The 144,179-nt window shown below is 35.5% G+C and overlaps 2 protein-coding genes across 2 annotated transcripts; one reads left to right on the top strand and one right to left on the bottom strand.

Moving 5' to 3' along the window:
* Positions 1-1,659: 1,659 nt before the first annotated feature.
* musk (muscle, skeletal, receptor tyrosine kinase) lies at positions 1,660-45,368 on the top strand. Its single transcript, XM_088630238.1, has 17 exons — positions 1,660-1,939; positions 10,811-10,937; positions 12,317-12,468; positions 12,990-13,117; positions 14,635-14,776; positions 17,122-17,246; positions 20,874-21,033; positions 22,257-22,263; positions 25,215-25,478; positions 25,846-26,018; positions 27,262-27,285; positions 27,651-27,739; positions 32,647-32,806; positions 34,070-34,250; positions 35,129-35,320; positions 40,283-40,431; positions 42,771-45,368. Exons 1-17 carry the CDS (start codon positions 1,861-1,863, stop codon positions 43,448-43,450), a joined length of 2,832 nt encoding a protein of 943 aa, XP_088486364.1. The 5' UTR covers positions 1,660-1,860; the 3' UTR covers positions 43,451-45,368.
* Positions 45,369-49,543: 4,175 nt separating this feature from the next.
* Positions 49,544-114,479, bottom strand: lpar1 (lysophosphatidic acid receptor 1). The gene is made up of 4 exons (XM_088630237.1): positions 114,195-114,479; positions 69,503-70,258; positions 52,187-52,530; positions 49,544-50,892 (listed from the first exon to the last, which is right to left on the bottom strand). Exons 2-3 carry the CDS (start codon positions 70,242-70,244, stop codon positions 52,229-52,231), a joined length of 1,044 nt encoding a protein of 347 aa, XP_088486363.1. The 5' UTR covers positions 70,245-70,258; positions 114,195-114,479; the 3' UTR covers positions 49,544-50,892; positions 52,187-52,228.
* Positions 114,480-144,179: the final 29,700 nt, after the last annotated feature.

Below are 144,179 nucleotides of genomic sequence, written 5' to 3' on the forward strand. Positions count from 1 at the left end.
ATAAGACTAATTAGTATTAATAACAAAATTAATTAAAGCAGTTGTTACATCCCCAATATGGCTTAGTCTAGGGGCGAATGGGGACTAACATATGAGCCAGGGTTTAAACGGATGGAAATTCATCAAAAGAAAACACTACACTAGTCTACGATAGTCTCCTGAGAAAGGGGGTGGCAAAGCCAAAGCAAAGTCTTCCGCAAGATATCTGTCTATCTCAACTGAGCTATAATGGAAAACTAAAAAAACACGGAAGTCACAACAATCCCAACCCTATACCACAGCCAAGAAAACAAATCCGATACGTCTCGCTTATGGCCATTTCTTCTTCTAACACCACCCTTCCACAGACCCTCTCCGGATGTCCCGTACCGGCATTTAAAACCGGACCGCTCTCTTCAACCAATCCAGAGAGAGACCCAATTTAGGGACACACCCACCTCCAAAAATGGACCCTCGCACGGGAGAGGAGTAAAAAAAAACAACAGAATGTAACACAGTGGAAATGTCCTGTGTTTCTACATTAGGTCTCAACTCAAAATTTTAATGTCATCACAATATGGCCATTTTTGTTCCTTTGCTATCCTCCTTGAACTCAGGTTTTCCTTTTTATGTATGTGGGTGTTTTGTTTACCTGTACTTTTTATTTTTAAGGCAACAGCTATAAGGCATGACAGCAAACAAATGTCATTCTCTGCTTAAAATAAATCAATGCAGGCTGTGAGGTGGACAACAGGTGGAATTGCACACAAAAGCTGTGGGAACTTTGGAAGAATGCCAGCTCCACTTTATGGGTAGAGTGACAGTGGTGCTGTTTTACTTTCAGAAATTATGACTGTCATTGTTCTTGTTACTGAATCTGGACTTCAAACATTTCAGACTCTTCACCGTATTACTTTTTATGTTCCAAACTAGAACGTTGATTCCAAACCATGCTTTACCCTCCACTCTCTTCAAAATACATATAGAATGTTATCAGGAAACCACGGATCAAATCTTTTTTCACCGTGGATGTGGCTAAAATAATCCAGAATCTAAATATTTGGCTGCCTTTTTAATTATTCAAGTTATGCCTTTGATATACTGTATTTCATACCCTTATTCCTGTGGTGGTGCAATGTTTCTTTTTATATTGAAAAACAATTCCCCATGGCAGAGACAAGAGGAGTATTGTCTGTTTGAGCTACTATTTTACAGATATATAACGTCTGGGGTAATCAAATCTTCTGGATCTATCCAGTCATCTGCAGAGAGACAAAAGAGATGGTGTTTCTTCAGCCTTTTCTGTTCCAAAAAATCTTAACTGTAAATAATTCCTTCTAAGAAGATATTCTAGAATGAAATCGAGTTCTTACTATTCTATCAGTTGAAATACTACATATATTTGTCCATTTAATTTTGTTGTATCTTTTTCAGTCTGTGTTTTGGCTTCTGCTTGTGGAGTCTTACAACAGAGTAACTCTTTCCATTGTCACTTCAACATTTCGTTAAAACAATTATGTTTCAGATAATCCTTCTAAATTGTTAAAAACAACAAAATTTGTTTGTGCATGCTTTAGCTGGAACTAAGAAGAGTATTGTTCTTTCTGAGCCTTCCTCTTTTATTTCTTTCTCTGAACACTGAGAGGTTACACATACTCTGGTTTCAGAAAGCCACATGCCTCTGGCTGGAACAGCACCAGCTGTTCCTGTCCATCTTGTCAGCCAAGACTGAAAATTCTTGAACACTCTTAAGAGTCAGACGACAGGCCCATTGCAGAGATGGTAGAATCCATGGGAACTATTTGCAAAACATGATTTTAAAATGAAACAGACAGATGGTTTTGTGATGCTTGTTTGAAATACACCCTTCTTGGACTAAATATGATGCTTTCAGAACACATTCCACTTCTACAAATCCTCATTTTGGCACAGTTCAGCCTTAATGCGGGACATCAGAAAGGTTGGTTTCTAGTTCTGGTTATGCTTTAATGGTTGTGTAACTGTAACAAATCTGATCTTGTTTTTCTTCTTTTAGGAATTTTAACTGTTCTCTGAATAAAAAGTCCCCTTGTATTAATTTGTAATGTTGTCCTGTTCAAAACAAAGTACCTACAGTATGTGTGCTGTACTGTTGTCATCATGTTTGGAATTAATTTCAGTAGCAAAATTTCAATGCATTGTGTTTTTGGAGTAATGGTTTCTTTTAGAGATATTTTATCGCTGAATTATCGCTGAATTAAGAGCATTATGACTTTGTGTGATGCTAATGGGTTATGGTGTCTAAATATCTACATTTATAAAAACAGCACTTATTATGACTTTTTATTGCTGCAATAAAGAAAGTAAAAAAAACATTTTTCATCAGTGATCATTATAGACTTAATGTCTTCATCTTACATTTGTTCTTGAAATGAATGCAGGATTTGAAAGATTTGAAATGATATGATCAAATGTATAATTCACTGTGAAGGAGAAATTCTGTGGATTGCAGTTTTACATTTTCAATACTATTCCTAGCTTGAACAAGCTGTATAGACATAAGTGATGTTCAGTACAAAGTTAGGGTTGAAAATGTAAGTATGTAGGTAAGACAGAGATAATAAATAGTCATTTTATGGATAGAGTAGATATGAATGAAGATAGATTTGGCAAGTCTTAACTCGGACATGCATACTGAGAACTCCATACTGTCACATATGGAAAAATCTCATACAGAGATTAAACTAAGACTGGGAAGTTTTTCTACCCCCAACCAATATGATGTTGGGGGTTATTTTAGGGTGAGCCAAGTAATAATCTTCCTGAAGTTTTAGTCACTTGAACAAATACAAAACTTAAGAATTCATATTTTTCTTATTTGGTCTAACTGTAAAATAATGAGCATATCAATTAATCTTTATACAGTATGTGTGTTAACATTTTCTTTTACAAACTGTACATTACTTTCTACATAAAGCCAAATTCTGTTATATTGTAACAGTTCTTATCTTATTTTTAAAAACTTGTTGCAGAAAATAAGACATTTATATTATTTGTAGTTACTGTAAAACATGAGTGATAACTGTTAATATTACTTTTCTGAACTAAAGTAAAAGGCCACACTTTTACTCTATGCTTGTGGCTTTTCTAGAATAGTGTGTCAGACTGTTTATTAGATACCCGTGTCTGTTCCACATTAATTAATATTTTTGTTACAAACAATCCAATTACAAAACAACTCAGAGCAATCACCACAGGTATATTAGTCAGGTGAAAAGAGTAATATTATGAGTTAACATAACCAGGCTGCACAGCTATAGAATAATGGAAAATGGAGATGTTTGTAATAAATCTTATGATGGTGGTAGTTTAATGATTAGCAATTAATGCCAGCTTCAGGAGTTGGACTATTTAGTAGATTTACAGCATTATGCTGGATTCATTCTGAGGCCTGTGCACAAGCTGTAGTGACAGCAAGACCACAACTGACATTATCCCAATACTATTCAGCACAATATTGTTCATCTTCAGACATATCATCAAGATTTTCTCTATAAATCTTGGATCAATGATGTACCGGTTGACCATATTGCTGGATATTAATGCAATCAACAAACTGTGAGATGAACTTAATAGGCATGCATGTTAGTTTCAACTATCAACTAATACATTTTAATGATCTAACAGTTAGGCTACAGATTGATTGGAGCAACATCACCCTAGTCCATGGGCAGGATATCTGTGAGCCCATGGCATGCTCTTAGTGTTCAAGCTGAAGGTGGGCATGCCAAGTATTGGTCACCTATATAGTTACTGTATATCTGAGCTAAATGCACAGTGTCACTATGTTGCAAATGTAATGATGTAGTGATTATTTATAGACCAAGCCATCCTTTATCATGTGTGTTTATCTGCAATCTAAATACTGCTTATCTGAAATCTGTGATTGAAATTGTTTCAATATTTGTGTGTTAACTGTCAACTTGTTAAAGTTAACAGCTGATATGTATAGGAAATGTGCCATTTAGAGCTTACCACAGCCATCGTTGAAAACCGCTGCTACTGGTTTTGATTTTTCCTGTATAATAACAATATTTTTTTGCAATATCGACATGGTTTAAGTAGGTGAAACCTAGCCTGCAGATGATAAGCATTTCTAGAAACCCTTCAGTATTTTTCTCCTTCTCACTCACCCTCAGAAGACCTATCAGCACAACCACTGTGGTGTTTGACTTTTTATTTCTTTACTGATTGAAATTTTACCCTAACCAATATGTGCTGTTTTACTACTAGACTGAATATTTAAATTTAGATGGTTTGTCTATTTCACCAGCTTTACTTTATTTCATGTGAAGAGCTCAAGGGTATTTTGTCTTTGAAACTCAAAGTTTTCAGTTCTGTCAGACCCCACAGTGAACCTTACTCTTGCAGGTTAGGAATGTCTCAGCTGTGTCATGTGTCACTGAGGCTTGCCAGGCATTGACTTAAGGAAATACATTTGTTAGAAAATGCCCAGTTGCAACAGAGATAATATCGATAATACAAAAAAAGTCCAGTAATATACAGTATAATACGACTTTTTGACTGTGAAAAAATAGAGTCATTTATCAGTTGCCTTTAATACAAAATACTACAGTCGAATTATTCACTGCATCCTGTAAATAAATGTTTTTAAGTATATTGAATCTGGCTTCATCTCACCAGTTCTAGCTCGTCAGAAAGTGAATAAAACTGAAATCCTGTAGCTCTTTCAAAACAGATTCTCAATAGATCAAAATAATGGGAGAAACCAATTATATATGGAGGACACTTTGAAATATGCACCTGTATTTTCTAAAAATGTACAGTACCATATAATAATACTATTTCCAGTTTCCCATCACACACGCAGAAAAGACACATAATGGTATAAATATAAAACTAATTGGATTGTTTTTCATTATTGTTGGTTACTCTTACAATAATTACAAACAATGTTTAGAGAAACACATATTAATTTATTCTAGTTTTTTCCCATCACTAGTGAAAGATTAGGGAATTTCAGGGCCAGCTGGACAAATATAGAGGGAGTGGGTGGCAAATTAAATTTACTAAAAATAATATGTTATAATAAAATATATTTGTATCCAAACAGTTTCACCAGCTGTGATATTTTAATAAACTGAGCATGGTACAGAGTTTTATATTACAACAATAAATTTGAAACACTCCCTAAGTTAATGAAGTGATGAGAACAGTTAATACACTGTTATACACAGGATATGATTTACACTCTTGCGCCATATATTAATAATTTGTTGAATTCAACTTTTGGCACAAAGGTGTCTTAATCAGGAAACAGAAACATCTGAAATGAAAGTTTTTTATCACTTAGTAACACCTAAGTTTAACAAAAAGTTATACTTAAGATAAACATTGCATAGAGCAGCACCCAAATGAAAGAATGTTACTAGCTTAACAAATTTACCAGTGTTACGATGTTGATACGCAGGAGAGAATTACTTATGAATCAACAGTATAAAACTTATACAAAACATCTTTAAATTATAACATAAACTTCTAATTTCATGTCTTGTTATAGCTTACTTGTTTTTGGTTTAATGTACCGCAAGATTAAATATACTTCTTAATATAGAATTAATTAGTTGTCACTTTAATGAGTTTTGGCACAAACAGCTACAGACAATTATAATAGAGTGCTTGAAACAATATTAAAGTTGTGCATACCAGTTATGTGCAGGGATGGATAGAATCTCTTGAATGACAAACCACTGGACAGTGTTTGACTCACTGATCTTCCAGTTACCATTCATCTTACATCTTTCTAAATAAATATCTTAATTAATATCTTAATTCTCTTAAATCTAAAAGAAACTCAATAAAACGACAAATGAAAGCTACTGTGAGAAAATATCATATTAATGAAATTCAAGAGTTCATAAATAAAAGACCATTAATGTTATTTAAACAAAAAAAAAACAAAATTGTCAATATATAAAACATTCAAACATTCCAGAAATAAAACGTTTAAAACAGTCTACAATTAATAATCAGCTAAAACTAAATGTTATTTAGTAATGGTATTTATGTGACTTTAAAATAAATTACATTTAAAAGGCTCAATGAAAATAAAGGGACAATAACTTTGCAGTTACAGTTTGTATTTCTATGAGCACTCAGATGTGCATTTTCCACACTGCCCCTTACCCAACACTAACAGTCTTTTTCTTTCACATTTTACAATAAATTAATAAACATTAACAAACATTTTAATTTAAAATGAATTTAGTGCAATTATTTAAACACCTTATATGAATGAATATGAATAATTTTAATTGGTGAAATATTTTATCTTTTATACCAAAGTAACACATACAGGACAGTATCTGATGTAAAAAATGATCAAACTCAATATTGAATAAATCAAGTGTCAGAGTTTAAACATATAAAGCCATAATAATTATGCTTTAGAAAATTTTATTAATTAGCTCCTAGTAGACAGTCTTCTTAATAGCTAGCAAATAGGGAGGGTAGTTGTGTCCTTTGTAACAGAAGCACAGAAATCTTATTATGATCCAGAAGCCATGGATGCCTTTAATTATAAGGTATTAAAATTATATTTAAGATCTAATTAAAATTCTGATTGGTGCATGGATGACATAGAACTTGCATGAGCAAAGGTTCAGTTTTATTATCCTACAATAGGATACAGGTTGATCACATCAGTAAAATTTAAAATAATTAGCTCAAAAACTGCTAAAGCCACAAGTCAATGTTATTAAAGTTGTCAAATTAATTGTCCTCTGAACCGATTTCAGACATTTACTTCCTGAATTATGGCATAGTGTTTATTAAAGGGAACCACGAGATATGTATGTATGACTTTAGTAAAAAGGCACCTGGCTGCGTAAAAGCTTATTATACTGTACTTTCACTTATAACTCTCCCCAAAGCAAGATAGGAAAACTTAATCTGAGCATGGACCATTGGGGAAGTATTGGAAAGTCTGTTAAAACCTTCTAAATTATCAAAAAGGTCCATGGAGATCAAATTTTCTAGTGGAGTCTGGGGTAGAATGGGGCTATCGAAAGGATCACTGATGTTTTGTGTGTAGTAAGAGAAATTACCGTACAATACTGCCAAATGTCCTCACACTGAGGCAGTGGTGGAGCTTATGACTGCATGTTGGCAAAGCTGGGAGGATTATAAACATAAAAAGGTCAGCCCCTCCCATTTCAAAGAAACAACCTCAAAGAATGAGAATGTAATATAATGCAGTCGGGTTGCATATAGTCAAGTCGGAGGCTACAAGCAGCCTGAATGGCAACACTGTTTGATGGGGGCAAAACAAAAGCCTCTTTTGGCTTGGTGGCCTTGGCAAGATGTATGTGCCATTAGCCCATATTGAGGTCCGGGGTGGCCTTTCTTATTCTAGCAATCAATTTGCTGACTCTGGACATTGGGTAGTTGGCTAAATGAGGTATCTTAGTTTGACACCTGTTACACAATGTTTCTTTTCAGGTTGCCTGGAGCCTCTGCAACCTTCCAGAGGATTATGATTAAGCTCCTTCATCCCTGTGCAACATATGCATCCTTCTGTTTAGATGACATTATGGTGTTTAGGCCAAATTTGGATTCTCACTTGTAGCAACTGCCAAGTATTGCTGAATACTATAAGAGATGCTGGGTTGATAGAGAATTTCCAATAAGGGGTATATAAGATCAAAGGTAGTCTAATAAGGTCACAACTTGATAAGTTCACTGCAATTGAAACATAAAGCATTGTCCTTCAGAGATTGGGGAAAACAAGAACAGAGTTTGGGGAAGAGGAAAGGCATAAGTATTTTCAAAGAAGAGGTTATAGGCTACTTATGTTCACAGAGAATCTCTTATAATGTACTGCATAAAACGTACTATGCTAATCATTGTAGTAGAAAAATAGCAAGATACCGTGATGAAGGGACCACAAATAGAGGCTGCCAATGCCAAGCTGATCTGTATTCTAACAGATTCTAACACAGTTCTGGAGAGACTTACAGTGTGTGAATTAGAATTTATCCAAGATACAGGCTTTAACACCCCTGCGATGTAATGAACAAATAGTGAGATTCCTTTAGCATTAGCCAGAGGGAAGATTGGTCCACCAACACCACTTCCAGCAGCAACCTGGTTTTCTTTGAAGGTCTAGCCTTATTTGGCTTCTGAAGAGATCAGGCTACATGATGCTGCTACATATAAGAATGGAGATTCACAGTTCTAGAAATGTTTTCTTTCCTTAAATTATAACAACAAGGACAGACAGAGCATGAGCAGGTCTTACTGCCTACTCTGCTGAAAATGGTATACTTTTCTCTGAGACTCTAAAATTAGCAGCAACATCAAGGTTTATGTGTGGAGGTCTCCCAAAGTCACCCTCATGATGAATCCCCAGCAATATACCACATTTTCCTGTATTACATATGGAGATATATAGAATCAATCCCAGCATCCCAGAACTCATACACAAGACAAGTATAGTTTTGGAATCTTCCAGTCAATTTTTCTGGCAGTCAGCTGTTGTAAATTACTAGATAAACACAATTCTAAGTATGTGGAGATTGCAGGGGGGCATCCAGGAGTAATCATCGAGTAGATCTGCCTGTCAACGTGGGGGCAGAACAGGAGACTGTGCCAATGAAATGTACAGTACGAGTAAGGTTAAAAAGCGGTGTCTTAGGACAGAATGTTAGAATACACCAAATGTAACACACAGAGACAGACAGCGCATGTCCACACAAGCAGACGTCATTCAAGTCTAAGTGCATCAGAGAGGTCATTGTAATGGAGGTGATCTAAGAAGACTGTGAGTCAGTAGTCTCAAAGGTCATACTGACCCAAATATAGAAACAAGAGTGTTCCAGAATTGCAAAATTCTTCAGTGTGGCATATCACAATGAAACCTTTTCAGGCTTATTTTTGTGTTTCTATAAATGCATCCAAAATACTGTGACACAAATACAAAAAGAATTAATCTTGCACTTCATCATGGTTTAATCACACAATGAAGACTGTGCCTACTAATGATCTGGTGTTGCACAACTCCTTTCACTTGCTTTATTTCTGAAGGTCTCAGAAAGACACCATTGTCCAAAACAAAAGGCTTGTCTGGACATTCTTTCATTTTTTATATTTACTAAGCTGCCAAAGTAGTTGTTCTGAACTTGGTGTCTTTGCCAGCCCTAACTCTTTCAAATGTAGGTCTTAATCTTGTAGTTTGCAGAGTGAAACCTAAAATGGGGTCCTGAATCATAGATTCCAGCTGTCTTTTTCTTCTTCCCATAATGCACAAATCCTGTTTGTAGAACAATTCAGTCCATACATTCAACAAGTGACAATAACTGTTTCTGTGATGTTGAACAAGTGAAATATACTGAGTTAGGACTTAACTACTGTAGTTTACTCCCATGCACATCTTAGAAAGTCAGATACACCATTTGTTTTAAAAGTGTATTGTGCACTGCCTTCAGTGTTTAATTGTTTACAATGTCTTCAACATCAAGAGTAAAATACTGTATACTGTACAGCATAGCATAGTCAGATTTTGTGCTCCTATTATGCTTTTCTCAGCCTTCAAGTTTCATCTTGTGTTTTCTTTCATGTTAAATTTAGACTTGAACAAGATTTGAACAATTTAATTTTGTCAGGTGTTCTTATTTCTATTTGCTGATATATCAGTATTTAAAATATTTTGCCTTGTGCATCACAAATTGTCGTTCAGTCTGTAAGCCTTTTAGCCAACTTCATTTTTGGATCAGTTTTGCTTTCCTTTAAAATATGTTTTGTTTTTAGGCCTCTGTTGCATTTATTCATGGTCCTTAACTAAATGATTTTCACAGTGTTAAGAAACTTCCAAGCACAGCGTTTACAGAAGTGTTTTCCATGCATAATATAATATCCCTGCTCCTAAATTGCTATTCCAAATTGCACCTGGATCCTTAACAGTTCTTCTTTCATCTCAGTCCTGGTGGAAATGACCCAGAATCTAAACTGAATATACTACACTCTGCTTGAGTAGCCTCAACTGTTTTATTATTGTGAATTACAGTATTTTGACAGCAGTTTAAGTTGTCCTAGAGTACAAGAAATATAACTCTGAAATAGTGCCTGAAGTATGTAGACTATTCCAATAAGCACAACATATGCACTTTATAGCAATGAGAAATCAGAGATAAACTATACAGTAGCTGCATCTTGGAATCATTTTGAAGAGTAAAAGTGCCTTTTGTGGGAGCCCCAGGTGAAGAGGTACAGCTGATCTCCTTATGTAGTCTAAATGCATTGACTCCATTTTTTAACAGTCTACCTAATTGATGATACTTGGCAGGATTTTATGGCGATGTTAACGCTAACTCGAACATATGAGAGACGGAAAGATCAGAGGAGAAAAGAGAAGCGATATGATAAGGTGGTATGAATTTACTTTTAGGTCAGTAGGAGACAAATCCCATGGTATCAAGACAGGATCTCAGACCTTAATGTGAAATCTTTGTTTGATAGACAGATTGCTTCAAATCTCTGATTAACTAGGATATTTAAAATAAATATATAGACTACCTAAGGGAGACATACTGTACTGTAAAAAGAGGATTTTTGTAAAACTGTAAAGCATAAGATGGCTGATTTTCTCCATGTCAGCTCACTTGAAGCCAGATTCATGACTGCATTCAATATTGTATAAATATTATATGACAACAGTCTCTTAACTATAATTTATGTACTTAATTTATTTGACTAACATTATATATCATTTCTAATACTGTTTGTACGTTTTTCTCATTAATTTGTAATATTATTAGTACTTTATGTCTTTCAGGCCCTCGCATCACTACCCTTCTCGAAACTGTGGACGTGCTGTTGGAGCAGAATGCCACTTTTATATGTGAAGTGGATTCGTACCCTCCTTCTGAAATAACATGGACTCGTAATAATGTTCACATTCGGTAAGGACATACTTGATAGATTATGTGATATATGTTTAGGAAATTTATTTTTTCTTGTCTTGAATACATTAACATGGGAAATACATAGACATTGATGTACAGTAGCTCTCTTATCCCGGCTTCAATTGTTTAGTAAATTAAGTAACTTTATACCTTTTTTACATAGGTATATTGGCATCCCATCCTGAGGCATCCTGCCTGGAGCTTGCTCCCTTGCAAACCACGTATTTGTTAAAGCGGTTAGAAAATTGATAGATGGTTTTCTTGGGCATATTCAAGATATTCTAAATCACTATCCAGAATATTCATAAAACATGTCAAGGAAATATACTGTATAGGTTTTATTGACATGCTTTAATAATGCTATTACTGCCAGCACTAGTATTAATTACAGGAGAGGTAATATTAATTAGGACATGCAAATAATATGATAAAAATGCAATAGGTAGTGTCTGTACATGGTTAACCATTCAGAAGTAAATTATTTTATCTCTATCTAGACATACAGCATTTACATGTATGTTCAAGGATCTTTTTTGAACTTTTAATTCTTAAAGACCAAAAATATTCCAAATTCCAGAGACCTAATTCCATGATGTTTCATATCCCTCAAAACTAAGTCCTTATGTACCAACAGAAAGATGGTCTTTGTGAGAGCACATGCCCAATTATTATAATGAAAATAATTGCTACTTACAAGTGTTCCTTACAACCTTTTATAAGTTTTAGTTTTTGTTCTGTAATGTTTTCTACTAAGTATCTACTGTATATAAAATAGTTTATTATTATTATTTTATATGTAGTTAATATGTTGCCTGTAAGATGCTGTTAAAGTAAGCAATTTAAGCAATTCCTGCTTTCTTTATGCTTCTGACATAACAGGCTTTAATAAGAGTGATTATACTGGATTGCTCTTGCTAAGATTTTGTAATCCAATGGCAATAACGATATTTTAACCACCATCTCTATGGATTTTAAATTATCACCCTTCTTATTTTGTTACAAGAACTGAAATAAATTAGTTTCTTTTTTAGTCACACAGCACTCTGGGCTTGTCAATGAAAATGGATTTATTTCCCAATGTTTTTTGTGCCTTTTTATTTTATATGTTTTTACTAAATTAAAACTACAACCCAAAACCCACCTGACAAAATTCCAAACCGAGTACTTGATGACAGCATTCAATTGGCTACATACAAGCTGCCTAGGCCAAATAGAAAATTGCCATCAAGTGACCAATAGGAATGTGCATTTAGTGAGTTGGCCAAAATTTTGATGTGATCCAGGCCCTTGTGTGTATTGAAATAACCTAACACACTGTACAGCACATTGGAAATATTCTGTGTGTTATCTGCAATGACTGTTTTTTTTTGGAACAGAAATTTTGATTCTCGTTATGTCACCAAGGAAAATGGCCAAATGTTGATCATTCCCAATGTGAAGGACTCAGATAGTGGAGAGTACTGTTGCACTGCTCGTAATGGAGTAGGAGAATCTGCCAAAAGCTGTGGAGCCCTACAACTGAAGATGAGTAAGTGAAATAAAAGGTGGCAATAAACTATATAAAAGGTGGCATATGCTATGCAGTTAAAGAAGATCATTTGCACAAGGCGATACATATAAATATAAAGATAAATATAAATATAAAGATAAATATAAATATATAGCATATAGCCACTGAAATATGAATTTTGTGTTTAATTGCTATTAATGTATTGGTGTATCTCACATCTGTGGAGAAGGCAATCAAGGTGTAGAATTGCTAAAGCTTTTTAAAGATACTATAGCTTTGTGTTTGTTGTAAACCAATTTCCCTAACACAATCGTGTTGTAAACTTCACTTTCCACAGAATGTAAGGTGCACATTTACAGTATAATGTTTGTTGACAAATTACACTATATAAATGTCAGCTGTTAAGAGGCTGGTGTCAAACCTGTTTTTCATGATTTAGGAATAAAACAATTCTTAAACTGTATCAACAGGGTAAGGATCTCCAGACATTTCATATTACACAATATATTTTAATGACAAACACTGTATTTGTCTTTCAGAACCCCAGATAAAACGGCATCCCACAAACATTACTTTACTTATTGGGTCAAAGGCCGTGTTACCATGTATCACACTGGGTAACCCCAAACCAGAGATATCTTGGATCAAGGGTGAAGATCTAGTAAAGGTAACTTCTGGATGTTTGCTTTTCTCCTTGAAAGTTAAGAGAACTACAGTATTTTAGTTTTAGGTTCTGTTTTCAGCAGTGATTTATTATACACTAGATTATAGACTGTGCTTATTAAATAAAAGCCAATACAATAGCAGTGTAAAGCATGGAATCTTCTGAAATGCAAGAATCTTTGAGTCTTTAAGTCTGCATGACTGAAGAACTTATGAAAAGAAAGTAACTTTACTGTACTAATGTACACTTTTTTCTTTAAGGACTGGGTTTAATAAGTGTTAGGTCTTTAAAGCAGTTTGCATTCTTCTTTGAAGTTTGACTCACTGATTTGTGAGATTCATTAAGTAAAGAGATGTTCAGTCAAGAAACCTATTCTAACGTATAAAACACAATTCCAGTCACACTCCAAATAAACATGAGGCACTAAAGCTCTGCTTACTATAAAAATAATGTTTCATTAAAGCTGGAAAAGCTACATACACATTTGTTATTTGATGAACAAGCACACCCAATGAATGGCAGGGAAACTTTTATAGATTTGTATATCTCAGACAAATAGCTCTTGCTTTGTTTCCCAGAAACATAAAAAACTTACGAATGATAGGAGGTTATTTAAGCCATCTTGCTGGCTCAGTTGTTTGCCAGTTACAAATTGCTGATCTGTGGATGTCATCCTGTCAGTTCATGGAAATCAGAATATTAGCTTCAAGGACAATAAGCCTCCATCTTTAGTCAGTAATTTAACCCAAGCTTTCTGAGTCATCAGCAAGAATTCAACTAAACCCACAATACTTTACACCACAATACTTTATACCCACAATACTATACCCCAGATTTTGCATCCTTGATCAGGACTAGCCAGACACACTCGATGTTATGTGGAGTGAGGTACTTTGCAGAAGATAAGTTTGAGTAACTATGAGGGTTGAGAGCTACAGTATGTCTGTGAATAATTACTAAATTATCTGAGCTTTGAAATAGTATTTATCATAAACACTTTTGATTTTTTTCATAATACAACATACAGTATGGGAACAGTTACAGTACCATGGCAACAGAGCACATGTGATTAGTTTATCATAAACACATGCTAGCTTTTAGAAAGGGTTAGTGCCTCTGACTAGTTTCTTTGAGGTATGGAAATCTCTAGAGACATCTCATCTGGGCTCATCATGCAGTATGGGCACAACCAACCTTTGGGGCCTTGTCTCATGGCACAGTAGAAATGTCTGGGACTACAGAAAGTCTAAAGGACTGAATATTGTAATTGTAAGCCATAGAGTCCCTCTAATTATACTTTAAATCTTACTGTACCTATTATAAATTATTAGTTTGTTGTCTTGTCAATGCTTTACCAAGACAGATTAGAAACTAAACAAATATATTGAACTGGGGTATACGGGGTAATTGAGATGATTACTGGTAAACCAAGGGTATACTATACAAAAGGAAAAAAAAACAAATTGCTCATTTTGTAAAACCTAATTTTAAAAAGTTTGTTTGTTTACTTTTACTTTCAGAGCAATGATCGTATATCTATTCTGGATTTTGGTTCTTTAAAAATTCAAGATATTCAAAAGGAGGATGCAGGGCAGTATCGTTGTGTTTCAAAGAACAGCTTTGGGGTTGCATTCTCTAAACCTGCAACCATTGAAGTGCAAGGTATGTTCCGAGATCTTTGTCTTTAAATCAGTTGTTTCTGGTTTTACAAAATTACAGTATTAATTTTCCTAGCTCAGTGTTCAGATTGTGCTTTTGGTATAAAAGACAGTTTTTCAGTAAATTGAATCTATTTGGAGAAATTATTGGGTATCAATCAATTGAAATTTCATTTTACAGAGGATATTTTCTTGTTAGGTGAGAAACATGAAAATCCAGGAAATAAAGGATTTAAAATGATTTTAATTAAAGTAATATGAATATTAGGATGGAAAATATAATTATTTGTAATTACTTACCGTTGTCAAATGAGTCCTTTGTCACTTTAGCACTTAAATCCATGTCTATTGAATTCATACTAAAGGCACCTACAGACCAAATTTAATGTAATTTTATTGGAATGAATGGTACATTTTCACTTATAAGTAAAATATGAAACAAATAAATGTCACATATTCTTCACAAATGGTACATAGTAATGCAATGAAATAATAGTTGAAATGGTCGTACGAGAATCTAAAATGTACTTATTTTTAAAGGATTTACTTTATCTCATATATCCCAGTATTACAAATTAATTCCAAAAATAATAATGTTGGCATGAGTGATTAAATAAAAATATACAGTACTTGAGCAGTAGGGTAAAATTTGAGACACAACATGACAAAAATGGTTTCTGAGTTGACTTTATATTCTCTGTTACACAGCTTTAGTGAAAAAGTAATAAATCAGAGTCAAACTTAAACAGGAAAATATTTATTAACAAAACAATAACACAACCTACAGTATACAACACACATTACACAACATAAACAACATACAGTTACTCTATAATGCATACAGTATTTACAGGCTCAGAGACTCAGAGTGCTACCCCTGTAACTTAAAACATTATGCAGTGCCTAAGAGGAATAAACCCTGACTCCCCATAAAGGAGTGCAACTCAGAACTAAATCTACCTTCCTACAACATGGATGCCCAAAAGTGAATGGGAGTCAGTCTCCAGTGTCTAAAAATGCATCTCCAAACTAGGAGACAACATTTTAGTCTGAGGATTCCACACCACAGGAAATCAAAATTTCCTAAAATAACTAGGGCATCAGACACTTTAAAATAAGATTCAGATTACTTAGCCAGAATCTTGACAACCAGACTGATCAGAACAAAGTCCTCTTGCAAGGCACAAGCATTGAGGAAAAGCTGGTGCTGGTGTTACCTCTTCAGTTATTGCCTTCTCTGTTGCTCTATCTTTTTTTATCTTTCTATCCTGGAGTAATTCACCAGGCAACCTCTTTTGATCACCTGCAGCTGGGAAAACAAGTTTTAATGGTAATTAATAATAATAATAATGGTAATAATGGCCCCCTAATAATCTCTAACTATGAATTGACTTCTCTCTTCTCCACTGATAGCTGATGTGTGGTGAGCGTACTTACATGGTGATGTGTGTGGTGAGCATACTGTAATTTGGCTACCATTGCATCATCCAGGTGGGGGCTACACATTGGTGGTGGTGGAGGGGAGTCCCCATTACCTATAAAGCGCTTTTTGGAGTATCCAGAAAAGAGCTATATAAGTATAATTATTAATTATTATTAATTTTAATATATTTAATATCCATGTTAATAATTTTAACAATTTGTTTGCAACAGCTAATCTTAGCATCAAGAGTTGGCATAGGTTTCTTAAGCATTGAAGCAAAAAAGGCTCTAGGGGCCATTATTTTAACAAACACATGTTTGTGCCTTTCCCAGTTATAGTTACTTTTTATAAGTCCATGTGCCTCGAGAATAAGCACCATTAAAAGCACAATAGAAGGCATTGATGGAATGGGAAATGTCTCTCAAAAATTATTGTTTCTAAAACAAAATGATGTGAAAATAGCCTGAGAGGAAACATGAAAACCAGGAGCTGTGGAGTCTGTTAAAGTGGAATAATGAATATTTTCTACTTAAAGTACTCATTGTTTATGCCATAAATTTAAAATAGGCCTTGTGTTTTGCATTACACGTTCTTATATTGCTCAAGAGTAACAGCAGTGAATCTGAAGTGTTATAATTTCAAAACAGATAATTTCCCTTGGAAATCATTTATTAAATTGTTAAATTGTCTATGTGGAGAGTTTTTTAAATCTGCTTTTTATTTTTTATGAATGTGTATTGAACACTTTTGTTAAGTAGTTTTAAATATGTTAAAAGTAAAAGAACAATGAGATAAGATATAATTTGTTTGTTTTAATTTTTTAAAGATATCTTTGCAAGACACTTAACCTTATGTAATACATTTATGTGTTTGTTGGAGTAGTTATTCCTCTGTTTAGTAAATTCTTCATTTGTGTCTTTTTGTAGCTCCAGCCAGAATATTAAAAGTTCCAAAAGAAAAAAAAGTTCCCTTTGGAACAGAAGTAACATTGGAATGTAATGCCACTGGTAACCCAGTTCCTACAATAACATGGCTAGAAAATGGGAACACAGTGAGTACCTATAAATTTAGCAATTTAATATATTCTAGACAAGATCATCGTGTGATACTGAAAAAGTGAGAAATGTGGTCCTGTGTGGCTCTGTACTAGTACATTTGTTCTTTCAAGTTCAGGCTGAACAATAAAATGCACATTAGTAAAAATACTACACCTAACCACAAAATGTTCATGCAAAATGCAAAGAACTTTCACATTGTTGCAGTCCAGATTTGTAGACTCCCGTGGGTATTGTGAAAATGTTGTAAATTAACATTGTAAATTGTAATTGACATACAAGGTTATATTATTACCCAATGCTGCAGCAACATTACTATCTGTTACAACATTACTATTTGTTAGTTATACAGTAACTAACATTACTAATAATGTTTCCAAATTTACATTACTTCAACTTTATATTGTTCTGTTGTTTCAATGAATTTTATGTAATTTCACAACTACATCCAGGAGTAATGTTGTTTAATATATACTGTAAATTGATAATACATATTCTTAATTGTGCATTAATACAGCATTTTGACTGTGTTGTATAACTGTTGTAAGAACCCTGCACTATTTTTATTGGCAACATAACAAAAATTCCAAAGATGCTGATAGAGCAAAATTTAATACATCAAGAAGATAATAATTGTTGACTGTTTTTGATTTTGAAGTTGTTTCATGCAAGATCCATTTGCAAAAACAAATAGCTTTTAGTGTGAAAAATAAAACCTGAAGTGTATTCTACCCCAGAACAACATGGATCAGTCAGATAGAAAGCAATTTGGTGATACAAGAAAGGAGGGAACAGAGCAAAACGTACAAACTACATTGAAAATCCACACAATCCCTTGTGAAATGAAATAAATGCAAGTGAATATTAGTTGCAAAGCATCTTTTGTTGTGTATAAAAATGTAAATGAAAATTCTAAAATAAGTGTCTCAGAATTGAGAAATTCTGTGAATTGTAGATTAAAGTTTGTTAGTATCTGAAAACTGGGTGGGTATGATTAAAGACACTATATAATGGAGTTGTGTGTTCCATCTGGAATAGTTTTTACTTCTGGTCAGCTAAATGGTAACTCCACTTATTGCAGGGCTGACAAGTTTTGATGACAGATACAAATACTTGAATTTGTTTAGTCTATGTTAACAATATATGAAAAGTGATACTTATTTGAGGTCTTCAAAATATTGATATAAATACCGTATGTATCAGTAGGAGTTAAGTCACAGGTAGGTCATAAGGAGATAATAAAAACTATATGATATGTGCAAATATTTAAAAAGAGAGTGAACAATGTTGCCGATGATTTGCAAATAATAAAAAGTGTTGGAGGTCGGTGACACTCTTCTGTCTGGACAGGAATTCCTAAGACAGTTCAACAGTGTGGTGACTGAGGGGACTGTGCAGTGGAGGTGCTGTTCAGCTGATGAGGGTTCAGTCTGACTTCTTGTTCATTAAACATTCCGTGGCACGATTCAGAAAAGTAGGATTGTTGTAGTGCTACCTTTTGTTTGGGGGTTATAAAATGAGGCTAACCTCAATTTCTCCATTGATTCAGTTGATTAAATACTTTCTTACGTCTCTGTGTGATCTGTCATGTAATGGGGCTCTTGGTGCATATTGTGTTCTGCTCTTTCCCATGCGGGTGCTATACTTCCCTGCTGGATGTTGTGGATCCCCTCATGTGTAAAGTGCTTTGGGATTAAAAGGCACTCTATAAAATGCAGGGAGTTAATATTATTTCAAAATCACAAAGACATTTTGTGAGATCTGATTTTTGATGCTGTATTGTATCAAACAGTGTTTGTCTATACATACTGTATATGGGCAAACTATCCATTAACAGGTGTGCAAAAACAAGTGCACTCTCAGCTTTACAATTATGGTGACTGTAACATTGCACCCATGAGAGCACATAATATCACACATCATACATCTCAGATATTTATTGTGATATTTAAGTCCCAGTTGAAGACAACGCTGCAGTTGTTTGCCAAGACCATCAACACCTTTCCAGCTATTTAAACTAATAACCTTCCAGGATTAATGTCAGATCATAGATAAAAACAGCACAACATATAATATTTAGAGAGCTGAAGAAGGGATTATTCATTACTTCAGTACAGCTATAAAAAGAATCTTGCTTTAGTCTATTTAGAGAATACACAAATGAAAATATATCATTATAAATATGAAATATACCATATATATATATTGGCCATTGGTTTCATTTTTGTTTTTTCACATCAAATTTTATTTCAGAATTTTATATAAAGTGTAATATAGAACATTTTTATATATTCTATATTATACTTTACATATTCTACATTTATTATGTATTAGATAATATATTTATTCATATGATGGTATTTAAAAAGTAAATGGATACATTTCTGTAATCTTAAACACTAGCCTAATGCTCAAAATAAGGACGTGTTGTTTTAAGACACTAGTTACTCGTCTTAATTTCTGGCAACAGCCTACTGTACATTCATTTTTTAACCAAGAATTTTTAATGACACACTCCCGAGCTGGGACTCGAACAGGTGTCTCAGTTGGGCAGCCTGTAATCACACTGATAATGCCCAGAGCTGGGCGTTACTGAGACCAGTGGGGACTGGGCTCTCTGGAAAGGAGTAGCAGGCTTATACTGGTGCAGGCAAACAAAGTCCATGGTCATACAGGTGAGGATTGAAGCTGGGGAGACACTGTAGCAAAGCACAAGGACCAATCCTGGAGACATGAGCAAAGTTGATTCAGCTTTGGATGTAATTGATACAAACATAATTCTGATTATCCTATAAGAAGTTATCTAAAAATATATATTTAATTAACATACAGTAAACATAGGTTGTGAAATACAGTAGTTTGCCCTACCCTCTTGGCTGCCCTAAGCTGCGCTTAAGAACTAGGTGCTAATTAATACCAGCTGTTATATTTGATGTATTACTGGCTTCATTTCGAAAGTAGTAAGCTGAGGTGTCCAATGACCCTTGTGTCTGAAGCTGGGCCCATATAGTTCTTCAGTACTGTGTTAATTCATTCATTTATTACATGTCTCTTATAAAAATAATTAAAAGCAAAAATGCTCTTTGTCAGCATTGGTGACCTACGACATAACATTTGCTGTAGAGGAGCCTGCCCTTTTTAATTAATTACACTGAAGATTTATATGCAGATGTACACTGTAATTGGACAAGTACTGTACATGGTTTTCTTTGTTTAACCAGGTTATGAATGAAAGATTTAATTACATTTTAGCAGAAGGAATGATACTGTAAGAAATATCCTTTTGTTTTGGGTAGTACCATCCACAAAAAAAAACTCCCTTGGGCTATCTACTCACACATTTTTAAAGTTACTTTGGCTTCAAAAATAAAAAATGGCAGCACAGAAGATATCAACTCCAGGTCAGCCATGAATGAGATGGAGTAAATTATTACGATTCGGTCAACACACTTGCTTACTCAAAATTAACCAATTCGATCCATTAAAACATTGCACATGCATTTTAAGTTTGAATTACTTGTTCTACTACTTTCATGTTTTTGACTTTGGACAGATTGAAAACATAATTGCAAGAATGTGATTGCTGCAAATTCAGCATTAATCTGAATGTGTTTTTATGTCAGATTTCAGGTGCATCAGTAGAGGAGACATTAGTTGGAGATGTTATCAATTCTGTACTACGAGTTGTTGTCAGCAAGCCTGCTCTTTACACATGTCTGGCCACCAACAGACATAGTGGAGGTGCCAACACAGTAAAGGCCACTGCAAAACTTACAATCTTGGGTAAGGAAAGAAAAACTTACTGACACAACGCAAGGTCACATTTTAAAACAAAAACAAAATAGAAAAGAACAAAAGTCAACACTGACTTACAATGGCCTGTTTCATTTACTTCTAATATGGACAGAAATACAGAAAGTAGTATTTACTTATCAGTCAAAAGTTAATGGTCCTGTGTAGTGTTCCTTTCAGATCAGTGATTTGTTTGAGGAAAAAAGGATACCGAAGTCATGAAGAATGTTATTCCATTGACTTTCAGACAACCACCGAAGATCAAATACATTCCCAACAAAAAAGCACATCCAGGATTACATACCTAAACTTTTAAACATGGAGTGATAAAGAATGTTTTCTAATCCACTTTGATCTCCTTATGAATGTGATTGACCTTGTGTCACTACAGGAAACTATAGGAGTTTGCCTACAGCTGTTAAATTTCATGGCAAGTGCCTGCATACCACAAACAGTATTTAATGGTATATGCTACTGTATGTGTGTGCACAGAGAGACTGCTACACATGTGTTATGTACAGATCACATTTAGGGTTTTCATCGATAGTATTGTCAAATTTGAGCATGATATAATTATTCTGCTGCTTTTATAATATGTTTGCAAAGGATACACAAGATAGACATCTTACTCCCACCTGGAGACTTTTTTGGTGTTTGTGTTCAGAAACATGGTGCAAATATCATTAATATGGACATTCTAATGAATGGATGAGTTATTAAATAACACTGGAGGATGCACAGAAAAAAAGGGCAAAATTGAAAAGCTTTGGGACTCTGAAGAATGCAGCTACCATTAAGTGAGTTATTGTAAATTCTCGCCCAATAGCAAACGCAAACAGATTGACCAATCAGCAATTTGCTTCAGTGGATCAGCTTTTGTGACAGAAAAAGCAGAAAGAAAAGGGCAACTGTGAGAAAAACGTGGCGACCTCACAATTGTTATCACAGACAGTAGCAATTTGTCCACCCCTGTCACAGTCATCTCTGCCTTCTGGCCCTCGTAATTCTGGGGCCTGCACGCCTGTTAAAAATCACACCTGTTCCATTCGTAGACCTCCCACACACTCCCAGGCTGTTTCACTCAATGGTATGGTCTGCACTACTGTTAGGACAAAATTCTCTCTCATTCATGGGGGAAAACTCTTTAACACTGCGTTTCTTCTTTTGCTCTTTTCTGTCTATTGTCTCTGCCGGACCATGTGACTTCCCAATAGAATGGAGGTAAGCAGTTTTTTTAGAGAAGTAAAATATGACTTTACAGGATGAGGATGATTTTACAGTATGTATTAGATTGTCTGGCTGACATCCTTTACTATTCAAACTATCCACCAAAGCAATATAATGCACCCAATTAGTAAAAATGGACAATTAAAGTGCAAAGCTTTTAAGTTTCAGAATATGTCTGTCTTCAAGCTATTATTTTTAAAAAGTGCTTTATCAGCTTCCATCATGTTATGTGAATTATGTTATGTGAATTATGGCAGTAACACTGTTGACAAGTATGTTTTGTTTATCCATAAAACTTATCATAGCTTTTGTTTAAAACATTTTTTTGTTCTTTGTATAAATTAATAGATTTTCTTTTATAAATTGTTAGGGTATTGACAAAGTTTGTGCTCTTTAAAAAAATACAGCATTCAGGAAAAACAAAACAGTGGAATTCTCTCATAAAAATTTGGATGTAGAAACAGTGATAATAAAGTTGGTTTGTAAACATAGTCATATTTAACATATCAATTTTACTGTAAAGCTCATCATCAGAGAATGTTATCTGTAAAAAAATATATTTTTTAATTAAGAAACAAAATGTCCTCTTTAAAATGATCAAAGGTTTAAAAACACCAATGATGTTACATTAGCACACTGTGTAACATGTTTTACATTAATTACTGCATGTCACTACCAAAAAATCTGGTTGCTAAACATCTACACTTTAGAGAACAATGCTTTGGTATTTTTTTTAGGGTCTAGAACAATTATTTAATATGATAAAGTCAAAAACATCATATTTTTATTTCTGAACATCATTTAAATTTAAATGATTTGAAAAAAGAAAGACTGACTTATTCTGTGAAATCACATGCCCATGTAATTGAAATTACCTTATGGTTATATGTTGAACATATACTGTACTGTATGTAGACTCCTCTATAATTACCCTTCAGTGAACCAGAGCTAATTTTAATGGGTAGTTACTGTATATACAGTCTATGCATTAAAGAAAATCTCCGTCTTAAATTAGATTATAAGTGCCACCATAGGATACTTTGAAAAATGCAGTAACTCACAAAGTACAGTAAAAGTCAGAAATGCTTACTACTGCATTCCAGAGAAGTATACATTTTCACTTTTTAAAAGTCATGAAAAGCCTACCTCAGTAATAGTGAGAATATTTATAACTATACATACCAATTAAAGAATTTTGTTAAACTGATTACCTCATACAATTGATTTTCTGTTGGGAAAACAAAATCAACAAGATCAGCACAATGAGATCCGCACAACAAGACTTATTGTTTTCACTAGATGGAGTAATAGGTTTAAAAGATTTAAGCTTGTCCTCAAGATAAAATATGTGAATCCCTGTGAAGTTAAAGAGTGAAATAAAATCCGTACCTCACGCAGTTTTTACCTTACTATGCCTGCTAATTTACAGATGAGATTTTTATAAATTACTTTTTATAAAACCTCAAATTGTTTAGCTAATTTGTTTTGCTGTGATTCATTTCATACAGCCAATTTAAATTATTTGAACAATGTACTAATATTCAGTAGTTCATACAGTAATAATAATATCATTGGTGAATGTGTTCACAATCTGTACAGTTAATTCCTTTATCAATGCATATCAAAAGGTCATACTACATCTATTATAAAGGGCCCAAACTGCTGAAATAACAGCAAATTAAAAAACAGCAAAGATGGGGTGGATTATGTTGTCAATTCCAGAGGTATGGAAATCATTATGGCAATTAAATGGCACATTTTGTCTATTTAAAAACGTAAAGTGATGATATTTGATTATTAATTCTATCTTTTCGTTAGCTCATCTATTATTCACTGCACAATATAGGAATATACTTTACAACATCAGGTGTCTCATCTTGCCATCAAAACAATGTTCTCAACAGCAGGGCTGTGCTTAATGCAAATGTGTCTCTTCTTTCAGTGGCAGACATGTATTGTAGTTGCTTTTATATCACTCAGTGGGATGCTTATATGTCTGCTTACTCTGGCTGCTTTTTTATTCAAAATAATTCAATTATTTTAAAGTGTTCATTGTCAACCTTGGCATGATTAAGCTGCTGAGAAACTGCAGCTGACTACAGCACTAATCTCCTAGCTCCATTAAAAATTAAGTAGCAAAGTACTCCTACCAGTTCCTAATGAGCACATAAAAGATTTAGCACTGCAATCCATTTTGCTCAATCTCCCTTGCACGGATTTAAAAATATACTAGAACCCTGCTAAATTACACAAAAATACAATACTGTATCATCTGCTGGATTTATAGACACATGACACAAAACAACACAGAATAAATCCACTGTTGTGTTACACCAATTTAAAATGATGTTACTATAACTGTTCAATGAACATTAAGCATTTATGATGTATATAGCAGGAAAGAGAATTCGACATACTGTAGTTACATGCCATTTAGAAGGGTTTTGTGATTTCCAACACAGGAGATGTAATTAGTTTCAGACATATAATTATTAGAAGAGCCATTTTGTGTACAATTTAGCACATCTAAGACAGGACACTAACAATCACCAAGTCTGAGCTAATCTGCAATTAAACAGACAGCAAAATAATACGCTGGAAGTCTGACTGGATATTTTTATGGCTATTTAGTCTTTCAAATTCAGATATCTTACTGTATTTGTATGCTTTCTTCCAAGTTTTTCTGTAAGGAAATCCTCCCTCTACCAGAGGCTACGATTAATTAAAAAAGCTTTCAATTTGGGGTGTTAGGATCACCATTAACACAAGCAAAGACTATGTTACTGATGTTAGGAAAATCTGCCTTTTTAACATACTGTACAACACAATATATTTTAAGTTTATGTAATTTGACTGGTTTTAGCTCTTTGGCAGCTATTCAATTTACACTAGGCACTCATGGTCCGTAGTGTATGCTGATTCTCTTCTGCGTTCTTCCAAATCAGGCTGTACAAAGGCACTGCGGGGTACTGCAGCACGTACCGAGGACAGGTGTGCAAAGGATCACTGCAGAAGGATGCCCTGGTATTCTTTAACTACTCCTTCTCAGATCCAGAGGACTCCCAGGAATTTCTGGCTCAGAGTGCCTGGGCAGAGTTAGATGCTGTCAGTCCATTCTGTCGTCCTGCTGCTGAGTCCCTTCTATGTCATTACATCTTCCAGGATTGCAATCCATCTGGTTTAGGACCAGCTCCCAAACCAGTCTGCAGGTAACTCTTCTGGCAGGCAGATGTAAAGCTGACAATGTTTTGAGGCAAAGAGGAACATTTCCCTACAAAGAAATCTGTCTTTCATCTTAGACAGTGGGATATACTGTAACTGTTTTGTAGATTAAAACGGAAGTAAAGAGATAGTCTTTAATTAGTCTTCATGACACAAATCTCAAATGCCTTGAATTTAGAAACATCTTTCAAAAACTACAAACAAAAAACAAGGAAATCAATAGCAAATATCCTACTGAACAGCTGTGCAGGTATATATTGTTTCATTTTATCCACAAATACCATCAATCTTACTTTGAATTTTGAAGTACAGTACATGATAGATGCATTGCAAACTGTTATTGCTTACTTTCAGAGAGCACTGCATGGCTGTGAAGGATCTTTATTGTTCCAAAGAATGGCTCTCCATAGAGGACAACTCACGCAAAGGGATATATTTGTCAGGCCTGAAACTCACTTTACCTGATTGCTTACAACTCCCAAGCAGGGAAACGGATTTGACAGCGTGCACCGCAGTGCCATTCATTGGTAATTCTATCCTGTACCTTATATGAATGTGAGAGTGATGTGGTTCATATACTGCACAACCAAGCAGATGGTAGAAACGTGTTCCAGCTTGTGTCTTCATATCTGTATTATTTGGATTTTCTGTGCCATTGTTCTGCCAATTGCAGTCAGCCAGATAGGATAAGCATTCTTTGCACAGACTAGAGTGGTTATGGTTGAGACAGAAAATTCTTAAGAAATCATTTTTTTTTCTCTTACCCTGTAAGTTATGAGATATGTCTTGGGAATTAGTGTCATGCTAACCTTTGTGATAGTGGATGCAAAGATATAATCTTTGGTAGAATCCAACAGAGATAAGGTAAATCCTCATTGATTAGATTCTTGGAAAATGTTGTTTTCCTGTATTACTGAACATCATAAACACAGTCCACAAAAACAGTGTTTTTGAGAAATTATATTTGTTGAGGGTTTTCTTCATACTGTCATGAAGTTAACTGTAGTTGATGTAGAAAAATGTTCTAAGGAGTCTAAGGAAGAGTAAATGCCAAGTGTAATTTTCAATATTTAATTCAGCTATTATTGCTAAATAGTTCTGGCCCATTTTACAGAGCCACATGGAAAGAATATTGTTTCCCCTTTCCTAATAAGTGAAAGCTGTGTGGTGTGAAGGAAGATTATCTGAGGGAAACTGCTAGAAAAGGCAATATCTCATAATATTCAGGGCAGACTATAGTCAACAAACACAGAGAGAAACAAATAACTATACAAACAAATCTGATAGGTGAAAAATGAATTGCTGGTGAGGGTAGACAGATTTAAGCTTATATGCTTCTTTAATATTTTCTATTACATTTAATTCAAATAGTTTTAAATCATTCTTTTTTAAAATTCTAATTCAGTCTGATGTACAGAAGATCCACCATCGTGTCTGCTGGTGAACATCTGATGAACAGAAGATCCAAAATTGTGTCTGCTGGTGAACATGAAGTCAAAAGGATTCTTTATATAGAAATGAATTACAGTACTTTTGTTTTAGATTTGCCTTTAGATGTCCTCTTTGTGACACTACAAAAAAGCTGGTAATTACTATAAGAAAGGAGCTATTCGTATGCCCTTGATTACTGTGCTTTTAGCAAAACCTAGTTAATCAAGTCTTAGTGTCATATATTACTCAAAATCTTTTTGAGTGATTTAAAGTCTGTATCCTGTATAAAATACATATCTTTAGGGCAGTTTAACAAGCCTGTGTTTTTAATTTTTCCAGATATCAAGAAAGATCAAGTTACAAGTAAGTGCCTTAAGTTATTTGATTTTCTTTCTTTTTTATGATTGACTCAGAGATTAGGTTTTCCCCCTAATAGTAAATTACTATTTGTAATCAGTTATAACATCAGCAATAACACATTGCCATATTTGTCTAAGAATTAGATTGTTCATCATACATAGTGAATATACAATGTACATAACCATTTCATATATTTGTCCCCAAGATATTTTTTGTCATTTTGGAATAGTTTGGAATGTTTTTCACAGCCTAAGTGATGTGTTCAATGGTAGATTCATTTTAGTCATGAAAATCATTTTGGTTTATAGCAAATGTATTTAGAGCTTTGCCACCATTAATCAGTAGTATTGTACTACAATTTTTTACAGCAAAATGTTATAATGATAGAGGACGATTTTACCAAGGTTTTATCAACATCACGTCATCTGGCATTCCCTGTCAAAAATGGAGTGAGCAGGTAAGGGAATTGAAGAAAAAACACTGCTTGTTCAGTATCAGTATAATTTCCGAACATTTTATTTAAAATATCTAGTAAAAATGTAGAATTTTTGGTACAATGCATAACATAGACTGTGTTGAATATAAGGTGCTCAGCTCATGGCTGATGTTTGAATAGTGTGTACTGGTAGTTGTGCTATAGCAAAAACAAAATCAATATAGCAGAGATATGGGAGATTAAAACACAACCACAATCATTTTATATGATTGCGTAATCAGAATTGGACCGTTAGTATCAAAAGCAACGGGAAGTAAGAGATTGCAATAGCATGAATGTATAGTAATCTGGTTAAGCAGTAAAAGCAATTGTGTAAAATCTAGATTACATTTTCAAAAAGTCAATATGTTTTTAAGAACACTTACAAGAAAAAAGTGAGTGCATTAGAAACACACAAGTGCAGTATTAATCAGTTTTCCTAAGAAAATTTTAAGAAATTACATTACCTCTGTGTGTACATGAATTATATCCTCGTCTATGTACTCTAATTTATTGGGTTTTCAGTTTTATAAGAGATGTAATTCATTATTATCCATCCATTATCGTTACGTCAGGTGTTCCAGGAAAGGTTTGCTGCAACCTGGATCTAATCCTGGAAGCACAGGGAATTAAATGGTACAACACACTGGATGTAACCACAGTCCCAGTTTACAGCAGTGGACTCAATAGCATAATGAATTCTGATAGAGTTACTGTATGTGTTAAAGCATAGAGTTATATTTAAAAATAGTTATATTTTATATAAATATGCAGTATAAAGATATTATAAGCACATTTGTAATCATACCTGTTGAACATAGTGCTTCTTCTTTTGTTGTATGCATCTAGGAAACCTAGAACAATAAAAGATTAATTTTGCTTCAGTGGTTTGAGTTTGTGGAGTTAATTATGCTCCAGTATTATAGCTGCATTGAAATAAATGATGAGGTCCAGGGTTTTGAGGACTCAACCTTATCTGTAATGCAGTAGCCTGGGACAAAAATAGATTCAAATCCCAAATTTTGGTTTATGCTTTTCTCAAAATGTCTGATTTACTAATATGTAGTTCTGCATATACAATCTTTTAAGACAATACATTGAAGAAGCCACTAGAAGTTACCAAGCCTTCCTTGAAGTTTATTAATTGTATAATTACTAAAAATGTAAGAAACACAGAACAAAAAGAGAACCTAATTTAAAGAATATCTGTCTTTGTGTGAAAGTGAATAAAGAGAGTTTCTCTCATTTGCCCCAGATTGTTGCAATAGATGATGTAATGGATTTTACAAAACAACATAATATGTTATATTTAGTTAAAAGTAACCTCCAAAACTGCTAACATCTACTCCATACTTTAAAAAATCACCAATTAAGTCAGGGGATATTGACAATCAAATATGAAATTGGTGATTTCACGAAATGACTGAAATTATGATATATTAACACATATTAGCTATCCTACAACATATAAAGCATAATTAAAAATTAGTAATGTATATGTCATAGAGACCTCAGAGCTAGGTTTTTATGTGAGTGCTTGACACATTCTGCAAATCAGTAATATTTGGTTTTAAGCCAGTATTGTGTGAAGAACAACAACATCATTTTTGTCTTGGTTCCAAGATGAAGTCATTTATGAAGGCTAGATAAACTATAACATGTGTGGATATGCACTTTATATTACATCATACCCACCCTTTTGAGTGAAAATGACAAGTAATATTATTTCATTAGTACAATGATTCTTATTACTGGAGGATTACTTGTACAATACATAGTTTCTTTATTTCTTAATGAACGGTCTAATGCAGTTTTGTTATGATTTTGTGAGTCAGAGGAAATCTGAATGTTTTTTACTCATCTAGAAATATATGTAGACAGGTAGATTGTGGTAATTCAGAAAAATCATCTTTTTTTAAGAGAGAACAAATAACATTCTATTAAGGTGTTTTTACACCAAGACATTTATCTCCAGTCACTTTTGTGTGTTAGAAATTAAAAATGTACACAAGGGAGGCTTCTAAAACCCGTCCACACTATCAGAAAGATGGTTATTCCTGATATGGGCTGATGTGGTAGCCTAAGATGCAAAGTAGCAGTGAGTGCCTCAACAGGACACCACTTCATCAGAAGGCACGTACATGTACACACACCCAAGCACACAGGGATCATTTAGAATCTGTGAAGTGAGTTAAGCCAGCATGTCTTTGGAATGTAGAGGAAACTGGAGCACCCAGAGAACCCCCACTTGTTCACAGGGAGAACATTCAAACTCTACGCAGAAAGCAATCCAGTTCCAGACCCACCACCCAACAGCTGTGAGGCAGCAGCAATAAACACCACAGCATTGTGCCATCCAGCTTCTTATGTGGAATGTTTAGATTTGTGATGTACAGTATACCAACTTGTTCAAACGCTAAGAATGAGTGTTGTCATGATTTGAATGCCATAAAAAAACACCCTGAAGGGAAGCTTATTTATAATGAACACTTCTCCATTAAAAAAGTAAAAAAAAGAGCTGTTCAGTAGATTCTTTGCTTAAATATGAAGCATAAAATATCATATACAGTATATGTCACTCAAATGTCACAAAAATGTTGTGTCTTTCCAATATGAATTTAGTTTCAGTAATTATTAATAATTTCTCCATTAAATTAGATTACAGGCATTAGGCTGACACAATGCTGCCTCTCTGTCCTTGATTGTTCCTTTCTTGAGTTGAAATTAATCTGAATTGGGGCACCTCCTGTACAGTAAGCAAGCGTTCTCGCTGTTTGCAAGGGTTTTCTGTGGGTGCTCTGGTTTCTTCCTGCTTTTCACAGACATGCTGGCTAGATTAATTGAGGTCTCTGAATTGCTCCTGCCTGTGGTTTTGTTTTTGCGCATAACCTGCGATAGACTGGCATTCCCTCACAGGATAGTCCTGTCCTGCTCTCTTTGTCTCTGGAACAAGCTCCAGCTTGCCAAGTCCATTATAAGTAATAATTAACTTTCTTCTAATAAATGGATGGAAATGAGATGCACATTAATGAATTATTAAACTTATATGTTCACTGAATATGTTAAATATTTAATTTTTTAAAGATTTGCGGTTGTCTCTTAAAGTAATTCATATGCTTTCAGTCTGGATTTATCCTTCATTAATCGATTCAGTTGAACCATTATGTGAGGAAACAAGAACTGTGCATGCACTCTTTTAGCGTGTCCACTCTACTGATACTCAACATTTGGAGAGGCAATAAATCCGACACTGTGAACACCACAAGCTCACTGTTGGGATGATATTGTGCATAAAGAGAAGGACTTAAGCCAAACCATGACTACACAACTAATTGGGGAAAACTAATAACAGTCAGCTAAAATCTTAGAGGACAGGCTGGTACTACAGTACAGATCTCAGAACTATAGGCCTGTGCTTTGACTCTCTTATCTGTTGAGTACAATGATATTTTTGAGTTGTTAAATTGCAACTGTTTAATCACACTGTTGAATAACACAATGTTTTTTTAAATACTATAGAAACAGTTAAAGCTTTATTTTTGCTGTTAAAGCTTTATTTTTTGTTTTCTTTTATATTGCCAAAGTTTTAAATCACACTGTATTTTCCAAGAGGGCTTTCCTCTGCCCTTTTACACAAAAGCAGTTTGTAAACTGGGTCTACTCATGCCTGCGGGATGTTGGATCCGGAACAGGAGAAAATTTCAGATTGATACGCCCTTCTCTGGAAGCAATTAGCACTGAGAAAGAAGTGGTTCTTTCACTCTTAACACTTTGTTAGTTTTCATAAAGTTGCATACCACTTTTCAATTAAAATCTGTTGTTTTATTGTAATAAAAGTTCTCCTGTGACAATGAACAGTCATATACAGTAATTTAGTGCACTATCCAGTCATCCATTATCAAAAAGCTGTTTTTCCTATAAGAAGTGTGGCAATCTGCAGTCTCTTCTTGAAGCATAGGCTACAAGGCAGGACTGCACCCTTGGATGGGATGCCAGTCCATGTCAGGGCACACAGGGACAATTTTCACACACCAATTAACTGAGATTATATATAAATTCCACACAGAAGGTGCCCCAAATTGGAACTAACAACCTGAGATTTTAACAATGAATTGTCAATTGACATCTACCTTATTTATGTAGAAGTATGAAATATTTGTCTGAGACTTGTTCTGTGATATGAAACATTCAATAAGATGATTATTAAATCATTTTTAGGACAACTCCACTTTGCAATAAGATAAAAATAAATCTATCAAAGTCACAATAAATCTGGATAATAATTAGAAATATATCACAAAATTAGGAACATTTTATTATGTCTCTTTTCTTTCAGCATGGAATAAACCTTTACCCATTCCTTGTTGATGCAGCCATCCACTTGAACTTCTATCACAAAAAATAGATCATTATGAAAGTTTGCTACAGTACAGGGCAGCATGATGGCACAGTACTTAGTTTTGCTGCCTCATAGAATGGGGCCCAAGGTTCAAATTTAGACCTGGCGTGGTGTCTGCGTGGAATTCGTATGTTGTCCTCATGTTCACGTAGGTTTCCTCTGGGTGTTCCAGTTTCCTCCCACAGTCCAAAGACATACAGTGCTTTTGAGTTAATTGGCTTCTGGGAAAGTTTGCCCAAAGGGTGGATGTGTGGGTGTGCACTGTAATGGACTAGCTTGTAGATGGAAGCTGGATAGGCTCTGACTTCTCTGTTACCTTGAATTAGATGAATCAGTTATAAAATGGATGGATGTTTATTTAGAGACACAGTTAATTGGATATTCCAGGTTAATCACAATACACAATTGCATTTTATACACAATGAGAAAATTGTATTATAGTTATAATGTTTTAATATTAAAATGCTCTCCTTGGTTTTGGTCTCCAAAGGTTCCTCATTCTCACAGGCTGTCTCCAGAGATTATCCCTGAATTGAAGAACTCGGAGAACTATTGTCGGAATCCAGGAGGAGACAGTGAAAAGCCTTGGTGCTACACCACGGATAGAAGCTTTAGATGGGACAACTGCAATGTTCCAAAATGTGGGGATGGTAAGTACACAGATTGATAACCAACACATTGCATATTTTTAAAAAATGCCTGAAAATGATACTGAATCTATGAAATCCCAGTTTTAAAGAACATATTTATATGAAATTGTCAATGAAACAACTTTTCAATTTTTGTGGTTTTTACAGATACGGTTTCTATAATATTGTCTTGCTGTGAGTAATCTTCAGTGAAGAGCTTGTATTCAGAATTACCGCCTTAGTTTGAAAAACTGTAATTTGTAACATTACACTACCCTGCATATTTCTGACATATTTATGGAAATACAGTACAGTAGATTTCCTGTAGGGAACTGTATCAGCATGTAAGCTGCAAAGGAACAAAAAAGGATTAACTCCACAAAATGCCCAAATTCGGCTCCAAAGACAAAACATTGTTCGTTCGTTTGTTTTCCTTTTCAACATGGAATTAACCTGTTCTTATTCCTATCCTAGAACTAGTTATAACACTTAAGTATAAGATTTTCTTTAAAGTTTTACTTCACTTAGAAAAGTACTGTTTTTGTATTCTTAATCAAATGCCATGTGTTCACTGGGCAGCAAAACACTTTTGGAAAAAGATACTGTGGCAGGGAGAGCTGCCTCCCCGCCCTTAATTAAGTGCAGCTGGGCTGGAGTGTGGAGCTCCCAGGGAGGCCATTAGACTGCTTGACCAGCATGAGAATGCGGATGCGTTGCTGTATGCTCCATGCATGGTCAGTCAGCCGGTAAACCAGCTCCTGGGTCTCGTTGGAGTCACAGTTACAGAGAAGAATGGTAGTAAAACCTGAGTTAAAATTCTGTTTGAACTTATTCCCTTAAATAAAGTCTGTATTCTGAATCCAGGGCTGCCTATGTTTGTATTTCGAGAATCCTCCCAGGCATGACACTGTCGCTCATACGTTTGTCGCTCATACGTGAAGCCAGAAGTAATAAAAAGAGAGATGGTGATTCCTTAAACAAAAATCAGTACGTGAACTAGGGAATTTTTAAACCCTAGTTCAAAATGTTGTATGAATCACTTCACGATTTAATACGTATTGTGAAAGCAATATAATGAGAATTTTTTCTTTTAACATGATGAAAACCTAGAAAACATATTCAGAACTAGCTGTCATTATGATCACAGATCTTCCGGTCAGGAGCTAGATGCCCTTGCCATCTGAGCTACTGTACCACAGCTCCTCTCATTTACTGGATGCATTAAAATCAAAACATTATTGTGTGACATTAAAATGTGCCTATATTCATTTTTTTCTCCTACAGTTTCTATGCCTGTGTCTACACACCCTAAACATCAGGCTCCAAACATACCTCATTTGGTGTCCCCTACCTACTCCATGACTGTGATTGTTTTAGTCATATCTGTTTTTGCTGCTGCAGCATTCCTCATTGTTCTTGTTCTCATGTGTCGAAGAAGAAGAAAAACATGGAAGAACAGGAAGAGGTCAGTTACTTGAAATGAATGGTTTTAATCTTCAGGAGATCTTTGGTATGCTTACACATGTGCATTTCAATATGCATTTGTAGTCTGAAAGCCGAGTAAAAAAACAAGTTTTGGAGTGTGCGTTGTTAGCTTTATGAAACCTTCTGAATCCCTAGACTTATGTCTCCTTCTAGGGCAGTGGTGCCCATCCCTCATCCTGAAGGAACATTGTGTCTGCTGGTTTTTATTCCAGCTGAGCTCTAAATCGCCTCTGCCAGTTTTTTTTATTTAGCTTGTTTTTCTTCTTAGTCTAAGTTTCCAAAATATCCTCCTTCACAGATACTGTTTCCAACAATTTTAACATACAGAACGTGTTTACACAGCCTCTCCTCACTTTGCCTGCCACTATTTTTGCCAAACAACTCTTGCTAGTTGAAAAATTGATAATTAAGAGATACAGGTGGGAATGACAGTTTCAGACTCCCACACGAGCCTGTTTCCTTCTGCAGAACTGCAATTGATTACATTTCAGGCAACATACTTGAATGAAGACAATTCTGCAACTCAGAAATTGGTATACGGTTGATATCAATCACAAATCCCATTTAACCTTTCAAGAGCTGAAAGTTAATTTACAAATACTCCTCAAACAGAAGAATTAAATCAATCAACATGTGATTAAGAATGCACCTGGAGTAAGACAGTGTTCCTCCAGAATAAGGGTTAAGAAATATATTTCTGAACCACAGAACAAGGTAGTCACAGGGCACGATATAGAACAATATTACTATTGATTTAAAAAAAACCCAACAAGTTTTACTTTTTGTAAAAAAAAAACATCCAGCAATTTCTTCTGTCTGAATCTTTCACTGCAATACCTTTTTCCTTTATTTTATAAGGGTAATGGAAACACCCACTTTGACAACTCTTCCTTCCGAGCTGTTGCTGGACCGCCTCCATCCTAATCCAATGTACCAACGCTTACCTCTCCTTCTCAACTCCAAGCTCCTTAGTTTGGAATACCCAAGAAATAACATTGAGTATGTGAGGGATATTGGAGAAGGTGCCTTTGGAAGGGTTTTCCAAGCTAGGTAAGACAAAATGTGATTATATGTATAAATATAAACCAAGGGTATACAGTATACAAAGTTAATGGTTATCAATAATTTTACTTGACATGAAATATATGCTGAAGATCATTGCTGCTGTTACACTTGCCTTGCTTTTGCTTCTACGTCTTTAAAAAGCAGAGTTGTAAAATTAAAAAAAAAACATTATGTGGAATTTAAATTAAATTCTAAGAAATTCAAATTCATACTTTATGACTGGTTAATGTGGCAATAATAAACAATCCATTGTGCTCTTCTTTACTTCTTGAGTCAAATTATAATAGTTGAACTCACTTGGCTCAGAAAATGTCTGTGCCGGTCAGAGAACAGTACTGTCACACCCCCCCTTACTCATGAGGTACTTTATGAGCCAGTGATAACTGCTGCAATGGTGATGTTGGGGAGGAGGGAGGGGTGCAAGGAAAACGATGCACACAGCTCCGTCTATAGCCAGGGAGCTTTTATGTGTATCGGTGTGGAAGTGCAAGATTAGAATTTGACCTCCACCCGAACTTCAGTTCAATAACACCATGAATTCTATGTGGGAGCAATACTGCCAAAGACAACATTCTTTACTGTTTGCTGTTTCTCTAGAACTGTACATCAATAGTGCCTGAACCGTTACCAAGTTCCCTATTGTCACCATCATTGAAAGTAAAAAAAAAGACGACGGAAATTGTATTCAAATATTATGAAGACTATTTTTTAATGTTGTGTTTGAGGGCATAATTAGGCCGTTGATCTCCGATGCATAAAAATATAAGACCTGTTAAGGATCGGGGGAGGTCATTCAGTAACACAACTGTAGTTCACCAGAAAAGACTGGTATCAAAATGCTTAAAGGCATTGACAAAGTTCAGAACTCTGGCTGCTTTTAGCAAAGAGCTGTATGAGATCCCCGGATCAATGAGGTAACTAACCATCAAGTGGGCTAGATGGGCCAAATGGCTTCCTCTCAGTTGTTACCTTTCAGGATCTTACTCTTACTGAAGGAGTGTTAGAAGTCTCTCTCATTTAGTAGTAGTAGTAGTAGTAGTAGTAGTAATAATAATAATAATAATAATAATAATAATAATAATAATAATAATAATAATAATAATAATAATAGATCTTCGTGATCTTGATTGACTGCCATAGCACGAGCATTTTAATAAGAATAGAGACACCAAATCATTCAGTCACATGATTTTCTCTGTCAGAATACATTTCTTTGCTTACTAAATTTGCTCTTTGGAGTGCTTTGTGTTATAAAGTATGTCTTGTTGGCGCCTACAGTACATAGAAGTTTCTAAATTAAAAGCAGCTAAACTTTTCGTGCTGTACCCAGGTTCCAGATAATTTGCTAGTGATGTCAGTGGTGACATCTTTCCTTTCCTCATTATCCATGTTCACTTGAAAGGCATCTTTGTTTGGATATGGAGACTCCTGGGAAAAGTATTAAGAGATGGATAAGCTTCATGCCAACAGCCAGAAATAGGGGCAAGAATTCTAATATCAGCAGGGCTAACATTGGTTTCAATGTGAAACTTCCCTGCAGGCATTATCATGTTAGCTGTGACTGGTAAGAAACCTATTTATACCTCAGCATAAGTGTTTACTTTCTTCAGGAACTGACAGTTCAGGAGCTGACAGGGAGCCCAGCAGCTTCCATGACAGGAAGCAATCAGTAATGACTTGATAAATCCTTTAAGAGTGTCTTGCCAGTTTTGCTCAGCTGTGTATCTTTAGACAGCTGCAAATGTAATATAGTACATCACCTTCTCTTTTATCCATATCACAAATATTTATGCACTATGCTAAATAATTGACCATTAATTAATGTTATTGCTTTAACTTTAATTCACTAAACTTAGATATTTATATGTATGTGTGTTTTCTTGTTTATACAACTATAGTAGAGTAAATAATGTTGTTAAACAATGCATGAAACATTCATTGCTGTACTAAATTAGATACATATGTATCTAATATATGTACTGTATATATATATATTGTTTTTAGCATTATAAGAATATTAAGGATTGTTTGTTAAACTATTCTAATGGATCAGTGAGGTCTCTTGCAGGTTTGAGTATTAATTCTTCATGACACTGGCAAGTTATAGTTAACAAAGTACTAGAAAATCCTGATATGAAGATTTCAAATATAAAGTTTGAATCCTGCTGGATTCAAACTCAAGAGATTTTTATGGAAACACTCACTGTTTTAATATCCTCTGATCAGTTATACGTGCAGAAGAATGCAGGTTCCCAAAGTATACTAGAATATGCATTATGAGATCAGGTTGGATGAAGGGTCCTCACTATGCATGGCGGTGCAGTGGTTAGCATTACTGCCTCTCAGCACTAGGGCTCAGGGTCCAGATCTGGGGTGCTATCTAAGTGGAGCTTGAATGTTCTCCCCATGTTCTTGTGGTTTCTTGTGGCAAGTGGGTGCTTGCCAGTTGTAACCAACATAATGGTAGGTTAATTTGCTTTTGGGAAAATTGGCCCTTGTGTGAGTGTGTACATGTTTGTGTCTATCTGTGTGTGTCCTGTGATGGACAGGGGTCTCTGGCTTCCTCACGATCCTTTGCTGGATAAAACAGTTAGAAAATGGATGGAAGGCTCTCACTATACCATATGGAACTTGTGCACGTGGGACCTGCATAATAATTGTGGCCACCCACATTAAAAGCAAGAAAAAAGAGAAGCATGTGTTGGAGAATGTTTGTGTGTGGTCGTTGTTGGTTAGTGCATGTGTGCACCAGCTAGGCAAGCTGAATATCTTTTTGTACAAAATTATGGCAGATTTGGAATTTAATTATGCTTCATTTAATATGAATTTTATTTCGCTTGGACTTGCCACTTTATAATGTATATGGCGTGACAGAATGTGTGGCAAGGTACTGTACTCAAAAGGGGCACAATTAAGCCATTGGTCTGCAGAGACTGTACACTGATTAACTTGCCACAAAGAACTAGAACTACAATACCCAGACGGCCATGATGTAGTGTAAAATGACAGACAAAAATTTGCCCTAGGATTATGAAAAAAAAACGTATCTTTGAATGTGGCAGCAGTTCAATACTTGGGAGATCTTTAATCTGTATAACCAGCTGGTACTGTAAATGGTGTTGGTGGACCAACAGGTGACAGACTTCCCACTAAACCAGAATTTCCAAACCAGTGCTGCAGCATAAGAGGTGTCATGATTCAGACGAGATATTAAACTGAAGTAATGACTATTTGACCATTCAGTTTTCCTTGCAAGTGTTAAGGGTAAGTATTCTGAACCCATATTTCAGCAGTGCATGCTATGGGTCATCTCCTATATTTTAAAACTTTCGGAAGAATTACAAATGCGTGTCTTTGAATGTATAAGTGTATGTAAGATTGTGGAAGAACACATTTGATGTATCTTTTAAAGAGATCCCTTCTGTGATGAGGATGTAAACTAATGAGGATATATCCTAAATAAGGATAAAAAACAAACAAACAGCAGAGCTCAGTGTCTGGATCAATGTCACTAAGCATAAAAGCAATTGTGAAAGATTGTGGAAAATATTTAAGAACAAATTTTAAAAAATGAAAAATGTAAAAAAATCAAAAATGGCAATTATATTATACTTTAAATACTGTAAGTGGTTTAGCCACCATTCTCTCCAAATAGGATTTTTTTTTAAATGGAGGCTCCAAAGAAGGAGCTAATAATTTATTGTTGGTTTTGTTTTACAGTTTTGTAATACCGACTGAATGTTCACTGATAACACCTTGTGTGAATAAAGCACATTCCACATTACAATTAACCACGTGAATAGATTGTCAGGCGTTGCAGTGAAGCAGTTGGTTTGGACCCAATGCGAGGCAGTTGTAGGTCTTTTCCGGAAAGGTTCCGTTTAGTACCAAAAGTATCTAAGTCCGAAAACGTTAAGCAAAGCTGTAGCCAAAGGATAGTGCTAGAGTTTCGAGAGCCAAAAAGTCGATCAGACAGAAGTGTCTTTCCAAAAAGGTAAAGCGAGCTTTAAGCTCGGGAGAGGAAACCTCAATAGTGAGTGGAGACTGAGTGGAGTGAGAGGGTATAGCTAGGGAAGATTGTGTGGAATGATAATTGATTAATTAGTGAGTGAATGTCTACGGTGAGAGGTGCTCGTGGGTATGGTGGTTCTAAGTGCTCGTGTGCGGTTCATGACATAGATATAGCTTGAGAATAAAAGCCTTGGTTGACACAAAAAGTTCAGGCACTTACATTTCTGCATTGCAAAGCACATACTGTACACATAAATATTTAAATACTGTACAAGCACACAAGGAACATTAGATATGCCAATTAGCCTAACCATCTTGTCTTTCGGAAATGGGAGAAAACAGCAACAAGTCCTGGACAAGTCCCCCATGTACACAGCAAAGACAGGAAAACCTCATATAAAAGGCATTCCCTCTCTTGAATCAAACCCAGGACCCAAGAGCAGTAAGGCAACAGGTATTACCACAACACCACCATGGCAACATATTTGACAACACACCAAAGCAAATGGAAAATATTACAAAAAATATAAATGTACAGAAATGTTTATATGTATTGTTTGCTTAGCAACAATACTTAGCTTGTAATGAGAAGTGATGCAGCTCAAGTAATTATTTAAATTATTTAAATGTTAGGAAATGAGCCTGTATTATTGACCTAGCCAGTTTAATTGTCAAGTTTATTTACTTTGCAGTTCTGTTGGAAAGTTGGTGCATTTGATAATTGCCTTTTTAATAACTAATAATTCCTTGAACTGAACCAAAAAAAAAGTCCCTAGGTATAAAGTAAGCATTCTGGCATACTTGTATAGAACTGAAAAAATATCTGCTGTTAATAACTTTAATAAATATTTAATGATTTTGGCATTTAGAATTCTTTTACATCCTTAACTATGTAGTCTCTTCCTGTCTAATTGCTTTTTATATTTTATGTTGTAGGGCTCCTAGGTTACTTTCTCTTGAACCTTTCACCATGGTAGCAGTGAAGATGCTTAAAGAGGAGGCTTCAGCAGACATGCAGGCAGACTTCCAGAGAGAAGCAGCTCTGATGGCTGAGTTCGATCACCCCAACATAGTTAAGCTCCTAGGTAACGCTGCGCTTTCATATACAAAAAACAGTCTGTGGAATTTTCTTCTTCTAAAGAAATATAAACAAACTTGCAAAACTCTAAATATTTCTTGAAGGCACAGATTAAATTGTTTGCTTTGTTGCACTGAAGGATACACTTGGCTTGGCTAGCTGTCTTAAATGTATAATGAACATGTCTGAAAGAAACTAAAATGATTACTAATGTGTCTACAGCTTCATGTAATTACTTAGTATATATTTCACATTCAAATCTCCAGTATTCAATGATATATACTGAACATGTATTACTATGTTTTACTGGAGTGTCTTTCATGCATCAGTTCATCTCATATAATGATAATGACACCTATAAAAACAAATTATAAAATCTGAATATCCACCTAAACATGAGATGCTTGTTAATAATATTTTTGTATTTTCTTGTAGTAGTAACCAGGTCACTGTACCTTTAAGGAACTTGTTAACATAAGTCAATTTTTAAAGATATTTAATCTCTTAACTTCAATATCATTGTCATGCCATCACCCTATCACCCCAAACTAAAATATCTCCAAAACGCCTTAGTTGTTTCGTCTTTTACTTAATTAAAATGAAACTAAACATGATGACTAGAAATCCATAGGAAACAGAGAACAATTACAATGGAATTTTTTTCAAAATGTTGTAGTTAAATTATTTTCACATCTACAGGTCTTCAAGTGTGAAGCATAATTTATTTATGTCCCATAGAATTGGGATGTGTGTAAATAAAAATATTGAAAAAGTCATTAAAAATAATTCCAATAGAGCACTGTTACCAAAAAAGAAAAGAGAAGGATCTGTGTGTTCCACTTACATTCATTCACGTTTTTTATGTTTCTTCATGTTGATATAAAGGATGTTACCACTGCCAAATAATCAGGAATTCTGTAGACGTGTTAATATTATATATCTGTTGCTGAAAGCAATTACATGGCATAGAATTTATTCCTGTTAATGCTTGGAGATTTTATGTTAGATCATTATAATTTCAGTGCACTTCAATCTGTGAATATACTGAAGTCTTGGCAAACAATAGCTGTTCTTGTTCATTTCAACAAGTAACAATCAAGCAATGGAGGACTGAGTACTTCTACCAATGTCGCAGATGGTCCAGACAGGAATGTCATGTCCTGTCTTGAGCCCCTCTCCTGAGGAGATATAGGTGGCATACCTTCTACTTTCCCCTTTTATGTGTCTCACAGTTTTTAATGTTTTTTTAGCAGGACTGGATCCTGGCTTTCACTCTTTTGCTGGGTTTATCTACACTTGGTGTCTTTATCGTGAAATTAGCTCAAATCAAACCTTTTTAGAGCTGCGTTGGAGTATAGGTTAGAATTTGACTGTGCCTCTCTCTGTATATTGGGCATTTCTCAGTGTTTCACTCTGTGTATTACAGAATTCTCAGTGCATCGTGGTGCTTTTTCCTTTTTATTACACAACCACTTGCAGCTGTTTGACATGTTTGACCCTAGGAAGTTGTTTTCAGTGCTTTGAGGAACCAAAAGAAAGTGGTTCCAAGCCAATGAGGAAATGCCAATGTTGTGTTGCCCATAATGCTTAAGGCTCCATCTTTGAGCCATAGATGAACAATATCCTTGGCCAGTTGCTGGTGACAGAGGTTTCAGAGAAATTGCAGAAGCAAAACAGTTTAGCATGTTCTAACTCCTGGGAACTTTTGTTATTGCTTTGGCCACACACAAGCCTTTCACCAAGGTTACAACTTTGGGTTCCCTTATTCAAGAGGTCAGGGACCTATCACTGTGGTCTGTTCTATGGGCCTTTCATACCAGTCTACTTATATGCTGCTTTATCTTTATCATATTGCCCACTGGTGGTGCTGCACTCTGACCACCTGGTTACTTAACACTTAATTGACTTTGCACTTAAATTTTATCTGATACTATTTCCTTCTACTGAGGCAGTTACATTTTCCACTCCATCTCATGAAGAGGTTCAGCAATGAAAGATGGAGAGCAGGAAGTGTGACAACCCCAAATCTACTTATGTTACTTATGTTAGGGTCTGAGGATAGGGCATCATGCTCCTGCCTGGCCTGCTGGGGATGCTGGTATAAAGGCTTAGTTCTCTCCACATTGTGTTGCAACAATATCCCATTGCATTGTGGATATTCTTCTCATACAGGGAACCAAGGTTACCGAATAATCAAATTTCATCCAATTAGGTTAACATATTCATTTAAGTAACCAAGATCACATTTAAAATGAAAATATGACAAGATTCTCAACGACTGACTTGACAGACTGTGCTCTGCATAATGCACCTTTAATAATATTCCTGTTTTATGTTTTTGTTCAGGAGTGTGTGCCGTAGGGAAACCAATGTGTCTGTTGTTCGAGTACATGGCATATGGAGATCTGAACGAATACTTGCGCAGACGTTCCCCGAGCCAGCACAGCCTGAGCCGTGCAAGTCTTTCTGGGAGAAGCCTTTCCTCCGAGTCAGAAATGGTTGCCCTAAGCTGTGTTGACCAGCTCTACATCTCCAAACAAGTGGCAGCTGGCATGGCTTATCTCTCTGAACGCAAGTTTGTGCACAGGGATTTGGCAACACGCAACTGCTTGGTGGGGGAAAACATGATTGTGAAAATTGCAGACTTCGGGCTGTCTCGCAATATCTATTCAGCTGACTATTACAAAGCAAATGAAAATGACGCCATCCCTATCAGATGGATGCCTCCTGAATCCATCTTCTACAACCGTTATACAACGGAATCAGATGTCTGGGCATATGGAGTGGTGCTGTGGGAGATCTTTTCCAATGGCATGCAGCCTTACTATGGTATGGCCCATGAAGAAGTCATCTACTATGTGAGGGATGGTAATATCCTTTCTTGCCCTGAGAACTGCCCACTGGAGCTGTATAACCTAATGCGGCTCTGCTGGAGCACTCATCCAACGGACAGACCTAGTTTTGCCAGTATCCATCGCATCCTTGAACGTATGCATGATCAGATGCTGCGTGCAAGTTTGCCATGATAGACAATCGGGGTTTAAGAGCTTGTCCATGAATCAGCTCACACCTACATTCTGTATCATTTCACATAAGGATGTTAAACACTCCTATATCAGCAAGAGGTGGCTGCATTACAATGGTTCACTTTTTGTAAACATCAAGGATGCAAAAACTTAGGTGAATAGCAGCCAGTGCTGCTGTTAAGATCAATGAAGAAATAAGAATTTATATATTTTAAAAGGAATTTAAATCATATGATAGGATCAGTAAACAGGAATATATAGTTAAGGAAGAGCAACTTATTTTTTTCTATTATAAGAAGTGCTATACTGTACATAAATGGACCTACCCCACTTCAAAAATATTGGCTGCTGAAATAATGACCATATGTAAGCATTATTGACTATACATATAGAGGGACTGATAATGTTCTTTCAACATCAATATGTACAATCTCTTGTTAATTGTTGGCCACTGTCTAAGAACTTTAAACATAACTTGTAATGGAGAAGGTATTTCCTTCACTTACTATATTTATAGGGATGAATAAAGCCAATTTAAAGTTTTTATAAAGGTCAATTTTACATAAGTATGCATTACATACTGTAAATATGCATATGCATTTACATATGCTTTGGTTCTTGTGTACATATTTGAACATGCTCAGCATAGATTGCTCTGGGAGAAGCTTATACAATGTATATGTCCTGATGCCTGTGTTTTTCTTTTTGTTGGAAATGGCACAGTCCTACAGAAATTGCCACAAGATAGAACAATATATATAACAAGTTGTTTGCTCCTAGCGAGAGTTGCAGCAAACTGAAGCCTATCCTCTGACCCCAAGGTTTATAGCAGGACTGCGCTCTACATGGGACATGAGTCCGTCATAAGGCACACACCACACAGGGACAATTTAAGAGACACCAATTAACTTAGTTTTGGGAGCTAGAAGTAAAGAGGACCTAGAGAAAATTCTTGTTAACAAAGAAAGAGCATGCAAACTTCACACAAAGGGCAAAACAGGCTAAACTCAGACCCTAGAGCTTTAAAACGCAGTTCCACCATGGCCCATTCAGCTGCCCCTGACTAGATTCTTAACATAAATGTAGTGCTATTTTTTTAAAAGTGTCTGCATTTCAGTGTCGAATATTGAACATATACTATAGCATATTCCAAAGTGGCACATAATCACTTTAGGCTTTAGTATTTTGTTGTTATTTTGTGATTTAACATGATGCAATTCCACAAACAGATCAGAATAACATTTTATACAGTTATAATACATAATGAGTTTTCATATGAAAAATAGATCAATAAATGTTTTTCTTAAAAATAAAGTTGTACTCGAAAGATGGGAAATGGACATCCCATTGATCGGTGTTTCTAAATTAATTTGATCTATTTTTATTAAACCACTCTATGTCTAGTTATGTCAAATGTATGAGTGCAACTTCTGTACTTGTTTAAATATTAGATATGTAATTTGTATATGGGTTCAATAACTTGCATGACAGACTATCTGAATAGCTTTTAATGTACTGAATAACGAGAAATGTTTGCTTTTGTATTTTGCTTTTAAATATTGTATCTATTTTCAATTTTTTTTTGAAAATTTAAGAATACTAATTTCTTTTTATGTACTCGTATATTACACAGGTGACACTATTTCTCCACAGTATACAGTAGATACAATTGAAACAGTTTACATCAGCCTTTAATTCTCCTTGGAATAATTTGAGTAGCTAACGGTATAATAGAGATTTGAAAATAACATTCAATTTTTTTTTTCACCTTTTCACTTTTGAAAGAAAACAGGACTGAAACTGTGTAACATTCTTATCTTATTTTGACTATGTATATTTTGTATATGGTATAGCTATCATGAAAACTAAAAACATTGTACATTGCATTTTATATTGGTTTATTAAACTGCAATATACAGTACCTGAATACTTTGTGCAAAATAATACTGTAATCCAGCACTGTTCTTATAGTCTTATAGGTTGTGTAAAATATATATAGCTGAAAAACCTGCTGGATTGGTACGCTCCAGGACCAGGGTTGGAGACCCCCACTACAATGAAACAACTGGATGCAGGACAATGGCGCAGAAGGACTCAGACCAAAGTAAAATAAAAGAAAGGGGTGTGCCACCTTCTTTAAAAGAAGACATAATACAGTATATGACATACAATACTGATATAAAGAACAAAAGACATTCTGTAATTCACTCTTCGCCTGCAGTAAATTGAGATGGCGGAAGATATCCCTATTTATTTGTCGCTCCTCCTTGAACAGGATGGTTACTCCAAAGATAAGAGGGCTTCCCTGGTGTGGAGAACCAAAATGACAGATGCTAAACTTCACTAGGAAGATCCTCGGGAACTGTACACACAAAATTCACAATGACTGTGAAGTGAAGTCCAAAAATGGTTCACCACCCATGACCAATAATATAATAATTAACACATTGACACCCAATGAGTCTATTTACAATAATTAGAGGAAGCACCATAGCAATCTAGGACTGTGACTGATATCACAGCAACATTCATACCATCCCCATGTCCGGGGCTGAGGTAAGTCAATAGTAGGAGGCACTGCCAACCTCTCTTGATACACTGCCATACTTCTCATCTCAAAGGGTTGGGTCCCACCATGCTTATGACTTCCTTTCTTCTCTGAAGACTCCTAGTGTCCTGGAGAGTGCTCAAGTCTTCCACAATTTACAGTATAATGGTCCTGGTCTGGCAGGATATTTGGCACACTATCCAGGTCTGGTATGCCATAATACCAGTATAAAGACATTGTATAGTTCCCAAAATTAAACAAAAAAATGGAGGGTAGCACCTCTATTATCTACTCCAGCAGAATGCATCTGGGTTGTGGCAACAATAATCTAATACTGAAGGGACTGACATCTAGTGAGCGTATTCACAAAAAATAGAGGACTGCTTGCGGCCTCTAGTGGCAGGTTGGTCGCAAATGCTGTTGCTTCATCGATTGGCCTGTCACAACCCTGTTATCTAAAAGCCTGCCAGTCCAGGTCTTTCCACTCTGTACTAGCTAGTTCTTGCATCCTCTTAGTTTTCTTTTGTCTGTGTTGGCTTAAATTTTAGTGGGCTTGGAGCACTAGAAATATCTTAGAAAACTTAAGTCTGATGAGCAGGACATCTATCATTATGTATCAATTATATTGTTACACAAGCAGCCTGAGTGGAAGCTTTGTCTTTGCTGGAAAGTAGACACATCAGGATAAGGTTCCAGGACTTGATTGACTTAGTGTATCCAGTTTGGCAACACTACAAGCGACTACACTACATGTGGCTAGACACTTCTGCCCAGACTATCATTTGACTTGTTGTACACAACAATTAGTGTATTGTTCTGCATACCAGTGACACACTTGCTGATGTGTAGTTTACTTAAAGTAGTTTAAGTAATTCAAGTAGGGTAAAGGTTTATTCCATGGTAAAAAGAGAAGAAAGGAGCCTTCTTTAGTTGTCCGAAAATGCTTGTGTTAAAATGCTGATGAGTCCACCTGAGATGGCAGCTCTGCTGTTGTAGAGATTGTGAAATATTCTGCATCACATAGGTCTCACCTCTTCACTTGTCACCAATCAAATCTCTTGCTAATTAGGTGATTTTGTGATGTGCATACTTTACACAACATTGTTAATGACTGCTATCTTTTGGTAGTCTGTATGTGGCAACCCACACATCACATTTACTGTACATTTGTCAAGCACAGCTGGCCTATTGGTGAGATGACAATGACTGCTTGCTGTGTAACAATCTACGTTCATGGGTAACTTATACTGTATAGTACAATACTAGTTTCACAGGCAAAAACACCCAACATACCTAATCTACTCATATAAATACCTATTTAATCCATTTAAACATAATAATACTCAACATTATTAGGTTTTTAAAAAAGAGCTTCAAGTATATATTTAAGAATTCTTGAATACTTCTAGGTTTTTTAGAACTGGAAGTTTTAAAATTTAATAGGTCTAAGCTTTCTGTAGAAAGAAGAATGGAGCAAATCTGATTCAATAAGTGTGATGTGATAACAATGCTTAGTCGGTAGTTACTTGGTGACAGAAAAATGATTATGAAATCAGGGAATTGTATTTTTAGCAAAAGCCTGGATAAGCTTATAAATAAATTTAATATCTTTATGCATTTAAAAAGTAAAAATAAAAAGAATAGAAAACAAACAACATAAACTCCTCCTCAGCATTGCTCTCTTAAGGAAAGAAAGGGGGCATCCAAATTATTATACTGCAATACAATACAGAATTCAGTATAAAAGGGTGTATCAAATGAAACAAAGAACAAGTTTTAAAAATAAAAAGAACATTTCCTGGTTTTCATTGAAATACCATTGTTAATGGATAGTGGATAATGGACAAAGTTTGGAGGAACAAAATAAGTCAATTTGGACTAGTTGAAACCATAATCTAGAATGTGCTGACTATTCTTCTAACAGACAACAATCAAACTGTGCAGAGCACAATTGTTACAAGTTTCTTTTACCTCCAAGTACTCAGTAAGTACTTGGAGAATGCACATTATGAGACATTTTCACAGCAAAAAGCCAAAAATATCCCTGGAAGTCTTATAAAAAAGGGTAGAAAACTGTCATAAACTAGATTTTTCTTCCACAAACTGAACTACTGGATTTAAGGATCTTGCATTTTTAGTTCACTCACAAACCAGAAATCAACAGCATGTGAGATCTGTCTACTATGCATTTGGCATTTGGCCTACAATGAATTGTGTACAGAATAAATCAGAGAGCATGCCCTTTAATGTTTAGGATTGTTGAAATATATAGACTTTTTCAGTCCAATGTTTATACTTTGTTTGAACCTCCATGTGGAATTACTATGTCTGAGACAGTTTCTGGCAGCATTAACTTTTCATTAAAGAATAATCATCCTACAAAAATATGCCGTATGACATGGGAGAAAGGAGGGAGGATAGGAGATACAAAAAATATGTGAACATTCACTGGATCATCCTACTTTTTAATTATTTTTATCTTTCAATATTTGGCAATTACAAACATTAACAATGAAGTAATAATTGACAGTAGGCAAATACAGTAATATAAAAGTTCTGTTTTGGTTACAGATTCTGAGAGTAACAAGAAACTGAAAAAGCAAGTAAAAAATTGCTGCTCCCTGATCGAGTGACCTTAGAGGTAAACACCAATGCAATACTGGCCTTGTAGTTCTACAATTTATCTTCTCTGATAAGAAAATTGTTTTCTATGTCTTTCTTCTATGTCCATTAAATCTTACCAAATCTAAGTCTGTCAGAAATGTGTTAGCAACAAGGCTACTTTGGAAAAGCATGACAAAGTGTGCAGATACTGTTCGTACCAGTAATAACAGAAAAATAAAAGCCAGCTGTAAAGGTATGCACTTAAAACATACTGTACCATTTCACTTTTAATAAACATGCCTCTTTCAAAATTTACAAAAAAGTAAACTTTAAAATAGGCTATAAAAATCATATAAAACATTTTAACATTTTAGAATAAAAAGGCATCATAGCCAAAGAACATGTGCTCTTCCAAATTCAGATGAAATGTTTATTTGTTGGTTAACCACTGAATACACCCTAAGTATTTAAAAAATGTATTTGTCAACATATGCAATATATACTGTATATGTGTACATTTTGAGTCAACTGAATATATACATTTTTAGTTGTTATATAATATAAAGGAATAAAACTGAGCAAAATAACTTACTTTTTAAGTGCTCTCCATAAGGTGTGGTATTGTGCTAAATCATACAACCCATAATATTCAGTTAGGGATTTTAAAATCAGACCTACAAACAATCAAAAAACATTGCAACATGCCACATTGTTGTTCTGTAGGATTTTCTGATACAACAGGACTGATTTTACATACTTCAATCTCTAGTAGTATTTAATCACAGTGTTTAATCTTAAAATATTTTGAGTCCAAATACATTTTTTTTACAAAATATTTAAAAATTACTCAATACTCTTGATGTAGATGCTACGTTAATAAAAACTATACCACCAATATGTTAACAAATACAAATTTAGATCTCCATTTTTATTTTTATAGCATTGCATGATGAAGGAGAACTGTTTAAAAGCACTCAAAAGAGTGTTAAGAGTTGATCGTGTCTTCACAGTTCATTGTCCTTGATATTACCTTCTGACATTTGGAGAATACCCAGTTTTACAATACACGCTCATATGTGGTTCAATGTTTCTTTATCAAATGATATTTGTGAAGAACAGCAAGAATGCTCCTGGTTTCAGCTGCTGTGATTTAAGAGCTTGGCGCCTACTGTATGGCCAGACTGTGGGCTTATTGTACTTTAGATTCACATTTGCATTATGCATCACATACCAAACATATTCTCGTCACTTCCAAGATATAGAACACATTTTGTATGGTGTTCCGGACCAGACAGAGATGAAGAGCAAGTTGTCAACACAGTTCTTTTTGGGTGTGTGAATGGATTTCTTGAACAACTGGACCGATGAACTGGTAAATGACTGGAATGTTTTACATCCCTACCATTCAGCATCTGTTCTTAGATCCAGTTCTTTCCTTTTCAAGAGGGACCAGATCCTTTCAACTTTCTCAAGGACAAAATAAATCCCATCTGTCATGGTGGGCAGTTTAAAGTAGATCCAAATTATGTTGTTTAACGATCAAGAACCATTTTAAAATTGACTTAAAATCAATTACAAATGTTTTCTTTAATGTACTGTATCATAAAGCGTTTCCTTGATTTCTATCTTCCATCTACAAATATATTTGAATACATGTAGAATATCTATTATCATAAAACTAAATAAAAAAGTATATTTTTTCCTGTATGACAAAATTGAAATGTTTTGCATCTAGTTGTGGGGTTAAAATACTGGCAACTACGGTCATGGAATATTATTTTACTGCATCAATCTTAAACTGGCGCTAGTACCCACCACCAATTTCACTGATATTAGAATAGCATTTGAAAGCAGCTATATATGCAGATGTATAACACTTTACTATTATGACAGTGGGCATGAGATCAGTCATGCTGAAAAAATAAGGGTCCTTCAGTAAAACATTTTATAAAGGATACTGCGTGGTGTTAGAATCTGCTTCTATTTTATTTTGGTGAGGACATGAAGAGCAAGAGTTCAATTTGTATTAGTTTTGCAACAATAAAGCATACTGTTTTCTTCCAAGGTCAACTTTATTTATAGACCCTTAAGCATGTTTAACTGTTTGAAGGGAAGTTTTAAACACCTTATTCCATGAACATGTCACAGTAAAGCTTTTCAACTTTTTGATGAATAGATTCAGGACATTCTGTAAATTACAGCAGATATTATTCCCCGCCATCTTCAGCTTGCAACCTTCAGGAAGTGATCTTGAGTCACAATGTTCCTTCAGTCTTCTTTTCCTCCACTCCTGATAATAGAGATTGCAGGTAATGCAAAGATTTTGTAAATGTGTTTTCACAGTTTATATTTTCAATAACTCTTACAACTTTAATACCAGTTTATAATCCTGTTGAGTACTATTTATTGGTGTCTGCACTTCATATTCTAGCTATAAAACAATTTTAGAGCACTTTATTGTAATAGAAGGCTGGTTAATGAGTACTTAAATATTGAATCCACCAAATTCCACAGTCTGATAACTAAAAAAGACAAATACACCTCCTTCTAGGAAAGTAAGAAAAGTACAGTAGGAAACATGTAGGCAGAAGAGGAGAGTTTATTAGTGTTTATAGGGACCAAATAAAACTTTCCTGGAAGACCAACTTTACAGATATGAGATTTCAGGTAATCTCCTAATTTGATGATATTGCTAATGGGCAGAAAAGTATTCATATCCCCACCCCCCAAATACTTGACTAAATTATACATCATTATTTCATATATAAATTATATTTTACAAATGAAGGAAACTAATGCAGACATCCAAGGTAGATAATGAAAAAATACAAGTGGCCTTAGAAAACAATTTAGTATGCTGAAAAGACAGTAAAACACGTTTTTCAATCCCATACGTATAATTTTAAAGGCATAAAGAAGAAATTAAGGCCAGTAAACTTTGTTTAAAAGTTACCATTTATGTATGCCATCCTGTTTAATTATTTTACAAAGAAACAGTTCCCTTTTTTGAAGAAACATTTGGATATACATACATTTATATAGCCAGTACAAACAAAATTCAATTCACACTTTTTAAACAAAGATCTAACCACAAATTACATCTTCACTTGAAATAGAAAAATATATCTTTAATGGTTATGGCAGTGTATCTAAACAAAAACAATAAGATATAAGGAGTCCTATTGAGAAAGAGAAAAAGTCCATCACAAGCATGCTGATGGAATGGGTATAAATGCTTATTACATGAAATGTGTTCTTAATTCCTTAAGTTATTATTTTTAAAGCATAAAATCTACATGTAAATGTGAGTTAGTGGGTATAAGGTTGAACAGCAGTCGGCAATATTGCTGTCACACATCAGAGATCAGATATGCAAGAAACACCTTTCAAGACTATAGTTCATAAGCCGCAAAGGATAGATAAAAATTGGAAAGAGGGAAGTCAGGGTTTATTTGATAATCCTTTTAATAATGGATAATCTCCAGTCATCCTTAAGCAGTTCATGGAATGTCTTAAGGTATGTGGGAAAACCCTTCGAAAAAATACAGGTGAGTGTTGAAATGCTCCCTTTCTCTCCTGAATACCTGGAATTGCATCTCCCTTGAACTATCCTTTGCTTGGCGTGTTCACACAACAGAATGATCGTTATTATGGGCTCCACTCAGGATGGTGTGGTTGACAGAAGAAGCTGAGCGGTCCGAACCTTCTGCTGTGCCATTGACATTCTCTTGGCGTTGACAGCACAGGATTTGTTTGAAAGTGGCGCTCATCTCCTTGTCGCGGTAGGAGTAAATGATGGGGTTCATGGCAGAGTTGAACTCGGCGAGGAGGAGAAAGAACTTCTCAAAATCAAGCACGTTACACTTGGCACAGAAAACATCCAACAGCAGCAAAACCAAACCAGGGGTCCAGCAGATGATAAAAGCACCTGGGAGGAGGAAACAAAAAGTAGAAATAATCATGAGCACCTTTTACTGGTGGCTGTGTTTGTCAGGTTTACTCGCTGTTAAGGTACAATTGCACATGAGAATTGTTCTTTTTAACAATTTGATTGCCTGGAGTAACATGTTATATCAGAGAATAAAATTTGATCTAATCATGGAGACAAGTGCAGAAACATTCCTACTAATTTCGATACTTCTTAAGTGAGCCTGTAAGGACTGTGGGCTACTTCAATTTTACATATTTTGAACAGCTACTAGAGATGAGTGGGTAAGGGTAAGATAATCATGTCTTTAAGCAAGTTAACTACAGCATCTCATTAACGTTACAAACCGTTACAACTGCTATTTACAAAAATAAATAAGCGTATAAAGCAAAAGGTCAGTTCTCAACATGAAGAAAAAATAAAATATAAAGGAAAATTATTGCAATGACCGTACAACAGTATGCAACACTGCATAAATGAGTGCAATTAAACACATTCAGTTCAGTACTTTATTTTAAAACTGAGATATACACAGCTGTGGATCTGGGTTTTGCATTATTTTCTAAAAAATGATGAGTAACTCTTGCAGACCTATATTAAAAATCTACTCAAAGAAAATACCTGTTGGGAGCAGGTAGTTTGTCTGTTAGTGATGCTGCCTCACACTGGGTAAAATTCAGCATTGGGAGCTTTCCTATGACCACGTATTTGTGTTTTAACTAGGTGCTACAGTTTCCTTCCGCCCTCTGAAGACACAATTGAGAGATGCCAGTGAACCTGGTGTGTATGTGTGCATGTGATTGGCATCCCATCCAGGGTGTAATCCTGTCTTGAGTCTGTGGTTGTGAGACAGGCTTCTGGTTGCAGCAACCACTAACAGTAGTCAGTGGCTTTCTAAAAATGAATGTACTGCATGGAGAATCCTGAAACTGTGGTCTATAATATATACCTTCTTGAAGACTCATAAATTCTCTAGTTCCTCAAGAAATCGAGACAGATAAATGAAGTTAATTTAATGTATTTGCATTAGATTTCTTCAAATACTGTGACAAACGTGTTTGGTGAATGTAGATTTCAAAATAATCCTCTAGAAAATTATCTCAACACATACAATATCTTTAAGAACATACCTTATGAAAAAGACATCTAAACTGCTTAAGAGTACATACAAGGGGGGCAGGTGTCACTTTGAATTAAATAACAGAAAAGGTGTCATAGAGACCTTATTTCTTAATGACAATTACAGTGATAAATATAACTATGTAACTATTCTCACTCAAAAAGGTAGGTTAAGTAGTATATCCGAGCCTGCTACATGCATATCAAGGAGATATTCCTTGCAATATATTAATATCCTTGGAAAACTGGCAAAAATAGCACTTAATTTCCTTCTTTTTACTCTTATTTTGTGTTGATAAACCAGTCTGTCAGTGAATCAAATCATAATTTAGCCTTGTCACAGTCTCTGCACTGAGGTAAAGACACTGTCCAGCACACAAGTACAACAGAAAAGACAATGCTCATCTCTCCTGGTGATCTCCTCATTCTTATTAAGGTGTGTTTGCTGGACTGTTGCTAGACTACAGTCTGGATAAAAATTCAGCACACATCCCTCAGACAACTGAATAGAGCTGGAATGCCGGCTTTTTTTTTTTTAAAGGACCAGTCTATCAGTGAAGCAAATCATAATCTAGCCTTGTCACAGCCTCTCCCTACAGTCCATGTGTCCCCCCCACACTTAAGTCTCACCATGTTAGTTTTGGAAACTACATAGGTATTTGCTCCCCCCCCCCACCCAAGAGTCCAATGGAATATGGAATTCCTTTTGACCAGTCCACTATATTCAATTTCTTCTGACCAATCCACTGTATAGATTATTTTATGGGCTTTTTTGCTTGTTAAAAAGTCGAGTTCCACCTTTGCGGTAGTATTCAGTGTTCCCATTGTTCACCCAAGGGAAAGTTCAGTTTCATGATCATTTCTGAATATGTGACATCTGAGCATATAAATCCTCAGACAGCGATCTATCTGACATCATCTATGAGTGCTGGAGTAGACCAACCAGTTCAGGATAACAAAATGTTCATTTTTTTCTTACTTGGGGAAAAAACAGAGGACTCCAACCTTTTTCTAGAGCACAAATGATTCACACATTAAGAAACACACACGAGGGGGCTAGCAAAAATAATAAAAGGAGAAGGATCTGGCAACAAAAGCTCAGGACTACTATCCTGCCGTACAATCATGTGATCTCCAATTTCCTAAAATAATTCGAAGAATAATGTATTTCATTGGAAAAGTAAATTTCCAGTGTGGCACTGTGTAGAAAAAAATCCATCACTCCATATCCTTCAGAATGTGTAAGCTTAGTTACAGAATTCATGACTTTTATGTTTAAATATTCCAAATGAAGAGAAAATTGTTCTGGCTACAATATATTTTGGATAAGAGAAGCTTTTAGTTAACACAGCTGGTCCTGCATTACAGTTTACTTCACGTCTAAGTTATGTGGAGGCTCTACAGAGTCAGATAAAAGTCCAACAAGCTGTTTGCACCACAGCTATTTGAGACAAATCACAGCTCCCTATACAAATGAACAGAAATGCTGCCTAATTCTCAAGTCATTTCTACAGATGTGGTTTAATGGATTTTAAATACTTCAAAATTTAGAAAATGTATCTGGTTTATATATTCATGGATTACGTGTTACATTAAATAGATTAAATTGGTAAGCAAGCACGAATTTCTATTATATTGGAATCTCATCATGTTTTGTTTTGAAGAGGAAAGAAAGGCATTTCAAGCAAAATTCTTGACTCGGTCAGTGTCTTCATCTCTGTGTTTAAATTCTTGGATACGTTTCAGTAACAGAAGATCGCATTTATTGTACTGTGTAGCCAGAGTGCCAATTTGTCTTCAGCAACAGGAATCAAATGGTTGCATCTGGACAAGCACACAATGCTGACAGGCGCTTTGCTTGAGCACAACATGTCAGTTTGCTTTTTCTCAGATCTGCAAACTTAAGCAGAATAATTACCGATTTAATTTTATGTTTGTATGGGGTTTTAGGCAAGCATGTGCTTATATTACAAAAAAAGCAAATTCCAGAGTTCAGTAAATCATTTTATTTTCCTTTAAACTTTGCTCTTTTCACCACACGCATGTCCATATAATTGAAATGCTATGACCTATTTGTTAGGAAGTATTTAAAATACGTCTTAACAAAAAGCAGTTTTCATATAGTAAATAAGGCTGAAATAATAAGTATCTCTCTTTTAAAACATACTCTATGTGGATGATATTAAAGAGACATATATTTCTCTATTCCCATTTCTTTATAAACATTTGCAGTGGTAAGTTCACTTCACATCACTGGCTAACTACTTAGTACATTAACTAGTTTGATACATGATATACCTTCTAAATATATGAAACTATATACATGGAAATTTCCCAAACACATTTGTATAACAAAAGATGAGTTATTCTGTTCAATAGTAAAAAATTAGACAAAACTAGTACATTGCTTAGTCACTAAAAGTAAGGTGTCAATTATATCTAATTTTTTTAAATCCCAGGTTTTTTATTTCATTATTGAAGCCTGCAGTGAAAAGGAATAGTTTCTTCTTAGACAACTCTTATCAGACAACTTACGTTTAGAAAAAAGATTAATCCCTCGTGTAAGACTGTTTCTGCATTAAATAAAAGATATTTAAAATACATTTAAATAAGTTTATTTCTTATCTAACACTTAAATTAAAAAAATAAATTATGCCTATTCCTAGATTTCTTGCTTAGGGCATGCAGAAGACCTTACAATAATTTCTATTTTACTGAAATTTCAAAATAGAGAAAAAAAATCCTGGTGTTTTAGTTTGTTTTCAGAGAAAATGTCAAGCTATTATTTGTACTTGTCAACTTCTAAACAACTGAAAAATTCCCTTCTGCTTCAAGAAAATGTGTATACAAGGTCTGTAAACAGTGAAATTTCACTGTTTTCTAGTAGAATGTGAAAGATTCTTTCTATTTCCTTCAGCCACAGGGAGTGAAGGATATGAAATAACTTTTGACAGAGGTTTACAGGACAATAAAAAAAAGCCCAGAAGGTTTTGTTTTATAAATGTATAATCCAAGTCAGGCATCTACAACTCTTCTTCTGGAATGCTCGATTCAATAAGATAAGAGATCCCTTTAGAAATGAGACAAAATCTGCTGGACTGGGATCCTTCAGGACCAGGACTGAAGACCAATAGATATACAAAAGAAAACCTAAACACCGGCTGCATAATATACCTCAAGCAGGTAGCTGCGCAGGCTGCAAAGGAACAAAATTTATTCCACACTGAAAAGAAGAGACACAATGTTTCGGCTGTAGAGCCTTCTTTAGGTGTGAGTGTATGAAGTAAGATGTGAAGAAGACTCCACGGCCGAAACTTTGTGTCTCTTTCTTTTCAGCATGGAATAAACATTTGCTTGTTCCAATATGCCCCACGATGCAGTTTTCTAAGAATTCATTATACTTCAGATGCAGTAAACTTTGGAATTCAGTCCAATTCATGGCAGGTTTATTCAAAAGGAATATGAAAAATAGATATTCTTTTTTTTCTATTCAAGATTTATTTGTGAATAGGTGGAAATAATACCACTCTCTGGAAATAAACCGAAAAATGGAAAAGCCATTGTGTATAATACATGGATATAGCAGGCCATCAGATAAACAATGATGTTTGCTTACTGCCTTATCACCTCTGATTTTTCAGCCAGGAAAAATATGTTCCATTCTTTAGGAATTAAAATATATTCAAAAAACTTAAAAAGCACTGCTTTTGTACTACATTCTGTACCATCTTCTGGAAGATGGAACAAAACGATTAATCCAGAGGAAGCGTTTCATTATTCATCACAATAATATCAAATCATACCATAGATGCAGTTAACAGACTACACATTTCTCTTTAGGAACAAATCCAAACTGTATGCACTGTGATTACTGGTCAGACTTTCAGACCAGTCAAAGAAGATCCAAATGCACTAATGGGTTTGTTTAGCTAGTTCTCATAATGGGGCCTCCCTGATGTTTCATTCCGAGTTCATGCTGCACTATTTAAACTGGCTGCCATTCAAGGTGTTGCTAGAAGTCTTGCTCTTTGAAGGGATTCAATTTATTATTTCCTTCAAGGTTTCCATATGCAGTGACTGGGCTTTACAAGCTACAGGAACAGATATGAATATTCGTCTGAATTTGTTATGAAATATAACGTCTTCGTCAATATATTTTACATCTCTGTAACATGCGATCTCTATTCTATTTACATTAAAGTTAAATAAAAAGAATTAGGGAGTCCACCCATCTCAGTTCAGCATTCTGGCATTACTGTAACTATGCTATTAACTATTTGCAAATTATACTTCATAACAAACCAAAATAACAATTTTAAATCATACATTTATAATTTCAATCAAGTGAAGTTAGGTTAAAATTATACAATACGCTAGGAAGACCTCATTTAGAATACTGTGTGCTGGTCACCGTATTGCAAAAAAGATATTACTGATCTGGAATCAATAAAGAAAAGAATGAGTAGGTATGTTCCCAGATTTAAGGAAAGCCCTACAGGCTAAAAAAAAAAAACCTTAATCTTGAATGGAATGGACCTGATCATGTATTCATAATGATCAAGCTAGGTAAAGTCAACACAACTGACTTATTTGGAATGAGTGAAACACAAGGGCACAAATGGAAATCGACAGGCAGGTGCATTGGAAGCAGGAGAATTGTTTTACACAAAAGGACGCAGGAGGCTGGAAAAAGAAAGCCTTTCAAGAAGTGGCTGTAATGAGTTCTGCAGGTCAATTACTGTAGTTACTACAAACCAAACACATGATATGGACCAAATGGCCTTTTATTTTTTAACATTTATCATATTCTTATATTGTTGTCGTTATTTCTATCCAGTACAGCTGTGTTCTAAATACAGAACATATGTACCTAAACTATGCAGCTGAATCACAACAGAAATTACTCTTAGACGCACACATCAGCGATAATGACCTCTTCATTTACAGTAGAAAAAAAGCCAGTGAAAACTAGGCAAGAGACATCCGATGCTTTTGAAAACCTACGGATCACTTCAACTGGCTCTTGATCTTCAACAGGTCAACTGAAGGAGTAACCAGAATAACACCCCTTTGTACGAACAGAACAAATAAGATGCTTGTGTTCTGCCTGGATAGAAATGCAGACCTCTAACATTTAAGATATCACATTTAAGACTTTAGGCAATTTTAATCTCATATAATACATACTTCATATACATTCCTTTTTCTGCACTTTCAGCTGACTGCAGTAATTAGTCTAGACTGCAAGAGATGAAGCAAACTCTTTTGTGCTTTTTGCAACATTACTATAGCTCACTACAGCTAGCAATTTGTTTACCGACCATTTAGCTCTTCAGTTGGTCTGCTGTTACACCAATACGTGTATAGAGGCACAAAACTATTCAATCTGCTTCTGGACAGACAAAAAGTATCCACTAAAAACTCCTCAAAGGGGAAGGAACTGATCCAACTATACCACATGTTGACAAAAATATTTATAGCCCTTAAAGCACTGTAGCAGAATGTGAGTTAGCAGCATAGGATATCTTGGGTAGTTTCCCAAAGTTATGCAAAATTAGAAGTAGCAGTAAAAAAGTTAATTTTCTAAAGAAATTATTCTATTCATAAAACACAATGCAATATCACAGGGATATTTATTTTTCAAGAACATGGAGACTTAAATACGCAATGAAAGTCAGATTTACATTAGAACAGAGAACAGAAATTGGATTTAAAATAGAGACATTGGGTATGTTAGCCTGCCATACGGCTGAAGCACAATTGAAAATTTACGCAATGAGCTTGAAACGAGTATTGAAAAGAAGTGTAACAAATAAAAATATGCTTCTGGAAATGATTTGTGTTGATAGAGAGAAAGAGAGATTGTGGTACAAGCTTATGTGATGTGACACCATCCCTCAAGTATGCGCAGCTGTGATGGTTACTAGTGGGCATAATTCAATGTGAAACTTTGCAGTTAAAAGCCCCCCAAACACTCTACTCAACACTCTTCCTGTATGTTATTAGGTAGTACATTAGCACCCACAGACATATATGTTTCTTTATTTTACTTTCTAAGTGATTAGAAAGACCTCTGGGCTGCCCCACAATAAAACAGATTAAGACAACAGTAAATTTAATCATTAACATCACTTCGACCCAATCTAAATACAGTACTACACACTGGTGATTTCTGAGTGTTTAAACATGGTAAATGTTGATTTAATTTAAGATGGATTTGAATAAACCTACATTACTAATGTTTTGGCATAACATTACAAAATAGATTAAATGGAGAAAGACAGATGTCTTAAGATGTACGCTGCAGTACTAAGTCTTTCTTAACACCTGTTAAACAACTTAGTGCATACTTATCATATTTTAATGAAGACATGGGATTGGCTGATTAACACCCTGAATGACGAGCATTTGTTCCAAATGAAATATATAGACTATGTTAAGCACTTCCTACTGATTCATGCATGATATCCAGCATTGCTTTTATTCTGGATATTATCATGTACGAACCAGTTTGTATTGACCTTTTGCCCTCTTTTTTAAGTTGTGGGTGGGAAAGTTAACTAAAATTAGGGAACTATGAATCAGACAGGATTATAAGTATTACAAGATCCTCCAATTTCCATGGCTTTTATAATGGTCAAACCATAAAAACGTCTGAAAACCACCTTGATGTTAATCTTTGTCTCTTAAGTATTCAGCAATCATTTACACAAGACCAAGCTTAATATTTGTAAGCTCACGTATCATTATAAAAAAGACTATAAAGCAACAACTTGCCCATAAAAACATTATGGTCTGCAGATTATATCCATACTTACAAGAATATAATAAAAACTGTAATAATTTTAACAAATGTGATAACTAATATGATCAAATTAATCATATAAGCAAGCATAAGGCCTTATCAGAAATAATTTAATTGTATATAATTAATTGAATTATTTATGTAGTTTACATTTATAATTTATAATATCACAAATTCTAATTGCTATTTACATATTCTACAAAACAACATATATAAGGGTATATTTTCCCGTAAGAAGCATGTAAATATAAGGGTTTAGAGACTGTAAGAGAGTAAACTTTGTGATTTGCTGAAAATGTATTACATAAACAACAAACTGGAATCTTCCAAACAGCTGCAGCAGACCAAGAAACGCAACAGAAATATGTTCTAGGCTGAATCTTGGTTGAAAATTCTATTACAATAGATATGCTTACCTGTTGATGTAGACTGTAGTACTGTATATTTCAAGAGATATGATGGAGAAAATTTTTAATTTAAACCAAAACCAAAAGAGCTGGCTTAGTCACTGCATTTATAAAAAATCTTTATCCATAGTGGTATTTAGTATTAAACATGCAATCTATACCTTGATTGTGGTACAGAAGACCACAGTATTAGATTTTGAGAAGAACTAATGACATGAGAATTTAACTTGCAATTACTGTACCTGAACCACAATTCTGACTATGTGCTCTGAGACAGATGGATTGAGTATTTTCAGATTTTCCTTGTTTGATCATGGCCCCCAAGAGGAATCACTTTCTTGGTATCACAAATAAGCTGGAACATCTTGTTAGCTCATCTGCTGAGCAGATGTATCGCTCATAAAACAGTTTCTCTTAAAACTTTTAACCTGACCTTATTTGAGTCTGGCACTGGATGTGTCATGCTGATAATTTTGCCAAACTAAAAGCAGCAGTTAAAAAAATGAAATGAAAAAAGGTCTGATACTTCCGTTAATACAAAATGGATGCACATTGCACACAATGTAGAGCTCCTGATGCAAAACAAGTGGCTTTCTTAATAAATGGAAAATATTAGACTGCACATTGCACATGAAATAAGGACAAAACTCTGTAGACAATTACAGAACAGCACCCTTAAACTGTAACAAAACAACATTACTGTAATGAGCTCCTCCATTTCTTGTGTATTTTCTTTTACTTTTCTGACTTTCAATCCAAAAATATAAGCAACATGAATTTTTTTGGTTGCAAGGGTACTTACTAAGTGCACTTCTGTAATAAAATCTGAAGATCTTTATAGATACAAAGGACAGCACAATATAATAAATTTAACATGTTCATTAGTAGGAGCATTACTTAATAATGTAAAGATGAGTTATCGTCTTTTAAGAAAAATAAAATACATTCACAAAACATATTTAACAAAGGATGAGGATAAATTTAAGAATTCTTGTGTGAGATTTTCTATATAAATACATAATGCAAATATTTGCTATATTTCTTAAAGGTTGAGAAAAAAACAATGAAGTTTTGCAGATTTTACGGACGGCTAATCCTAACAAATTGCAAATGGAAAAAGTTTGTAAAATGTTAAATTAAAGGATGCTTACACGAACACTTGACAGATGATTAACCCACTCTTAGAATATGTCCTGCCAGATGTTTTTGTTTGATTTGTTTTTATTTAAGTCTTATCAAAAATATATTTCCTTTCAGGAAAAGTGTTTCCATTATCTTTGATTAAGCCTGAAATTGACTCCATTCAGTAAACTAACCTCATCAACAAAGCTTTTAAAAATCACATGCTTTAATGGAGAAAGGCCACTTCACCCGCTTATGATAATGTTCTTAATGGAAAACATATCCTGGAAAATAAACCACAAGAAAAGTAAGCAGTAACTGGACACTGGTAATGGGGACCAATAGGTCTCACAGCTAATGTTATTTAATAAACTGGGTTAACCTATTTCTCAGTTACATCATTTTTCTGAAAAGAAATACGATGTGATAACTGTTCCTACAGCAAATGGTAAATCTGCTTTTCTGAAAGTTGTACAATATTCTTGCATAGACAACATGTATGTAACCAATTCCTTATGCCATCAGAACTTTAAAAACATAGTAATTCCTAGTTTAAAAGTCAACCAATTGGAATCATTTATCTTTTTTTCAGTTATATACATTGTGGCAAAGTTGTTTTAAACTATAAATACTACAGTATGTACATTTCTAATAATATTTTAAAATACACAGAAAGTGTATATCAACATCCAAAGCTTTGTAAAGTTTCTATAAGAATTTATATACCAGGAACAGATCAGAAAACATTGTGAAAAACTGTTAATTGTACAAATGGTTCCTGCAAACTAAGTCCAGACTTTCTATGTTTAAATTCTAGCACCCACAAGATGAATATGAAAATCTTCTGCTTGCCTTGTTTTTCCCATTGTTGCCGGCATGTGGCCTTAGACGCCCATTTCTTGAAACAATTGTAAAAAAAGTTGGATGACTGTAGTAAGCATGGCATTATAATCTGACACGCTGTCATTCCAACAGACTGCCTTTGTCTTGGGAATTGCTACACTGTTTGAATCAAAATTTGATGTATGCACCTTGCAAATTGTGACTGCATGTATCTTCTCCTCAGCCATCTTCCTATCCACTGGGTGTCATGAACTGTCAACTGAAACAACATCTTATGGAAACCATTCCAGCACAGGGACTGTGTACTCATTTGACTCCAAACATAGTAGATGTCGTTCTAATGTGATTTGCTTGAAAAAATTCAAACATTCAGTAAAATCCTTTTGCAAATTGTACCCTAGGAAATCATTAACGTTTGAAACTATAATAGCTATTATAGTTTCAAAACAAAGCAAAAACAAAAACCAAGTTTTTTTCTCCAATACTGAAATCCCCAAATAATTTCATGTTAGCATTCCGTGAGATATCCCATATCCAGATATTTAAAACAGCTGCACTTTCAGCTCCTTCAGTACTTTTTCAGCCATCAGTTGTTGCCAATCAAGATCATACTATTCTTTTACAATATTTTCTTAACAAATGAGCAAAGCACAAAATAAAACTTTTTATTACCTCTTTAATTGAAGAATCAAGTTTAATGTTGAAAACGTGTATGCTAAAATTGCAAGACTTTCAATATTTCCTTTTCTACAATACAAGGTATTTTATGGGGTTTTACAGTTGCTACGGTAGAAAAATCATTTGATGGTTTTGAAACAACCTATTGTTTAACAGTAAGAACATATTAGAAATAAGTGTTTATAATTTATTGCAAAATTGTGTCATTTAACGACTCCCATGAAGGCCTATTTGTTTTGCCCCATTATCTGATTTTTTTTGTTTGCTGTTCAGTAATGTTATTATGCGCGAACTGCACCTCCCGAATGATAAAAAAACGTATGAGGTTCTTGAAGATCCCATTTACAATGTGCAAATTATTTTCTGATATTTTGTTTGATATTTGTTCAAGTTGATTGTCACAGTTGATGTGAATTGCAATAAACCGCTTATTATGTACTTAGTATTGTGCACGCTAATGAAAATTTTTACCATGTACTTTTATTCACAACATTGCAATTATAATGCAAATCATGCACTGCATATCTTTAACTTCGACAGTCAAGTTTAACAATTCACTTATCACTATAAAAAATAGTAAGTCAGTATGTCCCTGTAAATTCTGAGTCTTCACTTCTATCAACTTCTACTAACTGAAGTTAAAATCTAACTTGTGCTGTACACAACCATATTTTTCAGTTATGATTTCTGGCGTCTGTCTTTGAATGACAACCATCACTTGTGCACCTTGTCAAGATTAATATTGTAACACCCTCGCCCGGTGGTGAGGAGCTCATAGTACCGCTGGGCAGACTGGGAGTTGTAGCCAGGGAGAGTCTGAGGGTCAGCACGATGACCAGCGGCTGACCCTACCTGTGTAAATACTGTCATAGTAGTTCTAGTGTCCTGTGTAGTCTTATAAGTGTATAGATTGTTGTTCAGTAATTACCACCCTAAAGATGTGTACGTGTTCCGTCAGTCTCCTCATGTGTGTGAATATCCTGTGATTGGTTTTGGTGTAGTTGATAAAGAATAAAGCTATCGCTTGGTTAGTTAATCGCGTCTCCACTGGTCCTTTGTTCTGAGAAGAACTTGTAAACGCTACAATCTTCTGCTCATTGTTTTAATTCTCATGAGCATATCTTAAATGTAACTCTTCCAGACGGTTTCGAGACTGTTTTTATCATGTTCATCAGACTGAACCCGCGTTCGCAATCTGCACTTGATGCAAGTAAGGTGGCGGTTCAAATATGATACTGTATCATATTTGAACAGCTGCTCCGACCCCTTTGGCCATGCGCACGCAAGGCGGGCTGGGAACAGCGCCTGAGGGGCGGGACTTCGGGGAACCGGAATGTATATAAGGGGGCAGGGGCTGTATGAGGCGGCCTCTTCCTTACCCTGTCTGTATAGTGTACTGTAGGTTCGGCGCTGTAATCCCTGTCCCTAAACCTTTCCCCGGTTCTGGTTAATAAATGTGTCCAACCCCTTTTCCTGAGTCCTACGCCTGCTCCCTTCTATACCGAACTCTGCGGTCGTTTCAATACAATTGTCTCTCTACGTAACGCCTCACAACGACGCTACGCATTATAAACAGGAAATGACGAAAGCATAATTTAGTGCGCAAACTTGGGTCAAAGACAGTAGATAAGTAAGACTAGAGCCACAACCGTAGATACACGTGAAGGTCAACATTAACGGGAAAATGCCAACATTCACAGTCAGTCAAATTTTCCGCGCAAAAAAATTCCCTCCTAGTTTGCTGCGCGAAGCTTAGAGGGAGCAGTGCCTGTCACACTTGTGCTCCAGTGAATGCCATTCCTTGTACAGTATTTCACTTTGTAGTAGCTTGTTTTTTTCCCTAAATTTTGGTGAATATCCTTAAAAGTATGGATTCTGAAATATTAATTATGTTGAAGCTGATTTTTATTGCAACAAAATAATATATTACTGAATAACTTAATGTCCATGAAGGTCACAGTACTAAGAAATCCATTAAGCTTGTTGAAGCCTTAGACTCAGTGAATAGAAAAAGAATCCATAGTTCACTTCCTGAAATTTCTAAATTGCTCTTCCTTCTTTTCATCCAAAGCCACAACTGTCCTGAACTAAACAATGATGACCTTTGTTTTACGTTGAGTACGCAAAGCCTTCATCCAAAATTGGCTGCTGTTATCAGTTCTTTGAGGAAGAAAAGGAACTGTGGAGTCATAACTCAGAGACACACTGTGCTAGGCAAATGCTGGGACTGACAACAAAAACCTACAGATACACAGTGGACTGAATAGCTGCACTGTTTACAATTTCAGAGCTGATGCCATACAGACACAACTTTTGCCACTTCACTGAAAAAAGAAAAAAACAATGTAGAGCTGTATAAATTAAAAGTGGGCTAATGTTTAAGTACAAAAAATATGATGATGAGACAAATACTGGATAACCCATAGTTTGCCAATAGTTAGAGATTTAAAAGGTTCTACAAGGGCCAAAGATAAATTGTAAAACAGTATGCACACTCCTTCATTATTTATTATTCTTTTTAAAATCCAAAAGATATATACAAAATGTTACCTTTTGTAACATACCTAAAAAGCAGTAAAAAGGTCACCATTTCAAAGCACTTTACAACACAGCAAAAGAATAACTGCATCATAAAACAAAGATTGCTAAACTGTGGTGAAACACATGAATCAAATTTAATCACATATTAAATTAGAAAATTATATTGCTAAAACAGATTGAAAGAAACAATCACAATGCATCATACAATCAGTTAAATATGTTTGTTCATTTGGGGAGCTGCATTAGTAACTCTGGCCACAACTGTTTTTGTTGTTTGGAGTCACTGTGCCAGTGATTACTATTGTACACGTGTGGGATAAATCCACCATCTCAAAAAATCCAGCATTTCCAAATATCTGTCTCTATCCTTAATGTTGCAACTGAAGAGCAGCTATGTGTATGCGCTGAAAAAAAACAAACTCGTTTTCCCAGGGCATCCTTTTAACAGCTGCAAACTTGACTTCAGGTTGTACTGACTGTTCTGTAATTACAGACACCCTAGTGAAAACTAAAACAACATAAGAGACTGCAAGTAAAACATGAATTTTAGGAGAATTATTTTTATAAATAATAGCCTATGTTCTTAATTTCAATGGGGATTTTCTAAGGTATCCTGCTTTTAGCACTGTTGCTCACATTCCCTCACTTTATTGTCATCTGACAAACTATTATGAGAACATTTCTGTGAAAACAGTTTAAATTGGAATGCAGCCTTTTGTGTAAAATAGCTTCTGTTTTGTGTCCTTTTTTTACAGACTTAGATTTCTATATGGGAACAAGTAATAGGTTTATTCCATGTTGAAAAGAGAAGAAAGAAAACAAAATGTTTCAGCCGTGGAGCTTTCTTCAGGTGTGAACTCTATAAATAGAGATAGATCTATCAATAGATAGATTTTAAAGCCACAAGTATTTTCTGGTAAGTCTACCAACTTTGCACTCTGATTGGAGTAATTTTTGTTCCGGTTCTTTTTAGCAGAAGCTTTGCTCAAGTTCTCTTAAGTTGCTTGGGGATCACTCACAAACAGCAATTTTCAATTCTTTCCAAAGATTTAAGTCAGCACTGACTTGGCTACTATAGGACATACACTGTTTTTATTGTTAAGCCACTTGGGTTTTGCTTTGGCCTCGTGCTTTGGGTCATTTTCCTGCTGAAATGTGAATTCTTGCAACAGTTGTAGGTCTATAGTAAGTTTTCTTTTAAGATTTCCCATTATTTTTCTCCATTTTTGTTCCCATTGTCTTGACAAGCTTCCCAGTCCCTGCTAATGAGAAGCAGAGCTATAATATAATACTGCCACCACCATGCTCGATAACAGGGACATTGTTGACTGAGTGATGCCCTAATTTGGGTTTGCATCAGACTACAAGATAAGACTACAGAGCCTTTTATACGTGTTTGCTGTATGACTCGGATGCTTTGTTACAGAACCCATATAAAACTTAATATTTATTTTCAGTTCAATACAAGCTTTCTTTGTGGAGTGGGCAGCTGTTTTCCTGTGAGCATTTTCTCCTATCTCAGCCACTGTAACTCTTTCAAAGTTACCATTGACTTCATGGTGGCATCCCTAACTAGTGTCCTCCTTGCCTAGCTGCACAGTTTGGAGGGGAAGCCCAATTCTTATCAGTCAGGGTGCCTTCCACTTCTTAATGATTATCCACTGCATACTGAAAAACATATTGAGGGTCTCAGAAATTATTTTATACCCTTCTCTTTATCTGTAAGCATAAGGGGAATACTTTTCAAGGCACTGTGCCTGATGTCAAACCCATAGTAGCTTTTGTGACCTCAGAGATTTGCCAGGAAACCCAAAGAACAAACCACTCTGAACAGGAGGTATGATTAAGAACAGAACCTGTGTGAAAAACACCCATATGTGGTGACAAAATGACTAGCCAAAGATGAAGGATCAGTCAGAGAGATCTACTCTGTATATGAAATGGAAGCTTCTGTTACTCTCTCTCTCAGATGGCTGGCATCACTGTGAATAGGTCCCTCTCTTACAAGAAAATGACTGTTTTTATCATTGGGAAATGCATACAATATATATTTATATATTGTCGGGGAACCAAAGGACAGACTGAACTGAAAAGCCGGTCTCAGGACAATAAAAACTGCTTTGGACCTGCACTTGTCATGTTGCCATGACCCTTCTCAGAGCTTGGCGAATGAATTCCAAACATTGTAGGCTTCATTAGCATGACACTGAAATTACAAAACAGCAAAAAGGATTCCTACACCATGAAGACAACCTGATCACCACCTTATTCTGTTGTTGACATATCTTGTATCATGAATTGATATTTTGCCATTTATCTCCTAACTTGGTGGGTAACATTTCTGTGACACTAACTTTTACATATTGCAATATGGGATTTGTGCATAAACAAAGAAACCTGTCAGACTGCCACTTTTTTGGAAAACTCAAACTGCTGCTGCCTATGGAATTGCTGAACTAATTGAATTCAATATTCACAGGTTCATCGACACTCTTACACTGCAGTAATGCTTTAGGTCCTAAATGGCTACGGTGTGGCAAAACCGAGTCTGAGTGCAAACCAAGATGGATGTTGCAATACATAAATGTATTATTGCCAGATTGTTTTATTAGAATAATTCATGACAGTAGAACTCGTGTGGAATCCTATAAATAAACATTCATTATTTAATTTTTACTTTCAACATTAAACCAATTTCCTGTAAATCAGCCAGATTTTTTTACATATATACAGTACACATTTGATACTCATACACAAAAAAACAGAAGGTTTAGATGTGTTTCAAACTTATGCTAACAAGTGGTTGAGATGTAAATTATTAATAGAATACACAACATCCATTTAATATCTCAAACATTTTAATGATTTAATTTAATGCTCTTTAGTTAATAAGTGCCAAAACTGGTAAATGTAAAGTATTTAAAATGTTATGGAAAATGGGTTTTCATCATGCCTATGAAACAGTAACAAAAGCTGGGTGAGTCTGAACTTTCATCTTATTCAGTTTAACTACACTACGCATTATTCAGTTAAAAAAAAATAGAATAACAGAATGAATGAAGACAATTACTCCCTGACAGAAAAAAAGAATAGGTCATATTCAATGAAATCAAAAAGTATTACACTACAATATACTGTACATTTCAATTAAGATCACAAAGCACATCTGAAGAAAGTCATCTTTGGCCTTTGTGAATAGGAACAGACCAAAGTTTTCAAGTATCCGCTGTCTGGAATGGATATGTTTAGCAGATTTAATAAATCCTCTGGAACAAAACAAAGTTCAGGGTGTGGTTGCGTGTGGTCGCTGTTTGTGTGCTTTGCTAACAATGACAAATTCACCAATGGCATGATGACATGACTCACTCCATATGTCCTTTAAATCAGCAGAGCACTACAGGAGTATAAGCTAGTATTTGTGAACAATGAGTTTAAGGATAACATGCAAGGAACTTACCCAGAACAATCACCACAGTCTTCAAAAGGCTCATCATGGTGTCTCTGTTGCGGCGTGGCCCAGAGCTGTGACGAGACATCCTCATTGTCCTCTGGCGCACGTAGACGAAGATGTGTGCGTATAAGACTACCATGACCACAAAGGTGACCAGGTTGAAGATGGCCCAGAAGATCAGGTAGGAGTTGCTGTAGAGTGGTGCCATGTTGGAGCAAGTAGCAATGTCACAAATGCAGTTCCAGCCCACGCTGGGGATGGCACCCATGACAATTGACATGGTCCAGATGATCACAATCACCACCACTACTCGTCGGTTGCTCATGCGCGTGTGGAGTTGCATGCGGAACACAGTTATGTGGCGCTCTATGGCAATGGCCAGAAGGTTGGCCACAGAGGCAGTCAAACTAGTGTCAATCAGGCCCTGACGCAAGAGCCAAGTGCTAACAGTCAATCTCCGTGTGTTAGGACCCGTGTTGAACATCAAGTAAAAGTAGGCCAGTCCTGCAAAAAAGTCTGCTGCTGCCAGATTGGCCATTAGGTAATAAATAGGAAAGTGGAATCGACGGTTTACGTAGATGGCCACCATAACTAGTAAGTTTGCCAACATAATAAAAATGCACACGGTGATACCTAATCCCATTACAAGTTTGCTGACTGTATTCCATTCTGTGGCCAGGTACTTTCCACTGCGGTTGTAAAAGAAGGCAATGGTTTCATTGTAGAAGCACTGTGATTCATCCATCATGCAAGCTTATGTTTCTAAAAGAAATGAAATAATTGTTAGGAATACATTAATCACAATGTAACAGACTATATAAAACACAAGGAAAAAAGCATAGGAATATAAGCACATACAGAAACAAGCTATTTATTGTTACCACTAGGACTCTTAAATTGTAACATGAAATTGATAAGATGTAATTTAGAGCCAATGAATACGTTAGGATACGTTACAAGGCTAAGATGTTCTGTAAATATGAAAACCTTCAAAAGAATCAACACCTGAATTTTGAGCTCTTATAAAATTCAACTGCTTAAAGCACAACAGAGTAAAAGACAATGTCCAATTGATAGAATATAATTATTCTGGGAAGCCTTACCTCCCTTACCAGCCAAACAATCGTGACAATGAACTTATAGTTTGTGAAAGCTTAATATTAACATCTTGTAAAGAAAAACAGATTTAAAGTCCTATTAATATCTATTTTTATAGTTACTTTCATGGCATTAAGGTGCTTTACAATAAAACAAGGCAAAAGCAAAAAAGAGTCATGTATATATGTACTGTATGAATGAATACAGAAAATTAAAGATTAGTAGATTTTACGCAATACCCTTGGGGAAGAATTTTAGCATTTACCTTTTAAAAGTGTATAAGATAGTGACTTTTTGGCTTTGCTAACATGCCTTTTTACCTAGCAACAGTATGAAAGGACAATTGCAAGCATATTATTGGATGTTTTGATGCTAATGCTAGAAACTGCAGTCTGTCTAGCTCAATTTCACACCTTCTATTTATATACTTAATTTTGTGTGTATACAAGGTAAACTGCTTCTTAAGAATAAAGTGGTCAATTACAAAAAAGAGAGAAGACAACTCCTAATGTGGAAATTTAGAATGAGCTAGCCTGAGTGAATTTGCTGTATAAAACCCATTGCATTGACAGATCTGTTTGAGAGGCTGCTCTTAGATCTGCATGATTGTATCCTCTCCATGCACATGAATAAAGGACTCTGCTGGATCACACCTAACCTAACACCCTCCAGTAAGTAAACTGAAAACATTTTTCCCTCAACTACTTGCCGCCCATGTAAGGAGATCAACATTAGCACACTGGACAAAAAAAAATTAAATGAGTGATTATAGAAATTGAGTGTGCGTGAAGTTTGGAAAGCATGGCTGTTTATTCTTGAACCAGACACAGAGCAACCATCTTTCCATCTTTACACCAGTGCTGTAATGTCCTCTAACAGCAATTGTCATAAAACGACTTCCTCTTTCAGAGAAATGACCCTTGTGAATGGAGTTCCAGTAGATCCATTCAACAGACAATATCATAGATTTGTGCTAGGACTGAGCCACAATCCCACACATCAAGATCACTATATACAAACTTATACATCAACTATAATATACTGTATATAATACTCACATGCACAAATTTTATATGAACACATATAAGAGAATTGTCTTTTTAGCCAGTACTGCAAACCTAATTGCACTTGAATAGTGTCAATGTAAACATACACACATGTATATTTATGGATATGTATGCATATGTGCTTGTGTGTACTTCTGTACATCACTAGCTTTTACATTTGACTATATCATTTGTTGCATCTGGAACATTTTTATGGCTGTCCCTCCTTCAAGAATTAATGGGGGAGGCCAACTAAACAAGCATGCCACCAGGCTATTTAAGTAAACAAACTAACAAGCTGAAGTACTGTAGTTAAGACTCCAGACTATCCCAGCATGCTATTAGTCACATCTCTGTAGGGTTTAATTTGAATTGGCTGATGTTCTCCTCCAAAACATCACAGACAGGAAGTGGGCCTCTGGGCTGTTGCAGGATTGAATGTATTTTGGTCATTCTACCTCATTATTTACTTGAAAAGAAGGTTCTCCAAGACATCTGTATTTTCAATAAAGTGCAAAAAAATGCAAATATATAAGGTATAGTAAATCAGAAGCAAGTCCGTAAGAATCTTTGCACAGATCTTAAAACAAACAACCTTTCATTTAAAAATAGGAAAGCCAGCTATATGTTAATGTTTAATGCAATAGTTTTTTTATCCAAAGCAAACAAATGTAGATTCTAACTGGTGGATTAACAAGGTCATGTTTAGCATATTGAATGCATGAGGAGGGAGCTCGTAAATGTATCCGCTTGTTTTCCGATTGAAAACATTAAACCACCATAAAAAAGCCATATTGCCTAGTTAGAAGCATTTAATTTTCTTTAATGTTAAACCTCCATGTAACTGGATTGTAAAACGTAATTCATGAAATCCTAATTCAACTTTAATTTCCTTTTGTGTACTGCCTTTTTTACATTTATTAAATTACTAACATTGTGCATTGGCCTTTCAAGATAAAATTACATAGGTCTAAAACCATTATGTATTCTACTTACAGTACTAAATGGTCATAGAACATATAATACTCATTTTGGTGAGTGATACAAGCTATTATATTTTGTTGTTGGTGTTATTATAATGCTATGTATTTCTCATTTTCTTACTGAAAAACGTTTATTAAGCCATTGCTTTAATGGATTTCAAACATTGGGACTGCATATTTAAACAAATATTTTCACAATTTGAATCCAATTCAATTTGTTTTAATTTTTAAAAAATTCTAAAAAATACCCAGAATGCATTTAGAATTTATGCCTGTTATTCAAATAAGTGAGACTCTTAGAAAAAATAAATATAAAAAAATACATCTGCACAAAAGTAAAAGAAATCTTTACTTCTTCTAATGAAAACAAATGCCTAAAAATAAGGAAGACTAAATGTTGCATTAAGTGTTTTATACCTACGTTTGTTGTATAAAGACATTTAAAAAAAATGAAATTTCAATGATTTAAGACCATCTCATTCCTGAAAGTTTTCACACCTTTAATTCTCGTCATAGAAGATTCCATGGTAAATAAAAACAATCAAGGTTTTTGAACGTCAGTCTTGAACGATAGGTGAAAAGGCTGAGCACCTCCAGAGATCACTTCTTAATTGTTCAGCAGCATCGCAGTTTTTCCAAGAACTCCCACGAGGAAGAACAAACATTCTTTACATTCTCAGGGATAGAAAATAATAAATTGATAGCTCCCTGTGGGAGAGCTTTAACCCTGAAAAGATCAAATCAGAGCTGCCTACTAATGTCAAATAAAAATAAACACATCACAGCACCTCTGGTTCACAGCAAATTTATTGTTTTATTTTCCCCAAAAAAGAGAGCACAACTATATATGTTTATTAGCATGGCATTTGTAATGAGTATTCTGAATATGAATACTCCAGAGAAGTAATCTGAATAATTGTGTACATATTCCAATTATAATTCAGCCATTAATTAGTGTTTACATGCTGACAGAATATATGGAACACATAATCTGGTATTATTATTTAAAGTTATTTTTACAAGGTGATAATGAAGATGGAGTCTTATGTAAAAACAAGACAGTATTTACTGTACTTGGGGAACTCAAAATCTGTGCTGATTTTAATCAACGTACAACAGGTGGAGGTAGCAATTAGAGATGGAACTGCCTACAGCTAACAGTCAGAAGTGGACTTGAACCTTTAATCTGACAAAGACAGTAAGCAATGAGTGGTGGGGGTGACTTTTTTTTATGAAGAAGTTTACCGATGCTGACTAGAAAGAATTGCAGGAAGACCTACAGTATGTTCTGTATCATTATGCAAATTATACAATATGACAAGACTTGAGTCCAGAAAAACAGTATAATTATGTAAACCTATCCACCTAATTACATGCATTGCCATTGTGCAAATTAAATATGCCGGTTGTTCTGAGTACCATGCTCTTACTAATCAGTTTGCAGTTCATAAATGTGCAGGGATAGGTGAAAGTGAGTTTTCTAAATAAGAGGTTTAATACTCCATAACAACATTATTCAGAATAAGCTATTCACATATTGCATATTGGTTATAAGATAAGAGATCACTTTATTAGCCATATACAATTTCTTGCATTAGTAATTAGTCTTTTTCACATACCCCAACTTGCTCTCCATGATTGATGCAGACAGGGAGAGAAGCTTGGGGTCAGAGTGCAGGGTCAGCCATTGTACAGCACCCCTGGAGCAGTTGGGGTTAAGGGCCTTGCTCAGGGGCCCAACGGAGTAGGATTCCTCTGCCGGCCTCGAGATTTAAACCGGCAACCTTCCAGCCACAGGCGTAGATCCTTAGCCACAGAGCCACCACTCCACCCTTCAGTTCAGATTAATAACACACAACTAGCCTACAGATATCCAAATATTAAATATATTCTCAGATATTTTTTGCTATTGACTCTGTTTTACAGTCAATTTGAGAATCTGTATAGAATTCATTTTCCTGAAAGAAAGTTTTTCATAAATAAAAAAGTAAGTTATTTAAACATCCAAAATATATGCCCACACAAAGAACAGCCTTATTAATCCAATCCGTGGCACAACTAGGTGACCAACCTGTTAAAGACAATGAAACCAACATGAGATGCAAAGACAGAGCAGGTGAGAGAAAGAGGAAGACAAATATAGGCAGAACCACAGGTGCAGAAGACCAGATGGAAAATGAAGATTTCACAGCAACAAAGCCAAACCTGGAGACAAGGAGCCCAGTTGTAAGCCTTGAACAGGGGCCAAACTCAGTCTTAGTGGGCAAGAGCTCGACCCAGGCAGTCTCTGCTATCACTTTGATGCAGTACATATTGTGTATATTTACTAACTTGTATTAAAAGTGAGCCCTCCAATGTGAAGATGCAGTATTCCAAGAACAAATCCTGTACCATCAGTATAATCCAATATCCATTCAGTATCCACCCAAAGTACTTGGACTTTATTTAATGTGGGTATTTTTCATTTGCTGAGGTCTAAGGTCAGTGAATGAGGAAATTAAATTCTTATGTTTTTAGTTTAGAATTTTAATTGCTTGAGATTTTCACCCACCAAAAAGCATGTAAGGAATTTTAGCAAATTTCTGAGAGTGCTGTGCTAAAATAACACTTCGGTGATGCACTTAATCATGGAATGATGATATGATTCTTGCATTTACTGGCCCTGTAGTATTTAATTTTACAACAGGTCCAAATGAATGATATCGTGCTCAGAGCTCATGAACGACAGCATGAACGTTATAACACATCAAACATGAAGCTGAACAGATTATTCATTTGGCAGCACTACTTTGGGACTCCACATCTCTCTCTTATTCCAGTAACAGCATTAACCAAAATGAGTAGCTTGTAAATAAGGACTGTCAAAAATGTTTGACCTGAAATGTCATCTAAAATGTACAGTATACTTCCATTTCATCTTATATATTGTACAGAAAAAGTAAGAAATTCTGAATATTCATCAAATTCTCATGTTTCAATTTGCACTTTGGTATTGGATTTATAATTACATTTCTATCCATCTTCAACATTTTGAAAACTTGATATACAAATTGTTCTGATCAATGAATTGAAGTTTTAAAACTGCCAATGACCCAATTTCATGACATAACAGGAACAAGTTATCATCTGAAAAACAAAACTGTGACTACTATTCCTTCAACATTGAAAAATGAAAGTTGTAATGGAAATGGAACAAATTCTCAATCTACATTTCACATAGTGATTATGCTGATAAACAATTCAATTAAGAAAAGTTGTATTACCAGGAAAAAAAATCTAATTGAAGGCTTAAAAGAGCATCCTATGCATACAGGCTAAAATAACTAATTTTTGTTATTTATTGTCTTGTTCAGAGAACACCGAATTGATCATCTTCAAGGGCATTGACAAATTATCAACTCAATGGACGACTTCAAAATTCACAGTGAAACAAATCAGAAAACACAGAAGAAACTAAGGGAATCACATATAAAAAGGAGAACACAGAGGAATCTGGGAATAGGAACTAAACCACCTAGCTATGTTGTTGACTTTTATCATTTTCTTCAAGTAATGGCCGGATTAATTCATTGCCTTAATGAGCTATTAGCAACAAAATTATTTAGACAAATGGCCACCTCTTGTTTTTAACTTATTTAATGTAATATTCACACTCTTAACATTTACAAAAACATGTAAGATCATTGCCTAAAGGTCATGGAATGATGGCATTTCTTAACACCTAAACAACTAAAGTGCACAGTAGGGTTTTGGCATTCTTGATGGTTTGATGCAAAGAAATGTCACAAATAGCCAAATTCGTATAAAACCAATTACACTCCTATACCATTGCATATGGCTTGTACTGTATTACAGTTTTTAGTTTGTACAGTGCCATGAAAAAATATTTGCCCACTGTCCGATTCTCTGCATATCTGCACATTTTTCACAGTGAATTTGGTCACATCTTTGTGACTTGTAGTTGTATACAGAGGAGAGTCTGAGGGTAAAAATGACACGAAAGTTTGGTGCTTCTTTCACATTTGTTTGGTGTGCAAGGTAATAAAACATGGGATCTTCAGGTGTGAAAAAGATATTGCTCACCCACTGAACTCAGCCCAATTAAAAGAAAATTAGGGTCAGATGTTTGAATACTCTTGTTAATCAATAAATTAATTTAAGTAAGACTGATTAGCTAAAAGAAACAAAAGTAATCACAAACTCAAAGTAATCAGCTAAAATAAACAAGAATCTCTCCTCTGTGTCCAGCTTTCCAGCACTTTCTCTCTCTGCCTCCATGATTAGCACTCCCTACTGTAATGAAACAGGCAATAAAACTGTCAGAGAGCCTGTAAACTCATCTCCAGCCTGTCGTTCCCATGCTGCCTACAGAACTGAGACTGTTGACTACGATACTGAGACAAGATCACGTTGAGATGCAGAGGCTAGGTACTGGATACTTGAGCAGGCAACAGGGAGAAGCTCACTCACTAGTTTCGTCTCACAATTTTAGTCTGTTGTGCCACTAATTTGAAAGTTGCGCTTTACAACCTTCAGCTCCGTTTCATCTTACTCTCCTCTTCTTCCATTCAAGACTCCACCAGCCAGACTGATTCGCAATTAAGCAAATTTCTGAACAGTAAATTTCCAGATGTCCGGATCCAACTGTACTGATACACTCCTGGTGGGATACTATTTGTCAAACCTGTTCACATACATACCTTCATTTTTAAGACTAGGGAAATTATGGACAGTTCAATCAGTTGGGGCAAATAAATGGACTAAGATATGTCCTAATTTCCCAAAGGACACAGGCTGTTTTCATAGAACAAGTTAAAAAAAAGATTTGATGTTTCTCATTTAGTTTGATAAAAGGTTCTCAAAATACAAGCAGCGGTTATTACAGCAATGCACATTTGGATTGAGAAGTGGTTAATGGACATAAAATGTACAGATAAGGTAGAATTTTAATCTTGCCTTTTATTTGTAACAGAGTATAGCTACTGTAGGTAGCTATAGGTAGCATTTTATATTTCTGAAGAACTCCACAAATCTCCCCATTTTGTATGCTTCTTCAGGAATAACAGATGTCCTTATCATATTAAAATTCAGCCTTGCTAGCGCCCATAGATATCTTAACAGTTTTGATTCACTGGTACTCTCTGTTCCAAGGAATGCAATACCCTTAGTTTGGATTTTGTTCCCTGGATTTCCAGTACTGCAGATCTTTGCATTATGTGCTTTCGGCATTTAATATAGGAGATGTACTGCATTTTGCAGAGAATTGCTGTATATCCTTCACTGGGGATCTTACGGCATTTTGTCCAATAATTCTTTTTGGGCCTGTTTTATTGTGCTTTGCTCCATGGCTGCTTCCGTTAACAGCTGGGGTACAGGGTTTGAGCGCTTTTGTAGATTTTCTTTTGATCATTAATGGTCTCCACATTGAAGTCACTGCACACATCTTGGAAATGATTTTCTAACATCCCCCCTTGCTGCTTACAGATGGTTTTGTCTTTTCTAGCATGCACTCAGCATCCATTTGCAATACTTCAGACAGTCCATCTCAAATCCATGACTAATTTGCCTCTAATCATCTTGCTATGCAGCCCTTCTTATCTGCAGTGCTATGACAAAGCACAGTGATAAAACTTTCTACCATCTCTCCCACTTCGTACTGTCTCTCAAGTTTGTTCTCTCAAAAATACAGTTTGTCTCATTAACAAATGTTTCCAATTTTTGTTTCAGTATGGTATACACCTGTCTACAGTAAGGTTGAGTGAACACATTCACAGGCTTAAACAAAATGGTTATCTTTTGGCTATTGATCAAGACCATATGGTATTCTGAACATTCAGATTGCTTTGTCCATCTTGGCCACTCATCTTTGAATGAAATAAAATCCAGGCAGGGTGAGATTATAATAGTACCAATGTTTTTGTTTTTACCTCTTCCTTGCAGTTCCCATCAAAGAACATCTCTTTAGAGTTTTTTATTCCCTCATCCCACTTCTGTCACCATGTCATGTTATAGTCCTTTTTATACAGAAACAGCCACATTGGAGGGTGCTATTATCAATGTCCCTGTTAAAAACCCGCTATCTAAACACATTCTCCTTCTTGCCACTAGATGTCACTTTACATGTAAAACAATATAAAATATGAATCATTTTGATGATTCTGATGATCTAAAAGACTTAGATGTTAAGGCTTTCCTCAGTATCTGTTCTAAACAAATGAGCAAGCAATAAGACTGTTAGGATACCCCGGCTTCTTTCAAGAAACAGCTGGTTGAGATCCAGGTCATTCCAGTCATTCCACATGAAATTATTAAGAAAATGTCTGTTTTGATTTCATTCTTTTTTAATTTTTAGAAAACTTTCTGTATTTACAGAAATACAGAAATACATGGGAGAAATGGTTAGACTCTGATTTCTGGATCTGAAAGTCCAAGCACAAAGGAGACTGTGGGCTCAAAGCCCATTTTAGACACTCCCAAACTACCATAAGACATCCTGGTCACTGACAAGCACAGAAAGGCAATTTAGACATTGTATTGTTTAAGAGGTTATAAATTGGGATGTTAAATCATTGCAGAATTTGTTAAAAATAGCTATGAATAGTTTTAAACAGTGTTTCACTCTTACATAAAGTATAAAGAAATTTAGACATCTGTTTACATCTTTTGAGGTTTGTTATTTATGTAAACAGGTTTTTAACTCTATTGCAGATTAATTTTCTGACAATGATGGAGAATCCATTAAATGTGTTGCTTTAAAAACTATCAATACAGACTATACAACCAAACCCATGCAGCAGTAGAATATCCCCTAATGTGTTGCACCTTAATATAATCCAATTAATTTAAAAAGCACACATTTTTAGAAAAAAAACCTATGTAACTCTAATATAAATGCATCACAAAATCAAAGAGAAAGGGTCACCATCGTACCAGAGGCTACAGGAGGAGGCTGAAGAAGGGGGAATTCTTAACTACAGGAACAAGGCACGTCTTCTTAATTGGTAGTGAATGCTTGGTAATATGTACCATATCCAGTTGATGATAAAACATAGCTTCTCAGGAACTATAAGAAAAGAATGGATGATGCCAAATGTTATTTTTGTTTACTCTCTCCAGGTGTTAAACGATAAGGGTAACATCAGCCTGAAACACTGGCTGACTGAAAGGCTTTTGCCAATTCGAGACCTATTTGTTTTACAGTTTCACATTCACAAAATTAAACAAAGTGACTGCAACGTTTATATACATACATAAACCAACAATTAAAAGATGAACCTCTATTAAAAGCATATTTAATATCTTTAGAAAATGTATCTATCTGATTGTTTCATTTCTCATACAATTGTATTCTTTTTGGGACAGGTAATGAACATTTAAAGAACTTGTGTTTGCAGTGAATTTTCACAAAACAGTTGTGTATTAAGCAATAGCAAGATTTCAGCAGTCTGTTTTGAAACACGTAAAATTAAAATAAAGATTCTTTATTGAAGATTGAAGGTTGAAGATTCTTACACTACATTCTTACACTACAATACCCCCTTTAGATTTTAGTGTATTATCTGGTATTATGTTTGCACAAAAGTGCAGTTCACATTCGCAGGTAACTTTCTACAAAGTAGTATTTAATACTAAATGCTTCAGTACAACATTGTAAACAAATACTGATATTTTGGCTGACACTCTTAACCTAAAGTGACATAGAGGGGTTACAATAACATACTTTTAGTCCAAAGGTCCAGACCTCCTAGTCATTATTCCATAGTACCAATATAAACCATATGCCATCTCACTTGGTGGAAGCACTTTTGCTTTTAGGATAATTCTTTCACCTATGCACACCAAGATGTTGTCATTTTGACTATGCTTCATTGCAAAGTTGACCAGGAACAAAAATGTGAATACATTACATGTAAGTCAACAAAAAGGGACAACAATGGAAAGGGGTAAGTACCTTTGCAAGGCTGTAACAGTTCTGTATTATTTTCCACAATTACCTTGGCAAAATCATTTATGTTTGCTAAAGACCATAACATTTAACAAGCCCAAGCTACTGTACAACAGCATACATCAGGCTGAATTGCAATACACAGATTTTAAATTTGGTACTTCTGACCCAAGGGTTCTGAGCAAAACACTTGAGCTTCCTGAAATGCTCACAGACATCAAGACAATTCAATGTCCACCCTTCCACCTCAGATGAACCCCTAGCCAAAAAAAACATACCAACAGTGGCAAATACTGTGACTGAGAGGATGAATATGGTTCCAGTGAACCAAAGTTCTTGGCTATTGAAGTGGCCAATTACATGGGATTCAGGATTTGGATAATACCCAAACCCAGACAGCATTCTATAGTGGTAGCATTTCCTCTGACTGTCCCATCAAATCTGAATTCTAGCCTTCAGTGCTCTGTCTAATAAAGCAAGAAAGCAAGGTCTGCAGACACATTTTGAAATGATGTACAAATTATGTACAGATGTACAAGCCTAAAAACACAGTCTGTTAGTGCCATTCTTTGTATTCATGGAAACTTGAAGTAACTAGAAGTACTAGAAATTTTTATATTTTCATTATGTTTGAGTGTACAGGCTTTTACATTATGAAAAACTAACAAGGCATTTTTAAGAGCTGAAAGGGGCAACAAAAATTAATTCCTATATTAGAAACTAGATTAGCGTGGGCGAGTGGTATTGTGGGAAATGAAATAGAATTGTGGGAGCAGGCATAGTGAGAATATTAGCGAATGTGGTCAAATATGTTGAAGGTGGGATCAAGATAGGGGAAATAGTCTCATGCGGTGCTGTAATGGATATTACTGCTGCATTGACCAAACAATGTGCTGGATTGTTGAAGCATTTTCCAATTTTTGAAAACTTATTTCATTTAAAACTGTAAACTCTTATTCAAATTGGTTCACATTAGATACAGTAGGTAGGTCCCTTTTCAGGCCATAAAGGCCCATGGGGGAATTGGGGGGAAGGGCTACCATGTTTCTTGACCATCCGACACTGGAGGTGGAGGTGATGTGGTCAGTATCACGCTCTGTCTGGCCTCTTACCCCCCGGAAGGATTAACACCTGGTATTCATTTGGAAAGCAGGCTGAGTGGACCTGGGAGCCGTCTGGAAGGAATTAGAGCAAGCTCCATCGCTTGCCCCTACCTGGGATTGAACCCAGGACCTTCCAGTCAGGAGCTAGACACCTTTGCCATCTGAGCTATCACGGCTCCAATCAGTTCATATTACTTTATATAAACCCATTTGATCACTATTACCCATGAAATTGAAATCCTATTCACATTCATCAACATTTAAAAAAAAATCTGTCTTTTACATGCTCTACTACACATTATCGTAAGTGCAATTAAACTACAAAATAACCTCCCTCAAACACCTAGTCTTAGTTATATCTCCCATTTTATTGACTAAACTAGATTGACTAAATTAAAATCATTATATTCAAATCGGTTTTTCCTATAAATCAACTAATTATAAAAAAAGTGTTTTTGTGATTGGAAAACTTTAGAAAAATATTTTAATCTCTCCAAATTATACTCTTTACAACAAAATTAAAGACATAACTGCCTACAACAGATCTAGGTCTCTTGTTGACCCTGTCCATCCAGTCTAATGATCATAAAATGAAAAAGATAAAATGTTGTTAATTTTTTGAAGAATGCAGCTAAGACATCAAACAAAACTCACTGAACAAATTCTGCTGAAAAATCACTTAAAAGTTATGAAAACCCTGAATGGTTTTGTTCATTGCACAAATATTCATACTAAAAAATACATTTCCAAGACATTATTACATCACATTTGCCAGACAACCTTGCTCCAAACATCACTTAAGCCACAAATTAACACTGCTGCTTATTAAAGATTCCAGAACCTCAAAGCAGAGGAATATCTTTTGCTTCAAAATTAACATTTCATGAAGCATTTACCATTACAGGGGATTTGGAAATAACTGTTCAGTGATGAGCTCTTAATTTGAAAGGGTTGACATCAATACAGAAGTATTCCTAAACAGGACTACATGGAATTAATCCACGTTTAATAAATGACGCATACAAATATGAAGACACACATGAAAACAATTAACACAGAAAATATGTTTCCTATTCACTTACCAGACACGACAAGCAACTGATTTAAGCTGTATCTTGTAATGTATGGAGATGTTTGGCAAATTCATGTAAACACTGAGAAAGGCAAGATATTCTTTGCAAATCTCTCATAACTAAGGTCATGACAGGAATGGAGTTGGTTCCTTCCTTTACAGTGTCTGTTAATCCAAACTTAAATAAATTTGCTCTTTTCTCTACCATTTCCTTTATGTATAAATATTTTCTGAACTTACAATACTTCCCCTTCAGTTTTGCAGAGAATATTGTAGTATTGTGGGGAGGGAGTAAATATTTGTTATAGCTAGATCTGGTCTTTGGAGCAAAGCTTCTTTAAGGAGAACATTAGGAGAATTAAAAACTACCCAGCAGACTGATCTAAATGCAACACAATGTGGTAAAAAAAGAAGCAAAACAAACACTACAAAAATGGCAAACAGTTTTTGGAGATGTAGAAAAATGAGGAATAACAACAAAATACTAAAATGTGGCCATAATATTCATAAAATGCAATGAAGGCTTTATGTTTAATGTTAAAATTCAGATTTTTTATCTAGACCAGGCTGCCACAGTGGTGAAGCAGTTAGCTTTTGGGTACTAGGTTCTATTTCAAGCTAGGATATTCTCTGTTAGGACTTTTCATGTTCTCCTTATGTCAGCACAGTGCAACACAGCCAGAGGAAATAGTGGGCTTCTTAAAAATAGGCAGGTCACAGGAAATACAGAGATGTAGATAGTGATTAAATTTACCTTGTTGAGTGCAGATGCACAACATAATGAAACTTGCGTCTGAGTAATTACTACTTCTTTGGGTCCTATTAAAATCAGGTAACTAAGTTCAAGACCTTGGTGGGATATTCCTTTGATGGCTTCTGGAGCAAATTGTTCTCTCACTAATGCAGATCATCTGTGTGGATCTGTACTCAATGAGCTTTTGTTTGATCTGCAGATGCAAGCCTCTTCAAGCTTTTACTTTAGGTATTTACCAATGTTGTCACCAGACCAACTTTCTTCCTTTCACTGATCAAGTGAGAGATAGCAACAGGTTATTCCCAGTCTCCTGAAGCAAGGAACATCTCTAAATGTAGTGTAGACGTGGTTGTGTATAAATCTCTGTGCATGTCCTGGTGTCCTATCTAGGCTTCCACAAAACACACTGTATATTAATTGCATTGTGGGTTGGCAGACGAAAAGACACATTTACTCTACTCAAATTGTTCTTGGGAGTAAAGAATCCGAACCTGCAAGTACATGTCATTCGGAGCACCAGTGCTATTACATGGGGACTAGAAAACTCCAGTCACACATAAATGAAAACACATTTGCCTCCCATGAGATTAGCAATCCATTCTTCCCCTCTGCTTTCAAAAGGGCTTACACACATTAAGCAGGCAGATGCCATCCTCATTAACTATGCCAAGTGAATTTTAGACTTCAGCTTAGTCCATTTAAATAGTGCCTGATCAATAAAGTCCTTAAATTATTAATATGTGACTTTAAGGAAGATCTCACAGGATACATAGTATACATTAGTATACATTTAACATGAAAACATGTGCTTATGGACACAAAATGGTCTATAGCATCGCTATAGAAGGATGAGGATTTTTCAAAAATAAAAACAGAAATACATTCTCAGTATTTTTAGGAATTGCACTGTTCTAAGACAAGATTGACAAATCTCACAGTGAAACACACTTTAAACTTTTATAATGCATAACTTCTCACTCACAAAAGCAGGAGGATGCCAAACAATAGATAAGACTATTTACAACCATTTATTAATTTATAATTTCATTTGTAAAATGGCATTGCTATGGTAGAAAACAAAGATGACAGTCTCTAAGAATATTATCATAAAGAATATGATATTTGGGATTTAATTTTTATCCCTAAAATTTAAATAATAAAAACAAGAATTGTTGCAAATTTAGTAAATTGATAACTTTGTTCTCTTTTGACTTTGAATAAAAACTGTATTTTCTTCAGAAAACACAAACAAACTGCTAAACACTTGTAACTATATACAGAACTATGTAGTGTGACCACAGGAAGTGCTGTATTAAAGCTGCTTTTGAGCCTACAAGTGTTGAAACAAATCAGCACCTGCCAAACTATATTTCTTAGGAAACTCAGTTAAAACAAAACATTGTATTGTGAAATTTTCCTTCATTAGCAAAGCAAGCCAGTGCCAAGTATGTTTGGTGGTTTGGGAAATGGTATGGTTAAGTTAATGGATAGCTTTAACAAAACACATCAAGACAAATATAGAGCTCCCACAGTCAGAAAAGGGACAGATTATTTTCTACCACTGTAACAAGTAACATGATAATGCCCCTAATCCTATTTACATTCCCAGGAAATGTCTATTATTTGTCAGATCAAGTATACTCGGTATAGATAAATCGACAGCCTGATCTTGCCCTGATTGAAACAATACGCAGCCAGATGCTGGTTCACCCTAACATACTATATTTTAGTACAACCTGAGGTCCAGACATGATTGTCCAGTGCATTCATGGAGATGAAATGCACAACTCCAGAAGTAAGCTCTTCCTGTTACAGTCTTTAACTCAGAAAATGTTTCACAAGAATATAATCAATTCTTGGAATTAATACTGTAGTTTGGTACAAATCCCAATACCTTTGAAAGTATGTTCTTTTCAAATTTAATGCATTTCCCCCATGAGATGTTATAGGAATTTAATTTAAAATTCTTTTACAAAATGTTGCATTATAAACATCTTTTGAAGAGCTAAATACCTTTCTAAAGCAAAGGATGAGTGTATATGTATATCAATTGTTAAACTATAGGATTAAATGTCTCTGCTGATGAGATGTGTCTTGTAATCTGACATGCTTGACAGCTTGGACAATACTGGTATAGTGTTTTGGGCTTGCAGAAGATTCAATGCCATGCATTTAGACCAAATATTTCAATTTACTGTATATCTTATCAGACCACAAGTCTGAAGTTATCATTTACATGATTTGATGAAAACCGATTTTAAGTAACGGATAATTTTTTGTTACTCACCACACAGGCCAGATTTGTGTAAGCACTGGGATATTGTTCATGTATAAACCTCCGCTCCCATCTCAAATCAGAACTTTACAAATCTTTCCAAGTCACTGCTGGCTTTGCGGTCACATCACTTACAAGTTTCCTGCTTGCCCAGCTGTTCACAGAGGAGGGCCAGCCTGACCTGGCTAGTATCCTTGTGGTTTGATGCATATTCCACTTTTTCATAATAATCAGCAATCTTTTTTTTTCTTGCAACCTTCTGATCTGTGCTTCTCTATTATGATATTCTTTACCAGTTTTAAAATCTCCTGGGTCTTCATGGTTGGTTTGTCATATCACAATGTGAGTTGGGACTTAACATAAAATATTAACTACAGATGCAGCCATTCAAAGTGCGCGGTACAGACACCGCGGTACAGATACCGCAGGTATGATGACACGCGATACCGCGGTGCGTGATTGGTTGACCGACAGGGGCACTCGTGGTCCGTTGGTCTGTCGTAGAAAGACTTACTGTAAACGTCTTTACTGTGCCCGTTGTAGATATTGAATTTTACCACTGAAGGGAAATCTTAGTAGCTGAGCATAAAAAGAATAGGAGCATACTGTAACGCGTGTGAAGGCCATAAACGATATTAATTTTGGAACGTAAACATACAGTATATAGCTGGTCTTGGTACTTTAAAGAAAAAAATACACACCAGTATTCCATTTCTCCCTAAACATTGTAAGCTTCAAAGTCTTTAACTAACGTGATACCGGAGTCAACAAGCATACTTTTAGAATTTGATTAAAAGGGAATATAATATGGAATCGCGTATCTCAAGAAATTAATAACGGTATGATTATATCCGTGTACTGCGGCAGGGCTGTGTAGGGCTGTATATAATATGGAATCGCGTATCTAAAGAATTTAATAACGGTATGATTATATCCGTGTACTGCGGCAGGGCTGTGTAGGGCTGTTTCGCCTACCTGATCATGCGAGCTGTCTTGTAGCCTACTGGTCTAGGTGCGTGACTACCAACTGGCAGGTTGTGTGTTCGAATCCAGCTGGTGCTGGACTTTTCATTTTTATTTATTTATTTTTTAATCGCGTAACATAAACATATTACCGTATGCAAACTGTACTGTATACAGTATGTATATGTATATTTAATGTCTTAACTGTGCACGTTTAATTAAATTAAAAAAAATTTATTTAACACGAACATTAAGCTGTTTACATCTTCCGCCTGAGAACAGTCACCCGTTGCTACCCAACGCAGAATGGTGATTGGCTGACACTATCTGACACCCCTCTGATTGGAGAAAAAAGACGTGCTGGTGTGCTATACACACTACCAGGAAGAGGATTTCTTTCTATTCAAAACGTGTATTTTAAAAGTTTAAGAAGTAAAAACCTTACAGCGTACACAGATTTCTAAACTGATCAGGATCGTTATCTTTGTCTTATGCATAATAATGTTCACCGCTCTGTCCAGCAAATTAATAATAAACTTTATTTTATATAGCGTTTTAAACGAATAAGTAATTAGATTGCTCATAAACCTAATCACTTGCTTTTTCTTTTTATTTAGGCTCAGATTTCAACTATAGATCGTATTATTAATAACCATAATAACAACCAACCAACAAAAACAACCATATAAACATAATGGTGGTGCTGGACCTTCCAGTTTTATTTATTTATTTTTTAATCACGTAACATAAACATATTACCGTATGCAAACTGTACTGTATACAATATGTATATGTATATTTAATGTCTTAACTGTGCCCGTTTAAGTATTGAATATTCATATCTAATTTTACCACTGAAGGGAAATCTTAACATAAACATACAGTATATGGCTGGTCTCGGTACTTTAAAGAAAAAAATACACACCGGTATTCCATTTCTCCCTAAACATTGTAAGCTTCGAAGTCTTTAACTAACGTGATACCGGAGTCAACAAGCATACTTTTAGAATTTGATTAAAAGGGAATATAATATGGAATCACGTATCTCAAGAAAATAATAACGATATAATTATATTCATGTTGCAAAAGAACTGCAACGGACATAAAAACTCCCTTGCATGGTTTCATTACGACCAGAATCGGTCTTGAGATATTTTTAACTTGATTTACAGTATTTGAGAGGTATGTCTTAACACCGATACTACAGTGCTTAAGTACTGCTCACGTATATGTTTCTAGGTTTATATTATGCATTTCATACGGTCAAATTACTTTTGAGCAACTAATAAGAAGCGCGAAACGGTATGCGTTTTACTTTCGTTTTGTGCTGGGACCCGTGGATTGATTAGAGATATCAAGTACATACAAGTCATTTTTTAAATGTTGTAGTTCCTCTTGAAAAAATGTTACGAGTACATCATCTATCAACAATTACACAGGTTCTGTTTCCATATTGCGGATTTTGGTTACGTAATATTATTTTCTAGATTTCACATTGTGAATATGATGGGATGTCTGATGGGATGTTTCTAAAAATCCATCCTCTGTAAAACGTCTTCTCTAGTTGTCCTGCATATGTATTCGCTAATGAAGCTGTGTGTTCTGAGCCTAGATCTCTACATTTCTGTATGAACCAGCTTAGAGGGCTAAAGACAGCTTGTGTTTAAATTGAGTGTAAGGCAATTTATGCTTCTAAAGTCATGGTCAGCATTTATCTTTGTACTGTGCTGTAAACTTGTTCTGTGCCAAGTCACATTATTTTATAGCGTTTTTAAAGCGTTATCAAATACGGTGTTACTGTAGTTTACTGAGTCCCATGTCACATGGTCTGTGATTGAAACCTGTAAAACCGGTTTAATTCGTCACAGCCAGCACTCTTCAGGTGTGAGGGTCTTCTGCTCAGAATGAAACGCTAAAATGTTTGTGTATATTCTAATGGTAGTGGGGGCGGGGTGTGTGGGAACAGGTTTGGTTGAAACATTTTCTCTGAAAGCATTTTCTTCGCAGTTTAACCGATCTTGTTACAGCATGTTACAGTTTACTATTATTAACCATATTAATTTTAAGTGCTTAATGTAAAATCTTGTAAAAATATATTTTCATTGTTCAAATATACATTAAGTCTGACTATCATATAATAAGTTAAATACAAAACTAAAGAAAAAATAGGGTTAAATATAATTCAAAAAATTTGCTAACAATGTTAACTGTTTATGAATAATAAAATGTATTAACTAAGGAGTAGGATGGCACAGTTGTTAGTATGTTTTTTGTTTTGTTTCTTTTTCATAAATACAACAGTAGTACCTGATGTCTCAGTGGCTTTCAAAATTAAATTATGCATGCAAACCTGTGAACTAGAAAGATAACTAAGATATCCATCCATTATATTCCATAATATCCATGAAATATATGGCGCTGAAATACAGTATGTTTGACGCATAAAAGACACCAAGGGATTGGGTGAGCTCCCATCACAAAAAAAAAAACTGCGAACCTGCACTACAGCGACCATAGTACAGTATGGAGACCATACGGGAAGAGACGGGGTGCTTCTGCCGCCCCAGCTTCCAAAGAGCGAAGGGTAAGCAAATACAGCAGACTTCATCTGAAATACGCGATTACAGCGCATATTACAAGGTATTATTGCCGTTTTTAATTTTAAATTCAATTATAATTATTTCTTCGTAGCCTGTTCTTCAAGAAAACACCGCACGGGTGAAACGATCTACCACCAGGACAGTAAAAAAGAAAGCGGTAAGACGGAAAAAAAGAAAAGTTTATTTTGACTTCTGTTCCGCGACTGATGAATACTACTGTGTGACTTTATTTCTTACATGAATTATGTTATTTTGCCACAGGCCGTGGGTCTCTGCTCTCGGCCACTGGCCAGGGTGCCAACCTGTAGAAGCAGCACCTGTATGGAGACATTTCGGCAGCAGCGGGAGCATTACGATGCATTACTGGGGAGGATTGGGAGGCTAGAATTCCAGCAGTCAAACAGTTGAGCAGCTGTCTCCCGAAAAGTGCCTCTCCCCGCCGCGCAGGCTGCAATGCCTGGCGGAAGCTCTGCCCCCCGCAGAGCACACACCGCCTCAGGACACTCCATCCCGGCCTCTCAGTTCACCACCGCGCAGGAATCTGTTGATGCCGTCCCCGCCAGCTATCTCCCCCCAGGAAGCACAGCGGAATTCACAGATGCCAGTGGGACGAATAATTCTCCCAGATGTCCAACTGCTACCCATCACCCAGGAGATGGAGGGGGGGTTGTACTTGCAGTGCATCAGCATAGACGGGAAAGCAAGAGCCGACCGCTACGCTGCCCTCGTGTTTCGAAATCTTGTGACTTTTGAAATTTACTGGGGGTGGACCACGTCTGTAAATTTCGATGGGTCCAGAGGCAAAAGTGCCTTGCCTTGCAATCTCCGGGAAACCATTAGTACAATGGTGAATCGGAGATTCTCAACCCTTGCTGCGTACGACTGGAAAATAATTCGTGATCGGATCAACGAAATGCTTCGTAGGAGGAGGCGGTCTTTTCCTCTTGTCTAACAGTCTGTCCACAAATAAAACATTCCTGTTAGACAAGAGGAATTGAAAAAAAAACAATGTTGTCAATGAAAACCGGTGTGTGTGTCTCTCCCTGCTGGATGTCCCTCTCACAAACTGCTGAATGAATAAAATAATTTTATTGAAAACGAGTTTGCGATTGTCTGGTCTTTAAATTCTGGAGATACGCGATTCCATATTATATTCCCTTTTAATCAAATTCTAAAAGTATGCTTGTTGACTCCGGTATCGCGTTAGTTAAAGACTTCGATGCTTAAAATGTTTAGGGAGAAATGGAATACTGGTGTGTATGTTTTCTTTAAAGTACCGAGACCAGCCATATACTGTATGTTTAAGTTCCAAAATTAATATCGTTTATGGGCTTCACACGCGTTGCAGTATGCTCAGGCACTAAGTAAAAGGAGATGCTTCGTATTGCTTGACTAATTTTAAAAACTAAGTTATAAATATAAAAATTGCAGGCGCTGCTCTGGTGCGTCGGCTCCTACACAGTGCCTGTCTGCCGTAAGCGTTACAATATACATGCAGTACCCAACACTGCTTGTACCCATCTGTCATGCAAATAAAACACCTTGAATTGAATTGAATTGAGGGGAGAAGGGGGGGATACTAAAGCCAATACTGGCTCAATGGGCTTTGACGTGCTAATGCGTTGGTTTAACGGTCCGGGTGTGGCAGGCTTCCAATGTCAACTCGACTCGATTAGAAGACAATGAACGTTTTTTAGCCCTAAATGAATTAATAGCAAACATGGTTTACATAAAATACATTTTTCCAAGAAAGTTTATAATAATACGATCTATAGTTGAAATCTGAGCCTACTTTAAAAATAAAGGAAAAGCATTTTCAGAGAGCAATCACGTGGTGTTTATGTAGAAAAAGTGATTAGGTTTATGAGGAATCTAATTACCTATTCGCTTAAAACGCTATATAAAATAAAGTTTATTTAGAGATGAATGATCAGTGTCGCAGTTTAAATAATGTGAGTCAGGAAACTAACACAGCGCCACCGGATTTAATAACGCAATAAAAACGCTATAAAATAATGTGACACAGTACAGCACAGTACAACAATACTGACCATGACTTTAGAAGCATAAATTACCTTACACTCAATTTAAACACAAGCTGTCTTTCTGTATGAACCTCTAAGCTGGTTCATACAGAAAATGTAGAAATGCATTAGCCTGATCATGATTAAAAAACACTAATTAAACACGCGTTTGCGATTTAAATCAGAACACGATTTAAATCAATACAAATGTTTATATTGTAACGCATACTGTCCAGCCTCCATTTCTCTATAAAAATTTACTGTTGCACACACACACACAATAGAAGCAGGAACCGCTGTCAGAAGGGAAGATATGTTCAAAATATCGCAAATATCGATCATGTTGCGATATTTTGAAATATAAAAGTCAATTGATTGTCCATAATATCGCTTACCTATTTTTTCGAAGAATTGTTTGTTAAAATAAAAGTCCAGCACCAGCTGGATTCGAACACACAACCTGCCAGTTGGTAGTCACGCACCTAGACCAGTAGGCTACAATAAAGCTCACATGATCAGGCAGGCGAAACAGCCCTACACAGCCCTGCCGCAGTACACGGATATAATCATACCGTTATTAAATTCTTTAGATACGCGATTCCATATTATATTCCCTTTTAATCAAATTCTAAAAGTATGCTTGTTGACTCCGGTATCACGTTAGTTAAAGACTTCGAAGCTTACAATGTTTAGGGAGAAATGGAATACCGGTGTGTATTTTTCCTTGTGATATTTTAAGCTCTAGTTGAATGATAGGTGTCGCATTTTAAATCATTTTCGTAGCTAGAAATTATGAAACGCCCTGTTAAAAGCAAGGAAGTTTTTATGCCCCGTTGAAGTAAAACAAAATGCCTGACAAACTATGGCTTGGACAGATTCCAAGTGCTTGTACAAATGTGCTAAAGAAATTATACTTTGAGTATACAGCTTGTCCAAAGTCATCCATTATTAATACTATTAGTAATATCTTCAGTAAAGGCTTTGATGCATAAATATTTCTGATAAAGGTAGGTTGTGTACTTTTGTCCAACTGAGCAATCTTGCTTTCATAAAATATACCAACATTTTAATGACTGATGATTAACATGCTGTAATACACAGTTCAAAATTAAAGGCTCAAATGCTGTACATGAGAGGTTAAGCTCCCCCTGGCGGTTTTACAAGGCGACGCCGGATAGTTAGTCACGTGACACACGTGAAATGCGTGATACCGCGTGATACTGTGACACGCCCACCGGGGTATGCCGCGAAATACCTCACCCATTTTGAATGGCTGCATCTGTAAGACCATTTACAGTTATATACATTTACTCTGAGCTAATCCACTTGTATTCAGGTTAAACCACTTTGAATACACAGAGACTAATCTTCTGCACCTGGACTGATATAGAGTTGATGTAGTAAAAGGACTGAAAAACTAGAAAAAAACTGAAAATCTTTTCTCTGAAAACCTAACATTTACATAATATCAGCCATTTTATTTGTTTGAAGTACACTACGTAGTTTCTAAAAGTCCTAACCGAAAGCATCGCGACCGCAAGCTCAGGCAATAACAAAATGTAGAAGCTTTACAGAAGTGTGAATATATACCGTCTATATATACTACTTCAAGGGAAGATGGGATATTAAAAAAGAGTATCATTTTCAATTAAACGTTGGTTTCCATGTCATTGTATACATTTTTTAAGTGGACAGACAAGACAGGAATGACAAGTGAGTATTTTAAATCTAAATGAGACAGATGAGATAGACAGGGATGCCATTCATTATGTACTGAATGTATTGAAACTAAGGTTGCTGCTGGAAGAGGTGTTAGTGGGGCCAGCAGGGGGCGCTCACCCTGCGGTCCATGTGGGTCCTAATGCCCCAGTATAGTGACGGGGACACTATACTGTAAACAGGTGCCGTCCTTCGGATGAGACGTAAAACCGAGGTCCTGACTCTCTGTGGTCATTAAAACTCCCAGGGCGTTTCTCGAAAAGAGTAGGGGTGTAACCCCGGCGTCCTGGCCAAATTTCCCATTGGCCCTTACCAATCATGGTCTCCTAATAATCCCCATCTATGAATTGGTTTCATTACTCTGCTCTCCTCCCCACTGATAGCTGATGTGTGGTGAGCGTTCTGGCGCACTATGGCTGCCGTCACATCATCCAGGTGGATGCTGCACATTGGTGGTGGTGAAGGGGAGTCCCCATTACCTGTAAAGCGCTTTGAGTGGAGTGTCCAGAAAAGCGCTATATAAGTGTAAGCTATTATTATTATTATTATTGGTTTTTTACAGGAGTGCAGCTAATACTATTGAAGCTGTCCCCACTGCCAATACCTTATCAAACTATTCTGTAGATAGGAAAGAGGAAAGTAGAAAACTCTTTCTTGACTGCCCCATCATCTTATATCACTGACCACCTAATTGGCGCAACCTTCTTTTTCACAGCTCCTTTAACAGCCAACACCATCTACACCAGACACTTTAACTTGCAACAGAATCGACTGCATCTCCTGTAAATATGTACTCAATACAACAGGAAGAAGACTGGCAGACTGTTTTAGAGAACATCTGAGCTGTGAGGATTGAAGATCTATCCAAACCGATAGTTTCCTATCTCACTTTTAACTTTGCCAGCAGCCATATCACCCTGCAACTCACAACTGGCAACCCACTGAAGCTAAGCAGGTGTGAGCCTGGTCAGTACTTGGATGGGAGACCTCCTGGGAAAAACTGAGGCTGCTGCTAGAAGAGCTGTTAGTGGGGGCTCTCACCCTGCAGTCTGTGTGGGTCCTACTTCCCCAGTACAGTGATGGGGATACTACACTGTAAAAAGGTGCTGAGACAGAAAACTGAGGTCCTGACTCTCTGTGATCATTAAAAATCCCAGGGCATTTCTTGAAAAGAGCAGGGGTGTTACCCTGGCGTCCTGGCCAAATTTCCCATTGGCCCTTACCAATCATGATCCCCATCTATGAACTGGCTTCATCACTGTTCTCCTCCCCACTGATAGCCGATACGTGGTGAGCGTTCAGGTGCACTATGGCTGCCGTCGCATCATCCAGGTGGAGTGTAGTGTCCAGAAAAGTGCTATACTGTATAAGTGTAAGGAATTATTATTAATAATAATAATAACAGCTAAGGACACCTGAAGAAGGCCCCATGGCCGAAACGTTGTTTTCTTTCTTCTTTTTTTCAGCATGGAATAAACCTATTACTTGTTCCTTTGCAGCCTATGCATGCTGACGCAGCTACCCACCTGAACTATAATAACAGCTATATTTTTTTCTGATCTCTCTGCCTGCCTCCTCTCAGGGATTTCAGAACTCCTATTGCTGAAAGACATCCAAAGCAAAAGTTAACTCAAACTTTGAACACACCTTCCCCCTTCTCTCAACAACGGACTCATCTCTTTCTAAATCCTTTGTAGATTTCTAAATTTATTTGCAGATTTTGGCTTTCCACATCTCTCCTCCTGTTCTCCCTTTAGTTTAGACACTCGTTCTCACCTGCTTTATGCCCTTTTTGCCCCAGGTCTCCACCCCTTCTTGCCTATTCTGTCTTTTGTTCTCCTATGCCTTATTTATCTTTTACTTTTCCTCTCTCCCTAACACCGGAAGAAGGCTCCACAGCCAAAAAGTTGTGTTTCTTTTCTTTACCTTTCAGTATGTGAACCTTTGAGTGAACCTTTCCAGCCGATGCATTTAGACGCAGCTGCGTACTCAAATGTATTCTGTACATACAGTATTAAAGGAATATTTCATCACTTAAATCTAACTCATTTTGGTGACACAAAATTGCCCGCACAAATCATGGGTGATGCACGTATACACTAGCCCCCCCAGTACACAGCGTAGGTAGTGGAGTGGAGAGGCAGGTGAAGTGTGGATTGTGCTTCACCAATTTAATTCCAGAAGCAGGAGTTCAGGTTGTCTCCATTGAGCAACCTTATGATCTTAATTAGCCAGGAAATGAACTAACTAGTTTAATATCCTGGTATGATATCACACATATGCATAGTTACCACTAAGGATCTTCAATTAGCAGTCAGTACAACTTTGCACTTTTCCATCTTATGTGTAACAAATGCAAAAAAAAAAATTGGAACTGTTAAAAAAAGGATAACTGCAACCAGCAATGAGCAATTTTTTGGGTCACTGCAGAAAACCTTTAACACGGTTTTCTTTTCTACACCCATAAGAATCACAATAAGCTTTATTTGAAACTGACATACCAGTACAATGAAAACAACTTCCATTTTAAAAATCATTTTTCCAAGGAAACATTATAAAAATAATCTATTTTTTGAATTTTAAAGCTTTTTTGTTTTCTGGATGTTAAAAACAGCTGAAAGAATTAGTAGAAAAAAATCTAAGGTGGGAAAAATACTTTTTCTAATTAATGCTGCATTAATGTTTTGGGTTTTCCATTACTGTAATGGGAAACCACACATTATAATTAAGATTCTCCCAAGGAATTATAGTGAAAGGAAGGAATCTGAAAAATGTCAGCCATTCAGACAGATTCATATAAAATATAAAAGTCAACATAAAAATATTTAAATCTTTACACCACCACTAAGGTACATTTGTTTTGCTAAGTGACTTCGGTATTGATTTTTTAAAAAACAGTCTAGGCCTGTAAGAAAAAATACCTATGACATCTGTACACTAAGTAGTTAGCAGTGCCTTAGCCAAGGAAAAGTGGCAGTCTGTTTTAAAATGTCTTTCTATAAGACCTCAAAATGGTTTCAAAACTGACACCTCCAAAAAACCTAGAATCTAGTATTCTTCGCAACTCCCTTCTGTCAAATTATCTGTGCTTTTATAAAGTAAATGAAACCAGCTATAGTCCCTATATACAGTATTTTGGAGGGAAAAAAAGGTTCAGCTCTTATTTTCCTTGGAAAAAAAAACAAAATCATTCTTAGTTCATTAAAATTATTATAAATAGAAAATCAGTTTTCTACAGGAATTGATGGGACATACAGTACAGTATAGTATATTTGACAATTAAGAGCGGGAAATTCATTGGCAACCCTTGTATATAAATCTGGAAATGATGAGCAATGTTTCTGAGAAAGCATTCTTTCATCATGCTTTCTTCACAGTTTGAATATGAATTTAATTTGCATATTTAGATAGTTTTAAATCTTTGTAGTTAAAAAACTACATGATTACCATCTTTAATATGGTACAAGGGCATGAAAGACAACCACTTTACAGTGTTAAGGAACAAGTAATTGGTTCATTCCATGCTGAAAATAGAAGAAAGAAAACACATTTCGGCTGTGGAGCCTTTACAGTGTTAAGGAACAAGTAAAAGGTTCATTCCATGCTGAAAAGAGAAGAAAGAAAACACATATTGGCTGTGGAGCCTTCTTCCGAAACCGCCGAAACGTTGCGATTTCTTTCTTCTCTTTTCAGCATGGAATAAACCTAGTACTTGTTCCTTTGCAGCCTACGCATGCTGATGCAGCTACTCACCTGAACCACTTTACAGTGTTACATAATGATTGTATGATAAGGCAGAACTGGAATGCCGTCAAACCAGAACCTCTCATGAACATATAGAGTAAAGCACTGCTGATGCTTCCTTCCTTGCTGAAGACTAATGTCAGAAATCCCTACAGCTCAGTGTAGTCAAATTCAATGAGAATATTGCCTTTATAATCAAAGGACAGCTCTATCTCACTAGTTTTTAATGGACTATATGAAGGAAAGAAAGAAATTCTGCAGATTATTTTTTTTACCTAAGGATCAAATATTTAAGGGCTCAAGAGTAGCTGAACCAGGAAAGATTTTCGCTCCCAACACAATTTGAGTTTTAAGGCCCAGATGTCATGTCTTAGAGACCAGGTCATATCACTAGCTGCTGTGACTATGACACTGCTTGAGGGAATCAAGATGGCAGAGTGACTCCCAAAGAATTGGGATTAATTGACCAGAGCTCTCGGGCACAGCTGCTTAAACAGAGACTCCTGAGACTTCCAAGGAAACTGCAGATTTACGGAGATGTCTCCAAGACATGCACCAGTCTTTCCATTTTCCATTCTTCATTCTCCCTGTGTGATACAGCTGTCATTGTTCCAAACTAAGACTACTGTGAAAAAAGTTTCAAAAATCAAAAATGAACCCTCAATATAAACCCAATGTTATAATAAGACTATAACAATAATATAGCCAGTACAATAATAAATGAAGAGATACGGGAGTAGTTGAGATGAGTTGACCTGTTTGGACTTCCAGAGACTGACTTAAGAAGGAAGAGGAATTAAATTGAATGTGCTACCTAAAAGCTCTGAAGGACAAGCATCTTAGAAGTTAACAAGAAAATATGTAAAAAAACAGAAAAGTTTAAAAAGGTTTCCATTTATCATAATCACCTGACAGTCAGAAAGATTTGACTGGTAGATGTAGCTAATCCATCACACTTCACAGAGACTACTCATTTATATTTTACCTTGAGTTGTTGTGATGAAGTTATAGAAGAATCTTATCAACTGAATTAAAGATTGTTAAATGCTATTTTTGAGTAGACAGTTGATTTCAGAGCACTATCATATCAGTTTTTCCTTCACTATTAAGTTTTATATAAAACTTGTTACTCTGTAATTTAAACAAACAAATTAGGCAAATTTGAATAACACTTTACAGACAAAGCTATAGAAAATTAAAAAAACAACATTTAATGGAGGATTTTCTACCGATAATTGGATAGCATGCAATTCAATTTAGTGTGCAGTTCAAATTTACATTTTCAAATTTTGTAGGACTGACTCCATACATTACACAAATCCACATCATAGTGCCACAATATAGGCAGAGGAGACTGTAAAATCTGGCAATGTGAACAAAATATAAAAAGCATTTTTTCTGAATGACTTGAGCAATGTTTGGTTTGCACTTTTATTTCCTGAACTTAAACCAGAAATTTGTCACCATTCATAAGGTTTCGAATCATCCTATGACTAAGTAACAAAGATGTGTGGCATTTATAGTTACTACTAAACTAGACAAACAGGACAAGTGTATCAACAGGTTTTCATTCCTCCTATTTTACCAACTTTTAAAATTATACTTATCTCATCCCAGGCATACATTATTACATTATTCCCTACATTTTTCATTCCATTAAACAGAGTACCATCAAGATGACCCTGTGACATGGTGACTATGTGCTGCTGCCTCACAGCTCTAGGGTTCTGGTTTCAATTCTGTACTAGGAAGCCATGTGCGTTTAGTTTGTACAGTATGTTCTCCCAGTGTTCATGCGAATTTTCACTCCCACCTCCCACCTTCCAAATACTATGGTTTTTGCCTTCTTTAAAATATCACACTTGTGTACACTTCTGACCTACAATGAATTTAAGTTCTGTCCGCAGTAGCTAGATAGACTTCTCTATCCATTCAATGTCTCATACTGTAAACTTATCCTGTGTCTATGATTATAAATTGATAACTTCTTATTACTGTAGCTATTTACTTAGAAATAAGGGCAAGCATGCTTAGGGGAAACTGCTTTAAAGTTCTGTATGCTGAGGTTGTTGGAAACATTTTCCAAATTCAGCACTGAGACAGATTAGAAAAACAAGAAAACTATCAATCTAATCAATGCAAGCAGATCAGTGAAAGCCATCAAATACCACTGGCAATTTAGAGCTCAGGTACAATAATGAATAGTTGACTAAGGGTTCCCAGAGGAACAGCAAGAAGAACCACCGCTTGAGAGTAACTTCTGTGCAAGATGATGACAGGGAACGTTTCTCATCTCAAGACATACAGGGTGCATTATAACAGCTTAAGCAGTGCAAACCTAAAATGTGTTGCATGAGTTACAGTATCCACCCTGGCTAATGTGCATTATGTTAATAAAGAGAAATTAACCTCAGAAAATGTTCATCATAACTTAAAGAATTTCCTTCTTACTACTTTATTAATCTGTTTACATTGCGACAGACCTCATTAATCCATCAATGAAAATGAAACATATATCTAGAAGTCATGAAACTGTGCTGTTTAAAGCATGAAAGGGTAGAAAACATTATGACAAAGTATGAAGTAGTTTAAGAAGGTTAACAAAATGTAAACGTTATCCTATGTACAGTTTTTATATAGTGCTTGAAAACGTCTAAATATCTTATATTTTTTGTTTTGTCTGCAAACATAAATCTGCTCCTCTATGTGCTCCAACCATCAAAAATGTAGTAGTGTGCTTTATGACCTGTATCACATTTCAATTGCACTGATTTGTCCATGTTTATATTGCAGAGTATCAGCTCGGCATTAATTTTGTATTCTTTTTTTGTATATTGTGTATTCAGGTCCTGTATATATATTCTGTATATAGCTGTACCAACACGGTCGTGTGGCAATAAAGATTCTATTCTAAAATTACAGCTGACATTTAGAAATAAGGAACGTGTAACTATGCCATTTGTATTGCACCAACATGTTGTACCACCTTGCCAGAATTTCCATGGGAAGCTAAAGAAAAACTGGCCCATCTATGTAATTAGAAATGACATCACTGAGAGATATTGGTAATAAACGTCAAAATGTGTTTTGTCTTGTGTCTTCTCACAGTTACTACAAGTTGCATAATGCAAGAGAAACCAGGTAGAATCTTCAAAAGGGTTTCCTACTCTGAAAGGAAAAAAGAACAATCTTTTTAGATGGTTTAGAAAAAAAGGAAGCCAATTCATATAGAGGAACCTGTGAAACACAAACCTGAAGACAAGTGAAAACTACAAAAAAGTGCAAAGATCATGCACACGTTCTGTCATTTGTACATGTCTCTGTAAAGCATAATGCATATGATATGATGTCGTGCAGCAATTACGAAGGGAATATGAAGCCACTATGCACCCACATTTGAAAAAAGCATGAATGTACGTTCTAATGTTTCTGAGCAAGAACTTTAAATAATCACAACTGAAAGATGGACTTGGTCAAATGTTTGGGATTTCTTTAAAAAAAAGATAAAACGCTGTAAAATGTAAAATCTTAAGATCCACAGATGTGGATGAATACATGAAAACGCATGAACCATTAGGTTTACATAAACAGACTGGATGAGGACAGCTGAAAATGAATGTAGAACAATCTTAGAAAAGCTTTGTTTGTAAAAAGGTTTGAATAAAAACCTTCTTTCGGTGGCACATCAATACAATTTAATAATAACAATGATACATTTGCTGTTTACCTTTTAACAGATCATTATGGGCAATACAGCACATTTTCTAACGGAGGTGAAGTTGATGTCCTGTAGTTTCTGGAACTGCCAGAATTTTAAGTAAGAATATAAATAAACAGTTACTTAATTTATTAAATGCAATCTTTCAGATGATTTTAACAAAAAGAGAGAAGTTGAATTACACATATAAAAATACATAAACAACATCACATCCAAGAAAAAAACTAAGGCTAATGACTAAAATGCTTTCATGCTTTCTGGAATAAAATCCATCTAACATCAAGAATTCTTACGTTTGTTGCTGGAAAAAATAAACCTTTGACTTAATTGTGCTTGTTTTAGTAGCGTCAATTTCTCATTTCAAATTGTTCCATCAATCAGAACTCCTAGCAAATCTGTTGTACTTACTGAAATTAAACAATTTCTATGAATGCATAGGATAAATGGAAACTAAATTGCATTCATCAGATGTAATACTGTATTGTGCAGGCCCTTGAACATAACACTTTAAGTTATATTATTCAGTATTTAATATCGCTAAGTTTAAATATTTTAAAGCTCAGTTTACACAAAACATCAAAACTGTAAAGCAAATCAAGACTCACCAGCATTTTCCTTTCACAAAGATAAACATGAATAGCATAAATGTTTAACATATAACATACATAAACTACTGTATGTGCTCCCTACCAAGAACAGAAATTTGCAGTGGCAAAAATGTATTATCACAATTGAATTATGCATTTTTCTCTGTGTGCTGAATGCTTGAAAAATGGGGAGTGAAAACTATTTCCATAAGACATTCCACTCACATGTCCCTGATCTCCCTTGACCTCTCACACAACGATATGAAAGAGAAAGCCTGCCTGATACCCATGGTGGAGAAAAAACAGACACACCTAATGGGTAACTCCAGACGCTCCTACTGGAAAAAGGCTTTGAAAGGAAAATAAGATTTCTTTAACACATTGCAGGACACTAGCACCCATGCTGCCAATGCGGACACAGGGGCCTTCTTAAAACAACAAGAAGCATCTCTGAGAACTCCTTTGTTGTGCACCAAAGCACATAGTAAATGTACCAGATTATACAGAGGCTCATTTAATGTCATTTAGGAACTACTCACCTAACTGTAAATAAGGAGAAGTTGTATCTATACATCAGGAAAAAAGTACTTCATTTTAATTTGATCATTAGTTTTAATTTTGAAAAGAACCAACATACTTCTTTCTATGGTAGCATAATGAAAACAATTCAGTACAAAAAAAAAATTAAATCCCCCCCCCCCCCCCCCCCAGAGTTCCTAAGATTTATAAACAGCTTACCAACTTGAAAATTAAATCAAAGTATCTAATTGCTAGAATAAAACAATTTTGGTACAGTGTTCATCACATAGGACACAGATATTAGGATATCTGTCTCTTAGGTCTTCAAAATAAAATTGAGCATTTTATCATTCATAGTAATCCCAATTACACACACTATCATTTCTCAATGGGAACATTGTAAAACAAGAAAAAAGCAACCAAGGTTTGAAGCAAACAATCTCATCAGTTTTCCTTTATTACAATGTTATACTTCAATTTATTTTATAATTTGTGAACAGTCCTGCTAGTCATTTGACAAAAATATACCGAATCCATTCCTTCATGCAATATTTTGTTAGGGTTATATAAGATGAAGTTAAATAAGTTATCTTAAATTTCCATGATTAATTTTACATAAAATATGAACTTATTCTAAAAGATGTTTTCTAACAACTGAACAGTTAGTGGTTAAATTTAACATTCTTTCTTTTAAACCATTGTTTTGACATTCAGAGATTTTCCTGGCTCAAATAGATTCCAAAGTGCAGGTGAGTTATTGGGCACTCTGTTCAAAGCAAATGAAACCCTTACTGACATAAAACAGTTGGCTTGAAGATATGCAGTACAGAGTTTTTTCTAGAGCTTCACTGATGTTCTGAGGGCTCCTAGCCACAAAATGAAATCAACCACAAGGAATCCTGTTCTATTATCAGAATATAGTGTGTTTATTTTCTTACATTGTACAGAGTGTTGGGGCAAAGGGAAATATTGTATTTTGCAATGAAGTTCAGTGCAGATTGCAGCCACAGAACATAACTATTTTATGCAACATGAAGGAAACACTATAAGTAAACCTTTGCATTCATATTGTACGCATCATGTACGTAAAATACTTTATTTGCAATAGAAACTAATTAATGCATCCTTCAGAAAGACAAATCTAATAGCAAAGCAGTATAAAAAAATATAAAGCTCACAGAATTCAAGTAAGAATTTGCTGAAACATTCTTTTTTGGATAATGGCATTGGTTATTTTTACATCTTGATAAATGTTACATTGAATGACAGTAATTTATCCTGCAGTTAAGTTTAAAACCATTTCACTGATCAAATCAGACTAATGAAACGATTATAAAAGGACAAAGGAGCCATCAACCCCATTCGTTGGATAATTCCCTAACTGATGCCTTATAAAATGAAGTTAATGTCACTATACTAACGTTTCTCAAGAATCGCAAGAAGCATGGATCAAATACAACTTCAATGTTAAATTATCTCAAGGTGAACTGCTGTTGAAATTATATGCTGACCTTGTGAACACTGGTTCAGCAGTTTATTAGCTGGTTTTTGTCTTACAGGCATTGCAGGAAGAGCTTAGTATTGAAACTGCACACCCTCAAACACATAAAAAATGATCACTTATGGGCCTTTCTAGTTAATTTTAAGATAAGATAAGATCACTTTATTAGCCATATACAATTTCTTGCATCAGAAATTTGTCTTTTTCGCATACCCCAACTTGTTCCCAATGAGACACAGACACACAGACAGGGAGAGAAGCTTGGGGTCAGAGCACGGGGTCAGCCAATGTACAGGGCCCCTGGAGCAGCTGGGGTTAAGATCCTTAGCCACAGAGCCACCTCTCCGCCCAATTTTGGTGAATATTGCATCAAATCTATCCCTTAACATGTTAATTTCATTCACCTTCATATTAAGTAGAATTTTTAAAAATGCACCTTAAATGGATTTTAAAATCAATTTAAACATTTAAAGGTATGTGTGCAGAATAGGTATTTTGTCCAGGGAGTAATATTACCTTGTACCTTTGTGTTTTGAGCATAGGATTTGAATTGCCAAGACACACACCATGAACAAGAGACTTACCAAGGATGGGTTTATGTTAATGGTTAAGTTTTTAAGAGAGAACACTCACCTATTGTGACAAAGCTTGTGCGTCAATGCTTCAGTTACAGAATAGGTGAAGCTAGGTTTTATGGGACATTTCTAATTAGCCAGTACGTGATGTATTCTTATGGAAAATTACTTCCTCAAAAAGCAGGCAAGACATGGTAGTCCCGCAGCTTTCAACAACAGTAAACTAACACAGGTTTACTCCCGCATTATATACTATAAGCAAAACACCTGAAGAATATCCTGAAATACACAAGCTATTGGCATATTTAGTGCTATTTTATTTAAGTAAAACAGATTAAAAACATGCTGTAACCTTAAGACCTAAGCAACCCAACACTAGAGTTTTGTTATTTAAAATTCAGATATAGCAGGTATCTTAAGTTGTGGAAGTCTTATGTCCAAGTTACTACAGAGATTTTTAATTCATTTAATTCTTGGACTTCCAAACATTTCCTATTAATAAATCACATCTGTAATTCAGATCTCCCAAGTTTTCCATGTTTACATTACAGACAACTTCAATGAGTGGGGGGGAATGTAATGCTGACTTCTCAAGCATAGCTGTTCAGCCTTTTCTTCAAAACAGATTTGAGCTGAAGAGGGATGTTGTCACCTGTCAAAGTTATCTTGGAAAATTAAAAGCCATTTTTCACACATAAAATTCATTTAATAACTAGTGAAAAATTGAGTAAGTCCCCTAGCTTCCTTTCAGCTGTTAACTTTCTTTCTAAGTGTTAATTCTTCTGCAAAACAAAACTGTTTCACCAAAGTGTTATGAAACCAAATGCACTTTGTGAATGCCAGCTCCTTCAGACAAACAGGCAGACGCTCAAATCTTTTGCCATCCAAAGCCAAGACTGAAGTCGAAACACTGCGTTCTAGCTGATTATCTGTTAATACCCTCAGGAGATTAGAAAGCATGCAGTCAGCTAGCTTGTATCTCTGCAAATACCAGACAAAGGAAAAAAACATGCCAAGTCACTGATCTTTCCAAAGAATAGTTTTAGGGAATAGGTCTTCAGTGTCATCGCAAAACAAAAATGTTCAAACTGAACAATTCTGCCACACAAAAAAAAGTTTTATGTCAAATATTTTCCCTGAAATTTTGTAGGAGAGACGTTGATTTGTCAATGTATAATATATATTGTGGGTCATGGCCCACCACACAGAGGTTCTAAAGACTTGTATTTCATTATAATTAACATATTTAAATTTACTTGGTACTGTCATGGGTTTTTCCACCACTGTTAAATTAAGGCAACAGCAGAGATTATTTTCTCTTTCAGTTGTGTTTTATTATGATTATCACAGGTACCTCAAGATCAGAGATCTAAGAGAGCTTCTAGCAGACCTAATCAGAAGGCAATAAATCCCATCCCCCGGCAGACAAGGTGAAATCCCACACAGTGATGGGATTAACACTCTTTTTGATGTGCTCTTTGAAAATGCATGGAAAAGAGAGCAGGTATGTGCATCTTTTCACCTACTCAGATGTCTTTAAACAGTTGTTTTGCCAATCAGAGCTCTGTCCTACTATGACACATTCCAAGCACTCTTGGGGAAGTATATTCCAAATATAAAATCCTCATTTTAATCTTTATACAAAGCTTTACAAGTTACAAGACGTTGAAAAATAGGTTTTGAGCCTATTTGACCTGGCTGAAGTTATCGATCCACCATTTTTTTATATGAGCAAATTAATATTAAATAAATGTCTGTACAGAAAGAAGCCTTGACCAGATAAAACACATGTACCTTGCTTATATTACTATTGGCAAATATCTAAACAGAAAACCCTTGAACAAACATAAGAACAAAAATCAATACATTCATCGATTCACTAAATTGACTTTGAATACAATAACCAAATAAATAAAATGTATTCATAAAGGTAATGTTTTTATACATTTGATTTGTAAGGGTATTATCACTTATCCTGAAGAAAAAGTGATAATAAACTTCTTAAATCCCTGTCAAACAACAACCTACACAGAAGAGTGTAATATGAGAATCCATAGATAGAGACAGAAAAAACAACCCAATCACATACAAACAAGACTTTAAAAATTAATCATATCTGTGGATCTTTATTAATTTTAGGAACTGAATGATTAATATAGTGGACCAACATACTTTAGTATGTATGAGGAAAACCACATAATGACTCTGAGAGCAGTATGAAGGAAAGTGGCTAATGAAATACAGCTACAGTTCATGTTTTAATATTATAAAAAATATTAGAAAAAGTTCAAATATGGAGTTTACCATGTAGTCCATTTTGCATGTTTGGTACTTAGTAGAGAATTATTCCATACATCTCATCCAGTCATTTCTAAAAAAGTCAGGGTGTCAACTTCAACAAAAGAACTGGATAGCTTGTTCAATACTCTCACAACATCTTATAAGGCCTGCAAAAACATTGCTTTCAAGAATCAAGATCTGCATTTCGGTGCTTCCCTTCCATGCAAGTACCACCAATTTATTCTCCAATCAAGTAATAAACAGAATTTAATTTATTTTTTTAATAAACAGTAAATAAGAAAAGTACAGTAGTTAATGATGTAATTAACATAACTTTGAAAAAGATTAAATGTTTTAGTTGTGAAAACACTACTTACAAGCTGGTTTTATGGCATTTTCTACTAGAAAGAAATTCTCCAATTAGAAGCATACAAAATCCAACCGGGCTGTGCACTAGGGGTGGAACCAGGGAACAATGGTACTGATCTTTACACATGGTTGACTTGGTGACACAAGTTACTCATGTCTTGCTTCCTGTCAAGCTACAAGAGCTGCAGGAGTGTATTGACTGACGACGGAGAAGTCTTAAAAGCCCTAGTGATATACTGTATTGCAACATTTCAGCCAGCAATAACAGCATTGTACTTTTGCTTTTCCATGAAGCTGAGGCATTGTTATAGCATGATTAAAACATGCAAGCCCAGGATCCGTTTAAGCACGCACAACAGAACAGGCAAGAAAGACTGGGCTTTATTAAAAATAATTATGGGAAATCATTCACAGTTTATCATGGTGGTTTGATTGCTTGCAACCAATTGATTCAAGAGTTTCTCTTTATGTTAAGGGTAAAGTATTAAACATACATAGAAACCTACCTGCAACCATCTATAATTTGTTAATTGTGCATATATATTATATACACAATATATAAGAGGTTGTTGCCTTGTTATAGAGATACTGTACTTGATTTGTCAGAGGACTCGCTCACTGTTCATTTTGGAATTCATCACTAAATTTGGGCACAAATGTCAAATGCCCCCAGGCAAAATCCCCATTATTGTTACCTGAAGGCACCCAGAAAAAGAGTATTGGGGATTAAAAACCACTTTGTTAGTGAAAATTACAATTGCTGTATAGTAGGGCATAAGGGACCTTCAGCTGCCCAACACACAGACATTTTATAATCTTCCTTATTGTGTGAGAAGCCACAGGTCCCCCTGTCCTTTCACAAGTTGTGTTTTGCAACACTTTGTTATTTTGCACTGTGGAGATAAAATATGCAAAAATGGGATGTGTGCTTCAACATTTTCTGCAGGCATATCAAGCACCTAATAAAAATTATACTAATAAAAATTATATCTTTCACTGTAACCCTTCCATGTATTTATTTTTACATCCCCGAAAAGACCATCTTTTCTTTTAAAATATACAACAGACACCGGTGCTCGAGTTTCATGTCAGACAAATGTCTTTCATTTATGAGGAACGCTGCCAGCTAGGAATGAAGAATGTGCTTTACATATCACTTTAGGCAATCTATGCATTTTATATGTTGGCTCCTCTACACATAATTAAAGGAAATCTAACAGCAAAATCAGAACGTTTCATAATACAATGAAGACACTACACATTTTGCCCCTTTGCTTAGTTTTTTTAATAATATCCATCCATTTTTTTAACTCAGTCTTCCAGTTTAGGGTCACAGAAAGGCCTACGCCTATCCTGGCAAGCAACAAACACAAGGCAGGGCACACCCTGAATGGAATGCCAGTTCATCACACTGACAAAAGGGCCAATCATCCAAGAAGCCAATTAACCTACCAATATATTTTAGGACGGTGGGAGTAAACTAGAATACTGTGGGTAAACCCATGAAAACATGTGGAGAAACTCCACCAGATAGCACCCCAGGTGCAGAATTAAACCCAGGGCCACAGCACTGCGAGACAGCAATGCTTAGCACTGTGCCACATCGCCGGCCTGCTTTTCTAATTCATAGAGGACAAGTATGAGAGATATCAGTCATACACCAGAACTACTTCTTCAGTATCTGTAATATATTTTTAAAGAAGAAACAGGAAATCTTTTTTTCTCATTCCACTTTCCGCCACAATGCTGATCAAGGCTTCAAGCACTGACAGATGTTATGATACATTTTCCATGCTTGCATTCAACACGCAGCATTATAAACAAACAGAACTGTTGAGCTCTTTTGTTTTCTTGACGTTGTAGCATCAAAGCAGGTTTTGTTATTGCGCAAGTGCTCAACAGATGTCTTTCAAAAAGCATTTCACTAAGTACTTCTGAATCTTTTTGGGCAGTTTTGCTGCAAACAAAAATGAAATATTTCCCTATGGGGTAACTTTTTTTTCTGCAACAGCTTTGCAATGTGTTACATCAAGGCCTAATATCAGAGCACTACAGTGATACTGATATAATTCCTAAGCATTAAGCTCACAGTTTTGCAATATAGAGTCTACTATACCACTTGTGCTAAACTCACACTGGCCATACACTTAAATAACACCACACCATCTAAAAGTATTTATTTTACCACCAACATTTTCACATCAAAACTCCTAAAATACATATTAGTGGAGTGGGCTATGCACGTAAAGCTCTTTATACTTCCAAAACAAACCACCACCACATGCATGCATACAGCATGCTTATTTCTCCAGAACAGGTTGACTGTGCTTTCCAATGGGATACCAATTATAAGCTTATGAAGAAGTTTATTTGATCTTCCACACTAAGGCTCATTCCAATCTATGTACATCCCATTTGTGCAATAATGTTTAACTGTGAATGTGCTGAGTGAGAAGAATCACAATATGCCAGACACAGCAATTCACAAATGAAAAATGGTCCTATTTAATAGAAAGGAGGTATGAGAAAACTGTAAGCTATTCAGAGTTAATAAAATAAAAAACGTAAAACACAGGAGACTGCATAGTTGGCTCCAATGCTAACGTTTCAAGAGGTGTTGATGCAGCTGGTCAGTGGTTCTGGCTTTGGGAAACAAGAAAGATCTGTGAACCAGATTAAATAACTTGTTTTGTATAAACAGCTTAACGTTAAAAATCAAAGCAGTGCATAGCTTTCATATTGAGCTGCAAGATGAACTTGATCAATTCGAATCTATTAATTTAACTTTTACTGGTATTCAAATACATATAATAAAGCATTTACAAAAACCCAGGACCACTTACAGAAAAAAATCCCAAAACTGAGACTGAGACGGTACTACCAGCATTAATGCATTGCAGTTCTTTACCTAAACCAAATATATAGATAAACAAATTATAAAGAAAGTATTCATATAAAATAGACCCAGCAAAAATGTTAAATCTTCATTTTGGGGAAAAATGCTTTTGAGAAATCATTCAAAAAATATTTTCACAAAATATGTTCAAACAATAACTGAAGCACTTATTCAAGCAACTGATAATAATCTTCCAAACATAAATGCAGTCCATACCCTAGTGAAGAAAACACCCAAACCTTTTTTCAGCACTTGTTGGTTTTAAACCCTGCATTTCATAAACAAACAAGCTTTCCTTTAGGTTTTTACGAGCAGTTTAAGCCTGCATTCTTGAGATTTATAATATAAATTGCAAAGGTGGCCTAATTGTACTGAAAGACCTAACGGGTTTATACTTAAATAAGATCCTAAGATCTGTCAACTACTAGAAACCAAATGAGACCGTAGGACTTCCCCTTGTTTTAACTTTCATATATTCTGTATATTTCACATAGTCTTACATGTAGTCATGCTTCCTCTATGCCAGTATTATATTTGCTGCGTGAAACAGGAAATTCTCCACATTTAAGACATTTGACATCAGAAAACAAAATGTGTTTCTTGTCACACCTTTTTTTACACTTTTCACATTTTTGCAAATCATAAATGGATCTACAGAATGTAAAACGAAATTGGATATGAAAGAAACCATTTAATAATAACTTCTCTAACTGCTCATAAAATATTTATGTTGCATCAGTTAGTTGGCACAAACTGTAAATGTCAGGTTCATTCACATTTTCTTAATCAACTAAAGCTTTGTATCACAAGCATTTTAAATTTCAAAGCCTGTTTTTATATGTCACAGAAAGAGGAACAAAATAATTATAAGAGGATATTTTCCTTATGTCAATACAGAAGATGTAGAACACCATTTTAAAAGGAAAATATAGAAACTACATTGTTATGTATTGAACAGACATATTTAGCACAACTCACCTTCATGGTACAGTACAGGGTATGCTGGCGGTTTTGTGATAATGGTGCTACCACTACTTATGTATATATGTTTTTAGAAAGAGAGAGTATACTGGTTTACATGTTTTGGAGTAATTTAGATTAATTGATCATTCATGGCTGATAATAATATTACTCATGTGACTTTGACTGGAATATTCACTGAGCTACAGTACCTCATTAGCATGAGCTGATTAAGTCCAGGTGATGAGGTTATTTATCCTGTTGAATGTCAAGCCTGATACACATCAAGATGGAAAAACATAGAAAGATTCCAATATGTCCTGCTTATCAAATGAACAACAATACTGTGCAATCAATATGTTGGAGGCTGGACTAGGTTTGAGCATTGCATCTGGGGTGTTCACAGCCAGCATGTTCCTAACCAGGCAAGACGTTCCAGCTAAACACAGTGCATCAATCATAGACCGCGATCTAGGAGCCATCTGTCACGATACCTTGCCATTATCAATAGGCGTTCAGTCTGATTCTGCTTAAGTGCAACACTGAATAGGCTTCACTGTGATTTATCTTGGACAAAGTGTCTTATCACTAAAGAACTCAACTTGTAGTGAATGATGACAACCTGACTGCACAGTGCCTTATTAATCAAGCCCTTAAGCACCACTTATTGCCCATCTTGCGAGCTAATCCTGACATGACAATTCAGCAACACAATGCACATCTTCGTGCTACTCACACAAAAACAGCCTTCTTGTGAGCACAGTATTACATACCATGGACAGCCTATTTGACATATATGAGTCTCACTGAACATTTGTCGGGTGAGCAGGGTTGACATTCTGCATCTACTGTAGTGGACAGAGATGGAGACACATGCTTGTTGGCATTCAATGAGAGCAATGTGATAGAATCAAACAACTATGCAAGTATGTTGTTCATGCAAAGCATGAGCAGCAGATGTGCAGGTCACATTGCTTTCAGAGGCGGCCACTCATGCTTCTAACCCATAACATTCATAGCAGACTCCATGTTGGTCTACAGAGTTGATAAGAAATGTTAATCACCATAATGAATTTACATGTTATGTCAGTTCAACATAATGGTGCTACAAAAAACAACTAATCAGCAAAATAACTGAATTTATTGCAATTATACTTGATAGCTACATTTTTGCAACATCGACTTTCTACTGTAAGGTTAAGCTCAGCAAATGAAAATTCAAGAGTAAAACCCAAAGAACAAAGCAAACGTCAGATGAAAAAGAATCAAAATTCAAGCAAAAGAAAAATGCTAAAAATCAAACCAGGAACATTTTTTTTCTAATCTAATATTGCACATAAAGGGCATCTATTCCAATGCCTTCATTTTAACACAAATCAGGGACATACATCCATTTGCAAATGTGAAACGACAACAGTTGCCTTTGGTATAATACATCTGTAACCTACCAGCTTTATTTGGATATAAAACATTTTGTAATTCAGGTTGTTCAGCTACAATGTGCAGATCTGAGGGGTCAAGTGTTTGCAAATCTGTTGTAATTTTTCTCCTAAACTTATTAGAAAAAGATAAAATAAAATAATAATAAAAGCTAATAAAGGGTAGGTTTTGAGGCAGGTATAAGTCACATCAAGCATGACTTTCCAGTCCATAAAATAAATTCCACTCTTTTCACATTTAGGAGAAAAAAATAAATGATCTGTTTTATCTCGCCATGTCACAACAATATCTTAACAGAAGACTATTCTTCTTGTGCTCAATAGATAAAAAATAGAACTACAGAACAAGCACTTTTATTTTTCAACTGACTCCCTGTATAATTACAGTGTTGAATTATTCAGTAAAGTCTGAAAAATAAGTGTTTTCCAGAATGAAGGTCAACATGTTTCTAAAGCAGAGCCCACATTTATGGCAAAGTGCAGTGATTTACATGCACACCCCAGTCTCAAAATTCAGGCTAAACTAAAACCACACTAAAACTAAAACCACTAAAAATGCTTATTTACGTCTGAATTAAAACTAGCATCTCCCACGTTTTTACACCCACCTGTAAAGTTAAGAGTCTGTACTGGATTCTGTTTCAGCCAAAAGAAAAACACCACACAAATTATGTATGAAAAAGATATTAAACCTCATTTCGTTTTGTACACATTATAAATGTACTATGCTTATTTTTTACAACATACATTTAGTAGGTCTTAACAATTCTCAACATATAACCTAAAGTTTCCGTCTGATCATTATATACATTTAATAGGACTATAATTACATTAGGTCATGGCAGGAATCCGCACTCTTCTCTGAATGCTATCGATGTGTTAAGGTTTCTTTTTTGTCAATAGTCTTATCAGCTCTCATCAGCAGTTGATCGAGTTGTCATTAATCAAGCCACCGTGACACAGTGTAACTATTTTAACATATAACGCAAATCCAGACAGATCCTAAAAACGCCACGAACTTTCATCTGGAACTGCTTGTATAAACCAAGACCTCAAAACACAAAGTGGAATTCGTAAAAAATCAATGAAAGTCTTTGATAGGAGAGGCAAGGGCAAATCCAAGCATCACCTTAATCTAGCTGTTCTGTGAAGTAGAAACTGGGCGGCTCCGTTACATTGTATTCACTTTTCAAATAAATAGCGCCTGTTGTTTGACACCCTTGCCTACATTTCACACGGAAATGCGCTCCCAGTGGCTTCTCCCGGTACTCGCTCTGAAGTACCAAACGTTCAATGTGAGGAATTCGAAGTTAGACACATATCAGAACAGTATAAGTACGTAATATAAATACATTTGGAAAAAAAACTCCCCTTTTGTCTACGTGTAACGCAAAAATAAATGACAACATCACATTCATACAAAATAACAGTTTGCAAACTTAAAGTAATTTAAACATCTTTCTCTGGCAGTCAATGAGCTGCAATCAAGTACTGTACTAACCTCTAATCCGCATGCATTCTGAGGTATTTAAATCCATTCGTATTAGCCTGCTGAAAATATAATTAAACATGTAGTCTCCCGTATGTGCATTTTACAGTAAATAAAAAACACAATATATTGCCTTTACTTTATCTTAAACATATGACGTATATTCAAATTAAGTTTATATTAACAATGCGCCTTACTTTTTTGCTAGTTCCATTCCAATGCAAGAAACATAAGTCATAAACACTCAAAGTAAATATACAATACCTGAGTAAATTACAACATGCATTTGTAGAAAATTTACCTTTAAATACAATGTTTATTACAAGAAATTGTAAATTCTTACAGAGAGCAGCTATGGCAAAGAAAACGCTCCTTTCTCTTTTCTTGAACTGTGAAATCCTACTCTAATCACAACTGTAAATCTGCACAGTGTGCAATTCCTTGAAACTATTTTCTTATTAAACACTCCTTCCTTCTGTAATTTATCATTACTGCTAAACGTCCCCCACACCACCACAATCACAAAACTACTCCATTCACGATTCTCAGTTTTACATTGATCAATATTTTTACCAGTTCGACACACTATTGAGTGCAATGCACAGTATGGGATGAACGTAGTTAATATATCCATAAGGTATAACGTGGAAGTTGAAAAAGGTCTGAGCAAATACTTGCCTTGCAGAGTACTGTAATTGATTGCAGAATCAATTTTATTTCATAGCGTATGGTAGTTTTAAAATGCGTAGGTTAAGAAAGTCGGTCTCCTTTTAGTTCCAACTTAAACGACTACCATCTTTATTTAAAGTTTTTCCCTATATACATAACTTAAAGAAAGACACTACTCACGTCGCTTGTAATTGAACTTCGAGACGCACAGGTGATATAACAATAACTAATAATACTTATAAGATAAAGGTCTAGAAAAAATACTTGAGCAAACTCAAAACTCGAGATGCTGTTTATTGTCACTGTGCCAAAATACAGGAAAACAACAACAACACAAAAACACCTTAAGAGGTGTTTGGACTTTGCTTACCTTCTGGGAATAGAAGCCAAAATCTCCTCCTGAGACTGTACTCCAAAAACTGAAGAGTAAAAAGAACACTTTTGCAGACGTTTCGCCTCTTTAAAACTCTCCCAAACTGTAACGGATAGTTTTTTTCCAGTCAAGGCTAATGATATCTAGTGTGATCATCGTATTTCCATAGAACAGAAGACGGAGGAGGCAGCGCATGTAGAATAACTAATGCTAAGTGATTTAACCACTATCCCCTTTCCAGCCTGTAGAACTCCACTCGCATACTGAACCTGTGTGCCACTCGCTCTGCTCAGAAGGCTGTCTGTGAGTGACGTCACCAACTTCGCTCAAATCAGCCGCCAGCAGCGCACACTCACACTCCTTGTCTCTCGGGTCTCTAATTGCAAACACATTTCTTGCTGCAAAGAAGAAGAAAAAAACCTTAAAAATGGAAACTAAGAAAGAAAACTTTTTTGGGGGGTGGGTGCACGGATTTGGAAAGGCTGGTATAGTAATATGATGTACTGTCACTTACCTAATCAAAAATATTACACATATCATAAAACACCGCTCTTTTTTCAACACGTGAAAACATTCACATTCCGTTGTAAAGACGCCTAAAGGACCGATGCGTTTGAACATTTTAAAAAATGTAAAAAAAAAAATCCTTTCTGCTTCATCTTTATTTTATCTCTGCCAAAAACTCAATACATTCGTTCCGTATCGTGAATACCGTTTTTCAAAATGCTTTAAATCTCTGTAAAAGTGCAAGGACATATCAGGCTTAAGGGCTTTTTCTTAATGAGTGAGACAGTTTGATGACTAAGCGCTTGTTTACTTTCTCGCTTAAGATAACGTTTTCTTTAAAGCAGTCTTTTCAACAAATCACATTCTGTCCTGCGAGGTTGTTTATTATTGACCGTCTAAACAGTAGATCCCTTTAGGCTATTCTGAGATCTGTGAGCTCAGCCCACTTTGTTTTTTCTGCTTAAATCCTTTATCTTTGGATAAGGTTTTCAGTGACCAAAATTGTCTAGAAATGGAGCATTATTTTTTTCTGCAGTCGCCGCAATTCAAACCAAATAATTAACAATGCTAGATGTGTTTTTTTTTGTATTTCTTAAAAAAAGAAAACAACGTGGTCACTAAATAATTAAGTACGACGATAAAAGATCTGTAAATCAAAAGATCCACGGTAATGTTTGTCATAATCGTTTACTAAAAAGCCTACTGCTGCTCCAGAGCGTGGATATTTGTACCAGTGAAAAATGTCTCTATGGTTTCTTTTTTTGGCCACCCAGATAGATTTTTCGGGCGCTAAGGTATCTTCAGACCGTTAGACGAAAACTACTACATACAGTATATGTACAAGGAGATTAGTAATTATATATATGTATAATGCTTAGTCTCGTCTGACTTGCCACTGACATAGTAAATTGTAAAGCAGTAGTAGTACCGAAAGGTCTACTTCCGTCATACCTGGAATTTTTAGCATTCATTAAAATTAAAATACAATTAATATAATACGTGGTTCATAGTTTTCTTTTCATACACACCTGCTTTTTTGGTTTCCTTTTTATTACTGGTATGAACTTTAAGCAACAAGCTGAAACCTGTACTTCATAATTACAGTATAAAGAAATTCGATTTCTAAGAAACTGCTTTGTTTCCTTGTTTTTGACAAGTAGATGGAAGCATGTTTGGCATGTTTAATTGCTGGATGATGTAATCCCTGTGACAAAGCACAAGGCATGCACTAAGCAAACTGCTGGTGTACAATGTCAATTGCTATATTTTTTTTAAATTTGGATTTCAAAATAATACCGGGCTGCAAAACTATTTCACATGAACACTGCTCTTTATACATGATCTTGAAGTGCAATATCAGGACAATCAAACCTAAAAGTATGGAAAGACACAGTGATGCAATGATCTTAGGTTTCAATAACCACAATTGTTATTGATTACATATTTATTAATACAGTAAATGTAAAGCTTTATACACAATCCATAAGGTAATGTGTGCAGTATTAATGGTTTCTTTCTATTGGATAACAACCATTAACTATCAGTAAGTAATCAGTCATGAGTGAAATATTTTAAAAACAAAATCTCAAAATCTGAGACCTTTACTGTGAAGTTTCAGATGTTGTGGTTTCTTATTCGTTTTTTACAACCACTTCTGGGTATGGTGCAGTTCTTTTGGTTTTCTTCAAGTAACCGTGTATTAGTCTGCACTGTTTGTGTTCTTAGGCTGATGTGATCTTTGTATTGACTAGGGCATTAAGTTAGTTCCTATCTCAAAAAGCAAATTAGAAACATAATTTATGTGTTACTGCTGTCTTTACAGAACTCACAAAACTGCTGATCTAACAAAACTTCAGCTCAATTAAAGTTACACCCTTCTGTAAAACGTGGCCATATTAAGAACTCCAGAGTTTTATTTAAAGCATGTTAATCCAACCATAGGACTGTTTTATGGAAAGCTTTTTTTGTTCAGATGATATCTTCTATTCTCAGACAACCATTACTTTTCTTCTGATCAAACCACTGTGAGGTGAAATAGGAGAATATGTGACATAGTACATGGTCATACAGTGTCACAGTATGTGTATGTGAAATTCTAGATATACAATGAATAATATTTGGTCTGGTAACTCCTAGTGTCAACAAAACTCTTGTACTATCTTTTTATATAGCTTTTGAAGTGCTGTAGTCCATGCTGAGGGATACATCACTGTTCACTACCTAGAACAATATGAAACAGTTATAGGGTCCTTGGCTGAATTACATGAACTGAAAATGGAAAAATTTGGCATGTCTAGGATCTCACAGACCAGTCCGTCATGCAAATATTAGGCCTCTCCAGGTACAGGCTCACAGGTCATGCACAGTGAGTTTAGAACAGAATCATCCATCACAACGAAGTGTGGATCAATGGAATCTACAAAATGTCTCACAATAATGGTTAAGGAATTTTGTGTTTTGGACGAAGTCCAAATCCAGGTAAAAACAAGAAAGAAAAATATGTGTGATCAGGGGAGAGTAAACGAGTCAGAGTCCGAATATGATTTAGCAAGAAAGGAATAACGAAGGCATTTGTCTCCAGGGAAGGAAACCAGTGACAGAGTGTCAGTGTAGAGAGCAGGCAGGGCTTAAATACCCAGAGTAATGAGGTAGGTGCCTATTAATTAGGGGCGGAGAGTACTGATAAACACCCATAACAGACCTGGTGGGCGATTCAGACTGCATGGAAATGTGGCTGGTTACTGTAGCGACCTAGGATTGTGAGCCTTTGGTCACACAAGTATTGCACTTCCTAATTGACCATTTCCTGTCCATGACATTTAGTGTAAAATGTAATGTTAATATTAACTGGAGTCTTTGACCTTATCCCTGCATCATTAAGACATTCCTCTATTGTCTTCTTACAACAGTATCACAGCAGCTGTGTGATTTTGTGTTTCATTTGTCAGTTTAGTAGCTGTTATATTGGTGTGGGAACTTGTGTGCGTCCTGCAGTGGCAGACATCAATCCATATAGGCCATAAGCCTTGCACAATCTCCACTATCTTGCCTATTGATATTTCCACTGGTTTGTTATTGATAACACATATGGCAAACCACACTGATGCATTCAAGGTGGCAGGACCATGAATGTATGTGAAACATTTCAGAGTACCAATGCCTGAGCTCACCATTTTGTTGCTAAGAATGTGATAGTGGTAATCTTGGTGTGTTTCAAGCTTATGTCACCTGTCAATTGATTTGCCTTAGTGGATCCTTTCTGGATGTTAATGAACTTTAGATATAGGAGGGATATGGAATGCACAACTAAAAATGTGTGCTTACATTTCTCATGATGTCACTAAGTTCAATGAAAGTATTTGCATATTATATGGGAAACATCCTCTGTTAATAATATAAATTAATTTAGCTGATGCTGTATTTTATCATTGATCACCTAAAGTATTCATAGAAGATGTTGGAATATTGATTAGTGTGTGCCTGAATGATAATTTGACTTGCTGTATGCCTGATCTTATCTTCTTACTAGTACAGACTGATGAAAGACAGGGAAGAGTTGAAAAGAAATGTATTATTCTGTATTTCCAGCATTCCATATTTTCTCCTTGCTCCTTTACCGTATACAGTGACTGATGATTTTCCAGTTCCCAAGGCCAAATATAGGCCAGAAGGAAACTGCTGTCTTCTGCCGAACTCTGCAGGCTTTCCACTTCCTTCAAAAAAACTTTCCACAGGAGTTGCTGCAAGGATCTTTGTGCTTTGTTTATTTGTTTTGGTTCTTTCACCAAAACATGCATGTACTGTATGTGTTTTCATTGTGGAAATTAGAATACATAAAATTACAGAGTAAATTAAAATCCTAACTAATGCACAGTTTTCTTTGGTCTGATTTTTTTACACATTTATTTTGGACAAAAAACGTAAAAAGTAAAGAAAGAAATACAAAAAAAGTTTGCTGTGGAATGTAAATTAATAAATTGGCTTAAGGTCGTTGTTCTAAAGCTATGGTACGTGGAGCTCCCCCAGGTGGTACGCCAGATGACCCTGGAAATTTGTTGTGTGCACTGAAAAATGGGGATGGGTTTTCATATTTTCTATTTTAATAAAATTAGTTTATACAGTATGTCAAATATGCAGCCTACTTACGACAATACAGTGCGCTAATACTTGAGTGGACACAAGATCTACTATGTAATTCTATACCATTTTATAGGAATGCGTGCTATGAACCTAAGTGACCAATTGTATTTAACGTTATCAATAGCAAATAGCTAGATAGGAGAATGTAATTGTAATTAGTAATTGCTTACACTTACTGTATATAGCGCTTTTCTGGACACTCCACTCAAAGCGCTTTGCAGGTAATGGGGACTCCCCTCCACCACCACCAATGTGCAGCATCCACCTGGATGATGGGACGGCAGCCATAGTGCGCCAGAACGCTGGGGAGGAGAGCAGAGTAATGAAGCCAATTCATAGATGAGGATTATTAGGATGCCATGATTGGTAAAGGCCAATGGGAAATTTGGCCAGGACGCCGGGGTTACACCCCTACTCTTTTCGAGAAATGCCCTGGGATTTTTAATGACCACAGAGAGTCAGGACCTCGGTTTTACATCTCATCCGAAGGACGGTCTGTTTACAGTATAGTGTCCCCGTTACTATGCTGGGGCATTAGGACCCACATGGACCAGGAACCCCTTTACTGTTGATGTCATAGGAATACCCAAGGATCTGACCTGTGCTGAACAAGAGAAGTTGCTCAAGTTATCATCTGATGTGACATTGATGTCAGAATTGAAACACCAGTCACTTTTGGATTTCTGGCTCCAAAGACAGTGAATGCCCAGCCCTCTAATTAAAGGCTGTGCAGTTTTTGATGCCTTTTGCTACTACCTACCTTTGTGAGAATGTCTTGATTGCAGTGAGAGCAGAAAATCCTAAGTACCTCAACAAATAGATGAGCTTCACAAGCTTGGCCTACCAGTGCCTGATCTCTGATACGATCACCAGCCTGAAAAAGTTGTGGACCATTTTAGCAAACCAACTGGACATCATCCTCCATGTTTGGAGCAAGAAGCGATGTTTTCTCATTGATGTAGATATTCCAGATGATGAGAATGTCTGTCTTAAGGAGGTCGAAAAATTAAGCAAATACAAGGCCCTTGAGATTGAGATATCGCGCATGTGGTACAGGAATGCACGTGTGATCCAAGTCACAGTCAGAGCTCTTGGAACTACTCAACTCAGATTTCAAAAGTACCTCGATGAGCTGCCAGGCAAAGTGAGTGCAGCTCAGGTGCAGAAGATCGCTCTCCCTGGAAGAGCCCACATACTCCGCAAAGTGCTGACCATCGGACAATAGCAGGACCTAAGGAATCTGATGGATCCCTGGTCAAAAGCAACCAGCAGAAAAGCTGAGAAGATAAAACTTATAATAATAGCAATAATAATAAAAAACAATAATAATAATAATCCAGGTGAGTTAAAGCTAAAAGTATTAAACATGCTATCCCTTAACATTTGTGGTTTTGTTTTGTCATCTTTTGTTATCGTTAGTTTTGAACAGGTGGAAAGTAACTTTATAATATTGCATTGCCATTTTCATTTTCTGCCTGTGTCAATTATTCCAAAGAAAAAAATTTGAGACAAAGAAAGTCTCATTTACCTGAGCGAACTCTAATGCAATTCCAATAATGCTTGCCTGGTTTAAGGTATTTTTATGTTAGTAAACATATATTAAGTAATTTATTCTAGTCAGTGTCATTGTAGTGTAATATAATTGTATAACTCTTTACACAACAGAAACAGCTATAAAGAGTGAACTGGGCTTTTCACACATTAATACATTTATTTCTTCCATTCAACTTACCCGAATTTATCTTGTTCATTGTGATAACAGGGTTCCCTGTACGTTTTCTGTTCCCTTCTGTACTCAGTAGGTAGACAGTTTTCTCACACACTGCTTCACTTTGAAAGCTTGCATTGCCTTCCCCTCAGCTGGTTCTGATAAGAGGTGCTGGTGTTTTGTGTTCCGACTTTGGCTGTTTGGGTTTGTTTTTGTTTTTGAAGCAGCCTGTTACAGATTCACTCTGTTTTATTTTCAGATTTTTTGAGAACATGTTTTTGCTTTACATGTTCTTTGCCTAAACCTTAGCTAAGGAACTTTTAGCTAAAACTCACGCACAGGCAATTTACTTAATTACATGCAGGGGTTCGTGGGCTGGGAACGTCACATCCGATGAAAACTGTGGCTGTATAGCTCACAAGTTTGCTAGCATTGTGGTTTAAACCGCAGTCAAAATTGCATATTTTTACACTTTTTTAAAGTTATTAACATGCTAAATGTTGGTGATGCCATGGACTGGGTGGCCCATTCTGTGCTGAAGCCTTTGCGTATTACCCAAAGGCTCATTATTTTCACTACCGATTATAAGGAAAACTTCTCTGTTCAAGACTATAAAAGTTCATTTTTTTAACCTGTCAGTGTAGGACATTCAATTAAGCCGCAGAATGTATCTTATTACTCTTCTGTGGATTGACTACAGAGCACAGTATTCTAAATGAGGGTTTACTATTATGTTATCCTATTTTAACTAAACTGGCCATGATTTAAATTCTTTATCATCTTTTATCTGTATATCCTAGGATTTTGTATTTTTGTCTGCTTCCCTACATTGTCTAGAAGATGTAAATGATGTGTTAATATACAGTAATTTTTTTTCTTCAAGTAGCCACTTCTAGCTCAACATTTCACATTTTGTATTTATTGTTTAGATTTTTATTGCCTGTAATCAAAATCCTGAACCTGTCAAGATGAATTGTAATTTTCCTTGTGTTTTCCCACTTTAGAATTTGGCTTAAATCTTTCTGAAATTCACTTTACTGCTTCCACTGAGTTTTGTAAATCTTCCTAATTTAGTATAATCTGCAAACTTGACTAGTTTACCAACTATACCAGAATCTAGATCATTGATATATACTAAGAGAAGAAACAGAAGGCTTCTTCCTTTTTTCTATTTACAGTATGGCTTTCAGTCTAAACATGAGGGGAGTACTTGGAAAATCATTCAAACTTTTGGCAAGCCTCCCTTTTTATCTGTCTGTGACAAAGGATCACAATAATAATGATCAATTTAAAAAATCATGCAAACCATGAGATCAGAAATCATACCCATGATGCCCATTTAAAAATGTCTCAATTCTTCCAGTAGATGCACTAAATCCCTTTAATGAGTGCAACTTAGTGATTTTATTAATGTGTACATTTAAATTCTGAATTCATAGTATCATTTTGTTGAAATGCAAATTTGTAATCACTGATGTTGTTAAACTGTTCTTAGAATGGTCATAAATAGGTTATACAACAGTGGAACAGCCAAAAGAGCTTGTACTATTTCATTTCTTTTTGAGTATAGTTAGCTGTTTGCATAATTGATTTCGTATCTTGAAAGCATGGAATGTTCTTGCATAAAATGAACTTTTGAAAGGTGTACTAAACTTCCTTTTTCTTTGGAAGACTGAGATTAATTGAAAATGATTTTGTTTAAATTCAACAAGACAAACACAAAGCAACACATTTCTTAATTTTTTGTAAGACTGGGGCAATCATAAAAAGTTTCCAATGCTACTCTGATGTTACAAAGAGCTTTGTGAGGTTTTGCATTACTGGAGAAGATTAATCTATTGCAATTAATTGACTTAAGATGGCAAGCAGGCAAGCAAAATCTAACAGCATTTAAGGGTAGGCCATGCTACAACAGGTCAAAACAAAGTAGCAGTAAAAGCATCATATGAGATGTACAATCAAATTTTACAAATACCATGCAGCTAACAAACCACAGATACAAGGCATAGTACCAAGATTTTAAAGTTCAGGCATGGATAGGATGCTTATATATTTTGAAAAAGATAAGTCTTTATAGGCAAAGTTACTGTACAAAAATCAGGCTTCGTTACAAGTAGAACATTAAAATCTGATAAAAAAAGGCACATTAGTAAGAAAAAATCTCATATTACAGCAAAGCTTGTAGCAGGTTAAAGGAAAAACCGTAAGAAAAAAGATGAAACACAGATGCCTTCATTAGAATAAACAATGAAACATGACCCATAGGACACAAGTGGAAAATATGTTGAAGTGGTTTTAACACTATGAAAAGGACACTTTTTACTCACAGTTCTGGGGGTCTGGGACAATCTACTCAGTTTTATTGGTGAAGCTGATACCATGGCTTTGTTCCAGAAATGTCTGGATGAGATCCTTGGGAATTCATTCATAAGTAGCAACCAAATAAAGCAGGAACAGTAGATGGGTGGAATGGGCTCCATCTTGTTACCCTTCTTATATACATGTTCACTTAGTCCTGAAGAATGAGAAGACAGGGACTGGTAGCATTCACAAATTATATTTTGTATTATATATACATTTCTCAAAAGGAAATGTGTTAAAAGTGAAACAAGTGCCTGAAGGACTGTAATCTTTCTTCATCGTTTCTTTTTAATAGCAATTAAAAGTAGAATAATTTATTATCAAATGTATAGCATTTTGATAATAAAATATGATTTATGTTTATATCCTTCATGTGTAAAAGAACTTGTGCTGTCCAACACTTTTTGTTTTCCTGTCCACTTCTTAAAATCAAGGCTATAGATTAGCATTTTGCACAAAAAGCTGACTAAAGTGAGACCAGTAATTTCAGTCTAGTACAAAGGAGAGGGATAAATATAGTTAATTGAAAGCCCTTGCTTGGAGGTAAGGCAGAATCATTAAAGTTTGCACGGCAGCAGCTTCAACAGAAAGCATATGATTACCAGATGGGTTGAAGCTGCTTGTTCACTTAATAAACCAGAGGCCTCTCATCCTACTTCAGATGAATATTTTCACATGTCTGTTGTCATTCTTATGTTCTGTGAATACAGTGGATCATTGTTCCCAGGTAAACCAATAGCAGGTGAAAAGACAATGAGAAAATGATTGCACAATTAAAAGAATGGTGTTTTACTTTTTTCTTTCTCTGATGGTTAGTGTGTATGATTTTGCATTGTGAAAACAAGTTTCCTTTCAGGAGAAATTCATTTTTTGAGAGCATTTTCACTGCTTCTTACCTAAGCATGGGTGCCAGAGTAACTGCCAGACTAACTGGATCATTCAATGTCACCTGTGGATTTTAAACTGTATTAGACCCATTATAGCTCAATGTTGAGAGCTAGGTTTCCTCTTAGCTCACTATTGACAGCTGTCATGTCCCTCTCCAAGGGCTGCTGGGCCCACCTTCACTTTGTCCTTTAACCTTTCCTTTTTCTTTTCCAGTGGTCTTCTGGGTTCAGATTTTCCTTTTGTCTTTCGCACCTAAGCAGATGCTTTTCTGGAGCATTGCTCATTCTCAGCTGTGGCTTCAATAGAGTTGTTATGCTTATGGTAACAGAAGCTTGAGGACCTCTTCGCAGTCTTATTAACTTGTCTGCAGCCTTTTGGAGAGTACCTCCCAGAGTCTGCAACAAAGGCCATAGTATCTCTTGACTTTTCCACCTGAGCACGAAGAGTCTGATTTGCCTTTGTTCCGTTTCTTGTTGGTCTCTATCTCTACTTTCTCCAAAATGTGTCAGACAGGAGGGTTGACACATTGAAGAACTGAACCTTGTGTCCCATGTGATATGTTTAGGAAGATCTTTTGTGGATGGTTGAGAGAGGAGTGGATATCTGAGCAGTATGCCCACCTCACATCCTGGCAGAGGAAACTGGCTATCTGTCACTAAACCCACTACACCCAAAGCTTAAAGTTAGAGTCACGTTTATCCTATGTTTCACTTTCTACATTCAGCAAGCAGGCTTTGAAAGGAGATTAAGGACTTTTTTTTGGTCTGGCATCACCAACTGTGGCTGTTGCAGGCATAGCTCTCCGATGTTAACTGTCCAGCTACTAGACACATTTTTCACTCCCTCTTTGAATGCTGAAGCATTATCTAAATAGCTCAAAGAGTGTAGCCCTGCATTGAAACCCTCCACTTGAAATCACCCATGAGGGATTACTTTCTGTTCCCTTGTCCAAACCAGGAGGAGCCCTGGTTCATTTCTCTATGTGTTTCTGTTTCAGAGAATCTGACAGCAGCCTCACAAATCCTCAGGGGGCATGTCTACACATCCAGTTAAACTCTCTGGCTGAAATCCACAGGCTTCATGGCCGCTGCCCCTGCAGCTTCCCTAGTTGACATCATTTCATGTTCTTGACCCCTGAGTGGACTGCACTTCCTTCTTGTCCTCTGGGAGAGTCGTGTGTTGGTGTGCCTCAACAACATCATGGTGCATTTATGTCATTAACCAGTTGTATTACTACAGACAGTGACTTGTGAGCTGGGGAAACTTGATACAGGTGATGTCTTCAGTATAAAAGGAGACCATCTTTTCCAGGGATCTCCAACCAGCTGTTATAGAGATGTGATAGTGAGCCAGTGTGCTGTCCTCTCCCTGTCCTCTCCCTGTCATCTCCCTGTGCTTCCCACTCTGGTAGTCTCTGGGAAAAGGGGATATATGTCCTGGCACACACCTGGCGAAGGGCACTACTCTGTGCTTTTCTGCACTGTCAACCCAGAGTTCGCACACAATTACAGTGCATTAAAATCCACAATCACATTGAAATGTTCTTTACCTGCCCTGTTCCAGCTGTCTTAAAGCAAAACCTTTATTAAAACTCTTTGCCTTCCATACCCATCACAATTTATTAATGGAAATACTGTATATATCCTACAGTCTAAACAAACGTTTACAACAGTACTGTATGTAATACAATTATTGCATGCAACTAAAAATGATGATATCAGGGATATTGCTAGATTTATAATGTTGTTACTATTGCAAAATAAACACATTGTACTTTGATACAAGGAATCCAGATCTGTAAAAATGATCAAATACACAGTCACCTTTCTGTGAAGTCTGATAAGTCAGATTTTTTTAAAATAAATAGGCGATGCCTGTTTTTTAACATCTGAGAGATCCAGATGTTCACTATAAGGCTGATACTGTATTCACTTGGCTTGAGAACATCACACAAATAGATAAACAAACACTCCAGTGTCTGACAGAGTGACGCAATTCATGTGTTTCCAGGCGCTGTGCAGAGAGTTGTCTAAAAAATAAAGGATAAGCTCACTGGTGGTAGAAATAATGTACTAATTATTTCAGCCATAAGAGGAATAAACTATTGCTCAGTGATGTATATAAAAACTAGATATTCCTATGTAAGTGAACAGAAGTTTTCATGGTATAAGTATAATAGTAATAATGAACTTACAATTCTGTATATAGACTGAACAAATTAAGACAAATATTTTATATTTGCTCTTCATGGGCACACAAGCTAATGAAACCCCGAATTGCCTGAGTTACATTAATATGAGGTAATATGAGGTGAATGATGTAATGATATTGAGTAGCTGGACAATCTTAAACAAAGACTACATTGCTCACCATTTGTTTAGCTCAAGGTTACTGTATAAGTTTGAAGAGCCAGCTGGAGCAGTGACGTGAGCAAATAAAAGCCACTTCCCAAGATGGTCAGGGTTTAATTTAGTAAGTATGAATGTACAGTAATTTTTCCTAGATTTATCTAGATGTTTACTCTGGTTACGTGTTAGTAGTTTTGAGACACAATTGTTGAAATTCAAAAGAAAGAGAGCAGTTTTCTGAAATCTTATTTTCATGTCAACGCAGTTTCCCATTGAGAAAAAATAAAGCTGGCAAACATCATTCTTCAACATCACAACAAACCAAAGGCCTTTTTTCTGAAGAGCATGATGAAAAAATAAACTTCCAATCTCATTTAAGAATTTCAACTTTACTTTTTTAGCCCCATTGAACTTGATTGCTTTTTTCATTGTTCATGGAATGCAAAAAACTAGATCGCCTAGTTATATTGGCCCAGTGTAAGCTAAGACTTAATGGGTGAGGAAGAATTTAGCATTTGTCTTTTAAGTGTACGAGATAGTAGCTAGTTGTTCTTAATAAGCTTTTTCTGCCTAGTGATAGTATTTAAAAATAAATTGCAAGGCACATTATTTGATGCTAATTCTATAACCACATAATGTTTAGCTAAAGCTCTATTTGTATTCTTCCTGGTCACTAAATTAATGGTGAATTTTCATTTCTTAAAAATGAAGTGGTCAGTTACAAAGAAGTATTTGTAGATAAAAACAGCACCTAATTTAGAATGAGCTATGTTACCCTGAATTGGCTGTATTAAAACCCATTACCTCTGACATCAGCATTAAGAGACTATTCTCATATCTGTATGATTGTAACCTCTCCATGGGCATGATTAAAGGACTCTACTGAACCACACCTAACCTGAGTGAAGAATTTGCTTCGACACAGGTCATGGCCAGTGCCATAAAACTTTGTTTGCTCTCATTGGTCAGTGCACGTCCTGTTGGGCCAGGGCCTATCATGATGTTGAACTAAGATGAACCAACCTTTCCATAACATCTAGGAATAAATGTTATAAACAGTATATTCAGTCACAAAATCCCTTTCTTTTCTATAGCATTTTTCTTAATTGAAGACTTCTACAATGTTTGTAGGTATTTCTAGAACACAAAGATTTTAATAATATACAGTGCATATATTCAGATACATATTAACAGCTAATAATATCACATTTTGTTGAAGTAATGTAGATTAATCAAATTACCTTATATTCGAACTATAATCTTCACTGCTATAAGTGAAGAAGACTGAATATCAGCAAGATCTGCAAATAAGATATAAATGGTGAAGTTTATTAATTGTGTGTTCATCCCCCAGAGTCTCTACTAGCTTTATATTGTGGTATGGAGTTATTGTGTCTATTTGTAAAAATTACTCCAGTTCTGACAAGTCCATTGGTTATACAGTAGTTGATGAAGTATGATCATTAAGCTTTGCCATAAATTTTATATTGGTTCCAGTTTTCACCACGGTTATGGTAGGTACTTTAAGGGCTCTTGCAATCTGTTCTAAATTATGAAATTACCTATATGGTTTTAATTTAAACATAAAACAGGTGTTTTACATGCTTTCTTGTTTGTGAGAGAGGATGCTGTCATTCAGAAAACTTACAAAAATGTCAGCTTTTTACTATGGCCCATAGTCTAAAGGACTGTACGAGATCTAAAACCTGGTTCTTTTTTATTTTAAATATATAGGAATAATCATATGCCTACTCTATCCCATGAAGCTTTCTAATAAGTGTTAAAAACAAACAGAAATCCTAACTTAGAAGAAAGGAAAGGAGAGGACACCTTTTGGCCCATCTAGTCAATTTCATAGTAGCTAAATGATCCAAGCATCTTATCCACTCATTTCTTAAACCAAGTTATTGGCTTCAACAACATTAATTAGTAGCTTGTACCATACCTCCACAACCCTTTGGGTAAATAAATACCTCCTGATATTGGTTTTAAATGCACTTCCACATACTGTAGTTTCCACTTGTGCCCTCTGGTTTGTGTTTCACTGTTCATTCTGAAGAAAACTGCTGGGTACTTTGTCTTTGAGGATGTGTGTCAGATTCCCTCTTAGTATTCTCTGTTCAAGAAGAATTCAGTTCCTTTAGCATGTCAATGTAGGACATTCCGTTAAGGCTGGGATATTTCTGGTGACACTTTTCTGGATCATTCCAGACCACAAAAATTCCTGACCAATATTGCACACAGTATTCTAGATGAGGCTTTACTAATGTGTAAAACAATTTTAACATAACATCCCTTGTTTTAAAATTATGTCCGTTTAACTATATATCATTGTGTTTTGTCTGCCTTTGTAATTACTTCCCCACATTGTTGAGCAGATGTCAAGATGATTTAAGATGAGACGATGTGTCCTCATAAACACCTGAGTCTTATTCATAAAACGTATGAATGACACCATACAGTGGTAAAACTCCTTAGCACTCTGAATTGAGCTGAATCCTTCTGAAGTGGGGGCTGACCTTTCAGCATATGAAAATGCACTGCTGCTGGAGTGCCTGTGTTACTCTGGACTGGGGGTTTGCCTCATAGACTCAGAGGTCACCAAATCACAGCTGGAGACAAGCTACGCACACCACACGTACTGGTCATAATTATTTACATTTACAGAAACCTTCATTTATGAGGGCAACTCAGGAGGAACACCAAGTATTCCAAACCTTCTTTAACACTGAAATTAGGACTTCTCAGAAATCTAAAATGACCGGTCTGAGCTATCTATTTAATGCAACCAGGAAAGAATTGTAAAACTTTGTACTAATGCATTTAAATACATGCTCAGGGCACGTTAGTTGGATCTGTTCAACTTAGATGATATATTTGATTATAAGATAATTGAATCCATTGAAATTATCACTTTAAAAAAAATGTTAAATATCTATACTGTAGTTAAACTATATGTTCCAAGACGTTTTAGGCTGGTAATGGCTCCATGGCTTTAGACACAGTTTGAATTGGAGGGAAATTAACTTGGTAGAGAACAGAGGACTTGAACAGATGTGCACAGAGACGAAAGGTCATTCTTTAAGACCCTTACAAGAAAATCCCTATAGCAATGCCCCTTTTTATAGACCATCCCGGGGACAGCAGTCAAGATGTGAGAAATGTCTCCTAGTTGGAGCTGGGTGCAAAAGCTCCAGCAATATGAAACAGTGGGCTTATTTCCTTGTACCCCTCAAATCATCTTGTACAGATGACGAACTATATAACCCACCCAGACATAACATCTCAGTGTCCCAAAGGTCCCATCTGGACAGCATGGCTGCTGCCATATATTTGGAAATTTTCCCAAGATCTAGTCAAAAAGAAACTGACAGAATACAGAAAGTTTAAAGCTGTAACAAACTGGGATGTGTTTTTCCTTTTTTTTTAATTTGTGAAAGTACTGCGCCTTTATCATTTTGTAGATTTTATATATTTTTCATGAGGAATGACAGCAGCTGAAAGCTTTGGAGAAATTAGAATCGTTTATTGGGATGTGGAGATTTGGCGTAACCCGCTTGGCTGAGGGCCAACCTCCCGGCCATTGGACGGGGAGGATAGGACCCCCATGCGACCAATTGGGTAGCTGCAAAGGTGGAGAGGGAGTGGAGGAGGGATGCAGAAAACGAACGAGGAAGAGGAGAGGGTGACGTTTGATATATATGGAGACCGGTTGCTTACGTCAGGATTAGTGAGAATTGCAGCAGCTGTGTCGAATGAGCGTGGCTGCCTTCATTCCTCCCGAACTTTCATTAAAAACTCCATTAAGTCATTTGTTACATTTTAAAGAAAATGGTTAGGAATATATAATAATATATATAATTATAATTATATATTATAAGTACTTATACAATTCAGAACAGAAAAATAATATTAAAAATCTTAATATTTTGTAATGCTGTTCTTACATGTATCATAATTATTTATAGTATTTACACAATTTATGCAATTCAGTTGTACAGTAGTTTAAGGGAAATTACTATTTTTGTCCTGTAACATATTGTAGAAGATCAACAGGAGACCATTCAGGTACTCAAAGTCCTGAAGAACATTGAACGAATTAACTCAGGGAACGTCTTCAAGGTCAACAACAATAACAAGGATAGTGGGAACTCATGGGAAAAGAAATGGAAACTACTTTTGGAGCATTTAAGTCAGGGAACAGGAGCCCCTTCTTTATACAGAGGTTAGTGGGAGTCTAATTCTTCTATCTGAAGAAGCTTTAAAATATTGATGGAATTTTTTTATAACTAAGATATGAACAACCGAACACTAAAAATGGACCACACTTTGTTATAATAGTTCAAGGGGGGAGATGTGCCAGCTTTCATTGGCTGCAAAGGAACAAGTAAAGGGTAATTCCATACTGTAAACTGGAAAAACATGAAAACATGATGTTTTGGCTGTCGGGCCTTCTACAGGTGTCAACTTGAAAATGAGTTAAAAATTGGTAAAATTTTGTGAAAAGCTTAAACTTTGCTTTGAAGAGAAATGCCTAATCTGATAACATAATCAACAAAATGATTCCCTGCTAATGAATGTATTTAAGAAACTTCATTGTTTATTTTAAGAATACTTCTTACAGTACTAGATGATAAATTTAGAACGAAAATTATTTTTGCCACAGTACAGTACATGGGTTACAACTAAGCAACTTTCAAAATAAAACACAGCAGCTGTTTTGGAGCTCAGATTAATTTGAAGAGTCACATTACCAAACAATTGTGAGACAAAAAGATACTTATTTTTATTAAAATAAAACTTTTACTGCAAGAACTGCAAGGAAAAGTTAAAATTCTAAAACATTCATCTCAATCTTTAAATGTATCATATAGTGTCATATACATGTTGAAAAGCCCATTTATTACTAATATCTTTAAAAATATCATCACATATCCCTACATGACTGCAATATGATAGAATGTTCCATGTCTGTTTTATTTACGTGGTGTTTGCTTGCAAAAGTGCAGAATTTCACATCAATTCTATGTTTTGTACTGTATATATTTTCTACGTCTGCATTTTTGTCTGCTTAATTTATATATATATTTCATCAACCTTATTAGTTTCAAGAGCACATGAACAACAAAAAATAAGTAACCTGTATCATAGAGGAAAAACTCTTAAATATGAAAAATGGTTAAAGTACCTTTAAAAAATGGAAACCTTTTACAATGATAGAGGAATGAAGCCAGGATCAAAGCTCTCAGTGTGCACCTCTCAGACTAGTCAATGGGAATGGAAAAGCCATTATTCAAAAACAAAAAAGGCCCCATTATTTTGCAAAGAAAGCTGCTTGACATGAGGAACCAATTACCATCTTTTCCTTTTCCCCCCTCATCCCCTCCTTCCCACCAGCCTTGGAAAAAGAAAAGTATTACTTACATAGTGAGCATCAGTCACAGTTTAATGCCTTTATGATATAGTGTTTATAGAAACCTGTGCTAACATAGTTTATTCATGATGAGGGTCTTGCGTGACATTGCTTTTCAAAAGTAGAACTGAGCTATTTTAAGTAGTCAAGGTCATGTTCTAACAGTTTAATGACTGTGGTTGTTCAGTTCAAAGCAAAACATTACAAGACAATTTTCAGTCAATGAAGCCACCCAGTTTTAGTTTGCAAAAACCTTTAATTTCTCCCTCACATATAGTGCAGATATAACTGTGGATGTATTTCAGGATCACAGTTGTTCTTTATTACAAATGATACGGAATGGTAGCTGTGATGTATCACCTAATTGACTTCTTGGAATGTACTGCACTCCTATGCCAATTGGCACTTACTTAGATAGATGTAAAAGATAACAATCAATTCACACTTCACCGTGAACACATTATAACACCTTGACAGGCCACAGAAAATACCACCAAATCTGGGTTCTAGATTCACACAATTTCATCCAAAAACAATGGTTCTGACTTTATTAGACAGTTAATAGTTAATAGATAGGAACTAAAGTTGTGTTAAATTGTTCAGGCTAGCTCTGATTTTTTTAATGAAAAAAAGTTTTAAAAGAAAGTTTAAAAATAAAATGATCTTCATAACTAGGCCAGATCTAATTGAGACTATATAGTCTGCTTTGTACTGATTTTGTATTTGGGAGTTCACATTTTTCTTTAGGTTCTTAAAAAGTTCTTCAATCTATGTTTTAAAATATAAAAGTTCCTGTTGCTCAAAATCTATGATAATAATTTGTACAATTCTGTTGTGGGATGTTTAAGAGTTTTACATTAATACTGTACATTTCACATATCAAAACGTGTTGTACATGCATACATAAAAAGGTGTAATAATAAGAACATAAACAAAGCCAATATCTGCAAATCAATTATCAATAAAAGTGTAAACATAAGCTTATTATGAATAAATGTAATTTATTGTGATAATTACATTATAAGTAAATGAGAAGAAATGGTTTGAAACATCTTTCCTCTAGGTTATTTTGAATAATATTTTTAATCAAATAAGTGACGATAAACAGGTGATTATTTTTAAAGAATTAATAAAAACACAATGCTCACCTACTATAACACTATTCATTAAAATGAAAACAAAATGCTGAAATAGCCTTTCCTCAGGATGTCCCTGTGGAGACCAGCTCTCATATTCTCACCACAGGTATTTCCTGGAAGATTCCTGCTAGCCTAAACATTTGTTATAAACCTTTCACTAGTCCTCGGTTTACATAGTCATGTTTTCTTGGTACTATCTGTGATGCCAAAATGCATCAAATCTCAAGCGAAAAAAAGATATTGTTTAATCAATAACAAAAATAACTAAAATGAATGTAATAATTTCAGAAAAAATATATGTATATTAAAATACAGTTCTTACATTTACAAAATAAATCAAATATTGCAACAATGGTAAACAGTATATTTTAACAGCATAATAAAAGGTTTTGTCAAAGATTTTCATTTCAGTGGTTCTTTTCATAGTTGATTGTTGGATTACATGATGCATGGCAAGCTAAGGACTTTTAGGCAACTTAAATTGTATGTTTTATGACTGTAGTATTCCCTGAAATGTTCTTAAACAGCAAAAAATAGATACAGTGTCAAGAAATAATAAAGTGACAGTGTAGTTGTTTTAGAAAAAAAACATTAATTGACTGTCATTAAAATATAGAGTATCAGAGAATGTGATACCATAATCCTATCTTTAAATTCGAGAAAATTACTGACCAAGAAAAAGCCCTTAAACACTCGTAGTCAAGACAATACACATTTTCAGCCTTTCAACCTTAAACCTTTAAGAAAGTATCTTAAGGTTGATTACAGATAATCAGCAATTTTATCCATATAGTTAAACATAGAAACATTAGAAAGGTTATAATCAAGATAAAACCATACGTGTTTTATATATTTGGCCTTTGGTAGCTTAAAGGGCCAGAATAATATTGGACTGTTTTTTAAATGATTCCACACTGTCAGCTTCAGCAACAAAGCTAGGGAGTTTGTTCCAGACCTCCAAGAACAAATGTGTAAACATATCCTGTTTTTTGTCCCAAATGCCCCAAAGCTTAATTTAACATCCTTGAGTCTTTACATCTTATTGATCTTGAAGAAGTCCCTTTAATTGACTTGGGAATTTTGAATGTCTGAATCAAGTCACTACGTAATCATCTCTCTTCCAGGCTAAAAGGTTGCATTTGTCTGTCCACATATGACATTCCCTGCAGACCAAGAATTAGTCTGCTTTCTTTCCTTTTTATTGTGTTTAGAGCAGCTATATCCTCCTCCTGGCATACTGTGATCCAAACAGAATATAGTATTATAACTAGTGCATAATGTTAGTCTGATGATTTACATTTTACACTCTTAATCATATGTTGAAGAATTCTATTGGCTTTTTTATAATGTCCCAATGCTGTCTAGATGGGGAAAGTCATGAGACAACGTAAATTGTGCTATGTTTGAAATTCAGATAGTTCAATACCTCCTATTTTATATTAACATGTAGAGTTTTGTTGCTTTGATATAATACCTTATATTACAACAAATAATATTAATATAGAATACATGTACTTTAAAATAAGTTACGTTCTACCAATTGTGTTGGTGAAAAAGATTGATATGTAATTTAAAGTAATTATAGCTGGTGCAAATAAATATCAGTTTTATAGAATGAAACAAATATACCAATAAAATTATCAACATTAATGCAAATCTTATTCACAGAGCAAGTGTCTATGCATCCATAAGTGACACTGGTTCAATCTTCTTGTCTGTGGTTCATGCATAACAACGACGAAGCTTACTTTGTAAAGTAATAATTTTATACATGTGTGATTGTCCAAAATCATTTTGATTTTTTAACATTATTTATTTTATGTGACATGATCAAAAGGGGCAGATCTGTCAACAGTTTGCGTATTTCTCACTAATTTAAATTCCTAGCAGGAGTTCTGTTTTGGGTTATCCCAGTCTCTCCACGACAGATTCATTTCTGTTGCCCTTAGGGTTCACCCTTGACCTTCTTCATGTGGTGTATTCTTCGTGGTGGCTAAATAAACCTGTGAGTTGTGTATGTAGTGGTTCCCCAGTTTAATTTTGAAATATTTTTTTTCTTACAGTGCTGAAGACAGTCTGAAATTACCTTCAAGATTTTTTTTCAGTTTTGTCTTCTGGGCAGTGACCTCCTACCAGCAAGAACCACGACTTCAGTCCACTACTACAGTATATAGGGCCCCTTGAAAATCAATAAACGTCCACACTATTTTTTCAATAATATGTTGATTTATAAACCAAGACGCAATAAGAGGCATATAAGTTATACAGTATGCTCCCTTCACCCTTTAAAAAAAAATCAAGACAGCATATCATGGAATACATGTGCATATTTATTATTAGTCAAAGTAGTATTTGGTATGTCTTACCCATCAAGAAATTATCAAATATGTGGGAATTTATTAGGCCTGGGGTTATAAACACAGATTGTAAATATCTAATTTAAAATATTTTTCTGTCTTTGATTAATTGTATTGTGACTATCAAAATGTAACTAGCAACCAATAATTTCACATCGTCAGAACTTTTCTAAATAAAGATTTTGCAGCAGGAGTTTGCATTTTATTCTAACAGCTGAGTTGCAAACATTCCACAGCATGTTAAGAACATGCTTGGAAACATCAGCTAGACCTTCTTTATAATAATTAAACTTGGAAAAGCAAAGGTAGGCATTGACTTTTCTTCATTAGATTGGGAGTGATGTGTACAGATTCAAACAATGTCACAAAGACCGAAATAAGACACTTTCACAATACTGTGCTTCAAATGCAAGGCTCAAAGATGGCACCAGGTGTCTTGACCTGAACACATACAGTAGACTAATTTCAGGGTCATCAATAGTCAAACCAAGGTTGCAGAGTTGCTAAGGAGAGCCCATCAGCATAACTGCAGTAAGAGTTCATAGTCCAATTTCTAACATCATATACAGAAAGCATATAGGCTTCAACCAAAATTGATCCAATGGTAGCATATAAATACTAAACAGATCTAGAGTGAAGACAGATGTGACAAACATTGTAGAGGAGACCGAATTAAAAAAAACCCAACATTTTCAATCAGTTGATGGAAAGAGACAGGATTTAAACCATACAAAAGCAGTTCCAGTAATATCAACAGCAAGATTATCAATTATCAATAGTATCACTGGTAGCACTAAGGTCCAGTAGGTTAAGAGTGCATAAAAACCATCAGTAGATCATTATAAATCCTAACAACTGCTGTTTCTATATTATGCATTCATCAGATTGGAATGGCTCATACAGCTTTTTTTACTGAGATGTTTAGAGTCCACTGTTTAATTGTTTATTTAAATAAATGTCTTGTTTTTCAACATAAACCTCAAACAGCTACAGTATTCCTACAGAACTAGTCTACTGCATTTAGTTAAAAGACTTAATATATTTAAGATTTAGAACCATGAAAGACATATACTTGGTGGATTTCTTTACTTCAGTTCATGTCCTGTTTCAAACATCCAAAGTTTAACATAACTGCATACATTAATGTTAAGCCATTTTAAATAAATTTTAAACATACAACCCGCATAAAAAAACAAGTATCTTGTGCATACAGTATGTGCGAAGGCAAGAAAATACAATTGTGTGTTATAAACAAGAATGTCTGTATTTAGTTTTTATGTGGTTTATTAGGAAATTAAAGGGACTGCTAACAGTTCCCTTGTATTTGGATATGTTTTCATTTACCTTTGTTAAGGCCTCTCAAGCCTCAGAAAGATCTACGCAGCAGTGCCAGGGTTTCCCCTTTAACAATGTTTCTTCTGTTGGGAAAAAGTTGGTTTTAGTGAATGCACAGGAAATAAACCCAGACTGAACTCTCAAAGAGAAAACAGAAAATTGAGAAAAACACACAGAGGGATTTTGTACAAAGATGTTTAAAGCAAAATGAAAGGTAATATTTAAAATGTTAATGGCCACTTAATAAAACAGCAATATGATGAGTGGAGAAATATCAAATATTATTAAAAGCATGAAAATAATAGTCTTGAAACTAAACTTTGTCTCAATTTTGCATGGAATTCTCTCAAACGTAGAAAATACGTTTCAAATTAATTTATAATGTTTTTCAATAAAAAGGTGACTGTGATTGCAATAATAATAATGTGCAAATCCTGACTTGAAATGATCCAATTCAAAACTAAAATTTTATGAAGTTTAGATAACACTAGATTAGATTTGAAATTTGCGTGCATTACAAGCAGTATTGAAATGAATAGCCCAAAATTCCCTCTTTTGACTGCCTTGTATTGTTTACCATCTTGATTTAATAAAGGTTCTTAAGATCTTTTAACCTAATGATAAGTTATGAAGATGTGACATTTGTAGCTGGAAGTTGTCAAGTACACTGCCTTGATTCTCTTTCATACACTCACTGTTTTTTTAATAAATTGATTTAAAATCCAACGCAGATCTGCCTTCAAGGCAGTTGTGCCAATTGCTGTTCAAAGATAATAGGAACAACATTGTCCTCAGGCTTATTCACACTGGAGTGATGTGAAAAGCGAATGTTTGTGACAATGAGTAAATTTTTGATAATTTTCTTTCATATTATTCACCAGATATCAGGTGACAGTAGATTTATATGGATTGCACAGTGCACCATTGTGAAAAAAGAGATTATGTTTGGGTGTGCACATGTTACATTATGAGAAAATACAGAATTTAATAAATAATACAGTGCCTTGCGAAAGTATTCGGCCCCCTTGAACTTTTCAACCTTTTGCCACATTTCAGGCTTCAAACATAAAGATATAAATTTTTTATTTTATGTGAAGAATCATCAACAAGTGGGACACAATTGTGAAGTGGAACGAAATCTATTGGATTTTTGAAACTTTTTTAACTAATAAAAAAATGAAAAGTGGGGCGTGCAAAATTATTCGGCCCCCTTGCGTTAATACTTTGTAGAGCCACCTTTTGCTGCGATTACAGCTGCAAGTCGCTTGGGGTATGTCTCTATCAGTTTTGCACATCGAGAGACTGAAATTCTTGCCTATTCTTCCTTGCAAAACAGCTCGAGCTCAGTGAGGTTGGATGGAGAGCGTTTGTGAACAGCAGTTTTCAGCTCTTTCCACAGATTCTCGATTGGATTCAGGTCTGGACTTTGACTTGGCCATTCAAACACCTGGATACGTTTATTTGTGAACCATTCCTTTGTAGATTTTGCTGTATGTTTGGGATCATTGTCTTGTTGGAAGATAAATCTCCGTCCCAGTTTCAGGTCTTTTGCAGACTCCAACAGGTTTTCATCCAGAATGGTCCTGTATTTGGCTGCATCCATCTTCCCCTCAATTTTAACCATCTTCCCTGTCCCTGCTGAAGAAAAGCAGGCCCAAGCCATGATGCTGCCACCACCATGTTTGACAGTGGGGATGGTGTGTTGAGGGTGATGAGCTGTGTTGCTTTTACGCCAAACATATCGTTTTGCATTGTGGCCAAAAAGTTCGATTTTGGTTTCATCTGACCAGAGCACCTTCTTCCACATGTTTGGGGTGTCTCCCAGGTGGCTTGTGGCAAACTTTAGACAAGACTTTTTATGGATATCTTTGAGAAATGGCTTTCTTCTTGCCACTCTTCCATAAAGGCCAGATTTGTGCAGTGTAAGACTGATTGTTGTCCTATGGACAGACTCTCCCACCTCAGCTGTAGTTCTCTGCAGTTCATCCAGAGTGATCATGGGCCTCTTGGCTGCATCTCTGATCAGTCTTCTCCTTGTCTGAGCTGAAAGTTTAGAGGGACGGCCAGGTCTTGGTAGATTTGCAGTGGTCTGATACTCCTTCCATTTCAAGATGATCGCTTGCACAGTGCTCCTTGGGATGTTTGAAGCTTGGGAAATCTTTTTGTATCCAAATCCGGCTTTAAACTTCTCCACAACAGTATTACGGACCTGCCTGGTGTGTTCCTTGGTCTTCATGATGCTCTCTGCGCTTTCAACAGAACCTTGAGACTATCACAGAGCAGGTGCATTTATACAGAGACTTGATTACACACAGGTGGATTCTATTTATCACCATCAGTCATTTAGGACAACATTGGATCATTCAGAGATCCTCGCTGAACTTCTGGAGTGAGTTTGCTGCACTGAAAGTAAAGGGGCCGAATAATTTTGCACGCCCCACTTTTCATTTTTTTATTAGTTAAAAAAGTTTCAAAAATCCAATAGATTTCGTTCCACTTCACAATTGTGTCCCACTTGTTGGTGATTCTTCACATAAAATAAAAAATTTATATCTTTATGTTTGAAGCCTGAAATGTGGCAAAAGGTTGAACAGTTCAAGGGGGCTGAATACTTTCGCAAGGCACTGTATGTATGAATATTTACTGTAAACTTTGTTTTATTAAAAAAGTAAATTATTTAGGTTTTGTAATGTATCTTTATTGTAAATGATTAACAGGATATCTGCAATACACAAAATCGTTTTTATTTTGCTGTAATAAAATGAATACTTTTGTAAGTATCTGGTGATCTACTTTTCCATTGTATCTGGGTCTCCTTATGTGTGAATGACAAGAATATCAAGGAATCTATTCCTTTTTAAATACGTCAGTTTTGATTAAAGAAACATTTAGAGTGGGTCCTGTTGTTAACTGTTGTTAAGTATGTCTTTTAATTAGTTTTAGAGAAGAGGGGTCAGGATGGCGCAACCTCTTCAAAGACCTTACCAGCAATGTTTCCTCTAATTTTTAATGGCCTGTGTGCGCAAAAATTTCAAGTTGTGCAATGTTTTCCCAAGTGACAAAAACATGTGTGCACTAAATTGAGTGTATGTAAAATTGTAAACTTGAAAATAAATTTTTTTGTTAATATACTCATTCTCATAGAAACATAGAGATCCAAAAGACCGATTCAACGAGCCCAGTCATAGAGACTGAGTGCCGAGCGAGCATGAGCAGTGAGGTACGAGACTACGAGAGTATAGATATCGATTATCAAGTAGCTTTAATAATGCACACAGCCAACTTGGACGTCTCGCAGCCAGTATCATGTGGTCAATTTAGCATTTTTCAATTGACAACCGTGTTTGTTTTATTATCATATTTTTGGGGAATTTGATTTTTTGTGCTCAGTTCAATTTCCTACGTACGTGTGCTGATTTCATAACCTGATTTTCATAACACGCATATAGCTTAGCGGGAACATTGCTTACCAGTTAATAAAATTAGAACGAGGGGGGTGACAAAAAAGACCAATGTTTGCATTTGTTTGGTTTGAAAATAGATCTGTTTCAAAGCCAGAACTGACTTGGAGGCAGATCTGCTGGTGAAAAGAAAATGAGTCACAAAAACCTTAATGTACTGTGCCTCTGTGACCTCTAATTCAGAATCTACTGACATATAAAGTCCAAAACAATACACATACAAAGTTTCACTTTACACTAGCAGGCAGTACACGAGAGAGGATGCACAGAGAGATGATTTGCTTAAGAACCATTGAAGGAATTACTTGCAACTTGGTTAACAGTTTCTTTGCACTATTGCTTTTCAAATCCTCTTAACTATGCCGATGCAGCTAAGTGGATGTTCACAAGTTTTATTATCCTCTATTTGCCCTGCACAGGAAATAGGAGAGGAAAGGCACCAGAAAATAATTATATACAGTAAAAAGTCATTATCAAAATTATTGTTATTATTAATATATATTATTGTAGCGCTCTCGGGTTCACGTGGGTATGCACCCTCACAGCTGCTGCCTCAGGTCGGCCCTCCTACTGCTGGGGACTCAAACCCGGGCCTCCGGCATCACTCAACAGGGACCCAGCCAGTTGAGCTAAGGGGAAGTCTCCCTCCAGCCCGACGGCTGCGGTCCCTGCTATTCACAGGGAAGGGCGGTGACGTCACCGCGCTGGTAAGCCGGCTCTCACAACCTGCAATGGTGGCTGTATGCGTTATATTATTATTATATTGTATTATTGATAATATTATAATATAATAATAAATCTTAATATTATTTGTTATTATTTTGTTTGAATTATGAAGGACCTTTAGTTGTTTACAGAAATAAAATGGTATGTTATATTCATGTCTGTGGTTTACAAATTAAATTATCTGGATTTGTATAACCTTTATGAAAATAACATTTTAATAAATCTAGTAAGCTATAGTTTCCAAATAAAAACACGATATTGTAAATGTATTGCAAGCTTAGATCAGGTTTAAAGTAGGAGTGATCCAGTCCTGGATGGACAATTAAATGTCCTGAAGTGTGAGACTGAGGTAGGCCATTCATTCCATAATCCCTCATTTGTATTTTTTTCTGCTGATGTAATGAAAACTAACACAGCTGGACCCCTTCAAGTATTTTTGGTTCAAAATGACATAGACGACTGTTTACTGTAGGTTTAGTTGCAAATTATTAGGAGAACAGGATGCAAATCTCCCACTCTGATGTACTGCTTTACTTTTTATTTTGCACAAATGGCCTGTGATTATCCCATGATCCCTAGAACTCCCAAACTGTGGTCTGCAACCACATCCTGAGGCAAACTATGCAACACAAAGAAAGTGCCCAGAGTATGGTTATGGCCTACCTCTGTGTCTGCTGTTTTTTTGTTCCAAGTGAGCTCTGAATGACCTAACTAAAACTGAATTGGCATTTTGTTTGATTAAGCCATTTTATTTGCTTTGCGCTTTGATTTACACAAAATTGTCATTTCAATTTGTATGTCATTTTGATGGACCTTAAAATGTCAAGTTGTTTAAGATGTGCAGAAAAATTAAAAGGTCTATTTAAGCATTTTAATGAGTTAAACTATTTAACTAAAAACCAGTTGTCATTTAAAGAAACAGATTAAATCAAGTAATCAAGTAATTGGGATTATTTTGTTAAAATAAATAGACAGTGACAACAATAGTAACATTACCAACCTCTTCTGTTTCTAGTACAAAGTCAGAATATAACGTATCAGGATGGAGATACATTGTAAAAAATCACACTTAGACTTCAGTGGTTGTGTATAGTAGAACTTACATATCAGCAATGTTAGTATGATAAGCACTATAGTGTATATTGAATAAAGCATCACATTAAGAAATAAGGGTTTGTTAAATGTTGTAACAGTGCTATTTTAATTACTGCAAACATGTAGCAAGTCCATTCTTGGTTCCAAAGATGCTGGAACCTTTTCTGCCATATGTCTCTAGAGATAATGTAATCCTAACAATTCCTTTATTATTCATTTTTTCTTCCAAATTATAATCATCAATTGTTAAGCAACTTGGCACAAGGAATAGAATAAGTAAACGGAACCTGTCAATAATACTCCCAAAAAGGATTTTTTTTTTCATTTTGCAAACAATATTGCATTTTGCAATAGCCAAGCCAATGTTGTGATACGTTTTATTTATTCGTTCACATTACATATGATTCATATTACATACAGATTTGTTTTCTATGGGTTACACACTACCTTGCTAATTAACTAAGTTAAACTACAACTGACAAAAATAACAGTCATCATTTTATTTTTTTCATTCAAGGCAGACACAGCTTTTGACCACCTGTCAGCACAACACACCGCCCACCAGGAATGCAAGGACAGGCAAGGAGGTGTAATGAATCACAGAGCAAGGGCATCACAGTCCAGGGGTAGTGGTTGGAGCTCTGCTGAATGGACTCCACTTCTAAGGGAACGAAACAGGATGGAGAATCAGTGGAGGCCTGGCCTGTGGTCACTAGTTGCAGATACACCACTGCTTCACAACGAGGTGGACATAACACAGTTATTATGATTCTGATAGAATTATGCAGCTGAAAAAGGCTCAAATTGTAAATGTCTATAGCACAATACATAGAGTTAAGCGTTAAGGCAAGTGTTTAGACTTCTGTTTTTGTTTTCCGAAACACAAAAAAACTCTTGTAAGTAATTTATTTCAGCAGCTCACTCCCTTATCCCTCTGAGTTACCTTGGAATCAAGTGCTGTCTGCATTAATAATTGTAGTTTCTGGTTGTCATTGTATCCCGATGTAAAAACCTGTACTCCAGAATTCTGGAGATTCACCACAACAATAATTTCAAACAGCAAGACCAAGTTTCACCATTGAAGATGTTTTTTTCTGTTCTGGAACTAATTTATGTCTAAAACCTGATACATTCCAAAATATTAAAAAAAACATTAAGAGGAATAGAGAACTTAAAGATAGTATTTTTAAATGTGAAAAAATTAAGCTGATACATTTTTCTTTCAACCAAATAGTTGTGGCTTGTTTATTTAGGTATTTAAATATAGGTTTGAACTTTTTACTTTACTTTTTACCACTTGCAAAAAAGGGGAAACATGTTAAATGTGTTATGTAAGAATGTACAGGGGAGGTAAAGTCTTTGGCGCTTTTGGCTGCTCTATGTTAACCCCAAGCACCACAGTAGTAACCACACAAATGTAGAGCAAAACACGTAAAACAGCTTATTTAAAGTATAAAGACCAAAAGCTTGTTAAAAAAAATGCAACTAACATGGATCCAATCACAAACCGTATTTTGATGAACTCAATAAAAATTTAGAAATATGATGCCATAACACAAAAAGCTGCAATAGAAATATTTTAAACATTTGCCTGGGATTAATTCTGAGTAAAATATGAAAAATATTTTTGAAAAAACTTTGTGGGTATGTTGATTAAACATACTTGGTGAATTGGTTTATTAGTCACTCAGAATACTTCAACAAATAGATTATCTGTACTGAAAATCCTTTGAATTTGGTTTATTATTTTATATGTCTTCAATTCCATGCTCTTTTTGTAGTAAACCATACAGCAAAAAATACTTTGCCGACAAGAACAGATTTTTCAACAAACTTTAAAAATAATTTTAAATTAGGTGATGCTTTCTTAATTTTTCAGTCACAAGTCTTTTTCAGATTACATGACCACAATGACCACAATTGTCGGTCAGGTCTTAGCAGAAGTCATTGTAATTTATCTGCAGTGCACAGAGGATTTTTATATCTCTTTGATATAATCAAGAGACCTGTGTGACAAGATAGGCATTTCTGGAATTACTGACAACTGTTAATAAAAGCATTTAGTATACAAGTTGGGTTACAAAGGTGATAGAATGTATGATGACATATAACAATGAAGATGATATACAGAGGTATTTTAAGTATGTTTAAAACAAATTACAGAGTGGATATAGCTAATCCTATTAATTGATTTGAACATTTTGAGTTTTCATGAAGGGATCAGTGGCTGGCTTCAACCTAAATGAGGTGGATTGTGAGACCCAAACACATTAAAATTCACAATGGAAGAAAGTATAATACAAGGAATCATTATTCAAGCAACCATCTCTCCTCACACACAAAACCTATTTTTCAAAAAACCTTACACTTCAAATGCACCTCAAGTGTGACTATTTACAAATATTAGAGGCCTTAACAGCCTTTAGTGGTAGGTCAGCTTTAACTACAATCCCTGCTATGGCGCTCCTACCACGGGGTAATTTAAACCCATTTAGTGGTTGTAC

This window comes from Lepisosteus platostomus, chromosome 4, assembly GCF_059453375.1.
Source record: "Lepisosteus platostomus isolate fLepPlt1 chromosome 4, fLepPlt1.hap1, whole genome shotgun sequence".
Taxonomy (NCBI): Eukaryota; Metazoa; Chordata; class Actinopteri; order Semionotiformes; family Lepisosteidae; genus Lepisosteus; species Lepisosteus platostomus.

Excerpts from the sequence above, each read along its gene's own strand:
- musk (XM_088630238.1), top strand. The coding sequence starts at position 1,861 with ATGATGCTTTCAGAACACATTCCACTTCTACAAATCCTCATTTTGGCA. Across the intron at positions 27,286-27,650 it reads CAAGAAAGATCAAGTTACAA|CAAAATGTTATAATGATAGA; the intron begins GTAAGTGCCTTA and ends AATTTTTTACAG. Across the intron at positions 34,251-35,128 it reads ACATGGAAGAACAGGAAGAG|GGTAATGGAAACACCCACTT; the intron begins GTCAGTTACTTG and ends TTATTTTATAAG.
- lpar1 (XM_088630237.1), bottom strand. The coding sequence starts at position 70,244 with ATGATGGATGAATCACAGTGCTTCTACAATGAAACCATTGCCTTCTTT. Across the intron at positions 52,531-69,502 it reads GACTGTGGTGATTGTTCTGG|GTGCTTTTATCATCTGCTGG; the intron begins GTAAGTTCCTTG and ends TCCTCCTCCCAG.